Source organism: Perognathus longimembris, chromosome 8, assembly GCF_023159225.1.
Source record: "Perognathus longimembris pacificus isolate PPM17 chromosome 8, ASM2315922v1, whole genome shotgun sequence".
NCBI classification, from domain to species: Eukaryota; Metazoa; Chordata; class Mammalia; order Rodentia; family Heteromyidae; genus Perognathus; species Perognathus longimembris.
In genome coordinates this window covers 24,861,426-25,004,017 of record NC_063168.1, presented here as the reverse complement: position 1 = coordinate 25,004,017, position 142,592 = coordinate 24,861,426, and the positions used below count along the sequence as shown (strand labels likewise).

Sequence of the window (142,592 nt, the reverse complement as noted above, 5' to 3'; positions counted from 1 at the left end):
TAAGATAGGCATTTGAGGCCTTCTAGAATTAGATGCCAGATAAATATGTTTCCTGCTTCCCTTTCTGTCCCTTGTTCTGCATGGGTTCCCTTATCCCATTGCACTGTCTTTACCTCAGCTCTGTCTAGAATTTCCCAGCTTTTTCACATAATTCTACCCAATTTCTTGGTCCCAACTAACTGTCATTTTCATACACAATGTTTTCAGAACTTCCAATCTGGTTTATTCCCTAACTGTCCTAAGCTAACATTGTTACCAATATTTGTACTGTTAAAAGAAGTGGGTGTTTATTCACATCCTACAGTTGAGAGGAGGTAAAAAGAGTCAGACTGGATGACTTCACAACTTTAAAAAGTTAATTATTAGCCTACAATCTCAATGTGTATTTCCTAATAGGCTTGATTGTTTCATGTCACCACAAAAAGACTTTAACTATGGCTTGAGAACATGCCTAAAAAAACTGACATGTAATATCGAAAAACTATTAATGATTTGGTGGAATCTCTTATTTAATAATTGGTTATGTGTTAAGTGAATTGTTCTTTTCTAGTTTGATTTTCTCTTTCCTAGGTTATACGAGGAAATAGTATCATCATGTTAGAAGCCTTGGAACGAGTTTAATAAATGACAGCTAATCAGAAATCTGCATCCCCTCTCCAAAAGACTACTTAACTGTATACAATTTGGTCATGTACATTTTTATAGTTAACTTTTTTTTAATAAACATTTGCAATAATCAAAGATGTTTCCTCAAATACTGTGAAAAGAAACAGAAAATTTTTTTCCAAACTTTATCTCACATGGGTGTTCTCTCATCTTTCAACACTGAATAGAGCTGGGTACCAGGGGCTTATGTCTTTAATCCTAGCTACTCAAGAAACAGAGATCTGAGGGTCATAGCTTAAAGCCAGCCTGGACAGGAACGTGTTTGAGACTCTTAAGCCCCAGTTAACCTCCAGAAGTGACACTGTAGCTCAAAGTGGCAGAGAGCTAACATTAAGCAAAAAATCTCAGAGCACTCAGGCCCTGAATTCAAGCCCCCCCACAACTGACAATAACAAAAAAAAAACCTGAATAGATGACATGATTACTCAGGTAACTTTGATCTACTATTATGTTTCCATGTATAATATTTGGAGCCACAAATTTCAAGGTTAAGATTTGGGAATATTTGTTCATGTTTCATAAACTGTCTTGGCAATGCTACCCAGAATTAAACATGAAATTGATGCATATTTATATACACATAGCTTTTGTGTATTGCCTGAAGATAGTTTACACAGTTTTGTATTTTGACTGATTAGCCACATAACATGACTGACGGAATTTTCCCATTTTTTCATGTGGTTCTCCAAGTTCCAAGTGCTTTTTTCATGCCCGTACTGGGGCTTGAACTCAAGAGTCTAGACACTGTCCCTTAGCTTTATTGACTCAAGGTTAGGCTGTACCACTTGGGCCACAGCTCCACTTCGGGCTTTTTGTTAGTTAACTGGAGATAAGAGTCTTAGACTTTCCTACCCTGGCTGGCTTCGAACTAGGATCCCCAGATCTTAGCCTCTTGAGGAGCCAGGATTACAGCTCCATATCATTAGTTTTATAATAACTGATTGTAAAGAAGAAAAGGTATAATGTTGGGTACTGTTGGCTCATGCTTATAATCCTAGCTACAAAATGGTTGAGTGTTAACCTTGAACAAAAGAGCCCAGGGACAGCACCCAGGGCCTGAGTTCAAGCCCCATAGCCAACAACTGTCCTATTACATGTAAGGTACCAAACTCCAGCAGTCTTATGATCAGACAGATTTGTTGTTTTTTGTTTTTTTTGTTGTTGTTGTTTTTTGTTTTTTTTTTTTGGCCAGTCCTGGGCCTTGGACTCAGGGCCTGAGCACTGTCCCTGGCTTCCTTTTGCTCAAGGCTAGCACTCTGCCACTTGAGCCACAGCGCCACTTCTAGCCATTTTCTGTATATGTGGTGCTGGGGAATCGATCCCAGGGCCTCATGTATACGAGGCAAGCTCTCTTACCACTAGGCCATATCCCCAGCCCCAGATTTGGTAATCACTATTCATAGATATTGAAGGAAAAGTTGTAGAGATAAGCTAAGTACAAAAGTTAATCCGCCGGGGATCTGGCTCAGCGGAAGAGCGCCCGCCTGGCAAGCGCGAGGCCCCGGGTTCGGTCCCCGGTTCCGGAAAAAAAAAAAAGAAAGAAAGAAAGAAAGAAAAATAAATAAAATATTGGGGCTGGGGATATAGCCTAGTGGCAAGAGTGCCTGCCTCGGATACACGAGGCCCTAGGTTCGATTCCCCAGCACCACATATACAGAAAACGGCCAGAAGCGGCGCTGTGGCTCAAGTGGCAGAGTGCTAGCCTTGAGCGGGCAGAAGACAGGGACAGTGCTCAGGCCCTGAGTCCAAGGCCCAGGACTGGCCAAAAAAAAAAAAAAAAAAGTTAATCCATTGAGCCTTGTATTTTCTTAATCTATAGACATCTCTGTTGAACAATTATAATGGCAGAATACTTGATTCAGGTAGCTTCTCTGCCCAGATTTTGCTCTTTGCCAGTGATACTCAGTGGGAAGCAGAGTTATCTTCAGCCTTTCTTTCAAAAACAATTTTGAGGGCTAGGCTTAGTTGTAGAGTACTTGTCTACCATTTATGAAGCCCTGGGTTCAATTCCTCAGTACCACATAAACAGAAAAGGCCAAAACTGGCACTATGGCTCAAAGTAGTGGAGTCTAACCTTGTGCAAAAGAAGTTCAGGGACAGTGCTCAAGCCCTGAGTTCAAGCCCCAGGACTGGCAAAAAGAATTTCCATCCAGTTTTAATGACCTTACACTCTTTAACTCCCATACATATCTTATTGTACCTATTTTCCCGTTAATTTTTAGATCCATTAGTGTGTTCAAAGGGGACAAAGAATCACGATGAGGTGGCAAGTCATAAAGTTAGTAATTAGTCTAATCTAGATGTGTATCTCCTAATGGGCTTACTGGCTTCCTGTCATGATAAGAAGACTTACTTGGTTTCCCTATGAACTTGGAGATGTGACTCAAAACACCAGCCATGAGCAAAAAGGTCACATAAGAGGGAAAGGCCCTGAGTTCCAGCCCTGGGATCAATATGAACACAGACAAAAAACAGAAGCCAGCTGTTGCACCTGTAAGATGTCTTCTTGCCTCAAAGCGCTCATTAACACTATCATTTTGTTGTCAATAAAACACTGCCCTGACTAGAAATTCAGAGGTTTTTTTTTCCCCCCCTTTGGTAGTTAATACCTCCAACTTTATTTAAAAATAAACACAAAAGAAGTGAAAGTACAGAAACAGATCACACATGGTGGATCTGCCATTTGACATTGTGAATATTGCAAATCACTGGGAGTGGAAAGCACTGTGTATTCAGTATGTTGAGATGGCAGCCTCTACAGAGAGAAGATTTGAACTCTACTATGTTTATAAACATTTCAGATAAACATCTAGAGCTAAAAAAGTGAAATATTAAAAACTGAAGAACATAAGACAATCTGTCTGTGTAGCTATGTATGGTCAGGTGTTTTTTTTTTTGTTGTTGTTGTTGTTGTTTTGCCAGTCCTGGGCCTTGGACTCAGGGTCTGAGCACTGTCCCTGGCTTCCTTTTGCTCAAGGCTAGCACTCTGCCACTTGAGCCACAGCGCCACTTCTGGCCGTTTTCTGTATATGTGGTGCTGGGGAATCGAACCCAGGGCCTCATGTATACGAGGCAAGCTCTCTTGCCACTAGGCCATATCCCCAGCCCAGTCAGGTTTTGAAGTAAGATACAGGGGCTGGGAATATGGCCTAGTGGCAAGAGTGCTTGCCTCATATACATGAAGCCCTGGGTTCAATTCCTCAGCATCATATATAGAAAATGGCCAGAAGTGATGCTGTGGCCCAAGTGGCAGAGTGCTAGCCTTGAGCATAAAGAAGCCAGGGTCAGTGCTCAGGCCCTGAGTCCACGCCCCGGGACTGGCCAAAAATAAAGATACAACATGCCCAAATTATTGAGAACATATTTACAGATATTCGTAGATGCAACAAAAGTACAAAAATATGCAAAGGAACCCATCAAGTTAGGGAAGTAAACTCTTGTAGAGTAGAAATGCAGAATTTTAAATAGCATGTTTTCATAGTATCCTCTACTTAGACTGGCATTTGAGGCTTCCTAGGACTGGATACTTGCTAAGTGTGTTTTCTACTTCCCTTTCTCACCTTTCTACTGCATTTTATCTCCTTACACTGTGTGTGTGTGCGCGTGCGCGCGGCACACACACACATGCCACTTCTGAGGCTTGAACCCAGGGCCTGGGTACTGCCTCTGAATTTTTTTGCTCAAGGCTGATACTCTACTATTTCAGCCACAAATCCATTTCCAGCTTTTTGGTAGTTAATTGGAGTCTTTGACTTCCAACTACAATCCTCAGATCTCAGCCTCCTGAATAGGTAAGATTACACGGGTGAGCCACCAGCACCCAGCTCTCCTTACACTGTCTTTACATCTGTTCTCTGTACAGTTCCTAATCTGTTGTAGAGCTGACTCCATCTTGATTAGGGAAACATGGTAGGAAATGTTGAGGGGAACAGAGCTGACTCCATCTTGATTATTAGGTCAACCTGACCCCAAAATTCTGCTTCTGGTAAATGGCTTTAACTTGTTATTTGCTCCACCCTCTGTGTCAACTTCCTACTTCGGTGCCACACTTGCTTCACTTGTTTGCTGTACCCCTGTATCAAGCCCCTGCATCTGTGCTATGCTTTTACCTTTATAAACCCCAATTCAAGGACTGCTTGGGGGCATGGTGGCAGCTCCCAAGTCTGCCCTGTGTCCCTGGCCAATCAGCCCACTTTTCAGGAGTGTAGTTTCAGCTCCCAAGTCTGTGCTACGTCCCTGGCCTGGCAGTTTGCTTTTTGCTTCCCCAATAAATCCTTTATTTTGCTTGAGACTGCCTCTGAGTGGGACCTCCCCACCCCCCCAGACCCCGTAATATTTCTTGGTTGCCTGACCAGGAAGAGTCCTTAACCACTTACTTCTTTTGGGGGAAGATACCCAGGTGAAGAAAAGAAACCTCTGGAGGTGTGGGTGTGTGTGTGTCTGAGCTTGGTCCACAAATCTGTGTCTGTATCTGTATTGGAAAAGTGCACTGTTTGTGGGCCTGAGACAGAGAGAAGCTGGACACAGGAGCTCTCTAAGGCTGGGGTGGTCAAGGGACTCCTTGACCCCCTTCTGAAGGTCCTCATAATGGAGGACATGTATGTTGATCTTGTTCCTCATTCTGTGTATGGTCGTATCTGTCTGTGCCTGTTCCCGATTCTGCTTTTGCTTGCTACTCTTTCTGACTCATCGACCCACCTGGGCCGATGCCCAGCAACTCCTAGACGTTCTCTTCACCACTGAAGAGAAAGGCTGGATTCTCCGGGAAGCCAAAAAGCTGGAAGAGGGGTTTGAGCCTCGTGAGAAGAGGCCAGAGAAGGAAAGAGGAAGTAGCAGGGTCGGTGCAATTGTAGTCTATCTTCTCCGTGAATTCTTCAGCAGCAGCTTTAAATCTTCCATAAGTCTCTGTGTCTCTGTCCTGTTTTGTGTTATGTTTATCTGAATTCTATGTTTGCCTCAGTCTTTAGTCTCTTGTGTTCAGTCTTGTATCTCTAGAGGCGAAATCAGAGCCTGCTTTGTGCTGTGTCCCCTTCTGTAATGAGGCAGTTGGGAGTGTGCAGGCAGCTGAGGATATTATACTAACAACAAGCTAAAAGTTAACAAATTGAAATTGAAGTGCTCTGGCTGAAATTGGCCTAAGATAGGCCACCAGGTGGGCTAAGATTAGATCAGCCTCTGGTAGCCCCCTTCTTCCAACTGAAGGTACTTACAGGGTCAATTGATATGTAAAATGCTCTAGTAAATTGGGCTGAAGACTAGAGTCTAGTGCTGTCTGTGGACTGAGTCTTGCTCCGGGAACCCTCTTCCAGCTATCTTCAGCAGAAAAATATTTGTTTTTTTTTTTTTTCTTAAATCCTGATCACCTGCAAGTGTAAGATTGGCAAATATATCTCTTGCCACTGAAAATATATGGCCCAATGTTCATTTCTGTGCTCTTTAAGATCTTATTGCATGAGTGTGTGTGTGTGTGTTTGTGTGTGTGAACATGTTCAAGATTAAAAACTGTCAGCATAATGTAAAAATGGGTGAGTTTAAACTCAAAAGCCGGGGCTGGGAATATGGCCTAGTCGTAAGAGAGCTTGCCTCGTATACATGAAGCCCTGGGTTCGATTCCCCAGTACCACATATATAGAAAATGGCCAGAAGTGGCGCTGTGGCTCAAGTGGTAGAGTGCTAGCCTTGAGCAAAAAAAAGAAGCCAGGGACAGTGCTCAGACCCTGAGTCCAAGCCCAGGACTGGCAAAAAAAAAAAAAAAGAAAAAAGAAATTTGGTATCTTAATACATTAGGATGTTTGCACTGCAATCAAGCTATCTGGTTTAGCAAAAAGGCATTGGGAACTTGAAATTTATTTCCACTGTTAAAATTAGGTAATGTTTGATTATCAATGTTAAAAGAACTGCTTGGGTTTCTCAGTCAGAGATCAATAGGAAAGGACAGGAAAAACCTGGGGCAGGCCTATGAACCTATCCTCAGGAGTGAGGGGTGATCTGGCAAAGTATAGCTTAGCCAGTCCACACATGGTGGGACAAGCCCTAGTGACGAGTCCACGCATGGTGGTTCAGGCCCTAGGAGCAGTCCATGATGGGACAGGCCTTGGGGGGAGTTCACACATGGTAGGACAGGCCATAGGGGAAGTAGACTCATGGTGGATGTAATAGAGTCACCCCCATAAAGGGAGGGGATTCCTGGTTCCTCCTAGAGTTTACTCAGTCTCCAGCAAAGAGATGATAAAAAGGATGGATTTATTGGGGAAGTAAAAAGTGAACCCACTGGCCAGGGCCACAGCCCAGACTCGGTAGCTGAAACTGCGAGCACGTGCGGCCTTCCAGGCCTGGTTATAAAGGCAAACATCAAATGGTCAAACCTGCCACACGCAGGTGACCAATGGAGTTACAGTCTGTCTCACAGTATTTGAACCAACCTATCATTCTAGTTAGAATTGGTGCAAGGATTTGGCGGGGCTCACTGGATGCAGGTAGATACGCCTGCTCATGGGAGGGCACAGGTTTAACCTTGAACGTTCCTTGAACCTTCCACGCCTCAGGTGGTCAAGCAGTTTACACAATCTTATCACAGTGAAGGGGAACTTCCCTGGATTCTGAGCAGACAGGGCACACTCCCAACCCTGAGGGGAGAGCTTAGTGAAGACGGAGTTGGCTTCTGCTCTCTTTAACTGAGATGGAGTCAATCTGGCACCCTTCAACAGCCAATGATGGCGCTAGCCAGATCTGACCTCCATATTACAGTGGAGGAGGGCAAGCTGGCATCAAGGCAGTTCATCAAGCTCTTAAGAAGTCAGATATGCCCATTCTGTAGGACAGGGCAATGGAGGCCTTTCTTCATCCTGTCTCTTTTGTTTTCAGATGAACACTGGAAACCTGATGGTAAAAATTGGCATTTCTAAAACTTCCCTTAGGATGGATTAAAATAGGAAAATCTTAAAGGAGTGTTAGAAAGGTTTACTTGTATGATGTTGTTAGGGAGCAGAATTTTGTGTCTAACCAAGCAGTTTCTGGCTTCTGTACAAATATGCTTTGCTAAGAAAATTATATTATCACTTACCCTACCCTCTCCCCTTGGTAACTAAGTAGTAACCTCACAAGCTAATCAATAAGCTCACATCCTGCTAACAGACCTCCGCAGCTGGCCTTCTTGGTATGAACAATATGTGCTGACTCGGATAAGGGTCATTCCCTCATACCAAGGGCCGAAGAGAAGCAACTCAGCACACTCCCTGCTAAGGGATGATTGGCTAAAATGTATGATTTGTTTTAAAGGAACTGGCTGCCTGCGTGCAGACCTAGTTATAATACTTTGAATTTACTGGCTGAAAAAGCGCGGGCTCTGTTGTAACGGACTGTAAGGTTCTATAAAAAGTCACCCCCAAAACAGCTCGGGGCTCTCAGCCACTGACCCGAACCTTGCGGATCTTGAGGTCACGTGTACCTGGGAGCCCGGGCATGCCTGAATAAAACCCTCTTGCTTCTTGCATCCAGTGGTCCGTGTTTGTGTCCTTGGGTGCGGGTCTCTGAGGGTCTTTCAATGTAACTTGATTTCTTTGCTATTTTGCAATTTAGATGTATTGAAAAAGCGAAAACACTGTCTGGATTCTTATGCTTGTAATTCTGGTGTTTGTAATTCTTGTATTAAGGAAAACCTCAATCGAATTCAGATGTTCTAGGCAGTAATTCAGACTGAAGAAAAAAATGGCTCTTTTAAAACAGGCAATGGGTACCTCTCTAGGCTTCAGAGTTCTTCAAATGAAAGCCAAAGTGTAAGTGTTAAAGCAGAGGTTAATAAAAGGCTTTAAAAATCAAGAATGCGGGGCTGGGAATATGGCCTAGTGGTAGAGCACTCTCCTCGTATACATGAAGCCCTGGGTTTGATTCCCCAGCACCACATATATAGAAAACGGCCAGAAGTGGCGCTGTGGCTCAAGTGGCAGAAGCCAGGGACAGTGCTCAGGCCCTGCGCCCAAGGCCCAGGACTGGCAAAAACAACAACAAAAAATAAATAAATAAATAAATAAATAAATGCAGGCTGGACATTCTTCACTGAAATAGAGAAACCAATCCATAAATTCATATGGAACAGCAAAAAACCTAGAATAGCCAAAGCAATTCTAGGCAAAAAAAGCAGTGCAGGAGGTATCACAATACCAGACTTCAAGCTCTACTACAAGGCCATCATAACAAAAACAGCATGGTATTGGTATAAAAACAGATCGGAAGATCAATGGATTAGAATTGAAGACCCAGAAATAAAACCGCACTCTTACAGCCAACTGATATTCGACAAAGGAGCTAAAGACATACAATGGAATAAACATAGCCTCTTCAACTACTGGTTGCTGGGAGAACTGGGCAGCCATATGCAGAAAACTCAAAGTAGACCCAAGCCTATCACCATGCACCAAGATCAACTCAAAATGGATCAAGGACCTCAATATCAGACCTGAATCCTTGAAACTACTGAAGGACAGAGTAGGAAAGACGCTAGGACTTATAGGCACAGGAAGGAACTTCCTGAATAGAGTCCCAGGGGCACAACAAATAGGGGAAAGACTCAACAAATGGGACTACTACAAATTAAAAAGTTTCTGCACAGCTAAGGACATAGCCACCAAAATAGAAAGACAGCCAACAATATGGGAAAGGATATTTACCAGCACAGTAACAGACAAAGGCCTGATATCTGTCATCTACAGAGAACTCAAAAAACTAAGCCCCTCCAAGCCCAATAAACCTATTAGGAAATTGGCAAAAGAGCTAAAGAGAGACTCCACAAGAGAAGATATAAAAATGGCAAAGAAACACATGAGGAAATGTTCAACATCTGTTGGGGTTCTGGACACCCCCTTTCTCCCCCCACGGGGAGAATGGTAACCACAAACTCTATGAAAGAGCACCCAGCCTGGCCCTCCGCCAGCGGAAGGCCAAAGGCGTGCTCACATGGGCAAACGCTAAGTAGAGGACGGGTTGCTGAAGCTTCCCCTCCCCCCAGTCCTCCCACATGTTACCGAGGGCGGAGGCGAAAAGGAAGGCATCAGGGACACGCTGCGGTGGTGAAAAGCGTCTCAAAGACTTTAATATGGAAGGGCACTTATATAGAAGTAATGGCGGGAAGGAAAGGGGGCTGGCCAAAGGGTCAGTCATAGGCTAGGGGTCACGTTCATCAAGTGACATCACGAAACTTCCCTTTGTGGGCGGGACAACCCCATCATGGTGGCACGCACGTGTTCACCTCCCAAGGGGTGGAGGTCAAAAGGTAGGAGGGGCTTCTATTGTCCCAAGGCTGGTGGAAGGGCAGTCTTTCCCAGGCCATAATAATCCCCAACATCTCCCCCTTTTTGTTTTTTTTTCAATAAGCAGGGGATGCTGTAAACACATGGCATGTGTGGGCATAAGGCAAATGCTGACATAAGATCTGTGGGGCCCCTTCCACAAAACTGGGGTGAGGGGTAGGTAAGGGTCCATCCATCTGGCTATGTCCAGAAGTCAGAATCCTCAGCTGGTTTCTGCCAAGTGCAGGAAGGTGCAGACAGCAGCCCTCTTTTGTTGGTGAGGTAGAAGCTGAAACTCTGGCATTCCCGGCAGTTCACAGTAGCTGATAACTCAAACATAAGTGATTAGTAGAACATTCTTTTATATAAACATTGAAGCCAAGGTGTTAAACCTTTGCATTTACCCTTTAAACATTTCTATCATAAAACATTGGGGTTGAGTGTCAATACCCTCAGCTCCTATTTTCTTTCCAACGGGACTCCCCAAGTCTAGCAGCAGGGGGAGAGGAAAGGAAGAAGCATGGTGCAAAATTCCTTTGGTTTCTTTGTGTGACGCTGTAGGCAGTATTGCCACAGCAAAACATTGAGCCATGAGATGCTCAAGAAGGAACCTAGAAAGCAAACAAGGAAAGGAAGCTTGGTTGCTTCCTACCGTAGGCAGTCCTACTTTCCATGAGCCATGAGATGCTCAAGAAGGAATCTAGAAAGCAGACAAGGAAAGGAAGCTTGGTTGCCTCCTACCGTAGGCAGTCCTACTTTCCATATTTTCATGGGAGAGCAGAAGTCCAACATGGTCCTCCTTTTCCTGGAGAAAACAAGAAAACATTTCTCCAGAGTGGGTGCTCTGGGTTTAATTTTCCAATCTGGAAAAACACATATACTGTACTCCATCCCACACTGATTCGGGATGATTTAAAATTTCTGGATAATTAACATAAGCATAACTAATCCTTAATTAATCCTAGGGAATCCTTAATTAATCCTGGGGAATACCTCCCCCTTTTGTTTTTTTTTTTTTAAATTATGACACCGGCGGCCACCAGGCAGGGAGTATGGATGGAGGTCTCGTCTTCTGTAGCTACTTCCTGCTGTCAAGGGGGCGACGTAAATCAAGGGCCCCTGGTCAGCCTGGCAGTCCGGTGTAGCTGGCAAAAAGTCCCCATCATTACCATGAGTATGGTCACTAGGGCCAGAGAGCGCTATGGTTTTCTCCAGCCCCCCCTGAGTCTTTGGGCATACCCAGAAGTTTCCAAGGCTGGTGCCTCCAGGGTTCAGGCCTGTGTTAGGGTGACGACTGTGAATGGCAAATTCCCCATTGGTGATCTCAGCAAGAGATGTTATTCTGTCAAAAGACACTTGTGAAAAGGTCAGGCAAAGTATCGACAAGTTCTCAGAGCTGGTTGGCATGAATGGCATAGAACACACCCTGGGCATAAGCCAGGAACAGTTCCCTTTTTGGAGCATAAACCCAATTGTAAAGTGAACGAGTAAGGAGAAACGACTGAAAGAAGTGGTTAATGATAGAAAACTGGTTTGGCATAGCCAGTCAGAGGCAAAATAAATAAATATATATATACACCTATATACAACTGGCAAAAAAGAAGAAAATGGACAGGAATTATCTCTCTCGATTTCCCGGCTCTGATCCATTTTGAAAGGGTGAAACAAGGCAGCTCCCTTTAGGATAATATGGCACCATTCTCCTCTCACTCCACTCCACCTTTCCGTCTCCTGGACTGGCTAAGTCCCAGGAATTTTAACGTTTGTGGCTGGAATTGCATTTTCCCATCCGCGTTTGAACTCGGGGCCTGAGCACTGTCCATGAGCACTTTCGCTCAAGGCTAGTGCTCTACCACTTGAGTCACGGTGCTGCTTCAGCCTTTTGCTCGCTCTCTGTGGTTGAGCTCTCAATCTGGCTCTTTGCTGTTTAACTGGGAGGTGGGATTTTGGAGAAATTTTTTCCTTTTGCCCGGGCTGGCTTTGAACTATCCAGGGAGTCATAGTCCTACAAGCCCTTTTTATTCCCAATTGAGCAACAAGGAAAAAACACAACAGAGATAATCCATTTGTAGGTCGTTGAGAACTGACCAAAAACTGCTTGTGAAGGTTTGGCTATAACACTTAGAAAACATGAGATTTACATGCCATCAACTTGAATCACGCCGTTGAATCCCACTGGCAAGTGAAAGAGAACACAGATAAATGACAACCAAGGGCAAAGGGTTAAAGCATTGTGGAATCCTCAGTCTTGGAAGTGGCTGCGTCCCTCATCCCCATTTGGCAAGTTCCATGCCATGCGATGGGGAACTCGAGGCAAAGCTGTAGTGGTATCTCTTGCTCACATCTTGCTCTGGGTTGCCTGCAAAATTTCTATATAGATTGGTTAGAGTGTTCAAAATTTTTCAGCACTTCTGGCTCTGGTATATCGATGCCCTTCTGGTTTAAGCAGGGTGAAAAGACTTTCTTAATCACAAAATTCAAAGACTTTCTTAATCACAAAATTTTAAGACTTTCTTAATCCCAAAATTTTACCTGGCTAGCTGTGACCACTAACATAACTATGGTGATTTAACCTGGAGTAACTGTTAAGATGGAACTATTCACATCCTACTCAAGGCTCATAAATCATTCGAGCAGCTTCCAATGGGAGAGAGAGCAAAGAATCATTAGTAGTGAAACAAGGCAGTTCGGGAACAGACTGTGGTGGCATCTTCCTATATCCAGGAGCTGCCACCGTCCATGCGGCTAGCATCTGTCCACCTGTATCCTATAAAGCAGTATATTAATCCTGGGTCAGGAAAGCTGAGGTTAATAGTCACATTTGTATGAAGCAATCTCAATTTCTTGATCTTGAGAGTTTATGAGAACACAGGAGAGAAAATGGGAAGGTAAAATCTTAATTTATGCCAAGGAGTTGTTAAGGCTACATGCACACTTAACTTTTAACACACTGAGTATAAAATAACATGCTGATTTTATACCATTGTGCTTTTACTACATGCTGCATATTTGAACCTTATGGAAACACACTGAATATAAAATAACATACTGGTGAACTTTTACCACATGTTGCATATTTGAACCTTATGGAAATTTTTATAGGCACCTTTATCTCCATCGAACACCGGGATGGAAACCTATTGTTATGCTTTTAAATCTTACCAACAACCACACGCGTGCGCGCGCACACACACACACACACACAAAAATACCTGAGCGCTCTTTAAAATTGCTTTGATTGGCCATTTAAATTTTCTGGAATTCCAGCGGCAAATGATATTAATTTGCCCATTATAGAACCACGTGGTTGAATAAAAAACAAAAGGGAAACCCGTTAATTACACACTCCCAACATGACAATTTTTAAATCAGTGGACAAGCAAACCCTTTTATCCATCTAGAAAAACTCCAGTTGATTTTATATCTTTGAACTGGTAAACATGGAAGTTCAATCAAATTACCTATTGCTGTATCAAAACTCTTTGTTTTCCTTTCAATATTCCATTTTAGTTTATAATTTGAGGCTTTCCTGTCTCCAACCCCGTCTGCAGCTGACACAGAGAGAAAAGTGCAGGCAAGCACAGCGGGGTGCTTGCCTCTCTCAGCTGCAGCGCAATCGCTTGAGGCCTGTTAGTCTGAGTCCCCGCCCCTCACCTGGGGGGAATGGGTGGGGCCCCGCCTCCAATATGGCGCGCCCCATTGTGCTCCACGTGTGTGTTAAGTCAGAGAAATCAGGATTCAACCAACTCACCCGAATTTCTGAGCTTAACGACCATCGGCGGGCATAAAGCAGTTTGCCGGGCTGCAGCCGCCGCTGCCGCCCGCGCACCCCAGCGGGACACCGTCCCATGGTCTAAACTGCACGCCACGCCTTTTTTTTTTTTTTTTTTCCATCCGCGGGCTGGGGCCGCACTGGCTCCAGCCCAGCCATTGTAAATACAAGCCTGGCCAAAGCAGCAGCCATCCCCAACGCTCTGCCGCCGCCATGCCACAGCTTCCCACATGGCGGAACTGCGCTTCCGCCACACCGTGCAATGCTACCGCAAAAGACGCCTGGTGCCGCCCGGGGCCACACGAGCCCCAGCCCACGCACCTCGCAAACCCGGGGTGGCGCGGAGCACAGTGTACTCTCGCTCAGCCCGCGCAAGCCAAACCGCTCCGGCGCTCGGCCACCCACTGCTTCTCAAGCGCCACTGCGGGTGCCTGCCGTCTGGCCCGGGGCGCACAGAGCAGAACTAACCGACCCCAGCCCCGGGGTCGCATTCCTCTTGCTCCGGCCCCACTGCTCCACTGACATGCTTCCGCGGGAAGCGCGCCCCGCTCCCTCCGCCGCCCGGCGCCAAATCGCCACGGCGGGGCAACTCTCTGGCGCCGCGTCCCGCGAGCCCATGTCTCCATGCTTCTGCCCCATCTGGATGGGCAGGACCCTCCTCTAAAACCCTACTTAGCAAAATCTGTGGGGATACTGTACCCCGAACTTCTCGGCCGTACAATTCGGTCCCCGTTCGGGCGCCATTTATGTTGGGGTTCTGGACACCCCCTTTCTCCCCCCACGGGGAGAATGGTAACTACAAACTCTATAAAAGAGCACCCAGCCTGGCCCTCCGCCAGCGGAAGGCCAAAGGCGTGCTCACATGGGCAAACGCTAAGTAGAGGACGGGTTGCTGAAGCTTCCCCTCCCCCCAGTCCTCCCACATGTTACCGAGGGCGGAGGCGAAAAGGAAGGCATCAGGGACACGCTGCGGTGGTGAAAAGCGTCTCAAAGACTTTAATATGGAAGGGCACTTATATAGAAGTAATGGCGGGAAGGAAAGGGGGCTGGCCAAAGGGTCAGTCATAGGCTAGGGGTCACGTTCATCAAGTGACATCACGAAACTTCCCTTTGTGGGCGGGACAACCCCATCATGGTGGCACGCACGTGTTCACCTCCCAAGGGGTGGAGGTCAAAAGGTAGGAGGGGCTTCTATTGTCCCAAGGCTGGTGGAAGGGCAGTCTTTCCCAGGCCATAATAATCCCCAACAAACATCCTTGGTAGTAAAGGAAATGCAAATACAAACAACCCTGAGATACCACCTCACCCCAGTTAGAATGGCCTATACTCTGAACTCAGGAAACAACAAATGCTGGAGGGGGTGCGGGGAAAGAGGAACCCTTCTCCATTGTTGGTGGGAGTGCAAATTAGTACAACCACTTTGGAGAACAGTATGGAGGTTTCTCAAAAAAGCTCAATATAGACCTACCCTATGACCCAGCCATACCACTCCTAGGCATCTATCCTAAACAGCAAAACCCAAGATATCAAAAAGACATTTGTACTTCCATGTTTATCGCAGCACAATTCACAATAGCCAAAATATGGAAACAACCCAGATGCCCCTCCACAGACGAATGGATCCAAAAAATATAGTACTTATACACAATGGAATACTACAGAGCGATTAGGAATGGTGAAATATTGTTATTCGCAGGGAAATGGTCAGAACTCGAACAAATAATGTTGAGCGAGACAAGCCTAGAACACAGAAAACAAAGGGGCATGATCTCCCTGATATATGACTGTTAACAAAGGGAGACGGAGAGACAGTAGAGACCAAGTCTGTGAATACTGTATATGTTCTTGATACATTGTATATTGTATATATGTCTACCTGACCTAGAGAAGGGATAGAAAAACAGGACGTAAGATATCACAAGAAATGTACACACTGCCCTACTATGTAACTGTACCCTTTTTGCACAACACCTTGTAAAAAATTTTGTGTTCAATTAATAAACAAATAAAAAAAAAAGAATGCAGGCTGGGAATATGGCCTAGTGGCAAGAGTGCTTGACTTGTATACATGAAGCCCTGGGTTCGATTCCCCAGCACCACATATATAGAAAACGGCCAGAAGTGGCGCTGTGGCTCAAGTGGCAGAGTGCTAGCCTTGAGCAAAAAGAAGCCAGGGACAGTGTTCAGGCCCTGAGTCCAAAGCCCAGGACTGGCCTAAATAAATAAATAAATAAACAAATAAATAAATAAATAAATAAATAAATAAATAAATAAATGAATGAATGAATGAATAAATAAATATCAAGAATGCATTTCTAGATATAAAATTTGGAAGTAAAACTGGCCCTAAATGTTTCAAATTAGATAAAGGGAAATTAGGGCTACCAAGATGACTAATTGCTACTCCAGTTTGCCTTGTAGGTTTTCTGTAAAAATTGCAGACAGGGCTACAGAGAAGGACAGATGATTCCTACAAGTTTGACAGACATAACTTTGACTCTTAATAAGTTCCAGGTAAAAGCATGCTTAAAAACTAATTCTGTGTGGACCACCTTGTTGCTTTTAATTGGAGTAAAGTGGCCTTTTGTAAGGCTCATTGATCTGAAATCTGCAGTTTGTAGCCAGCCTGGGCAGAAAAAAGTCTCTGTGAGAGTCTTCATCTCTAGTTGGCCAGCAGAGTGCTGGGAACAGAGTTGTGAGTTGTGTGGGGCTCAAAGTGGCAGAGTGCTAGCCTTGAGCTGGAGAGCTGAGGGACAGCACTCAGGCCCTGAGTTCATGTCCAGAAACCATAAAAGTAGAAAGTCACTCCTGGGACAAAAGTGATGGTGCATCCAGAGGCAGTAAGCCACTGCTGGGATGGCAGATATAGTGTCACATCTTAGAGTCATGTGTGTTCGGCCCTTCAAAAGTTAATCGGAGGGCTAGGGATATGGCCTAGTGGTAAGAGTACTTGCCTCGTATACATGAGGCCCTGGGTTCAATTCCCCAGCACCACATATATAGAAAATGACCAGAAGTGGCACTGTGGCTCAAGTGGCAGAGCGCTAGCCTTGAGCAAAAAGAAGCCAGGGACAGTGAGTCCGAGCCCCAGGACTGGCAAAAAAAAAAAAAGTTAATCGGAGTCGTTAGGTCCTAGAATAGTTTGTAAGCATGCCTTTCTAATGCCCATATCTGTCTAATTGGGCAGGAACTTGTCAGTCATCTGATAGTGGGTAGTAAAGCTAAGTTTGTCAAATAGGGGTATAGTTTAAAATCCCAACCCCCTGCATCTGCTCAAAGCCCTGAGTGAATTTTGAGCTGGCATATCTGTTCAGTAAAGGAAGCTTCTGGACCTGAGATCATGTCTTTATTGAGATATGTCTAAGGCGTGCAAAGGTAATTTAGGCATTGTTAGGTCATTGGAGATCAGTTTCCCTAGCCAGTCAGGAAAATGCTTCTGCAAACCAGAGTGCTAAAAGACTACAATGTTGTAGCCCAAGAAGAGGTCTGTAGAGTTGTTAAAAGTTAACTGTTGTATGTAATTTCCAGTCTGGATTAAAGCTCCAAATGGACATCTGATACTGGCAACCCCTTGGTAAAGTAGGCTAAGTAAGGTTGTAGGTTCCTGGCTAGGTAGAGTCAGCATCCCTGAATCAGCCTGAAGAAGTTACAGAAGATGGATGATCTTTGCCCATCAGCTCCCCTTTAAGATCAAGGTACCAGAGTCATATTTGGGAAGATGAAGCAGGATAAATTAGAGGCATGGAAAACAGTGGTAACAAATGTACAAGAGTGGAGACTTGCACTTGTGAGAGATGGTCTATGCAGAAAGTTGCAGGCAACCCAGCAGAAGGTGTGACATTCTATTGGAGCCACTGGGAGCCACTTCCCCTGTCCATCCCATTTGGATTGAGATCAAGGACACCTGACAGTCATCTGGAAGAATCTGTAACTTCATCCTGAGCACCTCTATTGTGGTAAAAAGCAGATGGGACTTCACCACATGCAGCTGATTCCTGCTGGAAGGCTGCTTTGGATCTGCTGAAGCTGAGATTTGGGAGGGACATTCTTTCTGTGGTAACCTTCCCACTCCTGAGTTGACTAGCTCTATTAAGAAAATTGGATAAAACATTTGTGGCAGGATAGAGTCACTCCCAGGTGATGCCTGGGGTGGGAGGTATGTCCAAGTGTATTAGGGTGTGTCCAGATGGATTAGGGAGTGTCCAGATGGAGTGTGGCCTCAGAGGAGGGAGGTAACTGCCTCTAGGTGTGCCAGTTACCTCAGTAACTGGATGGAGACTTAAATAGGTGAGAGCATCTGCATGGAGCCCACCTGGGGTGGACATCACAGAGATCACTGGCCAAACTTAGGCACTTAGAGGCACAGGAAACTAGACTGGCCCATGTGTTAATGCAATTGTCATGCGTACAAAGAATTGGGGCCATAAAACTGATGATCCTATGAATCCGGTACACACCCCACAATGTTAATGAAATAAGTCAAGAGTTTGACTAGGCTGAAAGAAAAGGAGGGATGTTGTAGAGCTGACTCCATCTTGATTAGGGAAACATGGTAGGAAATGTTGGGGAGAATAGAGCTGACTCCATCTTGATTATTAGGTCAGCCTGACCCCAAAATTCTGCTTCTGTAAATGGCTTGCTTGTTATTTGCTCCACCCTGTGTCAACCTCCTACATCTGTGCCACACTTGCTTCACTTGTTTGCTGTACCTCTGTGTCAAGCCCCTGCATCTGTGTTACACTTTTACCTTTATAAACCCCAATTTGAGGACTGCTCGGGGGCATGGTGGCAGCTCCTGTGTCCCTGGCCAGTCAGCCTGCTTTTCAGGAGTGTAGTTTCAGTTCCCGAGTCTGTGCTACATCCCTGGCCTGGCAGTTTGCTTTTTGCTTTCCCAATAAATCCTTTATTTTGCTTGAGACTGTCTCTGAGTGGTGGACTCTTGGGGGGATGTGGGACCTCCCCCCACTCTGGACCCTGTAACATAATCTTGTCACAATTCTATCCAATTTCCTAATCCCTGCTAAATGTCTTCATACTGCCATCCTGGTTTATTCCCTGATGACCTTATGCCTCTAAATCTGACTATATCCATTTTCCCATTAATTTTTAAGTCTGTTAAGGATGAGAATACATACATTCATTTGCACTCTGCACTTTAGAGAGAACAATGAGTCACCCTGACCGTGGCATCTTACAAAGTTAATTATTGGGCTGCGAATGTGGCTTAGTGGTAGAGTGCTTGCCTAGCACCACATACCCAGAAAAAGCCAAAATGGCACTGTCGCTCAAGTGGTAAAGTTAAAGTGCTAGCCTAGAGCACAAAGAAGCCAGGGACAGTGCTCAGGCCTTAAGTCCAAGCCCCAGGAATGGCAAAAACACAAAACACAAAAAAGTTAATTATTAATCTTTTAATATAATCTCCTAACAGGCTTACTGGTTTCCTGTTGGCTATACAAAGGCTTATACTTGATATCCCTATATCTTGAGAAAAAAACCTTACAAAGTAACATGTGATACTGAAAAACCATTAATGACTTGATTGAATCACTCATCATTGAAACAAGTTTAAACAACTATACAGTAGAGAAATCCACTTCCCATCCCTTTATAACCCTGTGTTCCTATGAAATAAAAACTGGGTCATATATATATATACCCTGGCCTGAGCACTGTCCCTGGCTTCTTTTTTGCTCAAGGCTAGCATTCTACCACTTGAGCCAGAGTGCCACTTCTGGCCTTTTCAATATATGTGGTGCTGAGGAATTGAACCCAGGGCTTCATGTATATGAGGCAAGCACTCTTGCCACTAGGCCATATCCTTGGCCCCATATATATTTTCATGCTCAACTTTTTAAAATAAAGTTTTATAATAATGAAAGATGCTTTTATAAATAATACAGAAATAAAAAAACAAATAATACAGAAATAGAAAAAAAGGAAGTGGAACTGTGACTCAAAGTAGTAGAACTCTTTTTAATTGAAAGCTCCAAGGACAGGACTCCAAGCTCCAAGTCCAAGGCCCTGACTTCAAGCTCACAACCAACAACTCAAAAAGGAACCAGAGGGGCTGGGGATATAGCCTAGTGGCAAGAGTGCCTGCCTCGGATACACGAGGCCCTAGGTTCGATTCCCCAGCACCACATATACAGAAAACGGCCAGAAGCGGCGTTGTGGCTCAAGTGGCAGAGTGCTAGCCTTGAGCGGGAAGAAGCCAGGGACAGTGCTCAGTCCCTGAGTCCAAGGCCCAGGACTGGCCAAAAAAAAAAAAAAAAAGGAACCAGAAATAAAAAATTAGAGTGGGTGCTGGTGGCTCATGCCTGTAATCCTAGCTACTCAGGAGGCTGAGGATCACAGTTTGAAGCTGAAATGCCCAGAATCCGAGACTCCCCCCACCCCACAAAGCACCGAAAAGCCAATTCTGATGCAAAAGCAAAGAGTCGTTTATTAGCAAGCTCGAGCTCCGACCTATGCCCACAAGGACACAGAAAGATGGACGAAGGTCCCAAGCACAGATTACACTGGTTTTTTGTAGTAAACAAGTCTAGGGGATTCCCAGTTAAAAAGACATGTAATTGGTTAACCTTTAGTGTGTTATCTATTCCTGATTAGCTGGGGCATTGTCGCTTAAGAGCAAGACAGTCAAAGTTTGCAAAAGACATCAGGGGTCAGCCTTCACCTGTTACCAACCTTGGGACTGTTAGTGGGGGATGCTGCAAGGGACTTTGGCGCCAGTCCCCTCCTGCTATGTATACATTAGTTACTTATTGGGGCAGTAACTTGTCAGCAGCTTGATTGCCTGGTGGAGCACCTGGCACTTCAAATATTTATCTGCTAATATTCCAGTACACAACACAGCACAATTATCAAACAAGGCAGTAAAGCATCTTACAAACAATTGCTAAAGCATCCTAACTTTAACTGACCTCTGGTCAAATGAAGTCTCTGGATACCTTGATTATTTTAGACTGCATTTTGTTCAGGCTTCACACTGACATGTTCTGCTGTTATTCCAGGAAGCTTCAGGGCCTGGTCAGGCCCAAGCTACAATACAGAGGTGCACCGGCTGCTCAGGCTCCTCAAAGCTAGCCTAGGCAAGAAAGTCCATGAGACTTATCTCCAATAAACTACTCAGAAAAAGCTAGATATGGCCCTGTGGCTCAAGTGGTAGAGCACTAGCCTTAAGCAAAAAATGAGCTCTTGGGGCTGGGAATATGGCCTAGTGGTAGAGGGCTTGCCTCGTATACATGAAGCCCTGGGTTCGATTCCTCAGCACCACATATATGGAAAAGGCCAGAAATGGTGCTATGGCTCAAGTGGTAGAGTACTATCCTTGAGCAAAGGAAGCTAGGGACAGTGTTCAGGTCTTGAGTTCAAGCTCCACTACTGGCCAAAAAAAAAAGAGCTCTTATATGAAGAACAGTTAACCTAAAACAGTTAAACTCAGACACAGAAAATAGAATACTGGTTACCAGAGGCTGGAGCAGAGAATGGGGAGTAATCCTTTAATGAAATCTGAGTTTGGGTTGATGAAAATTTGTGAGGAAGGACAGTAGTTTAGATGCATAAGAATCTAGAATTACATGATGCCACTAAACCTTTTTTTTTTTTTTTGGCCAGTCCTGGGGCTTGAACTCAGGGTCTGAGCACTGTCCCTGGGCCTCTGTGCTCAAGGCTAGTGTTCTACCACTTGAGCCACAGGGCCACTTCCGTTTTTTGAGTGGTTAATTGGAGATGAGTCTGCCCAGGCTGGCTTCAAACCACTATCCTCAGATCTCAGCCTCCTGAGTAGCTAGGATTACAGGCATGAGTCACCAGTACCAGATTTCTCAATTTATTTTTTAAGGAATTATGCTTAAAAAAATGTACTTTAATTACTGAGTCAATATTGAAGCTGCCTATCTTCAATTTGTAGACCTACTGTCGTGTGTGTGTGTGTGTGTGTGTGTGTGTGTGTGTGTTGGTTTTTTGCTGGTCCTAGAGCTTGAACTCAGGGTATGGGTGTTGTCCCTGAGCTTGTTCTGCTCAAGGCTAGTGCTCTACTACTTGAGCCACAGTGCCACTTCCAGTCTTTTCTGAGAATTTTGTTGTAGATGAGAGTCTCACAGAATTCCTGCCCGGCTGGCTTCTAATAACAATCCTCAGATCTCAGCCTCCTGAAAAGCTAGGATTTAAGGCATGTGCCACTGGTGCCCAGCTCTTAAATGTTTGCCTTTTTTTTTAATTAAAAAAAAATAAGGGCTGAGGATATGGCCTAGTGGCAAGAGTGCTTGCCTCATATACATGAGGCCCTAGGTTCGATTCCCCAGCACCACATATAAAGAAAATGGCCAGAAATGGCGCTGTGGCTCAAGTGGCAGAGTACTAGCCTTGAGCAAGAAGAAGCCAGGGACAGTGCTCAGGCCCTGAGTCCAAGCCCCAGGACTAGCCCCCCCAAAAAAATAAATAAATAAATAAGAATCAGGCTGGGGATATGGCCTAGTGGCAAGAGAGCTTGCCTCGTATACATGAGGCCCTGGGTTCGATTCCCCAGCACCACATATACAGAAAACGGCCAGAAGTGGCACTGTGGCTCAAGTGGCAGAGTGCTAGCCTTGAGCAAAAGGAAGCCAGGGACAGTGCTCAGGCCCTGAGTCCAAAGCCCAGGACTGGCCAAAAAAAGAATCTTTTCTACAATCACCCACCAAAAAGCTGCTTTGAATGTGGAAAAAAAACAAACTCAGGAACAGCAACTGGCCCCTTACTAGCACTATAAAACAAAACAAAAATTCCAGGTTTTAGAGCTCCACTTTAAATCTACTAAAAAGAATTCTCTTTGGGAGATGTATCTATTTTAGATCCATAACCTCTGAAGCTAAGAGTAACCGAGTCCAAGCAATTAGATTGTTGTGTTACTATTAATGCTGAAGACAATAAATAAAATAGGATACATTTCTGAATCCAATCGTCAATTTTTTGCAGCTGCCTGTGTTTCCTGCCCCAGTATAATCTGTCCTAACAACAAACTTTCCTACAACTGTGGCTACACAATAGGTGACTTAGCAATACTTATCTACCACAGGAACTATAAACCACTAATAAGAATAGCCTAGTAGACTCAATCTGTGTTTTTTTGTTTTGTTTTTTTGGCCAGTCCTGGGGCTTGGACTCAGGGCCTGAGCACTGTCCCTGGCTTCTTTTTGCTCAAGGCTAGCACTCTGTCACTTGAGCCACAGCGCCACTTCCAGCCATTTTCTGTATATGTGGTGCTGAGGAATTGAACCCAGGGCCTCATGTATACGAGGCAAGCACTCTTACCACTAGGCCATATCCCTAGCCCCTAGTAGGCTCAATCTGGCCTGAAGGTTCCTAGGCTAGAAGTTCTAGAAGAACAGGGAAGCTTTATGACACACTTAGATTTCTTTTAACCTCAGAGTAACTTCTGTTGATTCTTTTATGAGATATATGGATATTTGGAGTTGACTTTGTACAAAGGTGATTGTGGTAACAATATTAGTGCCACCACTAATATTTAATAATATATTTCATCAAAAGTGGCCAAATGTTAGATCCAACAGAGACTTCACCAGAGGTATAGATACTGGACTGGAAATTTTAGGGAAAACTAAATTTCATGTTAGTGAAGAAAGTCATTCCTTACAAAAGGACTCACTTTCTTTTTTTTTTTTTTTTTTTTACCATTCTGCTGTTTATCACATTTTGCTGTTTATTTTTTATAGATTTATTTTCTTTTTTTATTATATATATTTTGTTATTATTAATTGAACATAAATTTTTTTACAAGGTGTTGTGCAAAGAGGGTGCAGTTACATAGTAGGGCAGTGTGTACATTTCTTGTGATATCTTACAACCTGTTTTTCCATCCCTTGTCTAGGTCAGGTAGACCCATATGCAATATACAATGTATCAAGCACATATACAGTGTTCACAGACTTGGTCTCTACTGTCTCTCCGTCTCCCTTTGTTAACAGTCATATATCAGGGAGATCATGCCCCTTTGTTTTCTGTGTTCTAGGCTTGTCTCACTCAACATTATTTGTTCGAGTTCTGACCATTTCCCTGCGAATAACAATATTTCACCATTCCTAATCGCTCTGTAGTATTCCATTGTGTATAAGTACTATATTTTTTGGATCCATTCGTCTGTGGAGGGGCATCTGGGTTGTTTCCATATTTTGGCTATTGTGAATTGTGCCGCAATAAACATGGAAGTACAAATGTCTTTTTGATATCTTGGGTTTTGCTGTTTAGGATAGATGCCTAGGAGTGGTATGGCTGGGTCATAGGGTAGGTCTATATTGAGCTTTTTGAGAAACCTCCATACTGTTCTCCAAAGTGGTTGTACTAATTTGCACTCCCACCAACAATGGAGAAGGGTTCCTCTTTCCCCACAGCCCCTCCAGCATTTGTTGTTTCCTGAGTTCAGAGTATAGGCCATTCTAACTGGGGTGAGGTGGTATCTCAGGGTTGTTTTTATTTGCATTAAAAGGACTCACTTTCAAACAGGACATAGAAAGGGCATGTCATTTCAAAAAGAGAAAAAGTAAAACTCTTTAAAAATTATGTATTAAAAGAATGGATAAAAAATATACAAGGTGGGGCTGGGAATATGGCCTAGTGGCAAGAGTGCTTGCCTCACATACATGAAGCCCTAGGTTCAATTCCTTAGCACCACATATATAGTAAACAGCAAGAAGTGGCGCTCTGGCTCAAGTGGCAGAGTGCTAGCCTTGAGCAAAAAGAAGCCAGGGACAGTCCTCAGCCCCTGAGTTCAAGCTCCAGGACTGGCAGAAAAAAAAAAAAAAAATACAAGGCAAACTCTATAAGACTAGTCCTAAACTCAAAGATGGCACAAAGCCCTTAGCTTAACACAACTAGGATCAATGTTATCAAATGGAATCTGAAGTAGACATAACCAATCAATACTTCTCAGTGTAGACACTAAGGCCAGTGATCTGGGAAAGTTTCATGGAAACACCTCAGTCATTGACAATAATAGATGGGACTTATAAGACATCGCACCTTAAATCCATTCTTCCTGATTAAATGAAGCATAGACTTCATTATATCCCACAGTGCAGTTAGCCAACACTGGGAAAATCAAATGTGGTTATGCCCTCAAAATCTAGGAAATTATACCTACTCACAATCCTTATGGATTTACTACTACATGATACATGAAGGGACAAATTTGTCTTGGAAAGAATTGAAAATGATTCTGTGACCAGGGCCCAGTGGATCATGGCTCATACCTGTAATCTTAGCTACTCAAAAAGCTGAGACCTGGTGTGGGAATGTGGCTTAGTTCAAGCCCCAGGACTGGCAAGAAAAAAAAATTGGGGTCACATACATTTTCATATTGCTTGTAGAAATAAACTTTTATTTCTTCCAGTATTTTTTTTTTGTCTTTTGGCCAGTCCTGGGGCTTGGACTCAGGGCCTGAGCACTGTCTCTGGCTTCTCTCTGCTCAAGGCTAACACTCTGCCACTTGAGCCACAGCGCCACTTCTGGCCGTTTTCTGTATATGTGATGCTGGGGAATTGAACCCAGGGCTTCATGTATATGAGGCAAGCACTCTTGCCACTAGGCCATATCCCCAGCCCCTCTTCCAGTATTCTGAATGCAGAAATAATTAGCTACTTTTCTATATTACATGATTTTTTGGTTGACTCTGATCTCAAGTTTTCTGAGTTAAAATGGAGAAATTTGCAAAATGTGGCAACATGGCAAGCACTTCTTCATGTTCAACACTGAACAGAGAGCTGAAAACATGAATTTCTTCTGCAACATGAAGTCTAAAAACTTGCATCTCCTGCAACTTTTCTCTGTACTGGCTGTGTTCCCTTAAGCAAAATGTTTGGGACCACAAGTTTCAGATTCCATATTATACACAAATTAATATATATTATGAACTAGGAGCCAAACCATGAAATTCATGCCTCACTTATGCATGTAACCAGAAGGCCATTTTATAATTATGTTTAGTGTGCTTGCATTATAAATGTGACCAATTACATGAAATCACAGTTGTAATTTTCCCATGCCATGCTGGTGCCCTGAAAGCTTCGGGTTTGGGGGTACTTTGAATAGGGGTGTTCACTTTGCACATCCACACACCAAGTCTAACACAAAAGAAGTAACACATTGCAATAACCACATCATTGTTTATTTTTAACATAATCATTGAGTGGGGAAAACTTTTGAATATTAGAAACAGAATTCAGAGAAAAGCATTCCAGTGTATTGTGGCTCTTTGTGAGCACAGGAGAGCAGTGAGAATGCTATCTGTGAGTCATCTAGTCCATGACTTTCTCATTATGGCTCATAAGCTCAAATGAGATGCAGTACAGGTGGCTATAGTCTAAGCCTAACCATTCCAAACCAAGGCTTAAGGCCCATTCTTTTTTTCTGATCTGGTAAAAAGCCTACAAATCTCCAGTTTAAAACTATGGAGAGTGGTGTATACACAAGTGAGTAGTTAAGGCTTATTGAAAGCAACACAACAAATGGTGCAGACAGTAGTTCCTAGCTATAGAAATGTTCACAACAAAAGATCAGTGAAAGGAATCACACTAGTTTAATCATAACAAGCAGTGTTTGATGTAAGGTCCAGTATTTTCATTCTTCAAATTTTCATCATCTCTAAATCTTCACTGATGTTGAGTGTTTGCAATGGAGAGATACTGAATTGTAGAATTCTCCTAGTACAGCAGTATCACCTGGGGATTTCATAGAAATATCATTTTGTGTATCTTCCTCCACACTTGTTAAGTAGCAAATTCTGAGACTGGTGTCCAGTAAGGCTGTATTTACCATTCTAAGTAATTCTGATGCATATGCAACTCAATTGGAGAAGCACTTGAGTAGAATTGGCTTCCATTTCTCTCCTGCATTTTTACCACTCTTCTACACAAAGATAAGTGAGTGACCTCCTGGAGTTAGCAAACCCTGGTAGCAAACCCTTATTCTTTAGTAAGATTATTTGTTTATGATATAGTTACTAAAACTACCTAATAACTGAACCTGAACTTGGAACTACACAATTCAATCCTCTTACCTATATACACTGGGGAAGTGATGCTCTTTCAGGGCTGTTAAAGAAATGAAGAACAAGCATTGCCCTCACTTAGTCCCATTACCAGTAGATGCTAAGACTGCCCAGGTCAAATTCTCTCAGAGGTCCTTTCTCTGAAGAATTGGCAGTCTCAGTGACTTTGGATCACACACTGATTTACTGAGGTTTCAAATGGCAAACAAATACCTAGTTTTTCTAAGGGGAAATAAATCCCATATGAAATTGAAAACAAACAAAAGAACAACCAAACAATCAAAAAACCTACCTAATCCTGGAACTGCAGACTCTAATAGTATTTATCTTCCATAAGAAAATACTCTTTTTAATACTGCACTTAACATTGAAAGTATCTAATATGCTTGATGTACTCATAACCTATTATGGTTTATGAAAAGGAATTTCAGATGATTTACAGGGAAATTTAATAAGAGTAGGTTGAATGAAAAACCTGCAGCATTTTAAGTTGGTATTTTTCTAAGTCAAATATATCACAAAATAAGTCTAGAAATAGAAATTAATTCATTTCATTAGTATTTTCTAATACTTAAGAGAAGTCCTCCCTTCTGTGGTTTGTTACCATGTTTTCAGTTACCCACAGTCAACCTTGATCTAAAAATTATTCAGTGGGCTGGGAATATGGCCTAGTGGTAGAGTGCTTGCCTCACATACATGAAGCCCTGGGTTCCATTCCTCAGCACCACACATATAGAAAAAGCCAGAAGTGGCACCATAGCTCAAGTAGTAGAGTGCTAGTCTGGAGCAAAAAGAAGCCAGCAAAAAGAAGCCAGAGACAGTGCTCAGGCCCTGAGTTCAAGCCCCAGGACTGGCAAAAATAAATTAATTTTTTAAAAATTCAGTGGAAAATTCTAGAAATGCATCGTTAAGTGTTAATATTCATCATAGTATTTGTTTTCTATTTTTTCTTAATGTTGATAACTCTTACTGTGCCTAATTTCTCAATGAAACTTTCTCATTGGAATATATCTATGTATGCACAGGAAAAAGCCTAGTGTATATATAAGGTCAATTACTATCTAGTTTCCAATATCCATAGGGTATTTGAACTTATCTACCACAGATATGGGGAATTAATGAAGCATATATGTAAGCCAGCATTATATTCCCTACAAACTGTCTACCAAGGAAAAAAACATCCCTTCCTAAAAAAGGAAAGAAATATAAATGCCTTTTAAAGGCACTTGTTAAGAGTAAAATTAGCATCAGGTGCTGGTGGCTCACGCATGTAATCCAAGCTACTCAGGAGGCTAAGATCTGAGGATCCTGGTTCAAAGCTAGCCTGGGCAGGAAACTCCATGAGATTCTTATCTCCAAAAAATTACTCAAAAATCTGGAAGTTGCACTGCAGCTCAAGTGGTAGAGTGCTCGCTTTGAGCAATAAAAACAAAACCTCAGGGGTAACACGCAGGCCCAGAGTTCAAGACCCAGGACTGGCAAAAAAAGAGAAGAAAATTAGCAAAAAGATAACTTTTTGATAAACTATGAATTCCTGCCTCTGTATCAAATATATCTTGGCAGTTTTATCAATATATTACCATTCATAATTATAAAAGGGAGGAGATAATTTTTACCAAGAATCAGTGTTCTCTTAACACCATTTTGCTAAAGTAGTTACTGTCACATGGTGAAGCCATTTTTTTGTAATACTATGTGATCACAGCCTGCTATTGTTAGAATTCAGAAGCTTCATATGTTCTGTTCTGCCAGTGGCTGTGACATCAGATACCATCTTTGTATGCTATATGTAGAACTATATTTCTCAAGGTTGGCTGTATAACAGAAGCTCTGAGCCCCATAGCTGACTTAGATATGCAGCTGTTGCCTTAATTTCTGCAACCAAGTTCTCATACTAGAGCAACTGATGCATTCATTCTAGGTATACAAGCTGCATTTGAACATGCTTGGTGTCACTGCCAATACTCTGCTCTAGTGCAACTAATCCAGGGTTATCAATGTTGTTGCACCTAGTAACACTGTCAGTACTTCTTACTATCTAATGAGAACATCACTGAGAGAAGTCATTCCTTGTGAAATGGATCTACTGTGATAATTCTTTGGGTTTTCAGAACTTTGCGGGGGTCACTAAAAACCCACTGTAAACATTTTAATCCCATATACAAGATTCTCACAATTCGAGCTGCATAATGGGAATTTAACAAAGCTACAATACCAAGATCCTATTCTCAATCTATTAAACCCCAACTCCTGGTTGTGAGGTCCTAAAAGCAATTTTAAAACTCCTTGGGGATGGGGTAAAGTTTAATGATATATGGCATAGTAATTGCCCAACAGGAATAAAGTCTTGGGTACAATCCCTAGAACATGGGGGGGGGGGAAGCCTCATTACATGACTTAAGACTGCCAATTTTTTAATCCAATTGACCATATTTATTTCCCACTTCACTGGAGATTTCTACATGAAATTTTAAAGATTACACTCCTAAGACCTAATAAAGTCAGAAGCAATCAAAAGATCATGTTCTGAAAGTCAAGGCTTTACACACAGGCACATTTCCATGAAAGAGGTATAAATTAGGGGCTGGGAAGGTGGCTTAGTGGTAGAGTGCTTGCCTAGCATGCATGAAGCCCTGGCTTCAATTCCTCAGTGCCACATCAACAGAAAAAGCCAGAAGTGGCACTGTGGCTCAGGTGAGCAAAGAAGCACAGGGACAGTGCACAGGCCCAGAGTTCAAGTACCAGGCCTGGCCAAAAAAAAATAAAAAGAAGTACAAATTACTTATAGGCAGGCTTAAAAAAAACTTCTAGAGTAATCTTACCTAACTAAAATCATTCCTATTGTAAACTAGTTAGGTCCACCCTAAGATATTTTTAAGTTATTCAAGTTTTCATCTTAAACTACTACAGTTTTAAACAAAACCAGAGCCCCAAATCCAACCTATTCAATCAGAATCTCCAATAATAAGCTTGAAAATCCATTTTTATCAAACTCCAGGTGGTTTTTAGGATCAGACAAACTTGGACATCACTGATGAATATGAAAAGAACAGTTCAATTGTGGAGATAGTCTAAGTACAAGAGTTATCCATTGAACCCTGTATTATCTTATGTTCCATAGGCATTGCTTTGTTGAACAATTATAAATGGCAGAACAACTGATTCAAAAGCCTTTGCTCAAATTTTGCTATTTGCCAGTGATACTCCATAAGAAGCAGAAGGGAAAAAAGTGTCATGTCACAGCTCTGACTTTAGTTTCTCATACAAGTTGTCTTGGTCAATCATGTGTGTGTGGCCATTCCAACGGTGGTAGGCGAGCAGAGCAGCATTGTAGCCCGCAATGGCACTCATTTCCATGGCACTTGCGGCATTCTCTATGCCATTGAGGTAATAGAGCTGATCATGGAGGATGATGGGGGGGCACTTCTCCGGGGGCGTGTAGCGAGGATAGGCAAGCCATGGTTTCCTCACAGCGTAATCATAGGACAAGAAGAGCGTTGTAATTTGTTCTTTAGTAAGAATTTCTCGGGAAAAGGTCTTCCAAACGTGCATTCCATCATTTGATGGTGGAGGATGTTCTTTTCCTTTGACAGAGTTCACAATTTCAAGACTGTTGATGAACATATCTGAATTATCGGTGACTAAAACTGTCGCAAGACCAAACTGATCTTTGGCCCTGGAGCTAAATATAGTTGAGTTCAATTCACCTTTAACAAAAGTTGTCACTATTTGTTGGTAATTCTGATTGAATTCTTCAATTGGAGGATCAAAGTTGAGGAAAGCTATGTTGGATATCTTTTGACTCAATGGAGTGGCCACCAAGACAATGTCATAAAAGTCTGATTTGGTCTCAGATCCAATTTTATAGACCACTTCATACATCTTTGTGGGATTTCCTACAGAAATAAGGAAGCATACATTTCTTAGTGTTTCTAATTACAGAAACTACATTTTTGCGAGTTCTAAAAATAATTCTGTAACTTCTAATATTTTCTCTATAATTCTAAAATGGAAGAGTTATGCCTTAAGATACTTCCCTACCCAATTTTACAATAGTGAAGATAAGTGCCTAACAGAATGTTAGTAAGCACATGTTTTCTTTTTTTTTTTTTTTTGCCAGTCCTGGGGCTTGGACTCAGGGCCTGAGCACTGTCCCTGGCTTCTTTTTGCTCAAGGCTAGCATTCTGCCGCTTGAGCCACAGCGCCCCTTCTGGCCATTTTCTGTATATGTGGTGCTGGGGAATTGAACCCAGAGCATCATGTATACGAGGCAAGCACTCTTGCCACTAGGCCATATCCCCAGCCCACATGTTTTCTTTTGAGGATGAAAATATTGTTTTTATCCAAAGAGTCATGCCACTGCATTTGAGCACATTTGGAAATATTTCTACAAGGCAGAACATAAACAATTTAAACTTCTATCATTCTGGAACTGAATCCAAGATGCCAGAAGACAAATCTTTCTCCCTAAGCAATCTTTTCTGCAGGGGCAACTAGGAACCATAAAAGTTCAAACTCACCTCTCTGCTTGGTCTTGGTTTTCGCCTCTACAGACAATACTGAGCCAGATATAAGATTGGCTTTGGATGCCTCGATGAGCCGTGAACAAACAACTTTATTGCCACCTTCCACAGCCCAAAGGTTGGAATCAGCAGCAGTCATTGACACTGCCCCTGTTGGCCACAGGAGAAACATGTTTTAATTTTGACTTACACATAATTCTCTACCCAATCTCCTTTCTCAATTAAATGTTCTGTTCTAAATGCTCTAGACACTGCCCAGAAGACCTTTAGAGGTAAAAATCTTGCCCCGATTATAACACTGAACTAGTGAAAACTACTTAAAAACCCCTCCCTGCAAAAGTGAATGTCTAAAAATATATGAGATTATGACAAAGAAAGTCTTCTTCAACCCTAAATCAGAAGCCACCACAATGTTAACTAAGTCCCTCTGTGAACAATGTGCACTAGTTCTCCAAGCCCAGGCTTACCTACAAAGGCATTGAGATCTGTGCTTTGGCCAAAATTAATCCTCATAATAGGAGCAATCATTTCACTGAGGAACTTCTCAGAAAAGCCAGCTTTCTGCAAGTTTTCTTGAAGCGTTTGGTTAGCCAGTATAAGGTAGTCATCGCCTCCTATGGCATGTAGTAGCTTTTCTACACTACTGAAGGCATAATCATGAGACTGGTAGCGGTAAATCCTTTTGAAAAGAAGAGAAATGGCCATTAAACATCAAACAAGATAAGTGCAAAAGGGATATGTGGAGAGGATACACAGGATCATAAGAATCAAACTAAGCCAGTGACAGTGGCTCACACCTGTAATCCTAGTTACTCAGGAGGCTGAGATCTGAGGATCACCATTTGAAGCCAGCCTGGGCAGAAAAGTCCCCGTGAGACTCTAATCTCCAATTTACCACTTAAAAATCAGAAGTAGCATTGTGGCTCAAAGCAGTAGAACATAAGCCTTGCTGAGAATATGGCCTGGTGGCAAGAGCGTTTGCCTTATATACATGAAGCCCTGGGTTCGATTCCCCAGCACCACATATATAGAAAATGGCCAGAAGTGGCACTGTGGCTCAAGTGGCAGAGTGCTAGCCTTGAGCAGAGAGAAGCCAGGGACAGTGCTCAGGCCCTGAGTCCAAGGCCCAGGACTGGCCAAAAAAAAAAAAAAGAACATAAGCCTTGAACAAAAGAGCTCAGGGACAGCACCCAGGCCCTGAGTTGAAAGAGAGAGAGAAAGAGAGAGAGAGAGAGAGAGAGAGAGAGAGAATCATACTGATGCCAGGTATGGTAGCAATTACCTGCAATCCTCACACTCAAAGGATGAGGCAAGAGGATCTCATGTTCTGGTTCTGCCTAAGCTGTATTGCAAGATATTATCTAATAAAAAGAACCAAGTCAATTCTCATGTTCCTTTCTTTCTTTTCTTCCCTGCCAGTCCTGGGGCTTGAACTCAGGTCCTGGGCACTGTCTCTGAGCTTCTTTTTGCTCAAGACTAGCACTCTACCACTTGAGCCGCTTGCAGCTTTTTCTGTTTATGTGGTACTGAGGAATGGGACCCAAGGCTTCATGCATGCAAGGCAAGTGTTCTACCACTAAGCCACATTCCCAGCCCCATGATGTTTCTTTAGTATGAGTTTCCACCCATCATGTGAGATACAGCTCAATCACCATCCTCCTAGATCTCACAGAAGTTCCTGGCTCCCCCTCTTCCTCTGCCTGCTTGGAAGTCCCCTGTTCTCTATATGCAGTCTTCTTTTTTTGTATTAAAATAGTCCCTGGGAGCACCCTCAACGCAATGGGTATGTCCTGTTCTCATTCTTTCTGTCTTCTAGCAATATTTAATCATGTCTAAAATTACATTGTTTCCAGCAGGTTTTTATCTATCTATCTATCTGAAATATAACAAAAAATAATTGGCCATTCCAAATACTGAATGTGCTATCTCAGTTCAATTAGTCCCAAAGCTTAAAGATTTTTCATTTCTCCTTTCTGCTTCTCTCACAAGTAGGAAACCTTACCAACCTCTTGTTTCTCCATTCTCACTCTTTTGATCATAAATCACTATTGTTGTTCATACTAGTAAAATTAGTAACTGATTACTTGATTCTGGTTTCTTTTCTTTGAAATATTGAGGATTCTCCCAAAAGCTTGAAAATACTTCTACTTTGTAATCTATTTATCCAACTAGTTTTCACAACTAAATATTTGAAGTTTGGAGCATTTAGTCTGACCACAATAAGAGAAGAAAAAGAACATTTAAGGGGAAAAAAATAATTGTTGGTTTTAAAGTCAACTGTATCAAATCTAAAACCTCTGCCCTAATTGCAAACAAAGAAACAAAGTACAAGTAAAAGGGTTTGTTTAAAGGTAACAATGGCAAATAGAAGCCTCAAAACACACACACACACACACACACACACACACACACACACACACACACACACACCCCTGATTCATTCACTGGTCTCCAAATAGGCTTTACATATAGTCTCCAGGCATTGCAGAAGTTCTTCCTTCCCTTTGGAATATACTTCCCACTGCAAGATCGGAACAACTAACCTTCTTTGAGGGAACCTGAGTCTTACCTGTGCTGAAAGTCCTAACTTCCCAATCACAGGAATGGCAACACCTCCAAAAGTCTACAAAACTTAGCATCAATGGCATTTGGCTCAGTACTTAGATATTATTGCATATGGGCCTTTCAGAAAACATCCCCTATTTCTCTGCACTTTATGGTTTTGATAAAACATTTAGATGAAGCTGAGTGCCAGTGGCTCACACCTGTAATCCTAGCTATTCAGGAAGCTGAGGTCTAAGGATTGTGGTTTGAAGCCAGCCTAGATGTGAAAGTCCTTGAGACACTTATCTCCAATAAACTACTCTGAAAAAGCTGGAAGTGGAAAGTGACACTGTGACTCAAGTAATAGAGCAGTAGCCTTGATCCAAAGAAGCTCAGGGATAGCACCCAGGCCCAGAGTTCAAGCCCCAGGAATGGCGGGGAAAAAACAAAAATCCAACATTAGATAAATTAGTGCAGGTAGTGGTTCAGTACATAATTTTTCAGGTTGCAAGAAGTAGAACAAAGAGAAAGACAGGAGCTTACAGTTATGCCTGACAGGCAAGTACATGAAACAAAAGAAGGAATAAATATAAATGACAGATCCCTCTCAGTAGTCATAGGAGAAGTGTTTACATGGAGGCTCTTTCAAAAGAAAACTCTCTCTTTTTGTTTTTAATAAGGGACAATGCTACCTATAATAGCCAACTCAATAACCTGACAATAATGATAGCAGCCAATTAAATAACCTACCAAAAACAAACAAAAAGACACATATTCTCTATCTCCTCCTGCCTGTGTTGCAACCTCACTTAATCAAGTCTCCTAGGAAAAGGTCTCCTGAGGAGACCAGACAAGACCACAAGCCCAGTAAAAACAGTGTTGTAACTGTTGCATAAGACCAGATGCATTACAACAAATATTACCAAATTAAGACATGTAATTAGCCAGTAATTTCTGCTAGATTGCTTCTACAACCTTTTTCTTCTCAAATGACATTTGTATAACTCTCAACCTTTATCAATTTAATCTATTTAGGAAATGTTTATGGAACACAAACTTTCAATCAGGCAATGTTCTGGTAAGGATAGAGAAGTCAACACAACGGAGAGTAAAAAGCAATCACTAACTACAGAAAGTTCATGTGTAAAGAAACAATAAAAAATTAATTAAGTGCAAATAAGTTATATCGCAGGTGGTATTAATAAAAATAAATTAAGCTGGGCACCAGTGGCTAATGCCTATAATTCTAGCTACTCAGGAGGCTAAGATCTGAGGGTTATGGTTTGAAGCCAGCCCAGGCAAGAAAGTTTGTGAGACTCTTATCTCCAATTAACCATCAAAAAAGCTAGACGTGGAGGTGTGGCTCAAGTGGTTGAGGGCTGCCTGAGCACAAAAGCTAAGAGCAGTTCCTGGACCCTGAGTTCAAGCCTGGAAATGCATGAAGTTGGAAGGTTACAATGCTCAAGAAGATAGTTAAAAAAAAAAAAAAGGCCTGAGAAGGGAAGGTCACATCTGACCAAGGGTGAAGAATGTAAGGATATAAAGACGCAAGTCACATAAACATCTAGGGGAGAGAGGTCAAAAGCTATCCAAAAGAAAGACAGGTCAGTGTAATTGAAGCAGACATCCAGAAAAGGAAAAGGTACCATTAGTTTAATAATAAAAATACATCCAGAATGGTGAATGAAGACCTCTAACAATCTGTCGTTCCATGAAAGCAGTGGGAATACTGGCAAAAATTGTCTGCATTAGACTAGAGATGTAGCTCAGAGGTGGAGCACTTGCCCAGTATGTACAAGACCTTGAGCTTGATATTCAGTACTTCAAAAAGGAAAGAATGTACTGGGAATATGGCCTAGTGGTAGAGTGCTTGCCTCGCATACACGAAGCCCTGGGTTCCATTCCTCAGCACCACATATATAGAAAGAGCTAGAAGTAGCACTGTGGCTCAAGTGGTAGAGTGCTAGCCTTGAGCAAAAAGAAGCCAGAGACAGTGCTCAGGCCCTGAGTTCAAGCCCTAGGACTGGCCAAAATAATAATAATAATAATAAGTAAAGAGAAAGCTAGGGGCTGGTAGCTGGTGCCTGTTATCCTATCTAATCTGGAGACTGAGATCTGATGATCACAGTTCAAAGCTAGCCCAAGGAAGAGTCTGTGAGACTCTTATTTCCACTACAAAACCAAAACCAAAACCTGGAAGGAGAGCTATGGCACAGTGGTAGAGCACTAGCCTTGAGCAAAAGAAGCTCAGAGGCAGCACCTAGGCCCTGAGTTCAATCCCCAGGACCAGCACAAATAAAAAAGGAGAGAAGAGAAAAATATGAAAAGCACCACCTGAATCCTTGCTACCAAGGACAGTAATGGTAGCAAATTAAATTTAAATTCTTGGGAAATTATAGACATGAGCCACTATGCCAGCCCTGGTCTGCATGTTTTCTTTAAAGCATTTTCTTTAATAATCTTATAAAGAGGCTGGCAGTTAGTAGAGAACTGCTTCAAGAAACTATAAATTCCAAAATTTCACCAAACAAAAAAGTCATAGGTTAAGTGGAAGGCAAAAAATTACCTCATAAATTTGTCTAACACATCTTCTACCCACATATGCATTCGAAGGGACTGAAATCCATAGCGCCAAACTAGTTTAATCATGTTGATTATAAACCAGCTGCTCTCTTCAAATACCAGATTCTCTCCATTGTACACTCCCATTAAGCCCCCAGAAGCAGGAACAGTGGAAAGACCTGCAAACACAGAGAAAGGGTAGGTAAGTGAATTTGGGGCTCTCCCCAGATCTCAGAAGACACATGAAAGGAGCTCTGTCTTTGGAATAGTGATACATTTACACTCACTGCACTATCCAAAAGCAGATGCTCTAGGAGATGGGTCAGAAGATCACAGATGTATCAAATTAGACCTGCTACTTTTAGTCATGGAGAAAATGGAAGCATCCAGATGGGGGAAAAAAGAGGCACTCCCTTTCCAGTTTGACTCTTGCTTTGCAAAACTGGGCATTTCAGGTTAGTGGAAAGAGGCCAAAATTACACAATATTCCCAGGGGAAAGGGCCTGCAGAGGCGTGCCATTTTTCCTCTGCAACCTGCCCAGACCTCCCCAGTACCCATAGCTGTGTGAGTGACTTTAAACTAGGCTCTCCAGGCCTCAGCACCTCATTTCCTCAGCTGTAAAACAAGCACTCTAAGGTTTCTGCTCAAAATTCTCTGATTCTTCAACACAAACCCAACAGCAACCGTCCCCAACCCCTCCCCCATGTCTGTAATTCCAGAAAACTGAAGAGACAGATACCTAGTATACCATTACAGGAGAATGGCTTCTAATAAGCTAGTACGGCCCGCTAACTGAACAGTGAAGACAACACTTTTTAACAGCTTCTCCATAAAAATACAATTAATGAGACAGAAGAGTTTCAGTTCTCTGTGTGAGAAAAATATGGTGTCACACAGAAATGTGCTTAACTCTAGGCAAAATTACATACCCAGTTCTTTAACAAAACGCTTCATGTGCAGATTTAAAGGATGGATGACTGAACCTCCAGCCTCATAGTCGTGTCCTTGAACTGCCAAGGTGGCCAGACGACCCCCAACCACTTCTCTTTCAAACACATCAATCTTCACATCTTTCCCAAATTTTTGCCGAAGATAGTAGGCTGCTGAAGTGCCTCCAATTCCAGCTCCAATAATTGCTGACAGAAGGGAGGGAAAAGGAAGTTTTCTTTTTTTCCTCTTACCAGTGTGAGTTTTGTTTTTGGAAGAGCATTAACTTTAATAAATGGAGGTTACTCAAGACTATACCCAACAATTTAGGCAACCCTGGGGGAGGGAAGACTTCTGGGCTGAAGCCAGAACTCCCTGAATGTGGCAGCCCCTCCTCCCAGCCAAAAGAGACTTAAATTACAAACTGACATTCATTATAATTTTTTCCCCAGATGCCCAAGATTCTCACGGGTCTTTTGTAAGCACCAAAGGTGCCTGCACACCCTCTCGCCGGGCCGTTCTAGTACGCATTTTAAATAAAGTGGCCGCCATGTTCGCCTAGCTTTGTTCTTTGTCTCAATATGGACCCAATGTAGAATTAATGATCCCAAAGGGCACAGTTTTAACTGGAGGGCAGGGGGACTAGGAAGCAGCACTGCAAGGCGAGTGAAAGGAGAAAGCCAAAGGATGGTTTGTGGGTAGTTGCAGCAGCCCTGGACCAAAAAAAAAAAAAAAAAAAAAAAATCCTGCACGCCTGGGGCCTCCGTGGGCCGACCCTCAGTGTAGCCGAGATAGGAGAGGTGGTTCCAGTCAATCACCGGAACGGAGCGGGTGGGCTTGTTTGCGCTCCGCGGGCAGGTTGTGCGGGCATTCGCTATCTGCCCAGTGGGAGCGGCCAGGTGCTCCTGGACTCGCTAGAATCGGCCTCGCAAAGGCTTGGGGCTGTAGGGACACTGGTCCTCACCTCCATCAGGCCTCAAAGCAAGCAACTCTCCACGGCAGGGAAAGCGCGATCCTGCCCGTAAGAAGATGGAAAGACTCCCCGAACGTGATCGTGCGCGGCGAGCGTGGTGCCCGAGAGTCCCTGTTTGGGTCTCCCTCTCCCGTGCCCGCCCTCGCCACCCCCCTCTGGCCTACCGATCTTCTCCGGCGGGGCCCGGGACTCGGCGCCCGCAAGGCACCCCCAGCTGCACAAGAACAGCCCCAGCCCCAGCGAGGACAAGACGAGCTCGGTAGTGAAGCGCACCATGGCCTCCCAGAGCGCAGTAGGCCGACTGCCTCCAGGTCCCCGCAGTCCTCCGGTAGTTGATCTTCCGTGCGCTCGCTGGCCCTGCCCCTCGCCTGTAGCTCCGCCCACGCCCCGCCCCGTTTCCGATCCGATCCGCCGGGACCCCGCCCAGGTCAGGTAGTGCCACCACCACCCCACCCCACCCCCGTATCTCTGCCCCTCCCTGCACATCCCAGGTCCACCCAGTCCTCCAGCTGTTCCCCATTCGGGGCCACTCCGACCTCCAGCCCAGCCTTCCAAAGCTCCCTCTCCAGAAGACATTCCAGGCCCCAGTAAAGGCCCCCTCCAGTCTCCAAGTAAAAAGCGCCCTTTTCCATTCAGTCTCAGAGAAAGCACACAGCCCACCTCTGTCAGAAACAGGCCCCTGGGACAACAAATAGTCACTGAATGATCAACGTATTCCAGGGACTCTTGGGCCTGAAATGAATGAAGGTACTGGGTGAGGAGAAAACTGAGGGGACGCAAGGTGAAGAGAGCGAGTACAGTAACTGACAGGAATAAAAGTGATGTCCTAGGGCTGGGAATATGGCCTGTGGCAAGAGTGCTCGCCTAGTATACATGAAGCCCTGGGTTCCCCAGCACCACATATATAGAAAACGGCCAGAAGTGGCGCTGTGGCTCAAGTGGCCTAGTGCTAGCCTTGAGCAAAAAAAAAAAAAAAGAAGCCAGGGACAGTGCTCAGGCCCTGAGTCCAAGGCCCAGGACTGGCAAAAAAAAAAAAAAAAAAAAAGTGATGTCCTGAAGGAGCCTAAACTGTGCTACCCCAATCCTTTGGCTTACGGATTGTTTGGGGCTGACCTTATTTGTGGAGATGTGAACATGAGAAACGCTCTCTGACTGATTGCTGGACATAAATTTACAGAGGTAAATGGGTTCCTCCTCCCCTCTCTACCTGAAGGATGAAGGTTAATCACTGAAGACAACTTTTGAATAAAGTTTAGAGGAACCCATTGATTTGGACTGGGTACCTGCCCTAGGTCCAACAGTCCAAATTATATATAGTCAAGGATGCTGAAGTTCCTTGCTACCAAGGTGGAATTTGGTCTTCCAAGAAATAAGAGATCTGACAGCTAAATCCCCAAACAAGCCAGCTTTATCAGACAAGGTAAGGAAATCTCCTCAGCTTTAACTTTCACAAAGCAAGTTATTATCATTATTATTATTTTTGCCAGTCCCAGGGCTTGAACTCAGGGCCTGAGCACTGTCCCTGGCTTCTTTTTGCTCAAGGCTTGTACTCTACCACTTGAGCCACCAGTGCCACTTCCAGCTTTTTCTACATATGTGGTGATGAGGAATTGAACCTAGGGCTTCATGTATACAAAATGAGCACTTTACCACTAGGCCATATTCCCAGCCCCAGCAAATTATTTTCAAAAGACTGGTTCACTTTTGTTCTGTTTCTGCTTTCATCAGACCTTTAGTCTATAAAGCAAACTTCTGCAGTTTATTAGTCATTGTACTTGATTACTTGTAATTGTGTTTGCGTGTGTGTGTGTGTGTATGGTGTGATGTGCTAGTCCCAGGTTTTGAAATCAGGGCCTGGATGATGTTGTCCCTGAGCTCTCTTCTCTCTCTCTCTCTCTCTCTCTCTCTCTCTCTCTCTCTCTCTCTCTCTCTCTCTCTGTGTGTGTGTGTGTGTGTGTGTGTGCTAGTACTCTACCACTTGAGCCACAGCACCACTTCCAGCTTTTTCTGTTTATGTGGTGCTGAGGAATAGAAGCCAGGGCTTCATGCAAGCACTCTACCACTAAGCCACATTCCCAGACCCTAAGTTTGTTTCTTGACAATTATCAGCCTGGACCAGGAAGGAATCTACATAAGTAACCTAACTGAGGAGACTTCCTCTACGGTTTATTTGTCTTCCCACCATTTGCTACTTCTAGAGAGTCAAAATCTTTTTCCTTTGTCTTGTCACTTCTCGAAATATCAACAATTATTTGCTGAAAATGCTCTATAAGCCTGAATTCAAAACCAAATCTCTTCAGATTTATTCATTTCCCTGGGTATTTTCCTTGTCTATATTATTTATTTATACTTAGGTGTTTTGGGGTTTTTTGCTTATTTTTATCTAGTTAGTACATCTTTTATTAGTAAGGTCTGTTCCAACCAAGAACTCCAAAGGAAAAAAAGAAAAAAAATTCTCTCCTTCATACTGATGCCATAATCTAGAAAATTGTATACACTAAAAAGAAGTTCTGGTCTAAAACTATGGTCCTAATATTATTGAGAAAAGCTGCTGACTGAATACTGAATATAAGCTGATCCTGTTTCTGTAGTTAAACTATTCTCATTCAAAAACAAACAAAAAGTAACTAGTGTAGAACATTATGAATTGCTGAAGGAATAATTCACTGGTAGACTGGTAGAGCACTAGCTTAACACACACAGACCCTGAGTTCAACCCCAGCATGAGAGAGAGAGAGAGAGAGAGAGAGAGAGAGAGAGAGATAGATAGATAGAACAATAGTAACAACTATGTGAATGGAGAGAAGTTGAAGTGGATAAAAACAACAGAAAAATCAACAGCAAAAAGCATCACATAATTAAACAAATATTTTAGTTCCTTCTAAATGCTAGTCCATGGTCTAAATGCTTGTGAAAAATTAGATTTAACAGCTAAAGACATAGCCACTAAACTAGAAAGACAGCCAACCATATGGGAAAGGATCTTCACCAGCACAGCAACAGACAAAGGCCTAAAATCTGTCATCTACAGAGAACTCAAGAAACTAACCGCCTCCAAAACCAATAACCAATTATTAAATGGGTAAAGAAGCTAAAGAGAGACTTCACAGGAGAAGAAATAAAAATGGCAAAGAAACATATGAGGAAATGTTCAACATCCCTGGCAGTAAAGAAAATGCAAATAAAAACAACCCTTAGATACCACCTCACCCCAGTTAGAATGGCCTATACTCTGAACTCAGACAACAACAAATGCTGGAGGGGATGCTAAGAAAGAGGAACCCTTCTCCACTGTTGGTGGGAGTGTAAACTAGTACAACTGCTTTGGAGAACAGTATGGAGGTTCCTCAAAAAGCTCAGCATAGACCTACCCTATGACCCAGCCATACACTCCTAGGCATCTATCCTGAACAACAGGTCTCAGGATATCAAAAAGACATCTGCACATCCATGTTTATCACTGCACAATTCACAATAGCCAAAATATGGAAACAAGCCAGATGCCTCACTACAAATGAATGGATCCAAAAAATGTGGTACCTATACATAATGGAATACTACATAGCGATTAGAAATAATAAAATAATGGTATTTGCAGGGAAATGGTCAGATCTTGACCAAATAATGTTGAGCAAGACAAGCCTAGAGGGGCTGGGGATATGGCCTAGTGGCAAGAGCACTTGCCTCCTATACATGAAGCCTTCGGTTTGATTCCCCAATACCACATATACAGAAAATGGCCAGAAGTGGCGCTGCGGCTCAAGTGGCAGAGTGCTAGCCTTGAGCAAAAAGAAGCCAGGGCCAGTCCTCAGGCCCTGAGTCCAAGGCCCAGGACTGGCAAAAAAAAAAAAAAAAAAGACAAGCCTAGAACAACAGAGAACAAAGGTGCATGGTCTCCTTGATAAATGATTGTTGGGGGTGGGGAGATCAGGTCTGCAAAATAACAAACTTCTTTCTAAATGGTATTTCCACATGTTTGGGTCAGTGACTTTAAATTATGTATCTAAAACAAAACAATTACTAAACAAACATAAAAATGTCTAGGATAGACCTATCAGAGGATCACAATAGCTCAACAGCTATGTACATATGATTATATAAGATGAGGCTAAGCAAAATGAACTCCAAGAGAAGGAAATGGAGGATTTTATTGTTGTCATTATGTTTAATGTAGTAGGTGAACTTCCTTTGGCATACCCCATGTGGTTACACTGAATATTGTATATATGCTAACCTGAACTAGGGAAGGGAAAGAAAAACAAGGGAGGGTATAATAAATATGACAAGAAATGTAAAATAAATAAATTTATTCACAATAGTGAGTACTGTAAAAACAAAAACAATAAAATAGATTTAAAAATACTCTTTTGGGGCTGGGAATGTGGTTTAGTGGTAGAGTACTTGCCTAGCATGCATAAAGCCCTGGGTTCAATTCCTCAGCAACCACATAAACAGAAAAAGCCACAAGTGGCGCTGTGGCAAGTGGCAGAGTGCTAGTATTGAGCAAAAGAAGTTCAGAGACAGTGTCCAGACCCTGAGTTCAAGCTCCAGGACTGGCAAGAAACAAAACAAAGAAGAAGTAAACTATTTCGTAATCTCCCACTTTCATAGGTTCTTCTTGTTGAAACTAAATGTCAAGTTGGCTACCAAATCAGCTAGAGCTACTGGGTACAAGTATGTGGAGGCTTTGCTGCAGTGCAAATGCATCCTGTGGAAAAAAGTTTCATCCTAAAACTAAAAGTCCACACCCTCAGAACTCAATATGAAGAAATTTGTTGAATACTTGATTAAACCCTGTCTTTTGTGTATTTTCTTCTAAGATCTTTTCCATAAAAATGCTTTTGGCATTGACCTTAGTGTTTGCTGGCAGGAACAGAAATGGGGACAAGCTGAGCTAGAATAGGAGTGAGACTGAGGAAAACACTGAAGCCACTTCTCCATCCTTCTTCCCATTGAGTACTCCATCTCCCAGAGAAGGATATCTGACGCTGGTGTTCTTTGCACTGGTGTAGTTTGAGGACCTGCAGTGCCACCTGCAGGTTAGCACGCAGCTCCAGCTTTCTTAGTCCCAGGCAGTGAATGCATGAGAAAAGGTGAGGGGGTGGGGGTAAGCAAAGACACAACTACATCATAAATAAAACCATACATAACAAGCCTTCCCAGAACCCTTCAACATTGAGCGTCCTGAAAGATTAGGGAAGTTATAAATAGCTGCCTCAAAGCATTTTAAACCCATCATTTTCATCATGAATTGAAATTTTATTAATTAAAGATTGCTTCGTTTCTCAGGGGTGAAGTGGGGAGACAGGGGGTGGAGAAACGGGGTGGAGCAAAAGAAAAGTATTTACCAGTATAGGCGAAATGATTGTGGTTACTATTACAAGTGTACAAAGGGTTCTACCAATTGATCAGTTAACTCAACATACCCACTCTGTGAATAGGCAATTCATGAGAGTGTAAGTACCAATGGTAAAGTCATATAGATATATGAAGAGATACTCAATCTTTGGTTATTTTTTTAAACTTTTTTTTTTTTTTTGCCTTTTCTTTTTTGGCACTGGGGATCGAACCCAGGACATTGACACTTGGTAGGCAAGGGCTTTGCCACTATGTCCTAGCCTAAAATACTCAATCTTTGTAGTAGTTTAGGTAAGTACAAACTAAAACAAGCAGAGACCATTTTTATCTATTATATTGGCAAATTTTAATAAGACTAAAAATATTTTAATGCAAGAGAAATATGAATGAGGTCAGAGGAGGGCTCAGGGACTGCCTTTCAAATACTGGTTGGTATAGATGATGACTACAACCCTTGCTACTATGATAATGTAATTACACATATAAGATTGTATGTATGTACATGCATATATTTCATGTAACCCCTTACAGGGAAATGTATCCTACCAAAACAAGATACAAATGCAGGTTTGGCCAGGGGTGACCTTGAACACCTGTAATCCCAAATACTCTGGAGGTAGGAGGATCTCTAGTTCAAGGCCAATCTGAGCTACATATAGTGATCCTCTTCCTCTAATCAAAACACTATAAGGACATATGCACCAGTATTGCAGCATCACTTGGAGTAGAAAAAAAAAGTAGAGGGCTAAGGATGTAGCTTGGGTGGAACATAGATATATATGGAAAAGATTAAAAATGTCTCCACTCTTCCCTTTTTGAGGTAATTAAATTAGTCTGTATGACTCCATTCCTATGCAATGTCTGCAATAGGCAAATCTATAGAACCAGGAAAATCAGTGGGCTGTAGAGGGAAGTGAGATGGGCATTGCAGTACCTCTGTGAATACCACTTTTAATGGTGAATCAAAAAGATGGTAAACTGGGCGCTGGTGGCTCATGCTTATAATCCTAGCAATTCATGAGGCTGAAATCTGAGGATTGTGGTTCAAAGCCAGCCCAGGCAGGAAATTCTGTGGGACTCTTAATCTCCAGTGAATTTCCAAAAAGTCAGAAAGGGAGCTGTTGCTCAAATAGTAGAACACTAGCCTTGAACAAAAACAGCTTAGGGACAGTGTTCAGGTGCTAAGTTCAAGCCCCAGAACTGGCACAAAAAAAAAAAAAAAAAAAAAAAAAAAAAAAGCAGCAGGGCTGGGAATGTGGTTTAATGGGTTGCCTAGCATGCATGAAGCCTTAGGTTCAATTTCTCAGCATTAAATAAACAGAAAAAGCCGAAGTGGCACTGTGCCTCAAATGGTAGTGTAGTATCCTTGAGCAAAAGAAACTTAGGGACAGTGCCCAGGCCCTATGCTCAAGTCCCAGGACTGGCAAGGGAAAAAAAAGCAAAAAATACTATGTACTATTAACATCTGCTTTATTCTTCCTCAAAAGATTAATACTTTGTGCTAGGGAAGGGGTGACATTGTCCAAAAAGAAATGTACTCTTTACCTGACTTATATAACTATAACTCCTCTGTTCATCACCTTTATAATAACAATTATTTTTTTTAAACTTAATTTAAAAAATTCTCCCCCAAAGTTTAATACTTCTATTTGTTTGTTGCTGTAATTTCAAGACAGAGTTTCAGACTGGCCTAGAGCTCGTTAAGTAACTTTGCAATTCTCAGTTTCTTGCTTTGGGAAAACTGGGGTTGCAGAGTGGGCCACAATATTAATGCAGGGGCGCTACTACTGAGCCAGTCTTCAGCCCAATAATATTAAAAAAATATAATTAGAAAAAATAAAACTAGAATAAAATGTGCCACAGACTCTAAACGACAATTCTAAAATGTGACATAGTGTAAAGGAACTGCTTTAAAGAGAACATCACACTTTTTGATACATAAATTTTATCTTTAAAAATATTTCATATAATTTATAAAATGCAATATAAAAATCACAAATTGAGAACACTAAACCACATTTCAGAAACCTTAACTCTCTGCTCCCTAAAAGGCGCCAGAAGTTTAATCTTCTAACTTAGTTTTAAAATTCTTGAGGCTTGTTTACAGTAAATATTTCTTAAATGCTTTTTAATTGTCCTTTGAGTATAAGAAAGGTGCACACACACACACACACACACACACACAAAAGCCAGTGTGAAAATATTCTTTAGTACCAACAAAGAAAGTTGTTTTTTTTTTTCGGGGGGGAGGGAAGGTAGTACTCAAGTTTGAACTCTGCACCTACCCTTATTTTTTAAAAACTACATTGGAAAAGAACAAACAAACAAAAAACTACATTGGGATGAGGAATGATAAATCTTTTCTCATAACAAAAGCAGATTCTAAATTATCAATACATTTCTTTTCTTTAGCACTTTTAAAAATTATTATAAAGGTGATACATGTTCAGAAGTGTTACCGTTTCCTTTTTTTTGTTTTTAAATAAAACAAATGATAGGTAAGACCTATTTTCACATAAAAAAATCAAATCATAGGAACATGTGCTTGTGCTTGCTCCTAGGGAACTCTGGCGCGCTGGAGAGTCAACAGCGCCGCTGGTGTAGTGGTATCATGCAAGATTCCCATTCTTGCGACCCGGGTTCGATTCCCGGGCGGCGCAGGTCTCTTTTACTCCTTTATTCAAGTAAACACTTAAAAAATGGTAACAGCGTAAGCCTTCTAAACGATGTATCTTTTTTGCTGCAGATTTCTATTTCATTATAATTCACTATCAAAACGACCCTATCTGAAATTGAAAGACAAAAACGTTCACGCTAAGGCTGAATTAATTAACTCTGCGCCTGCGCTGTCTAAACCATTTCCCCTCCCCCTCTCCCCCCGCCCCGCTTCCAGCTTTGAGTCGGAAGAGCGGCTGCGCAACAAGTGAACCTATGGATTGAATGGTAGCCCAGCGGCCACGCGGGGTTGAGAGTGCAAGGTTCTTCTGCGCCTGCGCGATCCCGGTCACTTCGCCGGCTGCTTCTGGGCGCCCGGCTGGCCGCCATCTTGGATCGGAGCTTCATTGTTCACGCTGGGCCGAGCGATTTAGTGTCTTTGCCGCGGAAGAAGAAGACGAAGTCACCCGCGGTCGGCCGAGAAACCCCGCTATTCCGCAGCTAGAGCTGCTCAAACGATTTGGGAGGTAGTGAAAGGCAGGGAGCTGGACCCAGAGGCGCCGCCGCCGCGATCACCGCAGCCATGGAGGACGAGATGCCCAAGACTCTGTGAGTCTGGAGCAGCGATGAGGGAGGCGGGATGGTGGTCGTCCCGGAGGGAGGCCTCGGCCCCGCGCCGCCCCGCAGCCTTGGTTCTCCGTGGACGCCGCGCTATGGTGGCGCCGCTCTTGTGAGCACACACCTGGATGCCGAGAGCCGGGCTGGGAGCGGACGAAGTGGAGGGAGCGGGGCTCAGCGCCCAGAATGTAGCCCTTCGCCCCAACTTCACCGCCGCGTGGCCCTCCGTGGTCCTCTGACCTGGAGAAAGACTTTTCATTCAAACCTCCCTGCAGCTACGCGCACCTGCCTTTTGTCCCATGCCGCCCCCCCCCTTCCTTTACAGTGAACCTCTTAATTTCAGCCTGATGTCCTCCTGAATCGCTGCCTGTCATTTACTTCTCGTTGGCAGGATTTTTATTCTCCCCTTGAGGAAGAGAGTTGCCACCTTTGGGTGGGGGTGGGGAGGTTGAAGTCAAATTTATTGAACCTTTGGCTTTCTTTCGGTAGCACCCCAATCCTCCATCAAAAAGCCTGACTGGACACCCCAAGGATTTTGAAACTGCCTTTTTTACGTGGAAATTCACACGGAGGAATGTATCTTCCTGGGGAAGTGGATTTAGTACAGTACTGTAATCGCTCGCTACTTTTGAGATTGTCTTGCTCCTGATCAAGCAGGCTTTAAAAAACATTGTTTTAATGTAGCAACAGTTGATACATAACCTAAAGTTAGTCAAGTCTAAGGAGTTTTAGTTAACATGAAATGATCAGAGCCTGAGGTACTTTCTTTGTGGCATAGCTTTCCCCATTGCTTTCTTTGTTTTTCAGAGTATTACTGGATGAGGTGATCCTGCCTTTGTTATTTCTTGAAAAATAAGGGAAAAGCCCACCGAGAGATGTGGGTGGATTTTTTTTGTATATTTGATATATACACGTGTTTTATTGTAGGATCCAGATAGGTGGTAAATTGGTTACTTACCGTAAGTGAAACAGACTTAACATCTGTCTCACATAGTTAACTTTTCAGTGAGTTCCACTGCCGCTTTTTTTTTGTCATTATTCTTGGAATACTGACACTTTGAGTGCTCTGTGCACTAAAAATGCAATCTTAGGTTTCCTTTGGCTGTTTAGTAGCTACTAAAGTTGGTGTGAAATAACGTAATATTTCATCGCTAAATTTCTTTCAATTTCAAATTATTTCTAATATATATGGGAAAACAAAATTACACTTCTTAATGATTTAAATATTTTTCTAATTTAATTATTAGCTGCTTTGAAATATCTTTGTGTGTGTGTATGTGCCGTGTGTGCGCAAGCTGGACTTAGGGTTTGAACTCAGGGCCTAGCCCCTGCCCTGAGCTTCTTTTGCTTAGCACTCAAACACAGCTTTTTTGGTGATTAATTGGAGATAAGAGTCTCAAGGATTTTCCTGCCCCACCCTGCTTGCAATTTACGCCTCTTATCTCAGCCTCCTGAGTAGCTAGGATTACAGGCCTGGCTGAAATGTATTTTTGAGGTAATCATTTGGGCATGTCCTTTGTTTTAGGAAAAATTATGTCTATAGATGAATTCTCCTTAAAAAAGCAACAATGTAAGGTTTTGTTTTTGGTTTTTGCCAGTCCAGAGCCTTGAACTCTCAGGGTCTGGGCACTGCCCCTGTGCCTCTTTGTGTGTGCTAGGACCACTTGAGCTACAGCATCACTTCCGGCTTTTTCTGAGTAGTTTATTGCAGATAAAAGTCTCACAGGCTTGCCTTCCGAGGCTGGCTTCTAACCTCCATCCTTAGATCTCAGCCCCCTGAATAGGATGGATTACAGGCATGAGACACCATCACGGGTGTGTGTGTGTGTGTGTGTGTGTTTCCAGACTGCAGCCAGGCTTGGTTTGTTGTTGTTGTTTTGCCAGTCCTGGGGCTTGAACTCAGGGCCTGAGCACTGTTCCTGGCTTCTTTTTTTGCTCAAGTATAGCACTCTAGCACTTGAACCAGAGTGCCACTCTGGCTTTTTCTTATATGTGGTGCTGAGGAATCGAACCCAGGGCTTCATGCATGCAAGGCAAGCACTCTACCACTAAGCCATATTCCCAGTCCTGGTTTTGTTTTTTGAAGCAAAATTTCAGGGCTAGGGTGTGGCTCAAACTGAAGAGCTCCTGCCTAGCAAGTCCTAGGCTCTTAGCAAGAAATATGATAGCATATCAAACTAAGTACTGTTCATCTTTTATAATTTGTAGATTATTTTGAAATGTTTTAATTTCAGAAACTATCACACAGTTTAACCTCTTTAGTTATATTGACTCGAGAATACCCAATAGTGAAGACAACTTCAGCATTGTCAGGCTACAAAAACAGGTAGTTAAATAGTACAGATTGGAGGCAGGAGAATAGCGATTTCAGGATAAATGATGGACTTCTATTCATTCACAAAGTTATTGGATGATTAGTATCAGGCAGGGTATTAAATGTGGTAAGTGCTCATTTACTCCCCTTCAGAATTGTAAGGTAAATTACTGCATTTTGTAGCAAGGAAAAAAATGAAGTTTAGAATTTTTGTTTAATACCCATTGTTAGAACAGCTTATCCAAGAACTTTCCCCCCTAGTCTATGATCTAGAATTCCTCTTATTACCCTCCTTGCTTCTACCTCATTCAACCAAACTTCTCTTCTTTCAGTCAGGCCATTCTTGATTAAATATAGGTAGAGACTCATCTCTAAGTTTCTTCCAAAAGTATTGTACTTTTAAAATATTTGCCTTAATAATTCTAGGAGCCAGGGGAGTTAATATTTTCTCGCTAGTGATTGGTCCATGGTAAATGATAAATTTGCTTTACAGTCTAGTATGTCAAGAACTGAGTCAAGATTTTTCTCATTGACAATAAAATAGCTTGAATTTTAGTATTCTGTGTATTCTTAAATGGCTCAGAGGAAACACCCTCATTTGCCGCATCTCTTTTCAGCATCACTTTCTGTTAAAGATTGCCTTATTGTCAGCAATACATTAGAAACATTGTAAAAACTTTCTTAAAGTTTATGCTGCAAGCTGGGCAATGGTGACTCATGCTTATAATCCTGGCTACTCAGGAGGCTGAGATCTGAGGGCAGTTGGGGCAGAAAAGTCCATGAGACTCTTCAGTTAACCTGTACAAAACTGGTAGTGGTGCTGTGGCTCAAAGTGGTAGATCCTTAAGCAAAAGTGTTCAGGGACAGTGCCCAGGCCCTGAGTTCAAGCCTCATGACCATCCAAAAACAAGAACAAAAATTTATACTGCAAGATTATTTTGAAGAATGTTCAAGGTATAAAATTAGTAAATTTAAACATTGTAGCAAGTTGGGGAGGGGGTTGTACTTACTACTTATTCTCATGTATGAATTAGAAATTGTCTATAATGAAAAAATAAAAACATGTAGTAAATCCGATTGGCCTTGGTTACTTTTAAGAACATTAAATTTGTGAGCTAGAAACTACACACACCCATGGGTTGGGAGTGTGGCTTAGTGGTAGAGTGCTTGCCTAGCATGCATGAAGCCCTGTGTTTGACCGCAGTACCACATAAACAGAAAAGGCTGGAAGTGGCACTGTGGCTCAAGCGGTAGAGTGCTGGCCTTGAGCAAAAGAAGCTCAGGGACAGTGCCCAGGCCCTGAGTTCAAGGCCCAGTACTGGAAAAACAAAAGAAACATACAAAAACACACCCATGGCTCATGACTGTGATTCTAGCTACTTAGGATGCTGAGAACCAAATCCAGCAGAAAAGTGAAAAGTCTGGGCCAAAAAGTTCAAGAGACTCCATCTGCATAATGACCAGCAAAAAGCTGAACTGGAGATGTGGCTCAAATTATAAAAAAAGCTGAGCAAGCCCAATGCGCTGAGTTCTAGCCCCAGTACCACAGTCCTCCCGTGCACCCACCCCCCCCCAAAAAAAGCTCAGAAAATCTATATACCCAATTAGAATATATTGCTGTTAGTTGATGGAAGTTAACTTGGAAGCACCTTAACATCAGTCTGTGATTTGCTCTCAAATGCAAATGAGTACTTTTGAGATCCTTTATATACTTACTATGTAGCTTTCACTTTTCTTGGAATTATATGTTTATAGAGCAACCTTACGAACCTGCAGCTGAAAAATTGCTGCATTCTAACGTGGGACTTGTCATTCCAGCACTCTGTGTATCTTTAGTTCTTATTGTCCACCCCACTTATCTCCAGAGACCTTCAGCCTTATAACTTATATGAAATACTTGTTCCTTATTGGGTTGAAGTGGCTCTGTGTATGTCCACATATGTACATGTGTATGTGTGTACTGGGGCTTGAACTTAGGGCCTTGTACTCAGCTTTTTCCTCAAAGCTGGTGCTCTACGACTTGAACTATACATGAACTATACATGAGAGTTCTGATTTGCCCTGCCCTTGCTGGCTTTGAACCAAGATCCTCAGGTTTATCTCCTGGAATAGCTAGCTACCAGTGCCCAACTTTTTTCTCTCTGAAATGAGTCTTGTTTTTTTTTTCCTAGTCCTGGAGCTTGAATTCAGAGCCTGGACACTAACCCTAAGCTTTTGCTCAAGGCTAGTGCTCTACCACTTGAGCCCCACCTCACTTCTAGCTTTTTTGTTTTTCTAGTTAGTTGGAGAAAAGAGTCTCATGGGCCTTCCTGCTTGGGCTGGCTTCAAATTGCCACCCTCAGATATCAGCCTTCTAACTATGATTATAGGCATGAGCTGGAGGTGCCCTGCTATGCAGTTTATTAATATGAAAATATGTAACAAATATTTCCCCCTGAATTTAGTAACTTAGACAAAATGAGATAATTTCCTAGCAGATTACAAATGTTTTAAGTCATTCTGAAACTATACCTGATCTCTCTAGAAGATATTCATGGAGCACTTGGTCTTACAATATTCAGGACTGTATTCTAGACAGTAGATATGAATTTTTAAGAGTCTGCTCTTAAGGAATTTATCATTAGTTTAAAGTCTACTTACGCTTTTCAGTTAAATTCTCAGAGACTTCATTACCAAATTATGCATTTCAATATGATTGTGGCTGTAAACAAACCCATCCAAGCATTTATGAATTTTCTTTGTAGGTTATCTACAGCATTAATAAAAGTATATTTTAAGTGTTTTGGATTCCAGTGTTCTTATAAGCGTCAGCATATTAAGTTGACATAAAATTATATACTTAACAGCATCTTTTCACTAGAAGCATTGGTGATTTTTTTCCATTGTACCTCACTTTGCAGATACTTATTTTGAAAAATTAAAAACCAACAGAAGGACTGGGAATACAGCCTAGTGGTAGGTAGAGTGCTTGCCTCGTATACATAAAGCCTTGGGTTCGATTCCTCATCACCACATAAAGAGAAAAGGCCACAAGTGGCGCTGTGGCTCATGTGGTAGAGTCTAGCCTTAAGCAAAAAGAAGCCAGGGACAGTGCTCGGGCCTTGAGTTCATGCCCCAGGACTAGCCAATTTTTTCTTTAACCAACAAAAAAGTAACAGAAACAATACATTGAAGACATATGGAATTACTGCTTACTAATATTTTAGTAGCCACATTCATATTCTTTATATGTCTATATTTTTATTTATTTATTTTGCCAGTCTGGGCGCTTGAACTCAGGGCCTGAGCACTGTTCCTGGCTTCTTTTTGCTCAAGGCTAGCACTCTACCACTTGAGCCATAGTGCTATTTCCAGCTTTTTCTGTATATGTGGTACTGAGGAATCGAACCCAGGGCTTCATGTATGCTAGGCAAGCACTCTGCCACTAGACCACATTCCCAGCCATTATTTATTTATTTTATTGAAGCATGTGAGTTCACTGAAAACATAATCACCCTTTGACACCTTAGGCTTAAATATTTTATGATGAATTTCCTAAGAATAAGTGTGTTATCTTGTATTACTACAAAAGTTTTTCACAATAAGATTATATTTATACATTGTTACTGTGTATGCATGTGTTAGTAGGACTCAAACCCCAGGGTGACCTGCAAAGGTTGTGTTCTTTTATTGAGCTCCAGCTCCAGACACATATTAACTAAACCACAGTTTATTTAGTTCCCCAGAGATTTATATTTGGCTGTAGTTTGCTCACCAAAAGATTCATGTTCTGGAAACTTGGTCTTTGGTGTGACATTGCTAAGAGATTATAGAACCTTTAAGAAGCATGGACTCATATCTGTACATAGCTGTAAACACAGCACTCCCAGGAGGAGTAGGCTAGATGGCACAGGGAGTTCCAAACCATCTTGAAATGCATAGCAAAACCCAATACACATCAGAAATAAAATCCTAGTGAAAAATGATTAGGTCATTGATTTGCCACTTTAGAAAGAAACTAATGTAGTTTTTGCAAGACTTGAGTTTTCTTTTTTAGTTTCATTTTTGTGGTTGTGTGTATACACGAGGGCTTGACCTCAAGGCCTAGCAGATCTTGTTTGGCTTTTACTTTCCCTGCTCACAATTGATACTCTACCATTGAGCCACACCTCCATTTCCAGCATATTTGGTGGGGAGGGTACTTTGTTGATAATGGGGCTTGAGTGCAGGGCCTGGGCAATGTCCCTGAGCTTTTGTACTCAAGGTTAGTGCTTTACCACTTGAGTCACAGCTCTACCTCTGGCTTTTTGGTGGTTAACTAGAGAGAAGAGTCTCATGGACTTTTACTGCCTTGGCTGGCTTCAACCCACAATCCTCAGATCTTATCCTCTTGAATAGGCTTATAATTGCAAGCCACCAGCACTCCCTTTCAGCTTTTTGCTTGTTAATTGAATCTCAGATCTGTCTGCCTAGGCTGGCTTCAAACCTCAGTTCTCAGAGCTCAGTCTCCTAAGTAGCAAGGATTCCTGAGTAAGGTTTATAGATGTGATCTACCAGTGCTGGCTACAGAAACTGAGTTTTTTCAAAGTAAATCCAATGTCAGGTACCCCATGGCTTATGCCTGTTATCCTAGCTACTCACAAGGCTGAAGATTCAGCTTTGAAGTCAGCTAGGGCAGGAAAGCCCATGATATTCTTAGGTTAACCACCAAAAAGCCAGAAGTGAACCTGTGACTCAAGTGGATCAAAAAAGCTCAGGGACCATGCTCAGGCCCTGAGTTCAAGCCCCAGGACTAGTGTATACACACACACACACACACACACACACACACACACACACACAAGTAAATCCAAACCATTTGCATGTGTCCAGTTCCCTTTTCACTTCAATACTTGTTCTGGTTAGACCCAGTGCCATGCTGTCCTTTTCAGTCACCAGAATTGTGGGCCAACTACACCCCTCCACCCCCGCCAACATCAGGGCTTGAATTCAGGACCCTGTGGTTGCTCAGTTGGTGCTCTAACACTTGCCTCTAACCTAGCTTTTTGTGGTTATTTCTCAGTTCTCCAGCTCTTTTTTAGGAAGCTAAAATTGAGGTTTGAGACACCTGGCTTTTTTGGGGGCGGGGAGGATAGGGTAGGCCAAACTGGAGTTTTGAACTCAGGGTCACATCTGTACCTGCTCAACAGGTACTCTTATCACTAAGCCATGCCTCCAGGCCCTAAACTTCTTTATAAGTTCCCCATCCTTACATGCTTTGTTACAGCAACACAAAACATCAAGGCAGCATTTTGAATAAAGTTACTTTTCTACTCTTTCTAGTTCTGCACAGAATTGATACACGATCTCAGAGTTGTTACAAAGCCAGACTAGCTGAAATTATATATTTTATTTTGTTTATTTTTATTTTTTGGCCAGTCCTGGGGCTTGGACTCAGGGCCTGAGCACTGTCCCTGGCTTCTTTTTGCTCAAGGCTAGCACTCTGCCACTTGAGCCACAGCGCCACTTATGGACGTTTTCTATATATGTGGTGCTGGGGAATTGAACCCAGGGCTTCATGTATACGAGGCAAGCACTCTTGCCACTAAGACATATTCCCAGCTCCTCTTTTTAAAGTATAAAAAGTTTTTGTTTTTGTGTTTTTTTTGTTTTGTTTTTGCTAGTCCTGGGCCTTGGACTCAGGGCCTGACCACTGTCCCTGGCTTCTTTTTGCTCAAGGCTAGTACTCTGCCATTTGGGCCACAGCACCACTTCCGGCTTTTTCTATATATGTGGTGCTGAGGAATCGAACCTAGGGCTTCATGTACACGAGGTGAGCACTCCTACCACTAGGCCACATTCCCAGCCCAAAGTAAAGCATTTTTAAAAGAATTACAAACAAAACTTTGCATTTTTGTTTTAATAGTTTAGTGCAAGCTAGGCACTGGTGACCCACGCCTATGTTCCTTGCTATTCAGGAAGCTGAGATCTGATGATCATCTTTCAAAGCCAGCCCAGGCAGCATAGTCTGTGAGTCTTTTTTTAATCTCTAGTTAACCATCATCAAAAAGCCAGAAGTATGGAAGTAGTGCTGTGGCTCAAAGCGGTAGAACACTAGGCTTGAGCAAAAGAGCTCAGGGATAGTGCCCAGGCCTGAGTTTAAGCCCCATGAGTGACAAAAAAAAAAAAAAAAGGCCCAAAGTAAAGTTCAAGTGGTAGGGCACTAGCCTTGACCAAAAAAATGTGACAGCACCCAGGCCCTGAGTACAGGCCCCAAAACTGGCATATATATTCAGGAAAAAAGTTTCAGAAGAGTTTTTTGGGTTTTTTTTGCCAGTCCTGGGGCTTGAACTCAAGACCTGGACACTGTCCCAGAGCTTCTTTTCCTCAAGGATAGCACTCTACTACTTGATCCACAACACCAACTCCAGATTTTTCTGTATGTGGTACTGAGGTATCAAACCCAGGGCTTCGTGCATGCTAGACAAGCACTCTACCATTAAACCACATTCTCAGCTCTGTTTTTATTTTTTATTATTTTTTATTTTTTTTTTGGCCAGTTCTGGGGCTTGGACTCAGGGCCTGAGCACTGTCCCTGGCTTCTTCCCGCTCAAGGCTAGCACTCTGCCACCTGGGCCACAGCGCCGCTTCTGGCCGTTTTCTGTATATGTGGTGCTGGGGAATCGAACCTAGGGCCTCGTGTATTCGAGGCAGGCACTCTTGCCACTAGGCTATATCCCCAGCCCTCAGCTCTGTTTTTAAAAAAATTATTATTATAGGTAATTTATTGTTTGAAAATGAGTTGCTAATACTAGCTGATAAGAAAAGAATAAGGTCTGCTTCCTAGATTAAAATAATTTGGTTTTAGGATAAAACCACCAATTCATTGAACAGAACCAGTTATTAATAAGTATTTTACAATAGTTACAAGTAGTGAAAATGATCTTAAATTTTCATCAACTAATTTCAGCTTCTGTGGTGTTATCTTACCCATAGCAATTAAAATTAGCATTAAAATATTTTATCTTTAAGTAGTTGTACAAAGAAGTTGCTGTTTAACAAAGCAGTTTATGAATACAATGCATCTTGATCAGTGTCACCCAAAACAGCATTTTAATGGGGTTTTTTTCCATGTCAAGGATTATTCATTTGGCTATCAGTGAGAATTTTTATTCTCTTTCAGTTAAAAAAAATTCTAAAGTGTAATAGAAGTTTGGGTTTTTGTTTCTTTGTTCTTCGGTGTTAAGGATAAAACCAAGGGCCTCATGCGTGCTAAGCATTTAGCTTTACTATCACTTTAACAGTTATATTCCAGACAATCTCTTGAAGAGCAAGTGGTCTTAAATCTGAATTTATCTAGTGTGTGTGTGTGTGTGTGTGTGTGTGTGTGTGTTGTATGCACATTCCCTAGTACAGAGGTTTGAACCCAGGGTCTCTCACCCTTAGATTTTTCACATAAGGCTGGCACTTTACCACTTGAATCACATATCCACTTCTGGCTTTTTGCTTGTTAATTAAATAATCTCTTGAATTTGTTAGCCCTGGGCTGGGTTGAACACCTAGTGCTCAGATCTAACCCTCCAAGGATTATAGGTGTGAGCCATCAATGGCTGGTTTTAATTGTTTTCATGTCCAGTATTCTCTGGACATAAACTAAAGGCATAGAGGTACACACCTGTAGTCTCAGTATTGAGGAGGCACAGTGAGAAGGATCACACATTTGAGGCTAGGCTGAGTTACATCGGGATAGATTGTCTCAAAGAAAATAATAATGAAGCCAGGTGTAGGTGACTTATGTGTAATCCTAGCTGCTCAGAAGGCTAAGATCTGAAGATTGCAGTTCAAAGCCAAATAGGGCAGAAAAGTCCATGAGACTTTTATCTCCAATTAAACAGTAAAAAGCTGGAAGTGAAGCTGTGTCTCAAGGGGTAAAGCATCAGCTGTGAGCAAAAAAGCTAAGGCATGGCACCCGGGCCCCGAGTTCCCAATACTGGCAGGCTCCCTGCCCCCTCCCCTCCAATAAAAAAAGAAAAAAACTGAGCTTGCTTAAGTTTATGTTAGATTTTCATAATGTGAATATTTTATGTGTAGTACCATTTATAAAAATACAACTTCTCATTCTCCATCTGTAAAGTTTGGTCACAATTACAGACATAGGTCTTAATTTTAAGGTGGATTTTTCTCTTTGCAGTTTACTACATAGTGTATGTGATAACTTTATCAGCCTGTAAATGTCCATTTCCACACAACTTCATCCAGTGATTTTAATATAAACAAGTGACCCATTGTCACTTACTTCCTTAAGGGCTTATATATTATTATAATTACTTTCTGGATAGCAGGAAATTGTTAAATGCAATTGTTAAATTAATATTATCCTTGTATATTTCTTAACATTCTTCATCAGAACCTCCCTTTATTAAAGCCATGGATCCCACTGTTCTGGACTTCCTATGCAAAAGACAGGATAAATACTTAATCCTTTCCCTTTAGTTAGTGACTTTTAGAGTAATAATTGATAATATTGACAAATTGCAATTGGGTAAATGTTCTTATTATTTTCTCTTTTTCAATGTACAATTATTCCAAGGGTTTTTTCATAGCATTTGTTCTTTAGGACTCAATAGCGTTCTCCTTTTGTCATCTTAACCTTTCCCAGTGACCTAGTACTGATCACTCAGTATGCGGTTGTTGAACAGTAGAAAAAATTGAATTAAAATTTAATGTATGTTTATGACTTGTAATGCTCTTTTGCTTTAACTTGACTTTACCAACTCTAATAAGGAATTATCTGCGGTTTCACCATTCCATTGATCAGTGTTGTTCATTGAAAGATTTCATATCCATTTGTAAATACTAGAATGCCTGAGAAGCGCTTTGCCTATAATTTCTCAAAAGTTTGTTCACTGCATAACTAAAGTCAACATAATGAACACTATTAGGGAAATTGTGAAATAAAAAATGGTTAGAGGCCAGGCACTGGTGGCTCATACCTATAATCCTAGCTACTCAGGAGGCTGAGACCAGAAGATTACAGTTAGACAGGGCAGGAAAGTCTGTGAGACTCTTATTAATTAATTAATCACCAGAAAACTGGAAGTGGTGCTGTGGCTCAAGTGGTAGAGTGCTAGCCTTGAGCTGAAGGGCTCACAGTTCAAGCCCCATGACTCACCTGGAAAAAAAAAGGAAAAGGAAAAAGAAAATTGCTAGAGGGGCTGAGAATGTAGCTTAGTGGTAGAGTATTTACCTAGCATGTATGAAGCCCTGGGTTCAATTCCTCAGCACCACATAAACGGAAAAGCCAGAAGTAGCACTGTGACTCAAGTGATAAGAGTGCTAGCCTTGAGCAAAAAGAAGCCAAGGACAGTGCTTAGGTCCTGAGTTCAATCCCCAGGACTAGCCAAAAAAAAAAAAAAAGCTAGAAAATAGTTTTCAATATAGAAATAGAAGCATTGATTGAATAATATCATAACAATGATTTAAGAGTTTTAAAAGCAACTAGATGTGGGGATGCATGTCTATAACTCCAGCTATTCAGGAATTAGAGATCAGGAGAATCAGAATTCAAGGCCAGCCCTGACAAGAAGATATTTAGATTCCATCCTAACAGCAACAAAAAGTTGATTATGGTGATGTGTGCCTATAATTCCAGCTAAGGAGGAGGCTTAACTAGTAGGATTGTGGCCCTGGGGAAAAACTTGAGACCCTATACTAACAATAACTAAAGCAAAAGAGGTATGGCTCAAGTGATAGAGTGCCTATTTACCAACTGCAAGGTCCAGAGTTTGAGCATCACAGAAAACAACAAACCATCAAAGAACTGGGGATATAATTCAAGTTGTAGAGTGCTTGCTAGCAAGTGTATGGTCCTAGATTCAGTCCCCAATATTGGGGGCGGGGGGAAGGACATAGCCTATTTCACTAATAAGGTACTCTTAGAAACAACACTGGAGGATGGTGTTATATGTTTAACTGGTCAGGAGGCTGAGATCTGAGAATCATGGTTTAAAGTCAGTCCAGACAGTAAAGTCAGAGACTCTTTTTGTCAGTCATGGGCCTAGAACTCAGAGCCTGGGCACTGTCCCTGAGCTTCTTTTGCTCAAGGCTAGCACTGTACCACCTGAGCCACAGCTCCACTTCCAGCTTTTTCTGTTTCTGTGTTACTGAGGAATCGAATCCAGGGCTCCATGCATGATAGGCAAGCACTCTACCACTGAGCCATCTTCCCAGCCCTCAATGAAACTCTTATATCCAAGTAACCACCAAAGAAGTGGAGCTGTGGCTCAAGTGTTAGAGCACTGGCACAGAAAACAAAAACAAACCTTAAACAAGCAACAGGTTTGATTTGAATTTTTGACTAAAACACATGAATACCTGGACCTCCTCTTGTAGCACTGTCTAATATATTTGCAAACAGCATTTTGCCATCAATTTTGAAAGAAATTTTGAAATGTTGCAAAAGTTTTAAAGTTATTTCCAAGTAGTATAGCTTTAGGCAAAATCTGCCCACTCCAAGAATTCACTTTTCAGTCAGTGATTTAAAAAACTGATGTAAAAGAAGCAAGTCTGGCAAATCATGTTAAATGAGGTAAGCCAAGCTCAGAGACACAAACAGTGCATATTCTCTCTGAAATGCAGAAATTAGGCCTAAAAGACACTGGAGCATGATAAATTATACAGGATTCTAGATACTCACACATGGTGAGACCAAAAGAGGGTACTTTTAGGGAGAAAAGCAAAAAGGCACAATGTCTACATGCACCTTCATATTTATATAAAATAGTTTACATACTGAAACAAATTCCAAGATACAGAAAACAAGCAATTTCTATGATATATTCAAGGGTGTATATTCAGGAGGATGGGGGAAGAGGGTACAGAACTCAGGGGAAAAAGGGTGAAAAAGTGCAGCAGTGGGGACTGGGGATATAGCCTAGTGGCAAGAGTGCCTGCCTCGGATACACGAGGCCCTAGGTTCGATTCCCCAGCACCACATATACAGTAAACGGCCAGAAGTGGCGCTGTGGCTCAAGTGGCAGAGTGCTAGCCTTGAGCAGGAAGAAGCCAGGGACAGTGCTCAGGCCCTGAGTCCAAGGCCCAGGACTGGCCAAAAAAAAAAAAAAAAAAAAAAAAAAAAGTGCAGCAGTAGAGCTCACTAGACACTGATGAAAGTGAGCTATGTGGGAAGAGACAGATACGGACTAGGAGAGAGTAAGGGAATAGAAAACACTATGAAAGGAAATATACTCATTACTTGGCTTGTAATCCCTCTGTACATCACCTTTATAATAACAGTAAATTAATTTTTTAAAGCAAGTCTAAAATGGAAATTTCTTTTGTGTCTTTCAGATATGTTGGTAACCTTTCCAGAGATGTGACAGAAGCTCTAATTCTCCAGCTCTTTAGCCAGATTGGACCTTGTAAAAACTGCAAAATGATTATGGATGTAAGGGTATTTTTCTCAGTTAACTTTCTTTTTTTTAACCACATTAATTAAAGCCACTGCTTCTAGAACTTCTTAATGTTTAAACTAATAGGAGTTTTAGTGAATTTTTCATTGGTCTGTCTGGTAACTGTATTTAATTTATTAAGGCAAAACAATAGAACAAATTATTTCTAGAGCAAATAGTATCTCCTCCTCATCCTGTCTGTCTTTATATATGTATGATGGTCCTTATTTGAAGATGCATTGAAGCATCAAAATTATTTATATGATATTAATTGGTTAAATAATCTACACTAGATTGAGAAATGGGTAAAAAAAAAAAATTTGGTAACATGAAGGCATTTTTATTTTGGTGGAACTGGTTTAAACTTAGGCCCTTGCCCTTGCTTGGCTGGTGCTGCACTTGAGCTACACAAGAGACTATTTAGCTTTCAATTATTTTTCAGATAGGTTCTCACTTTTTTTTTTTTTAAACTCGGGCCAATTCCTGAGGGAGATTCTGCCTTGTACTTAGCTGGGATGGCAGGCTTGGACCACCACACCCCATCATCTTATGCTAATGCTTGTGAACCTTGGTCTTTGTAATAGAATTCCCATTAAATATATTATTAGTATGAATTGTATAATTTTTATATTGTTTACGTGCATGGGGGGTGTGGGTGGGGTTGCGCACCAGTGTTAGAACTGAGGGCTTGATGAGCTTTTTTTCCTCAAGACTAACATACTACCTCTTGATCAGCAGCTTCACTTCCAGCTTTTTGGTGGTTATAATTGGAGATAAGACTCTCACAGACTTTCCTGCCTGGGCTGGCTTTAAACCTTCTTCCTTGGATCTCTGTCTCTTGAGTAGCTAGGATTACAAGCATAGCCATCCATGCCTAGCTATGTTATTAATATATTTAGGATCTTGTTTTGTAGCTCAGGCTGGCCTGAAACTCAATTTTGCCTCTGCCTCCTAATGATAGGATTATAAGCATGAACCACTGTTGTTCTCTAATTTTTTAAACAAAATATTGTGCTGGACTGGGAATGTAGCTTAGTGGTAGACTGCTTGCCTAGTATGCCTGAAGCCCTGGGTTCCATTGCTCACTACCACATAAACAGAAAAGGCCAGAAGTGACACTGTGGCTCAAGTGGTAGAGTGCTATCCTTGAGCAAAAGAAGCTCAGTGACAGTGCCCCGGCCCTGAGATCAAGGCCCAATGCTGACAAAAACAAAACAAAACACCTAAAATTTTCTATAGGAGATTACTAAGGAAAGAATTAAATGGACCACAAAGTAATTTTGTATTTTACACTGATAGATGTAAAATATTGGATATTTTTATGCTTTAATTTATAGGAAAAAGATTAATTGACTGGGGCTGGGGATATGGCCTAGTGGCGAGAGAGCTTTCCTCGTATACATAAGGCCCTGGGTTCGATTCCCCAGCACCACATATACAGAAAATGGCCAGAAGTGGCGCTGTGGCTCAAGTGGCAGAGTGCTAGCCTTGAGCAAAAAGGAAGCCGGGGACAGTGCTCAGGCCCTGAGTCCAAGGCCCAGGACTGGCAAAAAAAAAAAAAAAAAGATTAATTGACTGGAGTTGTAGTTCAGTGGTAGTGTTTCTATAACATGCACCAGGTCTTTGGTTTGACCCCTAGCACCATGAAAATAACCAGTTCTATTTACCATTAATCCCAACTACGAGCAGAAAAGAGAGGTGTTGGGGTGTTTTTTGTTGTTTTGGCGAGAAGGGGGAATTGTTTGTTGTATTTATTTTGTTTGTTTTGTCTTCCTTCTGTCTTTTTTCCTGACGGTACTGTTTGAACTGATTACCTGTTACTTGCTAGCAGCCTACAACCTTCATGGACTTTTTCTGCCCAGAATGGCCAGGAATGTCCATCATTCTGATCTCAGCCTCCCGTATAACTTAGAATAGTAGGCGCTGACACTTTAGATTGAGAAAGTGTTTCAAGAACATTCCTGCTTCTACTTACCTTGAACTTCAGTCCTCCCATTTTCAGCCTCCAAATAGCATATAAGGCATGAGCCTTGGGGTTGGAGATGTGGCTCAAGTAGTAGAGTGCTAACCAAGCCAACCAATGAAGAAAAGCATCAGATACTAAGTTTGAGTCCCAGTTTTTAGATTAAAAAAAAAAAAAAGGCATAAGCTATCTACAGCCAGCTTGTTTGTTTTCTTTTGGCTTGAAGGCTAGGTATGGTACTTGCTAGATAGTCTCTCTAGTATTCTGTTGTTGTTGTTGTTGTTGTTGTTTAACAGTCCTAAGGCTTGGACTTAGGGCCTGGGTACTGTCCCTGAGCTTTTTCACTCAAGGCTAGCATGACAAGCCCTTTATCTCTTTAATTTTATTTTTTGGCAATACTGGGGACTGTACTCAGGGCCTCACTCTTACTAGGCAGGCACTCTTACTACTTGAAGCATCCTCTATCCCTTTTTTACCTTGGTGATTTTTGTGGTAGGGTCTTACTTTAAGCTCAGTTGGACTTCAGTCCTTTTTGTGCTTCTGGGGTTGTTGGGGACAATAGGCGTATGTATACCACTACATCCAGCCATTGTACTTCCCCTGTAGCTGCATTAAGAAACATACCCCATTGAAAGTACAAGTATGACTCAAGTAGTAGATGCAACCTTGATCAAAAGAGCCAAGCAAGTCAGGCGCTGGTGGCTCACACATGTAATCCTAGCTACTCAGGAGGCTGAGCTCTGAGGATCAGGGTCAGAAGCCAGCCCAGGCAGAAAATCCCATGAAATTCTTATCTGCAATAAACTACACAGAAAAAGTCAGAAGTGGTGCTGTGGCTTAAGTATTAGAGCACTAGCCTTGAAGGGGGACGGGATGGGTCAGGCGGGGGGCGGGGGGGGGGAGGAGCAGGGGGGGCGGAACCAAAAAATAAAAAGAAGCCAAGACAGAACACAATGAAAGAGAGAAAAGAAGTGCACTCACTATGCCCAGCCATTTTGAGGAGTCTCATTAACCTTTTTTTTTTTTCGGGCTGGTTTTGAACTATAGTACCCTGATCTCTGCCTCACAAGTTTCTAGGATAGCAAGCCTTGAGCCACCACACGTGTGTGTGTGCACGCGCGCGCACACGTGCGTGTGCTAGTCCTGGGGCTTGAATTCAGGGCCTAGGTGCTGTCCCTGAGATCTTTTGCTCAAGGCCTAGCACTCCCAGCTGAACCACAGCTCCACTTCTGACTTTTTGGTGGTTAATTGGGAGACACGAGTCTTGCAGGGCTGGCTTCAAATAGAGATCCTCAGAGTAGCTGGGATTATAGGCATCAGCTACCAGGGCCTGCCTCGTTGTTTTGTGGTTTTTGTTTGCTTGTTTGTTTGTTTTGAGAGTCTCACTGTATAGGCCAGGTTGGCCTCAAACTCTTGGTCCTCTTCTTCAACCTCCCAGCTGCTGGGATGATAGGCATGCACCATTATGCCTGGTTCAGAAGAATTATTATTATTATTATTTTTTTTTTGGCCAGTCCTGGGCCTTGAACTCAGGGCCTGAGCACTGTCCCTGGCTTCATTTTTGCTCAAGGCTAGCACTCTGCCACTTGAGCCACAGCGCCACTTCTGGCCGTTTTCTGTATATGTGGTGCTGGGGAATTGAACCCAGGGCCTCATGTATACAAGGCAACCTCTCTTGCCACTAGGCCATATCCCCAGCCCCAGAAGAATTATTTTTTTAATTAAGTGGTTGTATAATTCAATAGGTCAGGTTTTGAGTAGTGCATCAGTGATCAATGGCACCTCTTCTTCCCCATCTTTCCCTATCCTGTCTCTACCCTTAAGTTATGTAGTTCAGTTTTACATAATGTACACCTTTTCTCCCTCTCACCTTTTCTCCCTCTATTCACATATCCTTCCTCACAATGTCCACCCCTTCCCCAACATGTTTCAGCTTTCTAGTATTCACTTTCGTTAAATGGTTTGTTATGTTCAGAGGATTCCCACCATTGAATCCCTCCCCTAAGTATACCATCCTTTAGATAATCAGAAGAATTTTTAAAAAGGCTTCTGAGCAAGTAAAACACTTGTGAGAAAGTCCACATACTAAAGCCTTTGCTAAGACTAAATAATTTCAAACTTAAAATTGACTTATATTTCTTCTCCAACAGACAGCTGGAAATGATCCATATTGTTTTGTGGAGTTTCATGAGCATCGACATGCAGCTGCAGCACTAGCTGCTATGAACGGGCGGAAGATAATGGGTAAGGTAAGCTGTCCTAGATAAAGAAGGTGACTTGTATTAGGAAGAATTAAGGTACATGAGTTTTGTTTCCTTTTAGAAGCATTACAACTTACTCTTTTTGTTTGTTAACAAACAAAACATTTGTTTTTGGTTATGGGGCTTGAACGGCCTGAGTACTGTCCCTGAGCTTTTTCACTGAAGGCTAGTGCTCTACCACCTCGTTTTCTGGTGGTTATTTGGAGATAAGACTCTCATGGAATTCCATTTTGAGTGTGTGTGTATCGCATTTTTTGGATCCGTTCATCCACTGAGGGGCATCTGGGTTGATTCCATATCTTATCTATCGTAAGTAATGCTTCAATGAACATAGTTGTGCTGGTGGCTTTAGTGTGGCCTTGTTTGTGGTCATTTAGGTAAATGCTCAGGAGTGGGATTGCTGGGTCATAGGGACGCTCCATGTTTAGTCTTTTGAGAAACCTCCATACTGCTTTCCAGAGTGGTTGAATAAGTTTACATTCCCACCAACAGTGAAGTAGCATTCTCTTTGGACCACATCCCCGCCAGCATTTGTTATTAGTTTTCTTGATATTGGCCATTCTAACTGTGGTAGAATGAGGTGGAATTAGGTGAGGTGGAATCTCAATGTTGGCTTTTTGTTTTTGTTTTTGTCAGTCCTGGAGCTTGAACTCAGGGCCTGGGCACTGTCCCTGGCTTCTTTTTTCTTAAGGCTAGCTAGCAGTCTACCACTTGAGCCACAGGACCATTTCCAGCTTTTACTATATATGTGGTTCTGAGGAATGGAACCCAGAACTTCATGCATGCTGGGCAAGCACTCTACAACTAAGCCACATTCCCAGTCCTCAATGTTGTTTTGATTTGTATTTCTTCTGTTTTTGGTTTTGGTTTTCTTTTTTTGTTGTTGGTTGTGGGACTTGAACTCTGGGCCTGGGTTCTGTCCCTGAGCTCTTTAGCCCAAGGCTAGCATTCTACCACTTGAGCCACAGTACCTACTTCTGGCTTTTTCTGTGTATGTGGTACTGAGGAATTGAACCCAGGGCTTTATGTGTGGTAGGCAAGTACTCTACCACTAAGCCACATTCCCAGCCTCCACTTCTGGTTTTCTGGTGGTTAATTGGCAATAAAAGTCTCACAGACTTTGCTATTTGGCTTTGAACCTCAATCCTCAGATCTCAGCCTCCTGAGTAGCCAAGATTACAGGCGTGAGCCACTGACCCCCAGCTTGATTTGCAGTTCTTTTTTGTTTTGTTTTGTTTTATGCTAGTCTTGGGGCTGGAACTCAGGGCCCGAGCACTGTCCCTGGCTTCTTTTTGTTCAAGGCTAGTACTCTACCACTTGAGCCACAACTCTACTTCCAGCTTTTTCTATATATGTGGTGCTGAGGAATTGAACCCAGAGCTTCATGTATATGAGGCGAGCACTTTACCACTAGGCCATATTCCCAGCCCCTGATTTGCATTTCTTTTATGGCCAAAGATATTGAACATTTATTTCTTCATGTGTCTATTGGCCATTCTTATTCTTCTTCAGAGAAGTCTCTTTTTAAGTCTTTAGACTACTTATTGATGAGGTTGTTAGGGAAATCCAAGCTTCCATCAGAGGGAATGACATTGCCCCATTTATAAGGAAATGGAAAGACTTGGAAAAAATATTAAGGGAAGTAAGTCAGATTCAAAAAAACATAGGCTGCATCGTTTCCCTCATTTGTAATAACTAGAATATCTCTAGAGTATTCCTAGGAGAGGATTACAATGGCTCAATGGCTGAGTGCATATGACCATATAAAATTATGCTTATCAAAATGAACTCTAAGAAATGGAAACAAGTTTTTTTTTGTTCTGTTTACAGTTATTTCTTTTTTCTTTCTTTGTTTTTCCTTTGGTTTATTCCCTAATGTCAATGTATTTTATTTCTGTACCCTTTTTCTTGTATATATGTTTATCTTACTTGAGGAAAGGAAGGGGAATAATCAAAAGGATGGGACAAAGGGTGAACCAATTCAACAGTGATACTCACTAGACATATCTTGGAAATGAACTTTACAACTTGGAAGGGAGGTGAATCAGGAGGGGAAAAAGTGGGAGAAATGAGGGAGGGGGTAACACTATTCAAACAGAAATGTGCTCATTAACCCCTTTGTATATCACCTTTACAATAAATTAAAAGCAAAAACAAAAACAAAAAAGAGAGTATCACAGCCCTGCCTGGGCTAGCTTTGAACTGAGCCTCAGATCTCAGCCTTCTGAGTAACCAGGATTATAGGTGTGAGCCACCGGCAGCCAGCTACATTTACTTTTTTTTTTTTTTGGCCAGTCCTGGGCCTTGGACTCAGGGCCTGAGCACTGTCCCTGGCTTCTTCCCGCTCTAGGCTAGCACTCTGCCACCTGAGCCACAGCGCCCCTTCTGGCTGTTTTCCATATATGTGGTGCTGGGGAATCGAACCGAGAGTTTCATGTGTTAGAGGCAAGCACTCTTGCCACTAGGCCATATTCCCAGCCCCTACAATTTACTTTATATAAAGCAAATGGTCAATCACATTTAACATTGAAATAGTGAGATAAAGCTTTTAGAGACCAGAAAGCTGTGTTTATGTTAGTATTTTCTGAGATATTTTACACATGGTAAATACTAAAATATTTCTTGAGTTATTCAACTTTGGATAGGACATATAGTAACACTGGATGCCAATGAGGAAGGATGAAGAGGGAAAATATAGTGGAACCTTTAAACAAGGTTATTTGAACATTAACCAAAATGTATAAAGATTAGGATTTGTTAAAGTTATTTGCATAAATATAAAAGATGAGTATTGAAACTTTGGACAGAACTAGTATCCCCTGAAATTCTATGTGTTCATAAATGAAAATCTGATTTTGAGCTTTTTATTTTTGTGGAATATAAATGTGAAAACATTTTTTAGGAAGTCAAAGTGAATTGGGCAACAACCCCCAGCAGTCAAAAGAAAGACACAAGCAGTAAGTATATTTTATACTCTCTGAACTTATTTTTTTTATTATACCCAATAGTTTTATTGTAAAGCATATAAACATCATACATGTTTGCAGTAATGTTTTGATCATTATCCTAAGATATGATTTAATGTGTTTGTGTTAATAAATTTAAGAACAAATCTAATCTTTGTCATCAGGTAGTACCGTTGTCAGCACACAGCGTTCACAAGGTAATTGTATCTTCTTAAACATAAAATGAAATCTCTTGAAAGGGTATTCACTAACCACCTGAAGTTTTTATGTTTGATATTGTGGTGGGAGGTGGGAGGGAGGAGGTAGTATTTCTATTTGTCTCTTTGGCAATATTTTTCCCCCTTCTTCCCAGTGTTGACCAAGTGTGGCTTGTCCACTATTTTGTTGCTAGTTCAAGCTCTCTGTCCCCCTTGATAGCAGCTGGTGTCTTAGAAATACTTTCACCATCTAAAGGGCAAGATACCCTACTTCCCTGAGGTCACCTGGGCTTCATACCCACATCTTCCAAGGCTCGAGTTGCTCCTGAAACAGTGTTTTCCGAAGAGCAACCCAATATGTTGCTTAAGGCCTGCCACATAGGGGTAACTTTTCTTTCCAAATGTACTTTGTCAAATTTGGTGTGTGTGTGTGTGTGTGTGTGTGTGTGTGTGTGTGTGTGTGTCTGTTTTTAAGTAGTCATCGAAACATTTTGCATTTCTTAAATGTTTCTTTTTTTTGAGAATTGTCTTTTAAAAAAAAAACTTCACATATGGGATGATATTTTTCTCCAATGCTTTTTTTAATGGTTCTGATATAAAGTGAAGGGATTACTGTTTTCATTCTGTTGCCTTCAGTCTTAGTTCACTTGCACATGGATTCACATAAACTGAATGGTGTAATGTCTGGGCAACCAAAACTGTTGGCTTTTGAGAAAACTGTCAAATACTTTAACATCAAACTGTTGCAATGCAAGGTATTTCTTTGATTGTTCTTCACAAACTATGGTTAGGCCAAGTATAACACGTAGCTAGCTTCAGTGAGTTGCCTTAACTGAGGTAAATCTAGTCTACATAGCTCACAGAACCACTATCCTATTGTAATTTGTAAAGCCTAAATATAGTGGTAAAATGCAAAAGTAAAGAATTACTATTAGAACAGAAACTGAATACTTAAATTTTTGCACAACTGAAACTTGTTATATAGTATTAGTTTATTTTCTTAGACCAGTATAATAATTAAGTACAGATAGAAATATAAGTGTCCAGTAGTTGTGGGTTAGCTGTATCATAGTTTTTTAGAAGAACTTTTCTGTATTGTCACTTGATTTGTTATGTTTGAAATTGATAGATTTTTATAGAGAGAATAGTTTTATTTGTTATAATCAGTAAATTATTTTGACTACTAGATCAATTTTCCTATTTTTTGAATTCTGAAGTTCTATTTTTCTTTTCACTTCCCCTTCCTTCCCTTTATAAGATCATTTCCATGTGTTTGTTGGTGATCTCAGTCCAGAAATTACAACTGAAGATATAAAAGCAGCTTTTGCACCGTTTGGAAGAATATCGTAAGTAATAGAAAATAAATACTGTACTTTTAATTAGAAATAATTTTATAGAATTAGAAAACCTATTGTGATTTTTGGAACAGTAGTTTTAACATTTGATATAGAATATTACTTTGTTTAGCAGTCATTCAATAGCAAAAGTTGCTTTCCCTTTAATGAATAAATCTTTATCTTAAAATCCTGTTTGTTAGTAGTTTTTAAGTTTAATTTGCTATTGTGCATACTACAGTATCATACATAGTTCTCTTGTTAGCTCAATAATAATCTTTAGTGTGTTATAGTTAAACTAAGGAATTATTTTGGTATTTTGATACCATGCATTCTGTTTTAATATGGTTTAACCAAAACAAAAAAATAACAACTAACAATTCCAATCTAAAAAAGAGTTGCTAAATATTATTTCTTTGACATTTGCCTTAAAAAAGAAAGAACTGTAAACATTAATAGTGCCATATGATGTTTTATAAAGCACTGTCTCCCTTGCATTTGATGTTAATCATACATTTTAGGTCTTTTGCAAATATCTTACTCCAGGTAACATTCATCATAGAAGAACTTTAGTAGTTTAATAACTTAACTATGAAATAGTATGAAAACATGTCATATAAGAGTAATAATAACAAGTTTATAATACTTGTTTAGAAGTGATTGTTGAGTTTAGAAATTTGTTTTAGCGTTTTTGGTAGTATTATTCTACTAGTATTATTTAAACTAAGAGTGGTAGAAAGGAAATGCTAGCTATGATTTGGTTTGAACAGATGAAATTAGGTGAGGGGATTGGAAAGTAAATGGCATAGTGTTGATGATAAATTTTTGAAGATTTTATTTGAAGAGTTATAGTTTGTTTAAAAGAGAATAGCAATGTGTAGTGATAAAGGAATGACCAACTTTAAAGGTTCAGCAGGATTAGGGCTTATAAATGACAATTCTCTTTGTGAGCATTGATAAAAGAAAATAAAGTGTTAGGGTTTTTTTTGTTTGTTTTTGTTTTTTGTGCCAGTTTTGGAGCTTGAACTCAGAGCTTTGGCTCTGTCCCTGAGTTTCTTTTGCTCAAGGCTTGTGATCTGCCACTTGAACCATAGCACCACTTGTGGGTTTTTTCTGAGTAGTAAATTAAGATAAGAGTCTCATGGACTTCTCTACCTGGGCTGGCTTTGAACCAGGGTCCTCAGATCTTAGCCTCCTGAGGCTAGAATTAAAGGCATGAGCCACCAGCAACCAGCTGAAGAAAATAGTTATTATTCCTCTTAATCTGTTTTAGAATTTCAGTAATACTTGTTTTCAGACATATAGACTTGGAGGTTTAATCCTTGGCCTCTCAAAGGCCTAAATTTCTGTGTGTAGAATTTTATGTATTTTTATTTTCATATGGAGAATCTTCATACCTTGCATCTTTTTTTTTTTTTTTTTGGCCAGTCCTGGGCCTTGGACTCAGGGCCTGAGCACTGTCCCTGGCTTCTTCCAGCTCAAGGCTAGCACTCTGCCACCTGAGCCACAGTGCCCCTTCTGGCCGTTTTCCATATATGTGGTGCTGGGGAATTGAACTGAGAGCTTCATGTGTTGGAGGCAAGCACTCTTGCCACTAGGCCATATTCCCAGCCCCCATACCTTGCATCTTATCCTCAGTAGCCACAGGATGATTAAAAGTTTAGGAATCTAGATTATTTCTGATTCTTATTCACAGAATCTTTTCACAGAGAAACAGGTAAAAGTTATACATATTTACAAGCAGATATTTCATGAAATTTTAAAATGACAAACTTTTTCTAACAGTTTGAAATACTGAAATAGCTGATGTGGTAAATTTTTTATTTGCCCAAAATGGTTTTTCTGAAAATAGGAATTTTAGTTTGGGATTAGACAGGTTGTGACCTTCGAATTTTATCAGTTTTATAACTTTTAATTACAAATTAGTCATTTTCTCTTCTACTTTCCATCCTTTCTTTTTCTTCCCATCTTCTCCCTCTCCCACACACCCTCCCTTCTTTTCTCCTTTGTTTCTTTTTTGGCAGTATTGAGGCAGTATTGAACTCAGGATTCTGCACTTGCCTCGCCATACCCCCATTTGAATTTGTTTCTTTTTGTTGGATATGTTGGCATCATATTTTTAGCCTATTGATTCTCTTAGGATTCCACATTGTGAAATATATGCATTATTCCTTTTCTTTAAGTTGAGATCATACACAAGGAATTAATATTCCTTAATTTAAAAGAACTATTTGGCAATTAATAGGGTGCTTTTCTAGTTTGGTTTGTCTACTTGTTTTGATGTTGTCAAAAGAGACAAGTTGATAAGTGTATGTCAAAGGGTTCTCATGATAAGCCGAAGATGTTCTCTGTAGGATGCCCACAATAGTGCTTGATTTATGAAAGAAGTTTTAGTAAATAGTAACCTATTAAAATGGCATAAGAGTATAATGTTTTCCCTAATTTACACAGATCAAGCACTTTGTTTTTGTTGAGTTTAGGCAATTTAGCAAGTTTTAATATACAAATGAGTCAGCTATGAAGTTAAGTGCATGTGTATCATACAGATAATTTAACAAATATTCTTACATACTCAAAAGTGGCATATTAATTTTTCATTTCCTCAGCATCTCAGTCATTTTGACTGCATTTAAGAAATCATTCCTAAATTGATCTAAAATATGCTTGTATATATTTTCATTAATATTTAACTGCATAGTTTTCTGACCTGGGTTTTTGTTGTAAAAGTGCCAATTTTATTCATGTGTCCTAAAAGATCAAGCATTGTGACATACCTGGCTAAACTTAAAAGCAGATTGCCCGTAAAGCGCACTTTGAGTCCAATTTTTTGAGGTATGGAGTTGTAGCTATCATGGCTGGGTTTTTACTCAATCTCAAATAATAGGGCTCTGGTTATTTTGCAGAGTGTCTCTGAAGAATGGACAGAATTGCCCTGGCTAACTACAAGCTACGGTTCACAGTGGATAAATGTTGGCGTGCTTTTTTACTTTCTGACTTTTAAAATTTTTGCTGTTATATCTTCTGGTTTCCAATCAATCTTAATATGAATGTTGTAATAAAATTCAGTGTAAAATCTTTTCTTATATTCTTTTAAAACTTAACGTGTGTGTCTAGCATTTTTTCTCAATAATTTAACATTTCTGAAATGAAATGTCAGTTTCTTAAAATTTATTCCAGCCCAAAAGGGTTGTATAAATTGACTTGAGAAAATTAAATAGTTTAGGGAAAAATGCAAATTTTTCTTTTAGTTTTCAGTTGTCTCTTTAAAATCTTCAATGATTAGGTAAAATATGATATCAAATACCAGATTATAAATTGCATGGTGAAATCCATTCTTTTAATGTACCTAAGAACCTTATAGTGGTTAAGTAATTTATATGAATAGGGACTTTCACCATGCTTAGTATTTAAAAGTTAAAAAAAAAACATTTTGAAGTGAGAGGCAAATATGTATATTATACATACTTATATTTTAAAAGCTACTGGTGTGCATATCTTCAGAATAAAGCCTCATTTGCCAATACATAAGTATTATAGAAGGCAACATTAGATTAAAGGTTTAGTTTTAATGAAGATGAAACTTGAAAATGAGTTGTACATGAAATTCTCATTTTATATCCACAAAAGAGTTTACAAATCTTAGTTTCTGATTGTTTCTGTTTTCAGAGATGCCCGAGTGGTTAAAGACATGGCAACAGGAAAGTCTAAGGGATATGGCTTTGTCTCCTTTTTCAATAAATGGGTGAGCTCAATCAGAAGTGCATGTACAGTACTTTTAAGAGTGAAGAATAAAAACTTTTATTTTCCCTTTATCTGCCATGCTTTAATTTAATTGCACTGGTAATTCACTGTTTCAGTAAGTATTAGAGCTCAATCCAAGTAAAGCTGAGTATTCAAGGCCCTCAGTTCAAACTCCAGTACGGGGGGGGAGGGAAAAACACAAACACTTAAATTATTCTTTCATTCTACAAACATTTACTGAATGTCCATTTATATAGGCTGGCAATTTCTTGGTTTTTCAGAGAAAAGGAAACATGACATAGTTTTTATTATAGCTAGAGTTCTATGTGCATTAGTAGTTGAAAGACTACTTTGTATAAAGAGGAAGGGGCATATGTTTGTGTGAAGTGTTTGTGTTAGTGTTTTTTTGTTTTCCCCTTTGGGGAAAGATTTCCTTTTCTGAATATCCATCTGAGAAACAAAGAACAAGATTTCCTTTTCTGGGTTTCCATCTGAGTACAACACAGGTGGAACAAATGTGTACTGTATTGTACTTTTTTTTTGTCTATATCACAGTTTGAACTCAGGGCCTCTTAATTGTTTGGCTATTATGATACCACTTGAACCATGCCTCCAGGTTGGCTTTTTGCCTATTAATTAGAAATAGAATCTCTTGGACTTTTCTACCTGGGCTGGCTTTGAACTGTCATCCTCTAGCTCTCAGCCTACTGAGTAGCTTTCATTACAAATGGGAGCCAATAGTATTGTACTTTTTAATGTTTGAACATACTGTCAACATAAAATATTAAATACTGTAATGTTTTTAATATAATAACTGACAATTCACAGCAGCTAAATGCTAGAGATTCACATTTGTAAAATAAAGGGGTGCATAGTGGGAGAATTTTTTTTTATGGGCTTGAACTTCAGGGTCTTAGATTCTTTTTTTTTTTTTTTTTTTTTGCCAGTCCTGGGCCTTGGACTCAGGGCCTGAGCACTGTCCCTGGCTTCTTCCCGCTCAAGGCTAGCACTCTGCCACTTGAGCCACAGCGCCACTTCTGGCCGTTTTCTGTATATGTGGTGCTGGGGAATCGAACCTAGGGCCTCATGTATCCGAGGCAGGCACTCTTGCCACTAGGCCATACATATCCCCAGCCCCGGGTCTTAGATTCTTGTTTGGCTTTTTCCAGTGAAGCGTGGTGCTCTGCCATTAGAGCCACAGCTCCAACTTTTTTTCTGGTTAATTGGAGGTAAGAATCTCACAGGCTTTTCTCTCTTGACTGGCATGGAATAATGATCTTCAGATTTCAACCTCTTAAGTAGCTAGGCTTGTAGGTAAGAGGCACTGGCACCAAGGTTTTGTTTATATTACTATTACTATTTGTCTATGGTAAGTACAAAAGCACTATAGCTTCTCTGATAAAAGTTTTTCATACCTGGATGTGGTGGTGCATGTTGAAGTAGGATACTTGTGTCATGCTGAAGCATGCTCTGAAGGCTAAAGAAGGACGATTACAAGTTCAAGGCTAGCCTTGAGACATAGAAAGAACCTGTTTCATAAAGACAAAAAAGATTGGAAGTATGGCTCAATGGTAGGACGCTTGCTTACCTTGTGGTTCTTTTTCCAGCATTACAGAAAAAAAATCATTATGAAATTATTTTAGGGTTTTACTTTATTAAGAATTTAAAATTGATAAGTATTTTTGTTGTGATGTAATGATTCTTGGGTTATGTCAAGTAATGTTTAATTTTCATGTTTTTTTTCCTAGTTCTATATGTTTTTTTTATTGTTATTGCTGTTTTGTTTTTGCTCTAGTATTGGGGCTTGAACTCAGTGCATGGGCATTGTCCCTTGGCTTTAAGCTCAAGGTTGATACTCTACCACTGGAGACACAACTCTACTTCTGGCTTCATGGTAGTTAATTGGAGATATGAGTGTCAGGGCTGGGGCACCTGGTAGTTAATGTCTACCTTCCTACCTACTTAGGAGGCTGAGATCTGAGGATTTCAGTTTGAAGCCAGCTCAGGCAGGAAAGGCTATGTATGAGACTCTTACCTCCAGTAAACTACTCAGAAAAAAACACAAATGGTGCTGTTCAAGCCCAAGGACCCACAAAAAACAAAAATATATTTGGTTTTGCTTTGTTATCACAGCATAATATTTTGGAAAGAGACAAAAACCTTAAACAGAGTATTGGTAACTACAGTTAGTGTGAATTCCTTAAAGATTGATTCACAGGTTTTTAGTTTAGTGTAGGTTGGGGACTTGAGTAGACTAGGAATTAATTTCCCCCTCTTGAGATTATGAAATATGTAATTTTCCACTATATAAAAATCACTACAGGGTGGCTTAGTGGTAGAGTGCTTGTCCAGCATGCACAAAAGCCCTGGGGTTTGATTCCTCAGTACCACATAAACAGAAAGGGCCAGAAGTGGCGCTGTGATCCAAGTGGTAGAATGCTAACCTTGAGCAAAAAAAAAGCTTAGGGTCATTGCCCAGGCCCTGAGTTCAAGTCCCGTAACTGGCAAAAACAAACGAAAAAACACCTCACTGTTGTACTGGGTATTTGTGGCTCACACCTGAGATTTGAGGATCAGCCGAGGCCAAAAAATCTGTGAGACTCTCTTCTCCAATTATCCAGTAAAAAGCCAGAAATAGAGATGTGGCTCAAGTGGTATTGTGATAGCCTTGAATAGAAAAGGCCTGAGCACAAAGCCCTAATGACCTAGGACTATATAGAGACATGAGGCCCTGGTACCCTGCTCATATACTCTTCATCACTGCTTTCCTCCTTCTATCTTCATATTTTAGTAAGAGCTAGCACAGTTCTTCAGAATTCTTTTATTTACTTATTTGCCATTCCTGGGCTTGGACTCAGGGCCTGAGCACTGTCCCTGGCTTCTTTTTGCTCAAGGCGAGCACTCTGCCACTTGAGCCACAGCGCCACTTCTGGCTGTTTTCTATATATGTGGTGCTGGGGAATCGAACCCAAGGCTTCATGTATATGAGGCAAGCACTCTTGCCACTAGGCCATATTCCCAGCCCCTCTTCAAACTTCTTAAGCAGAAATCTAGGGGTTGATTAGTCCTCTGTGCTTACTTTGTTTCTCCCTATTCCATTTTGTTGGCTTTTCTTTCAGAGTATATCCACTGCTCCCACACAAAGGTCTTAAAAAGAAAATCTTCCTTTTATTCTGACTTCCTAAAAGTACTGTCATTAACAAGCTTGTTGGATTACATAAAGTAAGAACTTTCATTTGTAATGGGTTGAGTTGCTGCATGAACTCTATAATAGCTATGTCATTAGGATCTTTGTGCTCAGGACTCTTAGATAGTTAGCATTCCCAAAGCCTATTACCAAATAGAGATGCACAAATAATAAAGCACTATTGCATTTTTGGAAAGCTACCATTTATTGTGTATTTCATAACGCCATTTTCATTTTTAAATGTTGCTGATAACATCATCTAATTGTGGCTTCTTTATCATTTCCAACATATGGAACAGGATGCCGAAAACGCCATTCAACAGATGGGTGGCCAGTGGCTTGGTGGAAGACAAATCAGAACTAACTGGGCAACCAGAAAACCTCCAGCTCCAAAGAATACATATGAGTGTAGGTGTATGGAGAAGAAAAGGAAATGTGAAATTTTGGAGAAAAATACACTAGATTTTAAATGTTAGAGCTGTGTCCAGAGACTTATTGCAGAAATAGATGAGAAGCAAATCAAGACTACTACTATTCAGAAATGTACCTAGTTTTCACTTTTGTTACTTAAATAATTGTCCTTATTATCAAGTCTTCTGCTAAAGAGAGAATACTTGGTAATTTTTTTTGTAGATATTCTTGGGGGAGATTTAATCCTAAACTCAGATGTCATATATGTATAAGTATTTTGATCAAGGTAAATATTATCATTAAAGTAGTGTAGTTAATACTACCTTTCTCCTGAACATTTTATTTCATGAATTGAAAATACAAAACTTTTTTTGTCTCCAGCAAATACAAAACAGCTATCATATGATGAGGTTGTCAGTCAATCTAGTCCAAACAACTGTACTGTGTACTGTGGAGGTGTTACTTCTGGATTAACAGGTATAGAAACTAATTGTGACATCTTGATACTAACTTTTAAACTGAGGATCTTAATATTGGTAGGTTTTTAATGCAACTTAGTGTGGTTTCTTCTGTTTTTGTTTTTTGCTTAACAGAACAGCTAATGCGTCAGACTTTCTCACCATTTGGACAAATAATGGAAATTCGAGTCTTTCCAGATAAAGGATATTCATTTGTTCGGTAGGGATAGTTCCTTTCAAAGCTTCTTAACTCCAAATAATATTTGGGTATTTCATAATCTTTTTTAAGAATTTACCATAGTTTGCATGTAGGCTTAACTGTTTGGGAGGCTTAGATGGAAGAACACTTGAGCCTACTAGTTCAAGATTGACCTAGACATGAGACGTGTTTGAACATTTATCATGATTATAAGAAATGGAAATTTCTCTAGTATGTAGCATACTTATCAATGTAGTTTCATAATATCTTCTGGCCTCCCAAGGCCAATAAAACACATCTTCCTAACCAGGTGCTGGTGGCTCACACCTGTAATCCTAACTACTCAGGAGGCTAAGATCTGAGGATCACAGTTCAAAGCTAGTCCAGATAGAAAAATCCATGAAACTCGTAACTCCAATAAACTACTCAGAAAAAGCCAGAAGTGATGCTGTGGCTCAAGTGGTAGAACACTAGAGCACAGAGAGGCTCAGGGCTAGCACCCAGGCCCTGAGTGAAAGCCCCAGGACTGGCAAACTCGCCCCCCAACCCCAGCACACAAAATCCTACATTAAAACTGATTTGTTGGCTGGAATGTCGATTAGCAGTAGAGTGCTTGCCTAGCATGCATGAAGCCCTGGGTTTGATTCCTCAGTACCACATTAACAGAAAAGGCCAGAAGTGGTGCTATGGCTCAAGTGATAAGAGTGCTGTCCTTGAGCAAAAGAAGCTCCGGGACAGTGCCCAGGCTCTGAGTTCAAGCCCCAGGACTAACCAAAACAAAAAGCAAAATACAGATTTCTTCAGAATTACAAGATCTTTGACAAAAGAAAATAGGCCTTTTTGTGTGTGTGTGTGATGTGCCTATTTCTCCAAAGGCTCATTTTAATCTTTTTCTCCAAATGGCTATTACGTTTATTCATCTGATTTTTTTTTTTTTAATTTTGCCAGTCCTGGGGCTTGGACTCAGGGTCTGAGCACTGTCCCTGGCTTCCTTTTGCTCAAGGTAGCACTCTGCCACTTGAGCCACAGCGTCACTTCTGGCTGTTTTCTGTATATGTAGTGCTGGGGAATTGAACCCAGGGCTTCATGTATGGGAAGTGAGCACTCTTGCCACTAGGCCATATTCCCAGCCCTGTTTTGTTTTGTTTTGTCTTGTTTTTTAATGCCAATCCTGGGGCTTGATCTTAGGGCCTGAGTACTGTCTCTGAGCTTTTGTGCTCAAGGTTAGCACTTTTCCACTTGAGCCATAGCCCCACTTCCAGATTTTTTGGTGGTTAGAGATAAGCATCTCGTGGGTTTTCCTTCCTGGGCCAGCTTTGAACTGCAATCTCAGATTCAGCCTCTTGAGTAGCTAGGACTACAGGTGTGAGTCATGGGCACCCAGCTTTTCTTAATTAAAAAAAAAAAAAGGTTTTACTCATCAACATTTAAAATAATTTATATTGGTGATTCTTAATATTGTTTTTAATAGGTTCAATTCCCATGAAAGTGCAGCACATGCAATTGTTTCTGTTAATGGTACTACCATTGAAGGTCATGTTGTGAAATGCTATTGGGGCAAAGAAACTCTTGATATGATTAATCCTGTGCAACAGGTGAGAGGGTCCTTGACTATGGGAAGTAATTGCTAGGCTAGTTTTAAGTTCATTTAAGTGAAGATTGTTGATAATCCTTGTTAATAAGTTTCAAGCTCAATTCATAGTATATAAGGGCTCTTCCTACGTGTATTATAGTTCCAGAGTGGTGTTTCATGGATTGCAGTGGTGACATGATGAGTGTAACCGCCTCAATTGACTCATGCTCACACAGTGGATTTTAAAATACTCCGACAAACCTAACAGGGTATTAAATCTTTTTTTAATACTTGGTAGATTTATTCACAAAGCTATAAGTATATTTAGGACCTTAGCATTTTCTTCCAGATTTTCTGTTTTTTGTTTTTCTAGTCAGCGTTAAGTGGTTCAATCTGAATCCCTTAATGACTTCTATAAGGAAGTTGTAAATGGAACATGGAGGTGGGAGGACAAAAATCCTACCCTTATAGAGTTCTTAAGTAAGCTGAGTATAGGAATAAGTAATTTTTTTATTTTCCCAATCTAAAGGAAATAATCATGTGGATAATTTACCAAACGCTTAAAACATTATAGTTAATTACTTATTACTGGGGCATCACATGCTGCCTTCCAAAGACTATGGCATTTAGAGCATCAGGTAGAGTTTAAGCAATTAGCTCTTTTTTTTCCTTCTTTTGCATGGCACTGAGAATTTAATCAAGGCTCTTTAATATTCTAGACAAATGCTCTGCCACTGAGCGAGCTATAGATCGACTCCTATCATTTCTTTTCTTTTTTTAAGTGTATACTAATTGTTATGATGACCTCTTGTGTTTTGCCCAAGTGTGATGTATTAGGAATAAATGAATGTACAGGTAACGTTGACTAATACTAAATTATCTGTCATAATTTTACCTAATAGCAGAATCAAATTGGATATCCACAAGCTTATGGCCAGTGGGGACAGTGGTATGGAAATGCACAACAGATTGGCCAGTACATGCCTAATGGTTGGCAAGTACCTGCATATGGAATGTATGGCCAGCCATGGAACCAGCAAGGCTTTAAGTAAGTACAATCAATCTTTTCCTTTATTAACTATAGAAAATGTCAAAAGAGGGGCTGGGAATATGGCCTAGTGGCAACAGTGCTTGCCTCGTATACCTGAAGCCCTGGGTTCGATTCCCCAGCACCACATATAGAGAAAACAGCCAGAAGTGGCACTGTGGCTCAAGTGGCAGAGTGCTAGCCTTGAGCAAAAGAAGCCAGGGACAGTGCTCAGACCCTGAGTCCAAGCCTAGGACTGGCCAAAAAAAAAAAAAAGAAAATGTCAAAAGAAATTTTAAATAATGAACAGGTAATATGGTATAATTATGCCTCTGTAGACTTTAAAGGACTTTAGAGTGGTTTTTAATTTATATTTTTATATATTTTGTTTTAAAATTTTATCCTGAGAGGAACCAAAAGGCCTAATTCTTCTGAATATTTAAATGCTATTTATCACTGGGCACCATACCTATAATCCTAGTTACTCAGGAGGCTGAGATCTGAGGATCGAGGTTCAAAGCTAGCCCATGCAGGAAAGTTTGTGAGACTTATCTCCAATTAACCACCAAAAAAATGGAAGTAGCACTGAGGTCAGAGTGGTAGAGCACTAGCCTTGAGCTGAAGAGCTCAGGGACAGTGCCCAGGCCCAGAGTTCAAGCCTCATGACCAGAAAAAAAAAATGTTGCCCTGAAATAAAATTTGTCATATAAATTTTGGTAATACATTAACTCTCTAGGTTTTTTTGTTTGTTTGTTTTTGTTTTTGTCAGTCATGCGGCTTGAACAGGGCCTGGACAATATTTCTGAGCTTTTTCGCTGAAGGCTAGCGCTTTGAGCCACAGCACCACTTACGGTTTTCTGGTGGTTAACTGCATGTAAGATTCTCACACTTTCCTGCCTGGGTTGGTTTTGAACTGGGATTCTCAGATCTCAGCCTCCTGAGTAGGTTGAAGTGGCTTAACTAATTTTTTAGTAAGAAATGCTTAATAAATGTTAAATTGTATATAACTGATTGTTACTTGGCCATTCTATGTAACTATTAGTAACATTTTTTACCTAAAGGGGAAAAATGTGTTACCTTTTTTGACTGTACTGATGTGTAAACTGAGGGCCTTAATTACTAGATTAAACACTTGACCATTTGAGCCATACCTTCAGGCCCCTATTTGGTAGTAGTTAACTAACCTCCCTTCATGTGGCTTCTAGACACCAAGAAAAGGCTTTCATGATAACTGGCTGCTTTAGGAACTTTCCTTTTCCCAGAATGTTGTAGTCCTTTCCCTTGTTTGCACCACATCAGTAATGTAAGCCGCTTCAGTCTTGTTTGTGTCTCCATTTTTATATTTGCTCACTTGACCAAGGTCCACAGCTTACTGGCACCTGGCCTCAGTATGCTTTTATATGTGCAAAAGGGTTTATTCAATCCAGGGTCCTGAATAGTACCTGCAGGTACTATTCTATCCTAGCTTCTCAGGAAGCTGAGATCAGAGGATTGCAGTTCAAAGCCTTCCCCAGACAGGAAAGTCCCCAAAACTTCCAAAAAGCCAAACGTGGAGCTGTAGCTCAAGTCATAGAGCACTAGCCTTGAGCAGAAAAGCTCAGGGACAGTGTCCAGGGCCTGAGTTCAAGCCCCAATACTGGCACAGAAACACACACACGCAAACACACAAAAGGGCTTATTGATGTATCCAATTATTTCAAGCCTTTTTATACGCCCTGAAAGGCTGTTTTGCCTACATTACTGAAAAACAGAGTCAAAATATTTTACAATTTAAAAAATAATCTGATATTTGTAATGTTGATAATTGTGTTGTTGTTTTTTAATTTTTGTTTGTTTTTGTTGGTTTTGGGGTTTTATCTCAGGACCTGGGTGCTATCCCTGAGCTCTTTTTTTGCTCGATGCTAGTGCTCTACCACTTTGAGCCACAGTGCCACTTAGTTTTCTGGTGGTTGGAGGTAAGAGTCTTACAGACTTTCCTGTGCAGACTGCTTTGAGATCTTAGCCTCCTGAGTAGCCAGGATTATAGGGATGAGCCACCAGTGTCTAGCTTCTTAATTTAAATGGTAATTTTTATTTTCATTTTTTTAAACAGATTTTGTTTTTTTGTTTTTGTTTTTGTTTTTTTTGGCCAGTCGTGGGCCTTGGACTCAGGGCCTGAGCACTGTCCCTGGCTTCTTCCCACTCAAGGCTAGCACTCTGCCACTTTTGAGCCACAGCGCCTCTTCTGGCCGTTTTCTGTATACGTGGTGCTGGGGAATCGAACCTAGGGCCTCGTGTATCCGAGGCAGGCACTCTTGCCACTAGGCTACATCCCCAGCCCCTTTTTAAACAGATTTTAAGCGGGTGCCTTACGTTTGTTCAGCAGGCACTCTACCATTTTTATTACTCCCCAACCCTTTTGTTAGGTCTTATATCAGATGATTGAGTTTGATTCATATAATAGACAGTTTTCCTTTCTGAGATGGAAGATGTGTTTTTATGAGTTAAATAAATAATTATAGATTAAGGTTATTTTTTTAGCTGAAATAATTAAGCTGCTCAAATTAAACATAGATGATATGCCTGCTTTTAAAAGCAAGCTCTTTACAGTAGAGACCAGGTCTGTGAAACCAAAAACTGCTTGTCAAATGGTATTTCCTACAGGATTGGGGCAGCGACCCAACAGTATGTAACTAAAACCAAACAACTATTCAACATATAAAGGTCAAAAATTGACCTCTCAATGGAATACAATAGCTCAAAAGCTATGTATGTATGTTCATATAAGACTACTGTCTACATATTGTCTAATATCGACATTACGTTTAAAGCCCTAGGCGAATTTTCTTGGGCTTGGCCACGTAGCTACTGTATATGTTCTTGATACATTGTGTATTGTATATATGTCTACCTGACCTAGAGAAGGAAAAGAAAAACAGGGCGTAAGATATCACAAGAAATGTACACACTGCCCTACTATGTAACTGTACCCTTTTTGCACAACACCTTGTCAAAAAAATTTGTGTTCAATTAATAAATAAATTTAAAACAAAATAAAAAATAAAAGCAAGCTCTTTTACTTTTGCCCTTGCTTTCTCTGACGTAACAGTTATTCTTATATTTGGGTCTAAGAAAAAGCATATTTCATCTCCCTTGTATTTGTTATTTGTTTTGTTCTGGGTGTAACATTGTTTTAACCAGTGATGTCTTCCTCCCCCCCCCCCCGCCCCCGTTTGTTCCTATTCTCCTACTAGTCAGACACCATCTTCTGCACCTTGGATGGGACCAAATTATGGAGTGCAGCCACCTCAAGGACAGAATGGCAGCATGTTGCCTAGTCAGCCTGCGGGATACCGAGTAGCCGGGTATGAAACCCAGTGAAAAAGGACTTCAGAACCTAAAGCCAGTGGCTTGAGGCTACAGAAAGTATAGTAAAGCCAGTTGTTTACTTAAAGATTTATCAAATCAGTCAGTGCAAATGTCAGATACAATGTATTTATTTTAAAAATTCATTTTTTAATCATGAAATTACTTATCATCCACACTGTTTAAAAAGAAACAAGATGCTGGATGTCTGCCAATTTTTGCCTTCATTAACTTTTCTGATAAAGTTTTTCAGATCCTTGTTTCAAGTAGAAATGCAGGGATTGCTGCCACTTTTTAAAAATTAAGAGGCAGAAAATTGCACAATTTTGAACTTTTTTCCACTAAAGTAGTGTGCAGTTTTAGTTTGCATTCCTGGTATGATTTAAAACATAATATAAAAATTTTAAAAAGAAAAAGAAAAACCAAACCTGTGCAAAGTCTAGAAGTTCTTTGTAATCTTTAAGCTTGTGCACAATTTTCTTGTAGGATAAAAAACAAATAGGCATTGTTTCAGCTATTCTATCTTCTTTATTATCCTTTAGGTTTTTTAAAAATATAAATTATTAGTTTACATCATTTTTATATTCTACATTTTTTCACAAGTTTGTCCTGCCTTATTAAAGTTCTATAAAATACACAAATGGAAAGGAATGATGCTTACTTAGATTGAAACTTTTCTCAGATGGATTGATAATTGTAATTCATTTTGTGTTTTATATGAGAAGGTGCCTCAAGACTTCCCTGTCAGATTTGTTTAAAGGACTTTTATCTTCTATGACAAACTTCGCTGTGTACCAGTATGGAACTGTAAAAACAAAAACTTGTTAATAAGGAAAATCTCTGAAATGTGATGTTCTTATGCCATGTCAATTTTATGTGTCAACTTCTACATTTACATGTATTATTTCCTTAATGTAAAATGTTTTAGCAAGTTAATATTTTTGCACAGTTAGCAAATTTTGTGTCATTTTCTTCTTTAAGGCATCATTCAGAGTTGACATGAGATTTAGAAGGTTTTAAGTTGTGTGCATGTGAATATCAAATACATACTTTGGTAGTCTTGGAATACAAAGTCATTTGCTCTTGTTTTTGAAGAATTTTGAGATACAAAGTCATACGTAAAGGAATATATTAATTTGCTGTTTTCTAGTTAGATTTACTTAAAAGAGTAAATCAACTTAATTTTAATGTGTACAAATGATAGCTGTGAAACTGTAGAATATTCTTATGTCAGGCTTGGAATTCATTGTGAACTCCAAAATTAACCTGAAGGACCAGCCAGGCAAAGCTTTTTTTCTTTTTAAATGTTCAGAGGCCAAAAGATAAAAACAACTGCAACAAAAAACACACAAACCTTAAAATCCTACCTCCTTAAATAGTCTTCAAAGAAGCGAATCCTCAGTGCAATCATTATTTTGATTTTTTTTTCACCTATCTTGGAGTTTCCAACTTCGTTATATTGGAATGGCTCCAGGCATTAAGAAGTTGAATCTTTGATGGCATTGTTCTCCTTTTGAAATTTATCGTACATTTCAGTCTCTCAGAAGAGTTGTGGGAGTTTTGGTTTTGTTTTGTTTCAGAAAAGGTCACAAACCTCTTTCTCCTCCTCCTTGACTCACAGAGAGGAAAGATCCCTTGTATATGTATTTTAATGGCTGGTTAGAGAGCTCCTAGCATTTTATTTAGGAACAAAAAAGAAAGGTCTGAGAAATCTTAAAAGTTTCCTGGCCTGTGTCTTCCTGGTTGGAGCAAATGACTCTAGGTTAGTCTCTAAACCAATACATCCCAGTACCCAAAGCCCAGGAAAGACAGCACTAAGCGTAAAATTCTCTGGAGCTCAATTCTATGCAGTCATACTGATGTTTCATAAGTCACTGTGTATTTTTAAGTATTGATACATTAAAATTTGCTTTATGAAAGATGAGTAATTTTTTAAATATTTAGAAACTTTGGAAATGTTATTTCCTTGGTAACTTCTACAGATCAGGGCATACAACCATACATAGCTTAATTTAAATACTAAAAAATAAATCAGGAAGCTACTTTTAGATTCTTCTGGCTTATGTTTCTTTTTTAAGGACTCATTATTTTCTCCTATTAAAAAACAGTTTTTATTTCCTGTGTATCTCATGGACTGCAGGACAATTTATTTGGACATAAGTAATTAAATCTGAACAAAAGTATGGTTTTCCTTTCATTTTGGCTATTTCATGTAATATCATTTTCTTTGGGCCCGAGTGCTATCCCTGAGCTTTTGTGCTCAAGGCTAGTGTTCTACCATTTGAGCCACAATTCCCCTTCCAGCTCTTTTTGTAGTTTTTTGGAGGTGAGAGTCTCATGGACTTTCCTGCCCGACTAGCTTCAAATTGTGATCCTCAGATCACAAGTACAGGTGTGAGCCACTGGCACACAGCTAATTTTTTTTTTTAATGCGGGTTCTAGGACTTGAACTCAGGGCTTTGGCCCTGTCCTTGAGCTTTTTGGCTTAAAGCTAGTGCTCTACCACTTGAGCCACAGCTCCACTTCCAATTTCAAGTAATACAGTTTTTTTTTTTATTAGCTACAGTACATTGTGATATTACACAAATCTTAAAATGTACATTAACTTCTCTTTGAGAAGAAAGTGGTGCCAGTTTTCACAGTGAAAAGGTTACTGCTGAACAGATTCACATTTCAGGAACAATGCTAACTTTGGTTTGAATCTTAGTGACAAATCATTTAATAATTTTTCAATCAAAAAAAATTGCACTGGTATTAGTATCAGGTAAGAAAATTAGAGTTTCAAAAATGATTTCATTCTCTGCAATATGCGTTCAGATTTTACTCTGGTACTGTACAGAACCTGAAGTGATTCACTCTTAATGAATCATTAATCCAGTATTCTTTATCCTGACTGTTTGGATATTAAAGTTCCTTTATGTTTTCTATAACCTGTGGGATTTCTTGAAGTGATTATTGTGTGTGAAAATTTTGTTTTTGGCCAAGCCATATTGTACATACTCAATCAGATATTTGTAAATATTTTTTAATCCTATTCCAGACTCTGTGATTTGCGTTGGGTTTGGTTTAGTACCACAAAGAATCTGTATTCTGCAGATTGAACTAGTTACAAAACCAAGGTTTCCATTTTCCTTGTTGATAACTCCCTGTTAAAAGTCTCTGATATTCATATTTTAATTTTCATTCTGTTTTATCCCCATGTTTGCTCATCTTCCTTTTATATGTGTGTTGGAATTCTGTCCCATGTTTGAAGGACAGATTTCAGTTACAAAAGGAGTAGTTATATTTACTAAGTGTTGTAGGATACTCCTGAGTTACAATTCAACTAGGAAAACAAAATGTATTTGTAGGAAATAAAAAAAAAACAACCTTTTATATGAGTGATGATTTCTAAAAACAACTACTTCATGGGGGCTATTACCTTTTATTTATTTTTTGTCGGTAGTAGGGCTTGAACTTAGAGCCTGGGTGCTGTCCCTGAGCCTCTTTGTATTCAAGGCTATTGCTCTACCACTTGAGCCACAGTGCCACTTCTGGTTTTTGAGTGGTTACTTGGAGATAAGAGTCTCATGGGGAATTTTCTGCCCCTGGCTACCTTTGACCCGCAATCCTCAGATCTCAGCCTCCTGAGTAGCTAGGATTACAAGCATGAGGTACCGGCGCCCTGCTTTTTATTTTAAAGTCAAAAGTAGAGGGGAGGGGGCTGGGAATATGGCCTAGTGGCAAGAGTGCTTGCCTTGTATACATGAGGCCCTGGGTTCAATTCCCCAGCACCACATATACAGAAAACGTCCAGAAGTGGCGCTGTGGCTCAAGTGGCAGAGTGCTAGCCTTGAGCAAAAAAAAGAAGCCAGGGACAGTGCTCAGGCCCTGAGTCCAAGCCCCAGGACTGGCCAAAAAAAAAGTAGAGGGGAAAATTTTATGTTTGATCAATTCAGGAGACTTAATATGACAATATACAACCAGTCAGATTCCAGGAATAGAATTTGAGAAAAGATAGGTGGATAAAATGTAAAGTAAAAATAAAACTGTCAAATGCTACTGGCTCATGCCTGTACTCCTAGCTACCCAAGAGGCAGATATCTGAGGATTGTGGTTTGAAGCCAGAGCAGGAAAGTCACCAAGACTCTTATCTCCAGTTACCACCAAAAAACTGAAATGGAACTATAATTCAAGTGGAAGTATGCTAGTCTTGAACAACAACAACAAAAAACCTCAGGGACAGCACCAAGTCCCTGAGTTCAAGCCCAAGGACTGTCAGAGAGAGAAGGAGCAAAGAGAAAATAAAATTTGCAAAACTCTGGTGGCTCGTACCACCAGTAGTAATCCTACCTACTAAAGAGGCTGAGATCTGAGGACTGCTATTCAGTCCTCCTAGCTTGGACAGGAAAGTCCATGAGATTCTTTATCTTCAATTAACCACCAGAAGATCAAAATGGAGGGGCTGGGAATGTGGCCTAGTGGTAGAGTGCTTGCCTGACATGCATGAAGCCCTGGGTTTGATTCTTTAGTACCACATAAACAGAAAAGGCCTGAAGTGGCACTGTGGCCCAAGTGGTAGAGTGCTAACCTTGAGCAAAAAAGAAGCCAAGGACAGTGCAGTGCTCTTGCCCTGAGTTCTCAAGCCCCAGAACTGGAAAAAAAGAAACAAAGTAGAAACATTGCTCAAAGTGATAGAAGACTAGTCTTGAGCAGAAAAGCTCAGTGTCCAAGCCCTGAGTTCAAGCCCCAGGACTGGCGGAATAAATAAAGTAAAATAAAAGGGTAGTATTAAATAACACAGTAATAAAGACCCATACCACCATATTATTTTCATTAGACACAGCAAATCCTAAAAGTTGTTCAGTAGCAAAAGGATTGTATATAATGGTAGTTTTGTATTCTTGGCAGTGCATCAGTATTGGAAACAATACTGCTTCAGAAGTTTGGATGAATTATATATCCATATAATATTGTCATAGGCACTTTGAGATAAACAAGTTCTCAAAAGGTTATGTTTCAGGTTCAGAAAGCTATTGGATATACACCATAAATCAAGGCTGGGGCTGTAGGTGAGTGGTAGAATATTTGCCAGCATGTGTGATTGAATATGGGTTCAATCCCTAAGTTTGGGAGGGGAAAAAAACAACAACAACAAACAGAATCTGGTGCCAGCTGGTCAGAAAGCTGATCTGGGAAGGTTCCTTGAGGTCAAGAGTTCAAGACTAGCCTGGGCAACAAAGTCAGATCTGATCATAAGAAAATGAAGTACTTGCCTAACATGCACAAAGCATTGGGTTCTTTCCTGGCACTGTATACATACTGTGAAACCCATTTGCAGCCAGTCTAGATTGGTGGTCAGAGAGCTAGCCTGATTATCTGAGAGGTTGAACTATGTAGAGTTTGGTAATCAAACTTTTTACAGAGCCATGGAGGATAATGAGAAAAGATAATGAAGACATTGAAATGTGATTCAATAAAAAAGATGAATTCTATTGACTAAAAGGGGGATGTGTGAACTAAAGTTCTCACCATAATAGGAAGTTAATGTCTACATTAATTAATCAAAAGTGGTTTTTTTTTTGGGGGGGGGGTGTCAGTCCTAGGGCTTGAACTCGGTCTGGGCACAGTTCCTGAGCTTTTGTGCTCAAGATTAGCACTGAATATACAACTGAATGTGTGGAATCAAGTTTTCTCTATATACCTTAAGCCCTACTAGCAATTTTAACGTTTCATGAATATTATCTTTGTTAAAGTAGAAAACTTAATGACAAAAGCACAACTCACATAATTCACTAGATATGCAAGAGTGTTGCTCTTCATAATTCCTGTATAGCTAGCATACAGAGTACTTGGAGATAAAAGTCTCATGGGCTTTTCTGCCTAAGCTGGCTTCCATTCACAGTCCTCACATCTTAGCCTCCTGAGTAGCTAGGATTACAGGTGTGAGCCATCAGCGCTCGTCTAGAACATTAGGTTTATTCTGTGTGCTTCAAAGAAGCAGAACTAGGATATATAGGAAGCTTATTTCAACTATTTAAACTAATATTTGAAAATCATGAGGAACCCTGCGCTGGTGGTTCACGCCTGTAATCCCAGCTACTCAGAAGGCTGAGATCTGCGGTCCATAGTTCGAGGCCAGCCCAGGCAGAAAAGTCTGTGAGATTCTACTCTCCAATAAACTACTTAGAAAAAGCGGGAAGAAGCGCTGTGGCCAAAGCACACAAGTCCTGAGTTCAAGCCCCAGGACCAGACAAAACAGAAAAGAAAAGAAAGTCTAGTTGGGGGAGGGGGGCTTCAAAGTGAAATCTAGAAGGAACACTGGTGGACAGGACTTCCAAAAACTAAATCGCAATTGACATCTGTTAATTAAGGTAGAAAATCTCACGTGAGTTTTTACATCAGTTTCCAGCCTGAAGTTAGAACCTGCCGAGGAGCTTTGTCAATTGCTTACCATAAGGTAGGCCAGAAGCACCTTAACCTCCAAAAAGAAAAGCCTTGAGTTTAGCACTATCCATGTCCCCAAAGCTACCTCCGTATTCCACCCGAAATTCTCACCGCCCACTCCCCCACCCCCGCTGGCCAGGAAAAAACTACAACTCCCATCAGATCATGCGAGGCTACGCGGGCGGGCACTTGCAGCACGTGAGCAGCTCTAGCCAATGAGGGCCGTCGTTACAGAGAGTAGTTTGGCCCCGTTTGTAAAAGGCCGCGGCAGGAGAAGAGAGAAGAGGTGAGGGCGGTCGTCAGCGACGGGCCGTCGGCCCGCGGGGGAGGGGGGGACCGCAGGGCAGGTAAGGGATCGTGATGAGAGAGGACTGGGCGGCGGTGGACGCGGTGTATAGGGTGGGGGGTGGGGAGGGGTGAAGGTGGAGAGTGCGTCCCAAAAGCTGGGTGCTGGCGTGGCTATGCTTCTCGGGCCTGCTTGGCACCGGAAGTGAGCGGTCGCACGGGGAGGATGCTGGGAAGAAGGTCCCAAGGATGTATGTCTCAGGACAGGTGTGTCCCGGAAGTCGGCGGGAGGGAACCGGAGGCCCCACGCGTGCCTCTCCCGCCGTGCCGAGGCTGCGCGTGGTCAGAGTGGGATCTCACTTGTGGTTTGACAGGAATCTATTCGATTCCAAACTCTTGCGGCCTGTGGCGGACACTCGTCGAGTCTGAGCCATAATTCCATTTTTAAATGACTAGTAAAATTGTATTTAAACAAGATTTGGGGAGCAATTCATAACTGTCAAGTACCTTTCGTAACAAGTACGCTGTTTTTTTTTTAAATCTATAGTAATTATTCTTTATCTTCACCAAAGTGCATTTCCAAAGCATTAAACATCCACCAAACTACCTAGTACCACAGTCGGTAGTGCCTGGATGAAAACACTGCTTCAGGGAAGCTTAGATAGGGTTGTTGGTTTCCCACTTCCGTCCCCCGCACTCTTTAGGAGAAAACCGATAGTTGTGAACTTGCCCAGAAGCAACTATCAGCAAGATACTTTGTGGATTTCAAGTCCTGAGCTCCCCCCGCCCGCTTGGTTACAAGTTAAATATACAAGTATACACACTTTAATATAGAATCTGTGTTCGTGTGGTAAATATGCTTGTAATCCCAGCACTGGACACTGAGAGTGGAAGAACCAGGAGTTTGAAGCCAGCCTGGGCTACCTAGTGAAACCCTGCCCTATCTTGAAAAGAAAGTGTTTATTAACTTACTAGCACAGGTATTGAAATTCAAGCAGTAGGGGACAGTGAAAAGTAAACATTCTTCCCACCCTCTTGTTTTCCCAAATCCAAGTCACTTCTGAAGCAATAAACACATATCTCTCAGAGCTGAGTTATACACAAAACACTACAATTTTTGTCACTCCATAATGTATTTTGAAATGTATTACTTATCAGTCCATTTTGGGGGGGAGTCAGTTGTGGGGCTTGAACTCAGGGGCCTGGGTGCTGTCCCTGAGCTTTTCTGCTCAAGGCTAGGGCTCTACCGCTCTGAGCTACAGCTTCACTTCCAGTTTTCTGGTGGTTAATTGGATATAAGAGTCACAGACTGGGCTGGGAATATAGCCTAGTGGCAAGAATGCTTGCCTTGTATACATGAAACCCTGCACCCCAGCACCACATATATAGAAAACAGCCAGAAGTGGTGCTATGGCTCAAGTGGCAGAGTGCTAGCCTTGAGCAAAAAGAAGCCAGGGACAGTGTTCAGGCCCTGAGTCCAAGCTCCAGGACTGGGGAGAAAAAAAAGTCACAGACTTTCCTGCCTGGACTGGCTTCAAACTGTGACCCTCAGATCTCAGCCTGAGGTGTGAGCTACCCATCTCATTAGTGGTGATCTTACAGTGTTCCTTTAGGGACTGTGTGTGTGTGTGTGTGTGTGTGTGTGTGTGTGTGTGTGTGTGTGTGTGTGTGTGTGTATGCTGGTCCAGGGCTTGAATTCAGGGCCTGGGTGCTGTGCTTGAGCATTTGTGCTCAAGGCTAATGCTCTACCATTTGAGCCACTTCCAACTTTTTGGTATTTGATTGGAGGTAAGAGTCTCAGGGAGTTTCTTGCCCAGTCTGGCTTCAAACCATCCTGAGTAGCTAGGATTACAGACATGAGCCACAGGCATCCAGCTCCTTTATGGACTTTTTACACATGTGCGAATATAGTTCATAAAATCTTAGGGAATCTAAATTCCATATGGCTCATGGAATTGCTATGGCAATGTATGTGTATTCCATTCAATTTATTTATGTCCTTTTCAAGGGTGTTGCAGTTTATACTCATACCAACAATGTAGATCATTTCTCCTAGATCATTTCTCCACATCCTCATTACTGCAGTGACATTTCTTTTTTTTTTTTTTCTGCCACCTTGCACAAGTGTTAATCTTGTGTATGCAGTGCTGGAGATCAAACCCAGACCTTTGAGCATACTAGTTACCTACCCCAAAAGTATACCCATAACCCTATCACTTCAAAACAAAATAAAACAAAACATTCTGAGCTGGTGCTGGTGGCTCACTCCTACAATCCTAGCTACTCAGGAAGCTGAGATCCAAGAATCGCAGTTCAAAGCCAGCCCAGACAGAAAAGTCCAGGAGATTCTTATCTTCAATTAACCACCAGAAAACCAGAAGTGAAGCTGTGGCTCACAGTGGTAGAGTGGTAGAGTCTTGAGCAGAAAAGCTCAGAGACAGCACCCAGTCAAGCCTCATGACAGAAAAAAGAAAAAAAAAGAAAAATAACTGTTGTTACAGTGTGGTTGAGTATCTTCACACATTTAAATTCTTCTTTATGGTGTGTGTGTGTTGTTGGGGATCAAACCTAGACCCTGCATGTCCTAGCAAGTAATATACAACCCTAGCTCTCATTGATGTCCTTTACCCTTAATTGTAGTGGAATTTTTATTTTTTGTGCTGGTTCTGGGGCTTGAATTCAGGGTCTAAATGCTGTCCCTGCACTTTTTTTGCTCAAAGCTAGCACTCTACAGCTTCATTTCCAGCCATAGCTCCACTTCTGCCTTTTTTTTTCCTGAATTATTTGTAAGAACAAGAAATTAGTCCTTTTGCATTTGAGAATAGTAACAGCTTTACTGACATACTATTCACAGATTGGGCTACCTAGCAAAACTGTCTCAAATACACTAAAAAGGTTCTGGGTGCTGGTGGCTCGTGCCTGTAATCCTAGCTACTTAGGAGGCAGAGATCTGAGGATCGTGTTTCAAAGCCAGACCAGACTTCCTATAAAGCTCATCTCCAATTAAACACCAGAAAACCCAAAAATGATTCTGTGGCTCCAAGTGATAGAGTGCTAGTCTTGAGCAAAAGAGCTCAGGGACAGCACTGCCCTGAGTTCCAGCTCCACAACCAAAAGGAAAAAAAAAAAAGAACAAAATACTAGGGACTGGGAATGTGGCTTAGTGGTAGAGTGCTTGCCACCATGCATGAAGGCCTGAGTTCAGTTCCTCAGTACCACATAAACAGAAAGAGCTGGAAGTGGCACTGTGCTCAAGAGGTAAAGTGCTAGCCTTGAGCAAAAAGAAGCAAAGGAAAGTGCTCAGGCCCTGTGTCTCAAGCCCCAGGACTGGCAAAACAAATAAATAAGAAAACACTAAAACCTAACATACTATTCATTTACTGGAATGTTTACCTTTTTAAAAATTGATGCAGATTAGAGGTTTTACTATATCCATGGAATTATACAAGCTTTCACCACCCCAAAAAGGCAACCTCATACCAGACAGTAGTCAAGTATCAACTCCTTTTCTTTCCAGTTCTGGAAACTTCTTTTTTTTTTTTTTTTTTTTTTTTGCCAGTCCTGGGGCTTGGACTCAGGGCCTGAGCACTGTCCCTGGCTTCTTTTTGCTCAAGGCTAGCACTCTGCCACTTGAGCCACAGCGCCACTTCTGGCCGCTTTCTGTATATGTGGTGCTGGGGAATTGAACCCAGGGCCTCATGTATACGAGGCAAGCACTCTTGCCACTAGGCCATATCCCCAGCCTGGAAACTTCTTAATCTACGTATTTTCCCATTCTAGATAGTTAATTTCAATTGAATCAAAGGAAATGTGGCTTTTTTTCATATAATTTCAAGTGGCTAAATAAGGATGAGAAATGCTCAGTATTATTTACACAGGCATCAGTGACTCATACATATAATCCTAGCTTCTCAGGAGGCTGAGATCTGAGAATCAAGCTTCAAAGCCATACTGAGCGGAAAAGTCCATGAGATGTTTTCTGGTAGTTCCCCTCCCCCCCACACCTGTGAGAAACCAGGACTTGAACTTGGTATCTGACACTTTATGCTCATTGGCAGGTGTCCTACCACCTGAGCCATGCCTCTAACTCCAAGTCCATGACACTCTTATCTCCAATTAGCTACTAAAAAGCCAAAAGTAGAGGCATGGTTCATGTAATGGAACACCGGCCTTGAGCAAAAAAGTTAAAGGACAGTGTCCTGGTCCAGAGTTCAAGCCCTAGTACCCAGACCAAAGATAAATAAATAAAAGTGTATCATTATTTTCCAGGAACTGGTGGCTGTGGCCTATAATCCTAACTACTCAGGAGACTGAGATCTGAAAATCACAGTTTGAAGCCACCCCAGCCAGAAAAGTCTATGAGACTCTTATCTCCAATAAACTACTCAGAAAAAGCCAGAAGTGGTGCTGTGGCTCAAGTGTGTGAGCCTTGAGCAAAGCAGCTCAGAGACAGTGCCCACACCCTGATGTCAAGCCCCAGGACCGGAAAAAAACATCATTTATTAGAGATGTACAAGTATAAGCACAATGAGTGTATGACCACTTAAACCAAATGGCTAGCGATGGAGGCTAGGAAATAGAGAAGTGGAAACCCAGGACTAGTGCACACACACATACACATTTGTAGGGTATAATGTGATGTTTCAATACATGTAAATATTGTTTCATGTTCAAATTGGGATAAAAAAATCTCCTCTATAGACATTAGTTTAGGCAACTGCTAAACTGTTTCCAAAAGTAGCTGTGTATTTTATATTCCTAGGGCTTTCTTTTTTCTTATATTCTTTTTTTTTTAAACCAGTCCTGGAGCTTGAACTCAGAGCCTGGGCACAGTCCCTGCACTTCTTTTTCTCAAAACAAGCATTCTACCATTTGAGCCACAGCACCACTTCTGGCTTTTTCTGTTTATGTAGTACTGAGGAATCAAACCCAGGATTTCATACATGCTAGGCAAGCACTCTACCACTAAGTCACATTCCCAGCCCCATAAGAGAAACTCTCAACCTCAGGAGTTCAAGGTCAGCCTAGTCAATATAGTGAGACTCTGTCTTAAAAACAGATGACGCCAGGGCTGGGAATATGGCCTAGTGGTAAAGTGCTTGCCTCATATACATGAAGCCCTGGGTTCAATTCCTCAGCACCACATATATAGAAAAGTTTGGAAGTGGCACTGTGGCTCAAATGGCAGAGTGCTAGCCTTGAGAAAAAAAAAAAAAAAAAGAAGAAGCCAGGGACAGTGCTCAGGCCCTGAGTTCAAGGCCCAGGACTGGCAAAAACAGATGAAGCCAGTTTTCCCTAACAATTCAGGAAGCTGAGATCTGAGGATTACAGATTTCAAAGCCAACTACGAGACTTTTATTTCCAATTAACCACAAAAAGCTGGAAGTGGAGCTGTGGCTTAGTCACTGAAGTGCTAGCCTTGAGCACAAAAGTTCAAGGACCACACCAAAGCCCAGAGTTCAAGTCCCAAGATCAGAAAAACAAAAAAGGAAAAGAAAAAATAACAATTGTTTTGTGCTTCAGTGTTTCATCTGTCTTGAATTTATTCCTATAGGAAGTGAGACAAGATTGATATATTAAAAGATCATCTTTACTGACAAATTTTCTTTTTATGTTGCATAATCTTTTTTTTTTTTTTTTGCCTGTCCTGGCGCTTGAACTCAGGGCCTGAGCACTGTTCCTGGCTTCTTTTTGCTCAAGGCTAGCACTCTACCACTTGAGCCACAGCGCCACTTCTGGCCTTTTCTATATATGTGGTACTGAGAAATTGAACCCATATGAGGCAAGCACTCAACCACTAGGCTATATTATATTCCCAGCCCATGTTGCATAATCTTAAGAGGTTTTAGTTAACTAATTGATTAAAAATTATTTTAATTCCAGTCAGTCATCTGTGGTTCACGCTGTAATCCTGACTACTCAGGAGTCTTGGATCTGGTTCAAAGACATGCCGAGGCAGAGAAGTCCTGAGACTATCTCCAATTGCTCAGCAAAAAGCTGGAAGTAGAACTGTCTCAAGCAGTATAGCACCGGTCTTGAGAGAAAATAAGCCCACGGAGAGCAGCCAGGTCCTGAGTTCAAGGCCAAAAAAGAAAGAAAAAAATTCCTACAAAAATATTGCTAGAGCTGTTTAGGCTGTAATAATAACACTACAAAGTACAGCCATGAAAGGATGGATTCAGGGCTGTATGTGCTTACATAGAAATGTGGTAGCAAATATTAAGAGGAAAAAGCAAATTATGAGCAGTGCATGCAATATGACTCCATTTGATGAAGCCAAAACCTGCATTTGGGGCTGGGAATATGACCTAGTGGTAGAGTGCTCTCCTCATATACATCAAGCTCTGGGTTCCATTCCTCAGCACCACATATATAGAAAAAGCCAGAAGTGGCGCTGTGGCTCAAGTGGTAGAGTGCTAGCCTTGAGCAAAAAGAAGCCAGGGACAGTGCTCAGGCCCTGAGTCAAGCCCCAGGACTGGCAAAAAGACAAAAAAAAAAACAAACCTACATTTATATGTTTATAAACATTGGCATGTACATGAGGGTGCGCACCTATAATCATAGCACTTAGAAGGCTGATAATCCTGAGTTCCAGGCCAGCCTGAGCTACATAGCAATACCTTAACTCAAAAACAAATAGCTGGGGTTGGAAATGTGGCTTAGTGGTAGAGTGCCTAGCATGTATGAAGCTCTGAGTTCGATTCCTTAGTACCACATAAACAGAAAAAGCCAGAAATGGCACTGTGGCTCAAGTGATAGAGTGCTAGCCTTGAGCAAAAGAAGCTCAGGGACAGTGCCCAGACCTGGAGTTCAAGCCCCAGGACTGGCAAAAAGAAAAAAGCTGGGAGCCGGTGGCTCACACCTGTAATCCTAGGTGCCAGGAGGCTGAGATTGAAGGATTGCAATTTGAGGCTATCCTAGGCCTTAGAGTGCATGATTTTATGTGTTAGTCTTGGAGTTTTGTTTTTATTGTTGTTGTTGTTGTTACTTGTTTGGTGCTGAGGACTAAACTCAGGGCCTCATATATACTATGGACAGTCTATCCCAGCCTCTGTTCTGATTTCTAAGAATCAGCCAATCTGTGTATAACTTTAATATTATTTTCTTGTTTTACTTATAGACTGCCAAGATCTCCATTTAGGGGAGTGGGAATCCTAGATTGTGGAACATTGGTCAGGAGCTTTGCCATTGGCTGGTCAAGAAGGAGGAGACAGAATGTCTGCATTATTACATCGTAGAGTTCAATCTTCCGTAGCCTTTGGGCTAAGTAATATCATTTACTCTGCAAGTGATCATGCCTTTACCTGTCCTCTCTGATCATCCTATTTAGGTCTTACAAATTCAGGCTATACTGTTCTCCAGATGCCCCAGCAGCTGATACAGGTAGGATTGGGTTTTGTGGGAAATGGTGAAAGGGAAAAAACCCATCTTTCCTCCTCTTCAGTCTTTGATGAAATTAAAACATCTGTGTATCTTGTTAACACCTAAGATTAGAGACATTGATGTTTTCTAAATCTACTTTCTTTGAAATGGTAAAATCTAAGAACTCTTCATGAGTAGGTAGAGACTGCAAGAAGGAAAGGAATGTCTGCAAAAGGAAGTCCTGAAAATTTTCTATGTTTTTGAATCCTTACCCATCTTACCCACCCAAAACCATTGTCTGAGGATTAGGAGTTTCTAGATGACATGACCCCCTTCCAGTTCAGAAAGTATGAAAACTGCCATTCTGGGGGCTGGGAATATGGCCTAGTAGTAGAGAGTTTGCCTTGTATACATGGTTCAATTTCTCAGCACCACATATATGGAAAAATCCAGAAGTGGTGCTGTGGTTCAAGTGGTAGAGTGCTAGCCTTGAGCAGAAAGAAGCCAGCGACAGTGCTCAGGCCTTGAGTTCAAGCTCCACAACTGGCAAAAAAACAAAACAACAAAAAAACCCTTTCCATTCTAAATCTTTTGTTTTTGTACTTGTAATAGGGGGCTGAACTCATCACCTCAGACTCTCATTTGGCTTTTTTTGCTCAAGGTTGGCCTTCTGCCACTTGACTCACACCTCCATTTTAGCTTTTTGGTCGTTACTTGGAAATGAGTCTCACAGGCTTTCCTACCCAAGCTAGCTTTGAACCATGACCCTCAGATCTCAGCTTTCTGAGTTCTTAGGATAACAGGCAAGAACTACTAGGCCTGGCTTGCCATTTTGAATCTTTAATTTCCATTCCTTGCATGAGGAGCAGATAAGGTTTCTTTTTTTCATATTTCTCCCTACTTTAACTTTGTTATACTAAAACAAATCCATACTAAAACTTTCAAAAAGAAAGAAAGAAAGAAAAATATTTTCCAGGTGCCAGTGACTCATCTCTGTAATCTTAGCTAGTTAGGAGGCTAAGATATGAGGATTGCGGTTCCAAGCCAGCCCAGGCAAGAAAGTCTGTGAAACTCTTACCTTCAATTAATCACAGAAAGAGCCAGAAGTGGCACTGTGGCTCGAGTGGTAGAGTGTTAGCCTTGAGCAAAAGGAGTTCAGGAACAGTGCCTAGGCCCAGAGTTCAAGCCCCAGGACTGGCAAAAAAATTAAAGAATGGGGGAAAAAAAGAGTTGGTTAAGAAACTTTGGTTATTATACAGAAAAGGTTGAGTGTAGAAAAGTACTTTGATTACTAAAATACTGTTTTTAAATGTACAGAGGTGACTCATGCCTGTAATCCTAGCTACTCAGAGGCTGAAATCTGAAGATCATGGTTCAAAACCAGCCCAGGCAGGAAAGTCTGTGAGACTTTCACCTCCACTAAACTACCAAAAAGCTGGAAATGGTACTGTGGCTCAAAGTGGTAGAGCACTGGACTTAAGCCTGAAAGCTCAGGCACTGTGCCTAGGTACTGAGTTCAAGCCCCAGGACCAGCACAAAAAAAAAATTATGTGTGTGTGTGTGTGTGTATCATATATAAATGAAGAGCATTTTGTATTCAAGGATTTATATTGCTTTGTTGTATGATTTGCCTCTTTCATTTTTGTTTTTAAATGCCATGAGCAGTTTTTGCTTTGTGTATATATACTCATGCCAATGGGCTTGTCTTTCTAGGGCCTGTGAAAAATGGAACCAAATTCTCTGAGAACTAAGGTCCCAGCTTTCTTATCTGACTTGGGCAAGGCCACATTGAGGGGAATCAGAAAGTGTCCCCGATGTGGAACATACAATGGGACCAGAGGCCTGAGCTGTAAGAACAAGACATGTGGAACTATATTTCGCTATGGTGCACGAAAGCAGCCAAGTGTTGATGCTGTCAAAATCATCACAGGCTCCGATCTGCAGGTCTACTCTGTGCGGCAAAGGGACCGGGGCCCTGATTACCGATGCTTTGTGGAACTAGGTGTTTCAGAGACGACAATCCAGACTGTGGATGGGACAATCATCACTCAGCTAAGTTCTGGACGGTGTTATGTCCCCTCGTGCTTAAAAGCTGCCACTCAGGGTGTTGTGGAAAACCAGTGCCAGCACATCAAGCTGGCAGTGAACTGCCAGGCAGAGGCCACACCTCTAACCCTGAAGAGCTCAGTCCTGAATGCTATGCAGGCCTCCCCAGAAACCAAACAGACGATCTGGCAGTTGGCTACCGAACCCACAGGTCCCCTGGTACAGAGGATTACTAAGAACATCTTGGTAGTAAAATGCAAGGCAAGCCAGAAACATAGCTTGGGATATTTGCATACATCTTTTGTGCAGAAAATCAGTGCCAAAAGTTTGCCAGAGCGCCGCTTCTTCTGCTCTTGCCAGACACTGAAATCGCACAAGTCTGGTGCCTCCAAGGATGAGGCTGCCCAGAGATGCATTCATTTCTTTGCCTGCATCTGTGCCTTTGCCAGCGATGAGACATTGGCTCAGGAGTTCTCAGACTTCCTAAATTATGATTCTAGTGGTAAGTGGTATGATTTATGCTACTACTATGTTACTCTAAAATGACAAAGAATTCCCCTGAAGCATTGGGCATTGTCCTAGCAAAATCAGACACAATTACTGTTTAATCAAATAAAAAACATTCCTTGCTGGGTGCCAGTGGCTCACGCCTATAAATCCTAGCTTCTCAGGAGACTGAGATCTGAGAATGTTGGTTTGAAGCTAACCCAAGCAGGGAAGTGTGTGAGACTCTTATCTCCAATTAAGGGGCTGGGAATATGACCTAGTGGTAAAGTGCTCGCATGCATGAAGCCCTGGTTTGATTCCTCAGCACCACATTGTATACAAAAAGGCCAGAAGTAGTGCTGTGGCTCAAGTGGCAGAGTGCTAGCCTTGAGCAAAAAAGAAGCCACGGACAATGCTCAGGCCCTGAGTTCAAGCCCCAGGACTGGCAAAAAAAAAAAAAAAAAGAGCTCCAATTAACCACCAAAACCAAGACATAGAGTGCTAGCCTTGAGCTGAAAAGCTCAGGGACAGCACCCAGGCCAAGTTCAAGCCCCACAACCGACAGACCAAGAAAAAAAAAAAAAAACCCAAAACATTCCTTTCCCAAGCAGCAGTAGTAAGGAGTGAACCAGGGCCTCATGCTTGGTTGAGGATTCTACCACTTGACTTGTGGCCTCAGCCTTTTTGTGTGCCCATTCTGGGGCTTGAACTTGGGGCCTGGTGTTTCCTGCTTGCTGTTCCATAGCTTTTTCACTCAAGTCTTATCCTCTACTACTTGAGCCACAGCTCCAATTCTGATGGTTAATTTTGGCAATGAGACTCACATGGACTTTTCCTTCCCAGGCTGGCTTCAAACCTCAATCCTCAGATAACAGTCTCCAGAATAGCTAGGATTACAGGTGTGAGCCACCCAATACTTTACTCCTTTTGTTTTTATTCTGTCTTTGAGATAAGGTGTTACTAACTTTACCCAGGCTGTTCCTGAACTTGTGATCCTTCTGTCTCCATCCCCCTAGTAGTGGTGCTGGATCCTCAGATTTTATCTTCCCAGTTGCCTGGGACAACTTAATGTTCTTTTTTGTTTGGTGTCATGCCAATACTAGGGTTTGAATTCAGGGCCTGATAAGCTTGCTTAACTTTTTCACTGAAGGTCAGTACTCTACAACTTGAGTATAAGATCTACTTCTGGCTTTTTAAAATAAAAATTGTTGTTAAAATGATGATGTGCAGAGGCTGGGAATATGGCCTAGTGGTAGAGTGCTTGCCTCACATACATGAAGCCCTGGGTTTGATTCCTCAGCACCATGTATATAGAAAAGGCTGAAGTGGTGCTGTGGCTGAAGTGGTAGAGTGCTAGCCTTGAGCACAAAGAAGCCAGGGACAGTGCTCAGGCCCTGAGTTCAAGCCCCAGGACTGGCAACATAAACAAAACCCAACACATAATTAATAGGTCAGGTAATGAGTACGTTGATGTTTGAGCAATGTCACCCTTCTCTTGTTCTCCCAGCCACTCCTGGCATTTGCTGGTTAATTAAGATGTCAGATTTTTCTGCCCAGGCTGATTTACCATCTTCATCTCAGCCTCCTGAGTAGGTAGGATTACAGGCATGAGCCACCAGCATCCGGGTTGTCTTAATTTTTAACTGATAATAGCTCCCAACTTTATGTGTGTGTGTATGCCGGGCCTGGGCCTTGAACTCAGTGCCTGGGCACTGTCCTTGAGCTTCTTTGGCTCAGGTTTAGAACTCTACCACCTGAGCCACAGCTCCATTTCTGGCTTTTGGTAGTTTTAAGTTTATTGGAGGTACGATTCTCATGAACTTTCCTGCCTGGTCTGGCTTTGAAAGCAGGACCCTCAGATCTCAGTTTCCTGAGTAGTTAGAATTATAGGCATGAGCCACCAGTACCCAGATCCCATCTTTTTAGTTTTATATTACTTAGTCTGGTTTTTGTTGTTTTTCCTGTGGCAGAGAGTTAGACCTAGGGCCTTATGCTAGGCAAGCACTCTTATCACTGAAGTGATAGCCCTAGCCTAGGAAAGCCTCTTACCAATATAATAAACAATAAGCAAAAACACATATTTTTTCAGAGTTTGTTTTAAAGGAGACAAAGAGGGGCTGGGAATAAGACCTAGTGGCAAGAGTGCTTGCCTCATATAATAAATGAAGCCCTAGGTTCGATTCCTCAGCATCACATATATAGAAAAGGCCAGAAATGGTGCCATGGCTCAAATTGGCAGAGTGCTAGCCTTGAGCAAAAAGAAGCCAAGGAAAGTGCTCAAGCCCTGAGTCCAAGCCCCAGGACTAGAAAAAAAAAAAAAAAAAAGGAGACAAAGACTCCATTCTTTATTTTGAGGATTTAGATTTCTTATAAATTAGTATTTTCTCTAGATTGAGGCCTATAATTCCTCTTGAACAGTTAATAATTTAGAAACCTTTTTCTTTTTTAGGTCTCAGAGAGACTCTTGTGCCCCAATTAGGTTGCCACTCAGAATCAACTGTATCAGCTTGTGAGACTGCTGCCTCTAAGCCAAAGAAGAGGAAGAAGGATGAAGTGTCTGGTGAGAGCCAGTTTTGTTTGTTTGGTGATATTGTCTTTGGACATTATTCTACTAAGCTTTATATCTTTCACTGAACCTCAGCAATTATGTGTAATCTTTGCTCATTTTACTTTTACAGTGCTAGGGATTGAACTCAGGGCCTGCCATGCTAGGCAAACAGTCTGCCACTGACCAACTCCCCCAACCCTTATTGGAGAGACATGTTTAGGTTACACTTAAGCCTCATGAAACACAGAATGCTCAATAGACCTTGAATTTTAAATAACTATTTTTAGTATAACTGTTTCAAACTTAATATTTAGAATATACTTAGTCTAAAAAATTATTATCTACATTCAAAAGAATTTTTTTTCTAATCTGATAACCTTAGTATAATTATAGCTACTAAAATCAAAAAAGCAGCTGGGCACTAGTGGCTCATGCCTATAATCCTAGCTACTCAGGAGGCTGAGATTTGAGGATTGTGGTTCAAAGCCAGCCCAGGCAGAAAAGTCCCTGTGAGACTCTTATCTCCAAATAACCACTCAAAAACCAGAAGTAGTGCTGTCACTCCAAGTGGTAGAGTGCTACCCTGGAGCAAAAGAGCTTAGGGACAGGGCTTAGGCCCTGAGTTCAAGCCCCATGGCTAGTCCCCTCCCCCCCCAAAAAAAAAAGCAGCAAAACAAGCTAAGAAGATGGCTCATCAGAGAGTTAATTATGATTATTCTGACAGGTAAGAACAATGGGTGAGGGGCTGGGGATATGGCCTAGTGGCAAGAGTGCTTGCCTTGTATACATGAGGCCCTGGGTTCAATTCCCCAGCACCACATATGCAGAAAATGGCCAGAAGTGGCGCTGTGGCTCAAGTGGCAGAGTGCCAGCCTTGAGCAAAAAGAGAAGCCAGGGACAGTGCTCAGGTCCTGAGTCCAAGCCCCAGGACTGGCCAAAAAAAAGAACAATGGGTGAATTATTGTCTTCCTTTCATTTCTATTTTCACCCTCAATATTCTATAAACAGCATAAAAAATTTAAATTTTGAGTATAAAGGATAAGGCTGATTTCCTTCTAGAAAGTGTGATGCTAACCTTGAAATTAGCAAATACTTTATGCTTTAGACTCTTTTTTAAATAATGGAAATTGGGGGCTGGGGATATGGCCTAGTGACAAGAGTGCTTGACTCGTATACATGAGGCCCTGGGTTCAATTCCTCAGCACCACATATACAGAAAACGGCCAGAAGTGGCGCTGTGGCTCAAGTGGCAGAGTGCTAGCCTTGAGCAAGAAGAAGCCAGGGACAGTGCTCAGGCCCTGAGTCCAAGCCCCAGGACTGGCCAAAAAAAAAAAAAAAAAAAAATGGAAATTGAACTCAGGGATTTGTGCTTGCTGGGCAAGTGCTTTACTACTTGAACCCCTTTTTACACTGGTTGTTTTCAAGGTAGGGCCTCCATTTTATGTCCAGGCTGGAGGGTTGTGATCTTCCTACTTGTGCTTTCTTTCCTGTGTGACTTGGGCTAAGGTGCATGTCCCTTTGATTAACCATTGTACTTCCCCCATAGCAAGGATAACAGGTGTGTGCCACCCCAGTCAACTTCCTTTTGCCCAGGTTGGCTTCAAACCACAATCCCCCATCTTTTCCTCCCATATAGCTGGGATTACAGGGTTGAGCCATCTTACTCAGCTTGTTTCATACTCTTTAGAATTAATGTCAAATCAATTTATATATTCCACAAACATATTTTTAATTACTTTAATAATCTGTGATTTAGGTGCACAAATGAATAGGTCACTAATTCCTCAAGATGCAGTGAGCAGCAGTCTAAGGAAGAGTGGCCTAAAAAAGCCTGTTGTTGCTTCTTCATTAAAAAGGCAGGGTAAGTTTCCCACTCTAGAATAGTATACAGCAGTAGAAAATGTTCCTGAAGAAGTCAGAAGCAGTAAGCAAAAAGGAATAATTGTATATTTGTCTCCCAAAGAGTGCTACTGCCATAAACATTAGCAGCACATAGATTTATATGAGCTGAGTTTCCTGTCTCACCAGTTTTCAAATCATGCTCAAAATTAAATGACATCTATAATTATGGAGTCAGAGAACAGAGTATTGGTTGCTAAGGATCAATAGAAAAGAGTTGTGTGATAGAATCCTTTTGTATTTTGACTGTGGTGCTGACACAATCTACATGTGATAAGTTGCATAGGACATATGCACATATACTACACATAAGTGCATGTAGAAACTGGTGAAATATGAAGCAGATCACTGAATTTCATTTTCCTGATTTAATATTGTACTGTCATTTTAGAAAATGTTACTATTTGGTAAAGAGGTTTTGTTTGTTTGATTTTGGGTTTCAGGTGGTCTGTATGTATGTGCTGCTAATGAGGTTTGAACTCAGGGCTTTAACTTTTTCATTCAAAGCTGGTGCTTTACCACTTGAATCACAACTCCACTCCGTTTTTTTTCCAGTTAATTGCAGATAAGAATATATCTTGTTGGGTGCTGGTACTCACTCCTGTAGTCCTAGCTACTCAGGAAGCTGAGATTTCAGTCAGAAGCCAGCCAAACAGGAAATCCATAAGACTCACCTCCAATTAAGCACCAAAGAAAGCAGGTGGTCGAGGTGTAGCCTAAGTGGTAGATAGAGCCCTCAGAAACAATACCCAAGTCCTGAGTTCAAGCCCCAGAGCCTCAAAAAAAAAAAAAAAAAAGGAGAAAAAGAACATCCCCTAATAATAGGCTGCCTGTGAACCTCAATCCTCAGAACTCAGTCTCCTGAGTAGCTAAGATTACAGGAATAAGCAATTGGTACCCAGCTTGCTGTTTAATTTTGAGATAGAAATTTGACTCCTGCCTTGGCATATGTGTGGGTGTGGTCTACATAAGTTAGCCTCCCCATGTACCTAGAATAACAAGCATGTACCACCACTCCCAGCCCTTTGTTGAGAAAGAGATCTTTTGAACTTTACAGCTGAGTTGGCTTTGAATTGAAATCCCCCCCATTTCAGCTTCCCAAGTAGTTTAGGGATCAGCATGAAGCATGAACTTAACCAGCTTTCTATCTTTATTTTTTCCAGTCCTGGAGCTTGAACTCAGGGCCTGGACTCTGTCCCTGAGCCTCTCTGTGCTCAAGGCTAGCGCTCTACCACTTTAGCCACAGTAGTACTTCTGGCTTTTTCTGTTGATATGGTACTGAGGAATCGAACCCAGGGCTTCATAATCGAACCCAGGGCTTCATGCATGCTAGACAAGCACTCTACTTCTAAGCTACATTCCCAGCCCACCTCATATTCTTTTTGTAAAATTTTTTTGCCAATCCTGAGGCTTCAACTTGGGGCCAGGGCACTGTCCTTCAACTTCTTTTGCTTGAGGCTAGCACTCTACCACTTGAGCCACAGCGCCACTTCCACCAGCTTTTTCTGTTTATGTGGTACCGAGGAATTGATCCCAGGGCTTCATGCATGCTAGGCAAGCACTCTACCACTAAACCATATTCCCAGCCCTAACTTTATATTCTTAAAATTAAAAAAAAAAAAAAAGCCAGATGCCTTTGGCTCACATTTGTAATCCTAGCTACTCAGGAAGCTGAGATCTGAGGATCGAGGTTCAAAGTCAGCCTGGCCAGGAAAGTTCATGAGACTCTTATCTCCAATTAACCACCAGAAAAACAGAAGTGGCACTGTGGCTCAAGTGGTAGAGCACAAACCTTGATCTGAAGAGCTCAGGGACAGCACCCAGGCCCAGAGTGCAAGCCCCTTGACTGGGGGTGGGGGATTGCCAGTGGCTCACACTTATAATCCTAGCTGCTTAGGAGGCTGAGGTCTGAGGATCTTGGTTCAAAACCTCTCTGGACAGGAAAGTCTATTAGATTCTTTTCTCCAAAAGAAATCTACCACAAAACTGGAAGTAGAGCTGTGGTTCAAGTGGTAGAGTACTAGCCTAAAGAAAAAAAAGTACCCAATTACTGAGTTCAAATCCCAGGACAAGCATTTTTTAAAAAGTCTTAAGCTTAACACCAGTGGTTTACAGCTATAATCCTAACTACTCAGAAGGCTGAGATCTGAGGATCATGGCTCAAAGCCATCCACAGCAGAAAGTTCTGAGATTCTTCATCTCTAAGTAATCACAAAAAAGCCAGAAGTGGAGCTGTGGCTCCAATGGTAGAGCATTGACCTTGAGCAGAAAAAGCTAAAAGTCTATGCCCAGACCTGGAGTACGAGTCCCAGTAGTGGCATTTAAAAAAATGTCTATATTGAATTATCACATTGTAACCCATAAATAAATATGTACAGTGATTATGTATTAACTTTTCACTTAGTAGTTATCTAGTTTCTTTGGATTTCACTTTCTTGGTCACTTTATTTTCTACAAGCTCTTTAACCTTTTTCAAACTTCAATTACTTATTATAAAAGAAAATTAAAGTTACAGTTTTTTTCTTTTTCTAGTTTGTGGTCAGCTGTTGGATGAGGCACAGGTAACCTTATCCTTCCAAGATTGGTTGGCCAGTGTGACAGAACGTATCCATCAGACCATGCACTACCAGTTTGATGGTAAGTTCTGGTCACCCAACTGGGCTCTTCTGGAAGTAAGAGAAATTAAAGTATTTGTGCTTTGCTCTGTGTGTGTGTGTGTGTGTGTGTGTGTGTGTGTGTGTGTGTGTTCACACGCTGGTCCTGAGACATGAACTTAGAGCCTGGGCCCTGTCTGTTAGCTTTTTTGCTCAAGGCTGGTACTCTACCAATTGAACCACAGCTTCACTTCTGGCTAACTGGAGATAAGAGTCTTATAGACTTTACTGCCTGGCTGGCTTCAAACCACAATCCTAAGAATCAGCCTCCACAAGATGTTTATCCCCAATTACTATCAAAAAAGCTATGACCCAAGTAGCAACTCTACTACAATTAGAGCTGTGACCCAAATAGCAACTCTACTACAGCCTTGACAAAGCACTGTCCCAAGCAAAAGCTAAGAGACCTTGCCCAGGCCCTAACTTCAAGCCCCACCCAGTATTGGCACACACACAAAAAGTTTTCCACAATAGTTTGATTGCTACTGGACAACATGAGCCATTGGTGCCCACATCAGCCCTGCTTTGTTTTAGAAATGGAGTCTAGCCTGGCAGACTTTTCTGTCTGGGGCTGGCTTTGGACTACAGTCTTCAGTGTCTTAGCCTGAATAGCTAGGATTTTATAGGCATGATCCACCCAATAACAGGCTCCTTTTCTTTTTACTTCTCTCTAAACATCAGGAAAGTTTCTTTATATAACTTTTTTTCCTTCTGTAGGCAAACCAGAGCCACTGGTGTTCCACATTCCTCAGTCCTTTTTTGATGCCCTGCAACAGAGAATATCAATAGGCAGTGCAAAAAAGCGGCTCCCCAATTCCACCACAGGTACGAACTTTCCCTCGGGAATAGCAACACACATTTTGATCATAGTGAATTATGTTTGAAAAAAAATCTGTGTGGGACTTTCAGGGTTTGGATTCTATTTTAGGCACATGCTTGGAGTGGGGTTAGTTGGAGTGTGATTTTGAGAATTAGTTCTTGGGACACTGACCATTCTTTTAGAAGGTCCATTCTCCCTTATACCAGTAAGAATGAATGGGGGGGGGGGATTAATATATATAAACTTGGTTAAAGAAGAACAATGAGGTGGCCACTAAGAAGTTTGATATTTCCAAGTATGAACAAATTTACCCAAAAGCATTAGAGGACCATGTTGGGCACCGATGGCTCAGGCCTGTAATCCTAGCTACTCAGGAGGCTGAGATCTGAGGATCATGGTTCAAAGCCAGCCCGGGAAGAGACTCTTATCTCCAGTTAACCACCAGAAAACCAGAAGTAGTGCTGTGGCTCAAGTGGTAGAGTGCTAGCCTTGAGCTGAAGAGCTCAGGGACAGTACCCAGGCCCAAAGTTCAAGCTCCATGATTGACCAAAAAAAAAAAGCATTATAGGCCCTAATACTTATTAGGTCGCATCTTGTAGCCATGTGTGTGTGTGTGTGTGTGTGTGTGTGTGTGTGTGTGTGTGTGTGTGTGTGTGTTAACTCTTTTTGACTCCCAAGCTTTAGAAAGGGAAGGTTTTGGGGCTGGGGATATAGCCTAGTGGCAAGAGTGCCTGCCTCGGATACATGAGGCCCTAGGTTCGATTCCCCAGCACCACATATACAGAAAACGGCCAGAAGCGGCGCTGTGGCTCAAGTGGCAGAGTGCTAGCCTTGAGCGGGAAGAAGAAGCCAGGGACAGTGCTCAGGCCCTGAGTCCAAGGCCCAGGACTGGCCAAAAAAAATAAAGGGAAGGTTTTTATTTATTTAGGAAGATTTTTAAAAATAGCATCATTAGGGGCTGGGAATGTGGCTTAGCAGTAAAGTGCTTGCCTAGCATGCACGAGGCCCTGGGTTCAATTCTCAGGACCATATAAATAGCAAAAGCTGGAAGTGGCACTGTTTCAAGAGGTAGAATGCTAGCCTTGAGCAAAAAGAAGCCAAGGACAATGCTCAAGCCCTGAGTTCAAGCCCCAGGACTGGCCAAAAAAAAAAAAAAAATAGCATCAGTAGCTGTACAGGGGGATTCCACTGTGACATTTTCATGCTTTTATGCAATGCTTTCCAATCTATCTTCCCTCCCTGTCACTCTTCCTTATCTTCCTCCCCCTTCATAAAACAATTTCAAGCCAGGTGCCAGTGGCTCACGCCTGTAATCATAACTACTCAGGAGGCTGAACTCTGAGGATTTGTTTTTTGTTTTTTGGGTTTTTTTTGCCAGTCCTGGGCTTGGACTCAGGGCCTGAGCACTGTCCCTGGCTTCTTTTTGCTCAAGGCTAGCACTCTGCCACTTGAGCCACAGCGCCACTTCTGGCTGTTTTCTATATATGTGGTGCTTGGGAATCGAACCCAGGGCTTCATGTATACGAGACAAGCACTCTTGCCACTAGGCCATATTCCCAGCCCCCTGAACTCTGAGGATTTGAAGCCAGCCAGGACAGGAAAGGACATGGGACTCTTATCTCCAGTTAACCACCAGAAAACTGGCACTGTGGCTCAAAGTGGTAGAGCACTAGCCTTGAGCAAAAGAGCTCAGGGACAGCATGCAGCCCTGAGTTCAAGCCCCTGACCAACCCCCCCCCCAAAAAAAAAATCAAGAGGTTTCATTGTTTTACCCATCAACAATCTGTTTTGACAGTATCCATCATTGTAAAAAAGGATGATTTTATTTTTAGAGTTATATTTGGGCGTGGTAAACTATTTGCTTTAGGTGTTGGCATTGAACTCAGAACTCTGCATATGTTTTGCATGTGCTTTGCCACCCTTAGCCACAGCACTTTCTAATTATTATAGTAATCTAGTACTTACTTGGGTTTTTTTTTTTTTTGGTTTTTTGCCAGTCCTGGGCCTTGAACTCAGGGCCTGAGCACTGTCCCTGGCTTCTTGCTCAAGGCTAGCACTCTGTCACTTGAGCCACAGCACCACTTCTGGCTTTTTCTGTATTCCCAGGCTGGGAATATGGCCTAGTGGCAAGAGTGCTTACCTCATATACATGAAGCCCTGGGTTTGATTCCTCAGCACCACATATATAGAAAACAGCCAGAAGTGGTGCTGTGGCTCAAGTGACAGAGTGCTAGCCTTGAGCAAAAAGAAGCTAGGGACAGTGCTCAGGCTCTGAGTCCAAGGCCCGGGACTGGCAAAAAAAAAAAAAAAGGTACAATAAAGACAGGTGCTGGTGGCTTATGCTTGTAATCCTAGCTGTCTGGAGGTTGGGATCTGAGAATAAAGTTCCAAGACAGCCCAGTCTGGAAAGTCTATGAGACTCTTATCTGCAGTTAACCAAGAGGCTGAAAGTGGAGCTGTGGCTCAAGTGGTGGAGCAGTAGCCTTGAGCAAAAAAAGCTCAGGGACAGTGCCTAGGCCCTGAGTTCAAGTCCCAGGACAGGGACACACATACACACAAATAATGAGATATAAGGAAAATACAACAGTGCATTAAAGAAAGAAAATAAGAAATACAATAAAAGAGAGTATCATTTGGTAATCTAAATTTGTTCCTTTTTTATATTGAAGCTTTTGTTCGGAAAGATGCCTTGCCACTGGGAACCTTTTCCAAGTATACCTGGCATATCACAAATATCCTGCAAGTTAAACAGATCTTAGATACCCCAGAGGTAAGAGATTACTTCTACAATAGTGGGAGTACAGACGGATGACTGTGTGAGGAGTAACTCAGATCCCTGAGCTCCACTTGTCAGTAGAAGTTTCTCTTTTTCCATCCTAAGGGATTATTCAGAAGTGATTATTACTAGGTATTGTGATTCTTGCCTATAAACCTGGATACATGGAAGGCTGAGATCAGGAGGGTTTGGGTGGAAGGCCAACCCAGGCAAGTTACTGAAGTCAGGCACCAGTGGCCTGTAATCCTAGCTACTCAGGAGTTTAAGATCTGAGAATCACGGTTTAAAGCCAGTCCAGGCAGGAAAGTCTGGAAGACTTTTATCTCCAGTTAAGCCCCAAACATTGGAAGCCGAGCTATGACTCAAGTTGTAGAGTGCCAGCCTTGAACAGAAAAAGCTAAAGCATAGTGCCCAGGCCCTGAGTTCAAGCCCAGTATTGGCATTATAAAAGAAAAAAAAAAAAAAAAGGAGTGAGGGAAGGGGAACATTGTCCAAAAAAAAAAAGGTAGTCTTTACCTTAAGTTAGGTGATTGTAACTTTTTTGTACATCCCTTTATAATAACAAAAAAAATTTTTTTTAGCTGGGCACCATTGGCTCAAGCCTATAATACTAACTACTGTGAAGGCTGAGATCTGAGGTTCATGGTTCAAAGCTAGCCCCGGCTGGAAAGTCCATGAGACTCTTATCTCCAATAAACTACTCAGAAAGGGGCTGGGAATGTGACTTGGTAGTAGAGTGCTTGCCTACATACATGAAGTCCTGGGTTTGATTCCTCAGTACCACATAAGCAGAAAAGGCCAGATGTAGCACCGTGGCTCAAGTGGTAGAGTGCTAACCTTGAGCTGAAGAGCTCAGGGACACTGCCCAGGCCCAGAGTTCAAGCCCCAGGAACCAAAAGGGGAAAAAAAAGAATTGTCTTAATTTGGAGTGTGCTTTTTCTATGCCTTTGGGGGATCATAATGCAACAAAGTAGGATTTTTTATTTTATTTTTTGTGCTAGTACTGAGGCTTAGATTCAGGGCCAGGGCACTCTTTTCTTTTTCTCTCAGTGCTGTTCTACCACTTGACTTTTACCTCTACTTCTAGCTTTTCGTGCTGGCTAATTGATATGAGTCTCACAGAATTTTCTGCCCAGGCTTGCCTCAAACTTTGATCCTCAGATTTCCGCCTCCTGAGTGGCTAGGATTATAGGCATGAGACACTTGTGCCTAGCTTGAAGCAGGACTTTTCTCTCTATCTCTTTTTTTTTTTTTTTTGCCAGTCTTGGGACTTGAACTCGGGGCCTGAGCATTGTCCCGGAGCTGCTTTTGCTCAAGGCTAGTACTCTATCATTTGAGCCATAGCGCCATTTCCAGCTTTTTCTGTTTATGTGGTAGTGAGGAATCGAACACAGGTCTTCATGCATGCTAGGCAAGCACTCTACCTCTAAGCCACATTCCCAGCTGAGGACTTTTTTTTTGGCCAATCCTGGGACTGGGACTCAGGGCCTGAGCACTGTCCCTGGCCTCTTCCTGCTCAAGGCCAGCACTCTGCCACCTGAGCCACAGCGCCCCTTCTGGCCGTTTTCCATATATGTGGTGCTGGGGAATCAAACCGAGAGCTTCATGTGTAGGAGGCAAGCACTCTTGTCACTAGGCTATATTCCCAGCCCCAGGACTTTTCTTGTAAACTAAATGAATGATGCTCTGGTAGCTATGATGAGCCCTAGATTTGACTGGCAGGCAATGATGTAAACTGAAAAATTTGTATAAGTATAATTGTAGATGACATAACTATTTATGGAGTTAGTGGGTTCAGTACAGTACCGTTAATTTTATTATAATTAATGAATAATTATAGTTAATTTGGCTATAATTTGATTCTCATTAAAGAAATTATCTTTACTTATTATTCTCTCTTGCCAAGGACACATTAGACATTTTAGAAGACTCGTTTTCAAAGAAATTCAAAAATTTTAGGATTTTCAATTCTTTGTTGTTGTTGTTGTTGGTCATGGGGCTTGACCTCAGGGCCTGGGTGCTATCCCTGAGCTTTTCCCTTCAAGGCTAGCACTCTGCCACTTTGAGCTACAGCACACCACTTCTGGTTTTCTGATAATTAATTGTAGGTAAGAGTCTCACTGACTTTCCTTCACAGGCTGGCTTTCAACCATGATCCTCAGATCTCAGCCTCCTGAGAAGCTAGGATTACAGGCATGAGCCACCGGCGCCCAGCTAGGATTTTCAATTTTTAATATAAGTCATACCAAATGTGATTCAGCACATGCTTAGAATTCCAGCATTCAGAGGCTGAGGCAAGAAGATCACAAGTTCAAGGCTAGCCTGGGCTCCATAATGAATTTTGTAACATAACCCTACCCTTAGGAAACAATAAGAAGCCAGGCATTGGTGGGTTACACCTATAGCTACTCAGGAGGCTGAGATCTGAGGATTGAGGTTCAAAGCCAACCCAGGCTAGAAAGTCTGTGAGTCTCTAATTAACTACCAAAAAGCCAGAAATAGTACCATGGCTAAAAGTAGCAGAGCACTATCCTTGAGCATCAAAGTTCAAGGATAGTGCCCAGGACCCGAGTTCAAGCCCACCACCAACCATAACAACAACAAAGTAGTCAAGGTCTAGGAATATGGCTGCTTGTTAGAGTGCAAGCCTAGCATGCATGAAGCCCTGTGTTTTGTTTCCTCAGTACCACATTAACAGAAAAAGCCAGAAGTGGCACTGTGGCTTAAGTGGTAGAGTGCTAGCCTTGAGCAAAAGAAGCTCAGGGAATAAATTAAATTTAAAAAATAAATTAAAAAAAAAGAAGCTCAGGGACAGTGCTCAAGCCCTGAGTTCAAGCCCCAGGACTGCCCCCCCCCCCCAAAAAAAGGTAGTCAAGCTTGGGTGGTTCACAGCTAAAATCCTAGCTACTCTAGAAGCTGAGTTCTGAGAACTGAGGTTCAAAGTCAGCCGGAACATACCAATCTCTGAGACATACCATCTTCAATGAACAGGGCAAGGGCAAGTGAGGCTGGAGCCAGTGCTAATAATCACTGGAGCTTCTGCTACTAGACAGTATTCACCTACATTGCCATATTCACCCTCGCAGTCATCTGCTGCTATCCATTGCATTGTGCAAGTGAGAAAACAGGCTGGGAAAACTTCATCACTTTCACACACAGGATGGGAGGAGAGCGGTATGTGGAGCTGAGTATTAAGAGAAGAATCCTGCTAGTAGTGCAGAAGGGGAAGGGATAAAATCAGTTTGGTGAGGTTCAAATTAAGGAAACGCATTTATGATGTAGGAAAAAAATGGTGATTTGGATTTGTTAGTGGTAAAAATTGAATTTACGTGAAAATACAATGGAAAGTTTTAATTAGTTTGAGTACACCTAACAAGAAAATAAGAAGAAAGGAATAATAAAAGATCTATTGGCAGTGTTTGCTTGCTTTGGAGGTTTTCCCTATCTTACCTTTCTTGTCTTGGTGTCCAGATGCCCTTGGAAATCACACGCAGCTTTATTCAGAACCGAGATGGAACGTATGAGCTGTTTAAATGCCCTAAAGTGGAAGTAGAAAGCATAGCAGAAACCTATGGTCGCATAGAAAAACAACCAGTACTTCGACCCTTGGAACTAAAAACTTTTCTCAAAGTGGGTAAGTAAAATTTTTTTGTCCATTGTGGGACTTGAACTCAGAGCCTGAGTGCTATCCCTGAGCCTCTTTGTGCTGGAGGCTAGCACTCTACCACTTGAGCCACAGCACCACTTGGTTTTTGAGGGCTAATTGGAGATAAGAGTCTCATGGGGACTTTTCTGCCCAGCCAACTTTGAACTAGGATCCTCAGGTCTCAGCCTCCTGAGTAGCTGGAAATATAGGCCACCAGCGAGCCACTGGTGCCCAGCTGTGTAAGTAAATTTTAATAGCCCATCTTCCATCGAGGGCCACTTCTGCCTGTTATGTTATCTGAAGTTTTGGATCTTGACTTGGATCTTTGTAAAACAAATTACTCTTGTTTTGTGTGCTGTACTTGAGCCACTTCTGGCTTTTTGGTGGTTAATTGGAGATAAGAGTCTCATGGACTTTCCTGCCCAGAGTGGCTTTGAACCACAATCCTCTGATTTCAACCTATTGAGTAGCTAGGATTACACACATGAACCACTGGCACTCAGCATACATTCATTCATTTTATAAAGGGATTCTAGAATAACATGTTTTAGTTCATTTAAGCTAGGGCTTTCCAAGTAACATTACAGATTTAATACATATTCATTGTAGAGAAATCATAGATTTTATTATAGAGCATGAAAGACAAAGATAAAAACCACCTGTAATTCTCCATTCTGGGGAGAATGGAGGGGCTGGGAATGTGACTTAGTGGTAGAGTATTTGCCTAGCATGCATGAAGCCCTGGGTTCACTTACTCATACCACGTAAACAGAAAAGACCAGAAATGGCACTGTGGCTCAAGTGGTAGAGTGCTAACCTTGAACAAAAGAAGTTCAGGGACCGTGTCCAGACCCTGAGTTCAAGCCCCAGAACTGGAAAAAACAAAACAAAGAAAACCTATTGTATACTTTTTCAAAGGCACATTTCCAAGACATGGTATCATATCATGGCTATTTTTTTCACTTACTATTTTCCATATCTACCTTCAATGTTATTTTAAACATTTTATTGTTATTATAAAGGTGATGTATAGTATTTTTTAAAACATTTTGATTGTTAAAAAACAGCAGAATATTCAAGTTTTAAAGTTCTTTTGTTTGCTCTTTGCACCCTGGGGCTTGAACACCTCTACATTGCCACTTCTGGCTTTTTGGTAGTTAATTGGGGATAAGAGTCACACACACTTTCATGTCTGGATTGGCTTCAAACCACAATCCTTGGATCTCAGTGAGGATTACAGGCATGAGCCACCACTATCCAGCTGAATTTAAGTGTACAGTTCTCTGGTAATATATTCATATAGTTATTTCTCTAGAATAGTCTCATCTTCCTCAACTGCAATAAACAGTAACATTCCACACTTGCCTCCCCAAAGGCCCGGCATCCACCAGCCTACTTCTGTGAGTTCAACTACTTTCTGTAGGTCATGTAAATGGGATAATAGAATATTTATCAAATTTCTGCAGCTGGCTTTTCTTCTTCCTTCCTCCCTCCCTTCCTTCCTTCCTTCCTTCCTCTCTTCCTTTCTTTTTGTTACTAGTACTGGGCTTTGAACTCAAGACCTGGGTGCTATGCCTTAGCTTTAGCTTTTTCCACTCAAGGCTGGTGCTCTACCATTTGCACCACTGCTCCACTTCTGGGTTTTTGCTGGTTAATTGGAGAGAAGAATGTGATGGACTTTCCTGTCCAGATCTTCAGATCTCAGCCTCCTGAATATCTAGGATTGCCAACATGAGGCTACCAGTGCCTGGCTGGTTATATACACTGTTTTGGCTAACTTATTACTATAAACTGTCACTATCTTTGGAGGAGGACCAGAAGCCATTGGAAATATATTGGATTGAGTCAATAAGTTTTCCCAAGTATTTGCAATCTCTCCAAGGTGCATGTATATTTTTAAGGCTTTGTTTTTACCAAACTATTCTCTAAAAACAATAACAATAAATAGTAAAATAATAAAAAAGTAAACTAATATTTATACAGTTTACTCCAGCTGTGCATGCTGGTACATATCTATGACCTCTAATTCCGACAGTTGGGAAGCAGAGGCAAGAGGATCATGAGAGCAAGGCTAGGTTTAGGTATAAAGAGGTTGAAGGGAAAGCCTGGGCTACATAGCTACATTGAGACCCTATCTTAAAAAGCAAAAAAGAGGAAGCCGGGTGTTGGTGGTTCATTCCTATAATCCTTGCTACTCAGGAGACTGAGATCTGAGGATCATGGTTCAAAGCCAGCCCAGGCAGGAAAGTTCATGAGATTCTTATTTCCAACCAGAAAACTGGAAGTAGCCATGTGGCTCAAGTGGTAGAGTGCTAGTCTTGAGCTGAAGAGCTCAGAGACAGTGCCCAGACCCAGCGTTCAAGCCCCATGATCAACAACAACAACAAAAAAAAAAAGAAAGCTGGGAATGTGGCTTAGTGGTAGAGTGCTTGCCTAGCATGCATGAAGCCCTGAGTTCAATTCCTCAGTACTACATAAACAGAAAAGACTGGAAATAACCCTATGACTCAAGTGATAGAGTACCAGCCTTGGGTAAAAGCTCAGGGACAGTGCTCAGGCCCTGAGTTCAAGCTCCCAGACTGGCAAAAAAAAACACATGAAAAAAAGAATTTACTAAGCTGGGTGCTGGTGGCTCATACCCATAATAATCCTAGCTGCTTAGGAGGCTCAGGTATGAGGATCACAGTTGAAAGCCATCCCAGGCAGGAAAGTCCATGAGACTCTTATCTCCATTTAACCACCAGCAAACCAGAAATTGTGACTTAAGGTGGTAGAGTGAGTGCTAGTCTTGAATGAAAGAGCCCAGGGATAGTGCCCAGGCCTTGAGTTCAAGCCTCATGACCACCAACAACAAAAAATCTATTTGTAGAGGAACAATTTTATTGTTCTCACCCAGGTAAAAAAAGAAAGAATCCTCAGGACTTTCTCTTACCTTTGTTTTGCTTTGTGTGGTTTCAGTTACTCTTAGTCAAATGCAATCTGAAAATGTTAAATGGAAAGTTAACAGACCTATACAATGCCTTTTTTGAGCCAGATGTAATGATACATACCTGTGATCTCAGTATTCAGGAGGCTGAGGCAGTGGGATTTTTAAGTTCAAGATCAGCCTTGGCTACACGTTGTTAGAGGCCAATCAGAGACATTTAGGAGACCTTGTCTCAAAAGCAGGCAAAGAAACAACAACAATCAAAAACATAAAAAAACCCAACTGTTTTGTGGGCTTTGTTTTATTTTTTTGGTGGTTAATTTCAGGTAAGAGTCTCACAGACTTTCCTGCCTGGACTTGCTTAGCACCATGATTCTCAGATCTCAGCTTCCTGAGTAGCTAGGATGACAGCTGTGAGCCACTGGAGCATGGCTATAATTTTTTTTTTGAACTTCATATAATGATCATGTAACCTTTTACATTTTTGTGCATTGGGGTTTTTGCTTTGTACTTCTTATTGTTATTATTAAGGAGTTGTGCAAAGAGGTTACAATTCCATAAGTCAGGTAATGAGTACAATGCTTCTTGGACAGTGTTACCCTTCCCTCACTTTCCTTCCTTTTCCTTTTCCCATCCCTGCCCCTAAGTTGCATAGTTCATTTTTTACATAGTGTGTACTGAGTAATGGTCATGTACTCTTACCTCAGTCACCACTGATTATGTAAACTCCTCTTGGTCTTCTGATTGTGAAAGTCAGGGAGACTGCCTAATTGACCCTTCTTGCTGTTAGGGGTGCCCATTAAAGTCAACTGGAACTATGTTATTGAGTGAGTATTCTTTTTTCCTCTCTTTAGGTAATACTTCTCCAGATCAAAAGGAGCCAACACCTTTCATCATCGAATGGATCCCAGATATTCTTCCCCAGTCCAAGATTGGTGAGCTTCGGATCAAGTTTGAGTATGGTCATCACCGGAATGGGCATGTGGCAGATTATCAGGACCAGAGGCCCTCCCTGGACCAGTCCTTGGAACTAGCTCCTCTGACCACTATCACTTTTCCATGAGGCAAAACAAACCTCAGCTGCTAAGTTTGCACATCCTCATCCCTTAAACACTTTAAATACTAGTTAAGCACTTATTTAGCCCTTTTCCTTGGTGAACTGCTCTTAGCTAAGGATCCACTTTCCTAGAGCATTCAAGTGGTTTGTGTGGAAGAAAAACTTCTAAATAGCCTTGTTGGTGCTGCTGTGTATTGTCTTCATGATTAATTGGAAAGTATTTCTGGTTAGTAGAATTTTTAAAGGAACAACAACAAAAAAAAATGCCCATTCATTTTCCTTCCTGTGGATTCATTTTAGAGATATATTTCAACCTTTTTCTAATTCTCCAAGAAGCACTAGCTTATGCCAACTGGGTTAGAAAGTAATAATACCCTAGGATTAGGGCAGAATGTAAAGATCCTCCTAGCAAAGTTCTAGCCATGCTCTTTATTCTCAAATAAAGCACAGTGTCAAGAGTTTACAAGTGATATCTCATGCTGGCCTGATTTTAAAATTGTAAAACAATGGAGGGAATTTATCTGATAGGGAAGTAAAAACAACAAACAACAAGGGGCTAAGAATGTGGCTTAGTGGTAAGAGTGTTTGCCTGGTATGCATGAAGCCCTGGGTTCAATTCCTCAGCACTACATACACAGAAAAAGTTGGAAGTGGCACTATGGCTCAAGTGGCAGAGGGCTAGCCTTGAGCAAAAAGCTCAGGGACAGTGCCTAGGCCCTGAGTTCAAGACCCAGGACTGGCACACACACACACAAAAACCTGATGTGTGTCCAGAGATCAAGGTAGACCTTAAAATCCTCTGATACATGGTTCCAAAGAGACTGCTGCTAAAGAGAGCCACAAACACTCAGGAATCCAGGAGTTCAATGCTATTCTACAAATGCTTGATTTTTCTCAAAATACCACACATCTTCCACCAAAGACATGACAACCATTTAAATTTTTAAATTTTCACTTTATCACTTTAAGCACATTAACTTCTTGCTTTTTTTTGGGGGGGGAGGAGGGGTCATGGGACTTGAACTTTGGGCCTGGATGCTGTCCCTGAGCTCTCCATCTCAACATTGGCACTCTGCCACTTGAGCCACAGAGCCACTTCTGGCCGTTTTCTATATATGTAGTGCTGAGGGATCGAACCCAGGGCTTCATGTATAGAGGCGAGTACTTTACCACTAGGCCATATTCCCAGTCCATGTACAGGAATTTTTTTTTTTTGGCCAGTCCTGGGGCTTGGACTCTGGGCCTGAGCACTGTCCCTGGTTTCTTTTTGCTCAAGACTAGCACTCTGCCACTTGAGCCACAGCGCCACTTCTGGCCATTTTCTGTATATGTGGTGCTGGGGAATCGAACCCAGGGCCTCATGTATATGAGGCAGGCACTCTTGCCACTAGGCCATATCCCCAGCCCCATGTACAGGAATTTTTAAGAACTTTTTTTCTTTTAGACAACCAGGAATTTAAGTTATTTTGTTTATGAACCTTACCTTTTTACTTTTTGTCTGGTCAAAACTAAGAGCTGGGATTCACAAGGGTCTGGGTAGTGGGATAGAGGGGGGAAAAAAGCTAAGAGTAATAAGAAATCTGTATGCTTGGCACTGGTGGCTCATACCTGTAATCTTACTCAGGAAACTGAGATACAAGGATTGCAGTTCAAAGGCATCCTGGGCAGAAGAAAGTTTGTGAGATTTTCTCCAGTTAACCACCCAAAAGCCGGAAGTGGAGCTGTGGCTCAAGTGTTAGAGTGCTAACCTTGAGCAAAAAAGCTCATGGACAGCACCCAAGTCCTGAGTTCAAGCCCCACACAAACACACAAATAAATACATGTTATGATTGAGAAGTCTGAAGGTGATGTCCAACAGTGTGTATTTCATCAAATTCCCATATGATGTATGAATGACCAGTCTGCTAAGGGGCAGCTAGACTGCAGACTACACTTTGAATAGCAGGGCAGTACAAGATCTGGTCTGTAACCATTTCTGTACTTTTCACTGCCACTAATGGGGAGAGTAAGGGTAGAGGGGGTTGGCAGACAATAACTTGTGCCTAGGGCATAGTGAGGGCACTTAACATGTTTCAAGGCAGTGTGTTCCTGTAAGCCAGTTTTCCTTATTCTTTGGAGCTAATTCTGAGGCAGCATTAATCAGGGAAAAGAAAGCATGGGAAACAGGAGCCAGGAATTCAAAGACAAATGCTTTATTAAGGAAAAGCTTTCCCAGCGCTGGTGGCTGATGCCTGTAATCCTACTCAGAAGCTGAGATTTTAGGATTTAGTTTGAAGCCAGTCACAGGAAAAATTCTGTGAGAGACTTCTCCAGTTAACCACCAAAACTTTGAAAGTGGAGCTATGGTAGAAAAACTCAGGGACAGTGCCCAAGCCTTGAGTTCAAGCCTCAGGACCAAAATACACACACACACACACACACACACACACACACACACACACACACACACGAGATTAAAAGCACACAGGCACTACTTGCTTTGTTAAGACATACACACACACATACAGCAACATTTAATTGGAATGAAGGAGGAGGGAGCTCTCTCTGACTCAGCTTGAGAACTGAACAAGGATATCTTACAGACACTTATCATAGGTGTGGAATCGGGAGGGGGATGACTGCTAGGCAGTTAAAAATGTTTACAAAGAGGGCTGGGGATATAGCCTAGTGGCAAGAGTGCCTGCCTCGGATACACGAGGCCCTAGGTTCGATTCCCCAGCACCACATATACAGAAAACGGCCAGAAGCGGCGCTGTGGCTCAAGTGGCAGAGTGCTAGCCTTGAGCGGGAAGAAGCCAGGGACAGTGCTTAGGCCCTGAGTCCAAGGCCCAGGACTGGCCAAAAAAAAAAAAAAAAAATCTCATAAAAAAAAATGTTTACAAAGAAAAATATCTCAAGGAAGGGGCCCTACTGTAAAACCTATCCTTCCTTTAAAGCATAAAAGTCAGCCAGAAGAGCTCAGGGATAGTGTCAGGCCCTGAGATCAAGCCCAGTATTGGTGTGCGCACACACCTATGTCAAAATTATCCAATCTTAATGAGTAGGCCAACTTTGAAACTGGTCCCAATTGAAAAGGGTGCCAGCACCAAGTGTCATTCCTGGTATCAGAACCAAGGGAACACTCACTCCAGGGGAAATTAGGGTCAAACCCCAACCCACAGTTTTATCGTAAACACCTCTTGACTTTACAGCATTCATTGCTATCATCAGATGTATCCGCACTTATGCCTAAGTAGTGTATTGTTAGGAAAATGAAGGAGAGGAAAGAAACAGGCCAGACTCTCTACCACAGGCACACACATTTATTGATAGGGCAGGGAGGGACACAGCCCTTCCCAGGGTCTTGAAGACTGGTGGGGGGGGGGGGGGAAGGTGAATTTGCTTTACATGGGGTCTGAGCAAGGAGGCAGAGGTTAATGAAAAAGCCCGTAGGTCTAGGAAGCTGGGGACTTTTTCCTTGGGCCCACAATGGGCTGCTCACAGCTGGGCTTAGGTGAACTGCCCTGCCTGCATATTAAAGCAGGTCCTCTCATACTTTTGCCTGGTGCCTGTGTGCGCCAGGGACCATAGGTGAGAGTCAATCCTTCACGTATTATTTTTGTTTACCTTATTAATAAAACCTTTTTTTGAGCTGGGAATATGGCCTAGTGGAAAAGTGCTTGCCTCACGCACATGAAGCTCTGGGTTCAAATCCACAGCACCACATATATACAAAAAAAGCCAGAAGTGGCGCTGTGGCTCAAGTGGCAGAGTGCTAGCCTTGAGCAAAAAGAAGCCAGGGGCAGTGCTCAGGCCCTGAGTCCAAGCTCCAGGACTGGTTAAAAAAAACAAACAAAACCCAAAAAAACTTTTAGTCTCTAAATGTTTCCACATCTTGATCTCCGTGTCCAGTCAAGCTATGGCCTCCTCCCTTGTGGAGTGTGGGTGCTCCCTGGAGCTTCCCCAGTTCAGGCAAGCGCTGTGACGGATTATTTAACACCCGGGACCGATTCTGCATGGGGATGACCTACACGGAATGAGAGCTGCGCCGATGCTCACCTGTCTCAAGAGCAAACTTTCCTACCTTGAAGCCCCGAAGCTTTGTCCCTTCTTGGGAATCTTTGCACTTCGATCACGGATATAAAGTAAGATCACAGTTTTGCTTAGTGGTGAAAAGGCTGGAAATAGCCTGGTTAAGGATGCTGACTTTACTTTTATTTTCTTCACATATTTTTCCTTTTTCCTCGTATTTAATGAACTTTGATAAATTCCCCCAAAACCAAAAACGGCAAAGGAAAAAAAGGCGCACCGTTAGTCCCCTACCCCACTGCGCCGGCGCACGGGAGAGGGGTGAGCAAGGCGCCTACGGGCGCCGCCGGCCGGGCTGTCACGCGGCAGTCGCCCACTCGCCACTGCGAGGTGACGTCAGTCGGTCACGTTCGCCTGGCGCCCGCTCCAGCATTTCCGGTGGCGTGGCGTTTTTCGTCCACCAGGCGGCGCCCGAGGACGTTCAGTGACCAACGCTGCAACGCGCAGCCGCACTGGTGTCCCGGACACGTCACCACCTTCGCGTCTTTTCTGGAGTGCGCGGGAATGCGAGCTCTGGAAGGTGGTGACGTCACCGGGGTTCCCCGCGTGGCGCGAGGGGCGGGGCTGGGGACGTGGCGCACGCGGCAACCCGCAGAGGGAGTGAAGGGGGGGTGGAAGCGGGGAAGGAAGATTAAAGGGAGGGGAAGAGGGGGAGGTTGACCGAGACCCGGAACCGGAGCTCAGGTCCCGCGCGGGCAGACCAGGCCACACCCGCCTCGTGACCGGCGTTCGCGCCGAGTTGCGGGGAAGGTGCTGACGAGGCGGGCACCGGGCGGCCGGCGCTCGGCTCTCGGGAGCCGGCCAGACACCCACTTCCTGTCCCCGAGGCGGCCGCGCCCTTCTGCGGGCAGGCCCCAGCCTGCATTCCAGCGGGGCCTCTGGAGTGGCGCGGTGGCCCCGGGACACGTGCGCGCAGGGTGCCAGCGAGGTCCCGAGCTCCCGAACGTGCAGCGTGGCCGAGAGGTAGTAGTCGGGCTCCGGGGCCCGCCCCCAAGCGCGCTCGCCTCCCCTCATGGCCCCCCTCCCCAGCGCGCGCCCCTCTCGGGCCTCCCCCTCCCCCAGTGCTCTCCACCCCACCCGTGGGGCCGCCTGCCGCCGACCGGGCGCACGGGCGCCCTGGAGGGGGGTGGGCGGAGCTTTGCTCCCGGCCGCTCCGTACTGGCTGACTGTGGTTGGCCGCGGTGCGAGCCTTTCAGCCTTTCGGGCTCCTGAGCCCAGCCTTCCTGTTAGGTCTGCCCGAGAGATGAGAGCCCTAACACCCTTGCTAAAGCATTCTGTAACACCATCCACCTCCCAGAATTGAGAGGAATGCATACTTGTATTCCTTCTCAGCTTCTTCCCGCCCGGTCCCCAGAGTCCGCTTGTGATGGCATCCATTTCCCGAGTAATTCTTAAAACAAAAGGCTTTGTTTCCAAGTCAAGCAGCCCTGTTGAGGAGCTTCCCTTCGTGTGAGCTCCACAGCCCAATGACTGGAAGAATGGTTGATAAAGGGCTCCTGAAACTGCGACCTGATCAGATTTGGGGACGAGAAGTGGTTACCAGAGTTTACTCTAGCACCTACATAACTTCTAATCCCGAGGATCTGTATCTAGGGCACCCTCCCCAGAATTCCCCAGCTCATGTGACATTGCTATGGCCCACTCATCTGTCTGAGAATGACCCAATCCCAGGAGACAAGCCAGCCTCCAACCTCGCTTAAGGCTGGTCTAGCAAGTTCTGACAGAGTAGGGTGAGGAAGATAGGGAATGCAGATGTACCATGGTTTAGGGACAGACCTAAGCGTTTCCAGTGAGAGGTCTCATTTGATGGCTAGGGTGCTTTGAGCTGCAGGGAATTATCCTCCCTCTACTTGAGGAAACTCAGCAAGTTTTCAATAGCTTACCTCCCATCCCATGGCAAGGATGTGTTTGGAAGTGCTCTTGGAGATTTACTGGAGTTCTGTTGTAGGGCTGTTGAGCAAGAAGGGCAGCACTTTTTTCCTACCTCTTCTCTAGGATCTGAGATGTCCAGGACCATTCAGAGTGTGTGAATGAAGGGCATCTTACACATTGCAGTCTTCCATTTTTTGACTGAGCTGCTGCCATTTGCATTAGGACGAAAAGCCCTTGTTAGATGACACATGAGAGGCAGGTAGAAGCACTAAAAGGCAGAGGAGAGGCAACCCTCTCCCGCTTGGCCTTGGTCGTGTATGGGTTAATGGAAGGACTCATGTGTCAGACTTAGGCCTTTTTTTAGCACTCTCTGGCAAGTGTCACCTTGCCTGCACCTGCTGCTTCTACAAACTATTGCTCATTTGCCAGTCAGCAGTGCAAAAGGCAGATTCCAAGCCTGTGTAATTCAGATTCAGTATGTTATCTGCATCATATCCAAAGAAAGAGAAGAGAGGCAACAATCCCTCCTCCCTTCCCCACCCCCCATAATCTTAAACTTTGCTAGAGCATGGAATAGAGAAATACTCAGAATAAAGCAAACACATGAAAAAGCAGTGGTATTTCCAAAGAGTTCTTTTAGGTAGAGGCTTCGTGGTTTTGAACATGGCAAGCAGCTTCTGTGTTTCATATGGATAGAGTTCATGAATGTGGTTGACACAGGGATCCTTTTTTTTTTTTTTCTGGTCGGTCATGTGGCTTCAGCTCTGGGCCTGGGCCCTGTCCCTGAGCTCAAGGCTAAGGCTCTACCACTTGAGCCACAGCATCCAGTTTTCTGGTGGTTAATTGCAGCTAAAGGTCTCACAGACTTTCCTGCCCAGGCTGGCTTTGAATCACAATCCTCAAATCTCTGCCTCCTGAGTAGCAAGGATTACAGGCATGAACCACCAGTGCCCAATACAGGGATCCTTTAGATGACAAATAAGTCTCTTCTTTTCTTTGCTCATAAAGCAGTCTTTCCTGTCCTAAATTGGTTGACATACTTACTAGGACCTACAAGAGTTAGTCTTCAGTTACAGACTGGACAGGAACTGATTAGTGTTGTCATTTAAATCTAATCAGTTGTGTTACAAGCCAGTTTGGAGAACTGAACAGAAAGGGGTTTGGCCATCAGAGAAGTATGGAAGTAAGCCCTAGCAGGACCTATGATAGCCCAGAGTAAGGAATTTTAAGTTCCATGATTTCCTTGGTCAATGCTGGCTCCTCTTAGCCAAAAAGACATGCTCCTTTCTTAAAAGAGAAACCTCAGTGGTTAGGTTTTGTTGTTATTGGTGGTGGTCATCATGGGACTTGAACTCAGGGCCTAGGTGCTGTCCCTGAGCTCTTTTGCTCAAGGCTAGCAATCTGCCACTTCCAGTTTTCTGATGGTTAATTGGAGATGAGTCTCCTGGACTTCCCTGCTTAGGCTGGCTTTGACAATGATCTTCAGATCTCAGCCCCTGAGTAGATAGGATTACTGGCATGAGCCACTCATGCCACAAGCTTTGCCAGACTGGTGCTCTACTACTTGAATCATACCTCTAGCTCTCCTTTTTGCTGGTTATTTGGAAGATGGAAGCCAGAACTTTTCTCTGAACTACAATCTCCTCAGTAGCTAGGGTTACAGGCATGAGCCACTAATGCCCAGTCAGTTACTCAAGCATTCCAGTCTACCTGTCATGTCCAGCATTCATCAGTGTAAATCAGTAAATTGACATTTGGTTTATGTGTTCTTCAACTCTGTGTGACCTTGGCAAATAGATATTTGAGAGATGACTTCCCTTTAGTGTGCCAGGCCAACATCTGAGTGCTTACTTAAATTTAGCAGTGGCTGGTAAGCTGTGGGAAAGGCCTGGAAAAGCAAGCCAGGAAGCCAGCTTCGTCCAGGAAAAACTAACCAGTGTTACTGTCAGCCTTATTGTCATTCAGGAAAATAACAACAGCACAGAAAGTAGGAAATTCTAGAGGAAGACATGTGTTGGGTACTCTGGATCAAAGGAAGGTAAGAATGTGTGGGAGGCAGAGAATTGTGCCACAGGGCCATGAGGACTTGCAGAATGGATGAGATGTCCACAGGTAGAGATAAAGGGTGTGGACAGGAACTACCACTGCTACTCCAGTGAAGTCCAGCACAGGAAGTGATTCAAACTACGAAGTCATCTCATTTCCTGGCCCTTAAACTCTTGGAAAAAAATGGTTATAGCTGAAGAGACAAGAGAAAGAAGGAAAAACTATTCAACAATTTGTTCAACATTTGATTGGTTAATTTGTATCAGACTGCTTAATTTGTATCAGATTCTGAGCTGGGTCCTAGAAATACAGCATTAAACAAAATAAAAAGATTTCTCATAAAATTTATAGCTTAATGAGGACACACAGAGGAAAAATCTATAGAGCCAGTCTCCAGCTCACACTTGTAATCCTAGCTACTCAGGAGGCTGAGATCTGAGGAGCAGAGTTTGAAGCCAGCCCAAGCAGAGTTCCCTGACACTCTTATCTCCAATTAACCAACAAAAAGCTGGGAATGAAGCTGTGGCAATGGAGCTGTAGGCCCAAGTGGTAGAGTACTAACCTTGAATAAAAAAGCTCAGGGACAGTGCTCTCACCCTGAGTTCAAGTCCCAGGACTGGCACATACACAATAATAATAAATAAAGAAATAATATGTTCTTGATACATTGTATATTGTATATATGTCTACCTGACCTAGAGAAGAGATAGAAAAACAGGACGTAAGATATCACAAGAAATGTACACACTGCCCTACTATGTAACTGTACCCTTTTTGCACAACACCTTGTCAAAAAATTTGTGTTCAATTAATAAATAAATAAAATTTAAAAAATAAATAAGGAAATAAATAAACTAATATGTCAGATGGTGACAGGTACTAAGGAGAACATAGAAACCAGGAATGGGAAAGCAGAAGGAAATGTGGCGGGTTCTTTTTTTCCCCCTTAATTTTAAACAGGAAGTAGAATTTCTTCGTGGCTGTGATTAAGAAGGGTGCAGCACAGGAGAAGTCTTCTCAGTGCAATGCCACCACCAGAGGCTGTTACAGGGATGTGTTTGACCCCACAGCCATCTGGGATAAGCCATCATATCTCTTGACCACTAGGAATACATACTCTGTGTGTGTGTGTGTGTGTGTGTGTGTGTGTGTGTGTGTGTGTGTGTATTTTTAAATTTTTTTTTTTGCCAGTCCTGGGGCTTGAACTCAGGGCCTGGGCTGACCCTGAGCTTCTGTGTTCAAGGCTGGTGCTCTACCACTATAGCTCCACTTATGGCTTGAGTAGTGTTTTTTGTTGTTGTTGTTGTTTTTGGCCAGTCCTGGGCCTTGGACTCAGGGCCTGAGCACTGTCCCTGGCTTCCTTTTTTTGCTCAAGGCTAGCACTCTGCCACTTGAGCCACAGCGCCACTTCTGGCTGTTTTCTGTATATGTGGTGCTAGGGAATCGAACCCAGGGCCTCATGTATATGAGGCAAGCTCTCTTGCCACTAGGCCATATCCCCAGCCGGCTTGAGTAGTTTATTAGAGATAAGAGTCTCAAGGATTTTTCTGCCTGGGCTGGCTTTGGACCATAATCCTCAGGTTTCAGCCTCCTGAGTAGGTAGGATTATGGGCATGAACTACGGGTACCTGGCTTCATCAGGAACATTTTTGTCTGTGTATGTGCTAGAGATTTAACCTGGAGGTACATGCATGTTTACCTAACCTATGACATAAAATGAACCCATACATGACCTGTGTAAGGTTTCAATCACATGTTGTTGGTTCTGCAGCTTGGTGTAGATGGCCATGATGACTTGGGCTGTGTGGACTGTGGCCACTGAGCCTTGAGACTTCCCTGAGGCACCCCATACCTTTCTAGTTTAAGAACCTCACAAGGTCAGAGTTGTGAATGCCCACTGTAAGAGGCAACCCCTACAAACAACAGGCTCCATTGCACTATCAAGGATGCTGTTTGCCTCCATTGTACAATGGGCAAACTTCCTCCAGGCTTTAAATAAATTTTGTACAAGTGAATATAAGGGTAAAGGAGGCACACAGTCTTTACTAATTTTCAGTGAGTTGGAGCTGAACATGTGTTACGGGAGATAAAATTTGTGACTATGACTCACTGCCTGAAGAAAAGTAAAAGCCAAGATCTCTGAATGGATCAAATTCTCTGAAAGTTAGAAATGCCAGGTGCAATGATAGGGAAAATGGAATTTTACCCTAAATATAAACACTGTAGTTCTAAGAAAATAACAGTGTTGGCCTGGTGGGCTGTGCTAGAGCTAAGCAGGGAAAAGGAAAGAGCTGAAGAACTGCTTTCTCAGCTCCTTTTCCTGTCCCAGGAGCACGCTTGGGGGCAGGGAGGGAGGAAGTCAGGCTGAGAGACTATTGCAGCCACAAGAGATCACTTGTGCTTCCTGGGCAGGGTCCCTGGCCACAGTTGAAGGCCTGCATCTGGAGAAAGGAACTGCTAGCTGAAAGCTAATCTTGGTCTGCCCACCTTGCTCTCTACACCACTGGTTTTCTTTTCTTTCTTTTAAGGTATATTTTTATTTAAGTAGTCATACAAAGTGGTTACCATTCAACAAATCAATTAACAAGTACAAGGCACCTTGATAATACTCCTTTCCTTATTCTCCCCCATCCCTCCCCTCCACTACCATTGGTTTTTGAACCAGGAGTTTCAGAGCTCTAAAGATGATTGAGTCAGAGATGAAATTGGAATACACACACACACACACACACACACACACACACACACGCATTCTTGTGTGGCGATATAACAATGAAATCTGCCACCCCCACATCTAACTGATATGCCAGTAAGAACTAAAAAAAAAAATCTATACAGTATGGTAGGGAATAATGACAAAGAAGAAACTGTTGGTATTCTAAAGTTTTTTGGTTTATGAGCATAATGGAACAAGACTAGAAGGGAGTAAAAGTTTGTGGCTGAGGAGAGAAAGATCAAATACAGGACAGTATGAAGCCTAGTGTTAACAGATAGTACCCGTATGATGAGGCTGAGGTGTACTACAAGAGTTTGCACTGACCTATACAGCCTCTAGGACAATGGCCACATGTATTAGCTTTGAAGCTGAGGAAATAAGAGGAGTGAAGGCAGTTATACTTAAAAAAAGAAAGAAAAAAAAAGGGCTGGGAATATGGCATAGTGGTAGAGTACTTGCTTAGCATTCATGAGGCTCTGGGTTCAATTACTCAGTACCACATACACAGAAAAACCAGAAGTGGTGCTCTCCCTCTTCAAGTTTCTCCCAGCCCTCTTCATGCTCCCCTAGCATGCCTGTCTGTCTACTCTACAAACATAGTCATCCTGTTTCCCTGGCAAAACCATTTGGTGGTGGCTTGGTGCCAGTAGTTCATACTTGTAATACTAACTATCCATTAAGGAGGATCATGGTTCAAACCAGCCCAAGCAGGAAAATATCAGTGAGACTCTACGTTCAATAAACTCTCCAAAAAGCCAGAAGTGGAGCTGTGGCTCAAATGGTAGAGCGCTAAACTAGAGAATAAAACAAAAACGCTCAGGGATAACACCCAGACTCTGAGTTCAAGCCCCAGGACCAGCACACACACACAAAAGCAAAAAGGGCTGCATCTTGAGATCCCGACCTGGAGTCCAGCCCTGGCAAGCCAGTACTTTCTTGCTCAATAAAATCCTTTTTAATTAAAAAAAAAAAAAAAAAAAGGGCTGGGGATATGGCCTAGTGGCAAGAGTGCCTGCCTCATATACATGAGGCCCTGGGTTCAATTCCCCAGCATGGCCAGAAGTGGCGCTGTGGCTCAAGTGGTAGAGTGCTAGCCTTGAGCAAAAAGAAGCCAGGGACAGTGCGCAGCCCTGAGTCCAAGCCCCAGGACTGGCCAAAAATAAAAATAAATAAATAAATAAAATGGGGCTGGGGATATGGCCTAGTGGCAAGAGAGCTTGCCTCATATACATGAGGCCCTGGGTTCGATTCCCCAGCACCACATATACAGAAAATGGCCAGAAGGGGCATTTGGCTCAAGTGGCAGAGTGCTAGCCTTGAGCAAAAAGAAGCCAGGGACAGTGCTCAGGCCCTGAGTCCAAGGCCCAGGACTGGCCAAAAAAAAAAAAAAAAAGCAAAAGGGACTTGGGGTGTGGTCAAGCCCTATGTCAACACAACCCCAAGGGGTGTTGGTCACCTAGTTCTGTACATTTCTCCATCTGTCCTCATCTCTTCCACTGTACCCTGTCTCACCCTTTATTCTCTGTCCACACTTGAGCCATTTGTAGTTCTTACTGTGCCGTTGTTCATCTTTTCTGTACATGTTCCAGTTGTGAATATCCTGGTCCCCATTCAAATATTCTTTCCTTTCCCTGACTAATTCCTCCAGGCTGCAGACATCAGTCTCTGACTACTTTTCTCCAACTCCCTGTGTGCCACCATTTTTTTTGTCAGTTGTGGGGCTTGAACTCAGGACCTCGGAGCTGTCCCTGAGCGTTTCTGCTCAAGTCTAGCCCTCTACCACTTGAGCCATAGCTCCACTTCTGACTTTTTGTAGTTAAATGAAGATAAAAGTTTCATGTACTTTCCTGCCCAGGCTGGCTTTGAACTGTGATCCTCAGATCTCAGCCTCCTGAGTAGCTAGGATTACAGGAGTCAGCCACCAGCACTCTGCTTGCCACCGTTCTTGAAGCAAGGCCAGATATATAATAGTGACGGCGGCAGCATGCTGAAAACAAGCACATCATTCCAGCTTACACAAAGGCTCTTTGTTATTGACTGGGGACTTCTTAAAGCTAACAAATGAGCCATCCACTTCTGCATTTCCAGCACCTAGCACAGTGCTTGAAGCCTCACAGGTGTTTTATGAATGTATATAGAAGGACTGAAATGAGTGAATGAATGGACAAGTGGCCCTCCGGGCCTGAGCTTACAAAACAAGTCCAGAGTGCAGAGCCCTAGCCACACTGCTTTTTCTGGATTGACAGTTTTCTCCAGAAAGAGCATGTACCATTCAAATGTATAGCCTTCAATGTATGCCAGGTGGTGAGGCACACAGGGTTCGTGGGCAATTCACAGGTAATCTTCAGAAGCAAAATAGGACCTGCCAATTGAATGTAACATTCATATAACATGACCTTGATACAAATTTGGTTCAAAACCATTGTTCTAAAACAGGGCCCAGTCTACTTGGAATCTGTACAGAGCCTTCACCAGGCCAAGCTCCTTGAAGCAGTTCATGCCTCGTGTTTCTAGGTTCTTCTGTATCTGGGGAAAATCTATTTGTCATGAAGTGGAATAGATAATTTTCATACCAGCTTTGAACTGCATTTCACAAACTAATAGATTTATTACATTCTCAAAGATATGATCTAGCATGTTCCCATCTGTTGGTTCATCACATTTTTCAGTTACAGTTCTGTGTGTCAAGCTAAGATGTCCAGACAGAAAACTTGGGTAAGATATTGTTTCTTCTTCCTGTTGGCATGTTTTGTGTAGGAGTCATCAGTGTGCAATGGCTGCTTGCTGCTGCTTTTTCTTTTTTTTTTTTGTCAGTTGTGGGGCTTGAATTCAGGGTCTTGGTGCTATTCATGAACTAAGTATTCTATTTTAAAAAATCTTTCTAAATAAATAAAAATTTTCCTATTCCAAAACTTGAGAATAATAAAAAGAGTTAATTCTCTCTCTCGCGCGCGCTCTCTCTCTCTCTCTCTCTCTCTCACACACACACACACACACACACACACACACACACACACTATAATACAGGTCCAAGATGCTAACCCAGTAAGTATTGGGGCCTATAATGCTTTTTTTTTTTTTTTTTTTTTGGTCAAGGGTGGCTTGAACTCTGGGCCTGGCTGCTGTCCCTGAGCTCTTCAGCTTAAGGCTAGTGCTCTACCACTTGAACCATAGCACCACTTCTGGTTTTCTGGTGGTTAACTGGAGATGAGAGCTGGGCTGGCTTTGAACCATGATCCTCAGATCTCAGCCTCCTGAGTAGCTAGAACCACCAGGCATGAACCACCAGCACTGGGTGTTTCTTTCTTTTTTTTTTTTTTTTTTTTGGCCAGTCCTGGGCCTTGGACTCAGGGCCTGAGCACTGTCCCTGGCTTCTTCCCGCTCAAGGCTAGCACTCTGCCACTTGAGCCACAGCGCCGCTTCTGGCCGTTTTCTGTATATGTGGTGCTGGGGAATCGAACCTAGGGCCTCGTGTATCCGAGGCAGGCACTCTTGCCGCTAGGCTATATCCCCAGCCCTGGGTGTTTCTTTCTTAAAGTCTGTAGTGTGGGGGCTGGGAATATTGCCTAGTGGCAAGAGTGCTTGCCTCATATACATGAGGCCCTGGGTTCGATTCCTCAGCACCACATATAGAGAAAATGGCCAGAAGTGGCACTGTGGCTCAAGTGGCAGAGTGCTAGCCTTGAGCAAAAAAGAAGCCAGGAACAGTGCTCAGGCCCTGAGTTCACGGCCTAGGACTGGCCAAAAAAAAAAAAAAAATGTCTGTAGTGTGCCTGTTTGGAGTTTTCTCCTTTCTTCTTTGTGTTCTCTCTCTCCTCTCTCTCTCTCTCTCTCTCTCTCTCTCTCTCTCTCTCTCTCTCTCTCTCTCTCTCTCTCTCTCTCTCCCTCTCTCCCTTCTTTCCCTTCCTTCCTTTTCTTTCCTTCCTTCCTTTTCTTTTTCCTTCCTTCTTTCTTTTTTTGCTAGCACCAGGATTTGAATCCATTACCTTGAGCTTGCTAACTTTGTTCTCTTGTCTGGTGCTCTACTACTTGAGAGGCCGCTAGCTTTGCTATTTGCTAGTTATTTTGGAGATGGATTTCAGCAGACTTTCCTGCCTAGGCTGGCTTCAAACCATGATCTTCTGGATCTAACTCTCCTGAGTTAATAGGATTTCAGGCATCAGCCATTAGAAAATAAGCAGGAGAAGAAAGTGTCTCTAGGGTCTTTCTGAGGCCGTACAGTTGTATTAGGGAGTGAGCATGCTGCCTCCAGGGCTGGCGGGGTGGGCGAGGTACGGGAATCTGCTCTGCATTCCCAGCAAATTTAACAGCACACAGGGAGGTATATGGTATGGTTCTAGTCACCCAAATTCCTGCCACATTCAACCTCTGTGAGAATGATTTGCTTTTATACTTATATTTGATTGGGGGAGGGAGTGTAAAAACAAAACAAAACAACTATCATTGAACATACCTGGCAGATTAGCTAAGGATTTCTACTGCCTTGAGCAAAAGAAGCCAGGAACAGTGCTCAGGCCCTGAGTCCAAGGCCCAGGACCGGCCAAAAAAAAAAAAAAATTAAAATTAAAAAAAAGGAGAGAAGAGAGGAAGCCATGCCTATATTTCTGACACATAGATAACTATGAATATACCCATAGCTTAGTAATATAATTGATACCTTTCAAAAAGATTTTTTTTTTTTTTTTTGCCAGTCCTGGGCCCTGGCTTGTTTGCTCAAGGCCACTTGAGCCGCAGCGCCACTTCTGGCCGTTTTCTATATATGTGGTGCTGGGGAATTGAACCCAGGGCTTCATGTATACAAGGCAAGCTCTCTTGCCACTAGGCCATATTCCCAGCCCTTCAAAAGGATTTTTTTTTCAAATTTTTATTATCAAACTGATGTACAGAGAGGTTACAGTTTCATACGTTAGGTAATGGATACATTTCTTGTACTGTTTGTTACCCTGCAAAAGGATTTTTTAAAACAATTACACTAGACAGAATGACCAACTGGAAGTCTCCAAACAGGATTGTTAACAATTTGAGGTCAGGAACTGCATCTCATGCAGGAACTGCATGCTCATGTCCTTGGGCCATGACTTCAGATACATACTTGATGTTAATGAACTCTCAGTGAATGGAAATTTACTGTGGCTCACTGTAAGGTTAGGCTTTACACACAAATTAGACCTGCCTCATGGGGTTCTTCACAACAGCAGATATTTTATGAGCACTGTCACTCAGAGTTGGTTGCATTGACAAAATGAAACTAAAGGATTGTGTTTAAAAACCAAATTGAACCTGACCTAGACAAGGGATGGAAAAACAGGTTGTAAGATATCACAAGAAATGTACACACTCCCCTACTATGTAACTGCACCTTCTTTGCACAACACCTTGTAAAAAATTTTATGTTCAATTAATAATAAAAAATATATATATAAAAAAAATAAAATAAAAACCAAATTGATTTACTCTGCCAGATTTTACAGAAACATTTCTGCTTTGGGTTGGGGTTTGTACAAAAAGACTTATAATTTAAAGTATGTGAGTTCCATAAAGATTGGAGGTGTTTGGTTTGGTTTTTTAAAAGCAGATGAACCCAGCAGGCAAGTTGGCAGGGTGTCTGACTGCCTGACTACGGGAGATGACACAGGCCACAAAGAGAAGGAAAATGAGGCAGCCAGAGCTGGTAAAGTAGTTGCCGAGCTTTCCAGGTTTTTCTGGAAAAAGGGAGAAAAGGAGAGTAAAGGGCAGCAAGAGGATTGGTTAACAACTGCCTTCAGGAAAGCTGACTAGTGAATTCGCCTTTGGATTTATTTTCCTAAGTTAGGAGCCAGCGGGTGCTTGGCCCAGCTGTGTGCTGGTAGGGCTTTGACCTCGGTCTGTGGCTTGGCAGCCCCAAGATGTCAGGGAGCCACTGTCCTGAGGAACATTAAAAAGGGGACACCAGGGGCTGGGAATATGGCCTAGTGGCAAGAGTGCTTGCCTCATATACATGAAGCCCTGGGTTCAATTCCCCAGTACCACATATACAGAAAACAGCCAGAAGTGGCACTGCGGCTCAAGTGGCAGAGTGCTAGCCTTGAGCAAAGCCAGGGACAGTGCTCAGGCCCTGAGTCCAAGCCCCAGGACTGGCAAAAAAAAAAAGGGGGGGGGGACACCAAATACTCTCCAAAGATATGTGTATAGATAGTACAGGAGTTTTGTTTCATTTAATTTTAATTTTAGAGTATTTGTTTACACACATTTACTTCTTTGAATAGGTAATTCTTTTACATGGCTCAAAACTAAAAGAACATAAAGATATGTATATATGTCTCTTTTTCCTCTCCCTCATTTGCTCAGTTCCCTAACCCCAAATAGAAAACCCTGCTTTTAGGTTTTTGTTTATCTTTCTAAAATGGTTCTTTTTTGTTTGTTTGGTGTTGGGGGCAGAACTCAGGGCCTCCAGTGTGCCAAGACTGAGCTAAAGCCCCAACCTCTAACATTGTTCTAATGCTGTACAAACTAGAGCAAACAATCTTTGTCTTGCTCAAGTTTTAATGTAAACCATGTGCTATACCCATGTTCTGCACCTTTAGAGTCCCGTCCCTCCCATTTAACACTTAATCTCAGAGACATTTTCTCATTAAGTGGAAAGTAGACTCATTTTTTAATTTCATTATGGCTACAAAAAGGTATGGATATCTTGTAATTTAATTCCCACCAAGAAACATTAAGGTTGTTTCTAATCTTTTGGTGTTACAAATAAAGGTATGCAGCCTATGCTGGCCTCCTGCCTCTGTCTTCTAAGTGCTAGGATTACAAGTGTGTACCACCACACCTGCCATAGAGCATGGGCTTCAAAGACAGATGCACAGGTGGGAAAGACAGAGATTGATCAGTGTGAGAAAAAGCAAGTTTAGGGGCTGGGAATATGGCCTAGTGGCAAGAGTGCTTGCCTCATATTCGTGAAGCCCTAGGTTCGATTCCTCAGCACCACATACACATACTTGAGCTGTGGCTCAAGTACATACCTCAGCACATACTTGAGCTGTGGCTCAAGTGGCAGTGAGCTAGCCTTGAGCAAAAAGAAGCCAGGGACAGTGCTCAGGCCTTGAGTTCAAGCCCCAGGACTGGGAAAAAACAAAAACAAGGGGCTGGGAATATGGCCTAGTGGCAAGAGTGCTTGCCTCGTATACATGAGGCCCTGGGTTCAATTCCTCAGCACCACATATGCAGAAAATGGCCAGAAGTGGCGCTGTGGCTCAAGTGGCAGAGTGCTAGCCTTGAGCAAAAAAGAAGCCAGGGACAGTGCTCAGGCCCTGAGTTCATGGCCCAGGACTGGCCAAAAAAAAACTTCCCCCCCCCCCCCCGCCCCCGCCAAAAGCAAGTTTAAACTAAGGCAGTCTGGTATACTGCAGTTCTGGTATACTGTTCACCATAAGACAGCAATAGATAATAATGTTATATATACGTGTGTGTGTGTGTGTGTGTGTGTGTGTGTGTGTGTTTTAAAGCCAGAAGAAAGGATTTAGATGTTGGTGTTTTCACCAACAAAGGAAGTAATGTTTCAGGAGATTGATATACATGTTCTAATTTTAACATTACATAATGTATAAATGTATCAAAATGTCACATGATATCCCATAAGTATGTTTTTTTTTTTTTTGGCCAGTCCTGGGGCTTGGACTCAGGGCCTGAGCACTGTCCCTGGCTTCTTTTTCCTCAAGGCTAGCACTCTACCACCTGAGCCTCAGCACCACCTCTGGCCTTTACTATATATGTGGTGCTGAGGAATCAAACCCAGGGCTTCATGTATATGAGGCAAGCACTCTTGCCACTTGGCCACATTCCCAGCCCCTGTATAATTTTTAATATGTCTATTAAAAGAATAATAAATCTAGCTGGGCATTGATGACTCACACAGGTAATCTTAGCTTCTCAGGAGGCTGAGAACTGAGGATTACAGTTTGAAGCCACAGGCAAGAAAAAAAGGTCAGTGGACTCTTTATCTCCAATAAACTACTCAGAAAAAGCTGGAAGTGGCACTATGGCTTAAGTGGTAAAGCTCTAGCCTTGAGCCAAAGAAGCTCAGGGACAGCACCCAGACCTTGAGTTCAAGCCCCAGGACTGGCACATAGTAATAATAGTAATAATAATAATAATATGCTATAAAATGATAAAATGTGAGGGGAAATAAAGGCAGATATGCTTTCAAATCACAGTCCTGGTGCTTACTAGATAATTGACATGGCCTTAATTGCCTCATCTGGACTGCAGAACTGAGCAAATAAAAACTTATATTACCTGTCACATAACATGGCTGTGCACTATTAAATAGTGTACAAACAGTCTCAAAGATTGTAGCACTCTAAACACTTGAGTCATAGCCCAGTCCTTTTGTGTGTGTGTGTGTGTGTGTGTGTGTGTATGCACGTGCACATTTCCTGGCATTGGGTCTTGAACTCAGGGAGTCAAGCTCCTGTTAAGCTTTTCTAGCCTGGAGGTAGGCTGTTCCCACAGCTCCACTTCCATCTTTTTGTTGATTAACTGGAGATAAAAGTCTTAGGGACTTTACTGCTTGGGCTGGCTTCAAACCACCATCTTCAGAACTCAGCTTCCTGAATAGTTAGGATTACAAGTATGAGCCACTGGTACCAGGCTTTCATTTGTTTTTGAGATAGGGTCTCAACACTTTTGTCTTGGCTAACTTCAACCCTCCCTTCTCTTATCTGTCTCTCCAATAACTGGGATTATGGGCATGGACTACCATGTTTAGCTAGAGCCTAGCCTTGAAAAAGAGAACCCTTTACTTCTGCTGAAATAGCACAATTATATATTTAATTGCTTTCATCATTTTTTCATAACACTTATTTTTTAGAAATTTTTTTAGAATATATTCTTATTGTTAAATCAGATAGGTAAAAAATAAGAAAATATAGATTGCCTGTTTTACCACCCAAAAAAACCCAAATTGTTAACATTTGATCTATATCTTTTCTAGTTTTTTTCTGTAACTAAATATGTATACAAAATTTTAAATGGAAGTGGATGCCAGTAGATCACACCAGTAATCCTAGTTACTCAGGAGGCTGAGATCTGAGGATCACAGTTAAAAGCCAGCCCCACTTCTATGATGAGAACTTTAAAAACATGAAAAACGAAATTAAGGCAGAACTAAGGAAATGGAAAAACCTTCTATGCTCCTGGATTGAGAGGATCAATATAGTCAAAATGGCAATATTGCCAAAGGCTATATACAAATTCAATGCAATACCCATTAATATCCCAACACCATTTTTTAATGAAATAGAGGAAGCAATCCAGAAATTCATATGGAACAACAAAAGACCATGAATAGCAAAAACAATCCTAAGCAGAAAGAACAGTGCTGGAGGAATTACAATACCAAACTTCAAGCTGTATTATAAAGCTATAGTAATAAAAACAGCTTGGTATTGGCACAGGAGCAGGCCTGAAGACCAATGGAACAGAACTGAAGACCCAGAAATGAACCTGCAGAACTATGCCTACTTAATGTTTGAAAAAGGAGCTAAAAAAAAAAAAAAAAAAAGGATGGAAGAAAGATAGCCTCTTCAACAAATGGTGCTGGCAAAACTGGTTCAACACCTGCAACAAACTAAAACTAGATCCTTATATATCACCCTGCACCAAAATCAATTCCAAATGGATCAAATACCTCAAAATAAAAACAGATACCCTGGGGCTGGGAATATGGCCTAGTGGCAAGAGTGCTTGCCTTGTATACATGAAGCCCTGGGTTCGATTCCCCAGCACCACATATATAGAAAATGGCCAGAATTGGCGCTGTGGCTCAAGTGGCAGAGTGCTAGCCTTGAGCAAAAAAGAAGCCAGGGACAGTGCTCAGGCCCTGAGTTCCAGGCCCAGGACTGGCCACAAAAGAAAAAAAACAAACAAAAAACAAAAAACACATACCCTGAAAACACTAAAAGAAGGAGTAGGAGAAACACTTGGGCTCCTTGGCACAGGACAAAACTTCCTTAATAAAGACCCAGAAATGCTACAAATCAAAGAATGGTTGGGGGCTGGGGATATGGCCTAGTGGCAAGAGTGCTCGCCTCGTATACAGGAGGTCCTAGGTTCAATTCCCCAGCACCACATATACAGAAAATGGCCAGAAGTGGCGCTGTGGCTCAAGTGGCAGAGTGCTAGCCTTGAGCAAAAACAATCCAGGGACAGTGCTCAGGCCCTGAGTTCAAAGCCCAGGACTGGCCAAAAAAAAAAAAAAAGAATGGTTGGACAAATGGGACTGCATCAAACTGCAGAGCTTCTGCAGGGCAAAGGACATAGCTTGCAAGATAAACAGAAAGCCCACAGATTGGGAAAATATCTTTTTTTTTTTTTTTTGGCCAGTCCTGGGCCTTGGACTCAGGGCCTGAGCACTGTCCCTGGCTTCCTTTTGCTCAAGGCTAGCACTCTGCCACTTGAGCCACAGCGCCACTTCTAGCCATTTTCTGTATATGTGGTGCTGGGGAATTGAACCCAGGGCCTCATGTATACGAGGCAAGCTCTCTTGCCACTAGGCCATATCCCCAGCCCTGGGAAAAGATCTTTACCTGCCATATAACGGACAAAGGCCTCATATCTGAAATATATACAGAACTAAAAAAATTAAATTCCTCCATAACAAAACAGCAAAGAACCAACAGCCCCCTCAACAAGTTGACTAAAGACTTAAAAAGAGACTTCTCTGATGAGGAAATGAGAAAGGCCAAAAGACATATGAAAAAGTGCTCGATGTCATTGGCCATAAAAGAAATGCAAATCAAAACAACATTGAGATTCCTCCTCACCCCAGTAAGAATGTCCTTTATCAAGAAAACTAACAACAACAAATGTTGGAGGGGATGTGGCCAAAAGGGAACCCTACTTCATTGTTGGTGGGAATGTAAACTGGTTCAGCCACTCTGGAAAGCAGTATGGAGATTCTTCAGAAGGGTAAACTAGTAGAGCTCCCCTATGACCCAGCAGGCCCACTTTGGGGCATCTACCCAAAAGACCACAAACAAGAACACACTAAAGCCACCAGCACAACAATGCTCATCGCAGCACAATTTGTCATAGCTAGAATCTGGAACCAACCCAGATGTCCCTCAGAAGAGGAATGGATCAGGAAAATGTGGTGCATATACATAATGGAATTTTATGCCTCTATCAGAAAGAATGACATTGCCCCATTCGTAAGGAAATGGAAGAACTTGGAAAAAATTATACTAAGTGAAATGAGCTAGACCCAAAGAACCATGGACTCTATGGTTTCCTTCATAGGGAATAATTAGCACAGGTTTAGGCTAGTCACAGCAGAGGATCACAAGAGCCTAATAGCTATGTCCCTATGAACTCATAAGATGATGCTAAGTGAAATGAACTCCATGTTAAGGAAACAAGTGTTATATCACTGTTGTAATTACTTTCAACATGCCATGTGAAACCATAGCTTCTTTTGTTGATGATCCTCTTATATCCCCTTCCTGTGGTTGTCCCCATGCTATCACTGTATCTCATCTGAGTACCCTGGATACTGTATATACTGGTATTAGAACTAGGGAAGTGAAAGGGAATATCAAAATCGAGAGACAAAGGATAAAAAGACAAACGACTCCAAAAGCAATACTTACAAAACCATTTGGTGTAAACCAACTCAACAACTCATGGGGGGAGAGGGAAAGGGGGAGGGGGAGGGGGAATGAGGGAGGAGGTAACAGTACAAGAAATGTACCCAAGGCCTAACATATGAAACTGTAACCTCTCTGTACATCACTTTGACAATAAATAAGTATTAAAAAAAAAAAAGCCAGCCCCAGGCAGGAAAGTCCATGAAATTTTTATCTCCAATTAACCACCAAGAAACTGGAAGTGGCACTGTGGCTCAAGTGGGGGAGAGCTAGCCTTGAGCTGAAGAGCTCAGGGACAGTGGCAAGGCCCGGCGTTCAAGCCCCATGACCAGCAAAAGCAAAAACAAAAACCTTTAAACAGAATAGTACTGGTTCATGCTATTTTGTAATCTGCTTTCAGGTAGCAGTGCATTGTTATTTCCTGTGCCATGGAATATTTTATCTTTTTCTCATTTCAGCTAAATAAATTTAAATAAATGAGTTAATTTTGAATCATACAATGAGGTAAGGGATTTAAATTAGTTTTGTGTGTGTGTGTGTGTGTGTGTGTGTGTGTGTGTGTGTATGCACAGGTCTTAGGGCTTGAACTCAGAACCTAGGTACTGTCCCTGAGTTTTTTTCCCCCTCAAGGTTAGCCCTCTACCACTTCTGCTTTTTGGTGTTTAAGTGGAGATAAGAGTTTCACAGATTTTTCCTGCCTGGGCCAGCTTTGAACTCTGATCCTCAGATCTCGGCTTCCTGCGTAGCTGGGATTACAGTGAGAACCATTGTCACCTGGCAAGTGAGGGCAGTTTGAGAAGTGGTAAATAACATGCAACGCAACAAGCAGTGTGCCCTCAGCTTTCTGGCTGACTTTCATGGTGACGGTGACCACCTAACCCTGGCCTTTCTCTTAGGAAAGAGAGAGGTGGGTGGTGTAGACACTGCCGCACAGCCAGGAGGCTGTGGTTGGAGAGAATGGTAGAGGCTGGCTCTGTTCCCACCTTCACTTTGGGCTCTGTTTTCAAGGTTGAGTGCTCAGCTCTGCCCTCTGCGTCATGAAAGAATCAGTTCTCATCCTTTATGTGGGTAAAGTGAGGGAAGGACCTGTGCTGGTTGCTTTTCATATTGGATGTCCCCTGAGCTGGGGGAGCAGGGACAGCCCTCCTGGCCTTACAGGGAGCCAGTAGAGTGGCTCTGAACTTTACCTGGAGACATCTTTAGCCCTGGTTCCATCTAAGTATCTTTTTCTACCTGTGCAGAAGGTGCTGGATTCCTCCTCTAATGCAAAGGCCAGCAAGTAACTCTCAAGGGATGCATTTTGTGGTAGAAGGAAACAGATTTGCAGGAAGGGAGGAGAAAAGGTGAGACTCCTCCATCTTGGTCCTACATTTTATTTGGAGCCCTGAAAGTCTAGGAACATTCTAGAAGCTTGTTCAGAGAGACAGACTGGGGTCACTGGGCTAGCTGGTCACCCACAGAGATTCCCATGGTATCAGCTCATCCCAGAGATTAGTATGACTGTTTCTCAGCCCCTGCCTGGCTGAGTTAGCAGCACAAAAGGACTGGGTCAGCTGTCTGAAGGCTGATTCCCTAAGCCAGCCCCAGCCAGCAGCATTACCCTGCACATGCAGCAGGTTAATGCTTCCATCTCCTTATCCACTGGGCTTCCTTCAGTCTCTTCCGCCGCACTGTGACCCTCTTTTCTCTTGGGATGGCAGGACAATGATAAACCTTTGCCTCAAAGTACCACTAGGCAGTAGAAAGCTGAGAACAGAAGATAGGATTTAGAATAGTCAGATTTAGTGTTCTTCCCACCCCGCCCCTGGAATCCAGTTTTCCCCAGACTAAACCAGGCCCTGGTGGCTCACCTATAATCCTAGCTACTTAGAGGGCTGAGATCTGAGGATTGTGGTTCCAAACCAGTCCAGGCACAAAAATCTGTGAGATGCTGATCTCCAAATTAACCACCCAAAATCCTGAAGTGGAGCTTTAGCTCAAGTGGTAGAGTGCCAGCCTTGAGGAAAAAGGATAAGGGACAGTGCCT

General features: G+C 42.1%; 4 protein-coding genes, 1 long non-coding RNA gene and 1 other non-coding gene across 24 annotated transcripts in view; 4 read left to right on the top strand and 2 right to left on the bottom strand.

Moving 5' to 3' along the window:
• Positions 1 to 735, top strand: part of Snrpg (small nuclear ribonucleoprotein polypeptide G) — a 10,313-nt gene extending 9,578 nt beyond the window's left edge. Inside the window, exon 4 of the mRNA XM_048352690.1 lies at positions 571 to 735. Coding sequence (XP_048208647.1) covers positions 571 to 621 — 51 coding nt within the window. The 3' untranslated portion in view covers positions 622 to 735. The remainder of the gene's footprint in view (positions 1 to 570) is intronic.
• Positions 736 to 29,177: 28,442 nt separating this feature from the next.
• On the bottom strand, positions 29,178 to 38,648 carry Pcyox1 (prenylcysteine oxidase 1). The gene is made up of 6 exons (XM_048352689.1): positions 38,462 to 38,648; positions 37,327 to 37,533; positions 36,401 to 36,575; positions 31,758 to 31,969; positions 31,288 to 31,440; positions 29,178 to 30,663 (listed from the first exon to the last, which is right to left on the bottom strand). Exons 1-6 carry the CDS (start codon positions 38,571 to 38,573, stop codon positions 30,005 to 30,007), a joined length of 1,518 nt encoding a protein of 505 aa, XP_048208646.1. The 5' UTR covers positions 38,574 to 38,648; the 3' UTR covers positions 29,178 to 30,004.
• A 7,596-nt stretch (positions 38,649 to 46,244) lies between these two features.
• Positions 46,245 to 46,315, top strand: Trnag-ccc. Its single transcript has one exon. It is a non-coding gene; the product is annotated as a tRNA-Gly (tRNA).
• Positions 46,316 to 46,592: 277 nt separating this feature from the next.
• Tia1 (TIA1 cytotoxic granule associated RNA binding protein) lies at positions 46,593 to 85,666 on the top strand. Of its 15 annotated transcripts, none has more exons than XR_007211859.1 (13): positions 46,609 to 46,919; positions 60,550 to 60,646; positions 64,764 to 64,862; positions 67,777 to 67,831; positions 68,005 to 68,037; positions 69,296 to 69,383; positions 73,038 to 73,113; positions 76,599 to 76,707; positions 77,092 to 77,187; positions 77,304 to 77,388; positions 78,839 to 78,962; positions 79,101 to 79,209; positions 79,843 to 79,974. XR_007211859.1 is itself a non-coding variant. In XM_048352682.1 (13 exons), exons 1-13 carry the CDS (start codon positions 46,894 to 46,896, stop codon positions 83,325 to 83,327), a joined length of 1,158 nt encoding a protein of 385 aa, XP_048208639.1. In that variant the 5' UTR covers positions 46,630 to 46,893; the 3' UTR covers positions 83,328 to 85,666. The 15 variants fall into 15 exon arrangements, 8 of the variants coding, with proteins under 8 accessions (XP_048208644.1, XP_048208645.1, XP_048208641.1 ...); XR_007211860.1 differs by having other exon boundaries at positions 79,846 to 79,971; XM_048352682.1 differs by lacking the exon at positions 79,101 to 79,209 and adding an exon at positions 83,201 to 85,666 and having other exon boundaries at positions 46,630 to 46,919; positions 79,846 to 79,988.
• Positions 70,667 to 71,132, bottom strand: LOC125356304. Its single transcript, XR_007211866.1, has 2 exons — positions 70,992 to 71,132; positions 70,667 to 70,768 (listed from the first exon to the last, which is right to left on the bottom strand). It is a non-coding gene; the product is annotated as an uncharacterized LOC125356304 (long non-coding RNA).
• Positions 85,667 to 89,610: 3,944 nt separating the features above from the next.
• Positions 89,611 to 118,713, top strand: C8H2orf42 (chromosome 8 C2orf42 homolog). Of its 5 annotated transcripts, none has more exons than XM_048352679.1 (10): positions 89,611 to 90,024; positions 97,354 to 97,406; positions 99,099 to 99,933; positions 102,367 to 102,477; positions 104,222 to 104,326; positions 106,897 to 107,001; positions 107,736 to 107,843; positions 110,508 to 110,608; positions 114,086 to 114,248; positions 118,041 to 118,713. In XM_048352679.1, the coding sequence occupies exons 3-10, from the start codon at positions 99,111 to 99,113 to the stop codon at positions 118,247 to 118,249; spliced, it is 1,725 nt and encodes a 574-aa protein (XP_048208636.1). In that variant the 5' UTR covers positions 89,611 to 90,024; positions 97,354 to 97,406; positions 99,099 to 99,110; the 3' UTR covers positions 118,250 to 118,713. The 5 variants fall into 5 exon arrangements, with proteins under 5 accessions (XP_048208636.1, XP_048208633.1, XP_048208637.1 ...); XM_048352676.1 differs by having other exon boundaries at positions 89,612 to 90,024; positions 97,144 to 97,406; XM_048352678.1 differs by lacking the exon at positions 89,611 to 90,024 and adding an exon at positions 90,029 to 90,085 and having other exon boundaries at positions 97,144 to 97,406.
• The last annotated feature ends 23,879 nt before the right edge of the window (positions 118,714 to 142,592 follow it).

What these genes read in the sequence shown, in the direction of transcription:
- Pcyox1 (XM_048352689.1), bottom strand. Translation starts at nt 38,573, where the DNA reads ATGGTGCGCTTCACTACCGAGCTCGTCTTGTCCTCGCTGGGGCTGGGG. An exon ending in AGATCTCAATGCCTTTGTAG is followed by an intron (nt 31,441 to 31,757) that starts GTAAGCCTGGGC and finishes TGTGGCCAACAG; the next exon opens with GGGCAGTGTCAATGACTGCT. An exon ending in AACCAAGACCAAGCAGAGAG is followed by an intron (nt 30,664 to 31,287) that starts GTGAGTTTGAAC and finishes TTATTTCTGTAG; the next exon opens with GAAATCCCACAAAGATGTAT.
- Tia1 (XM_048352681.1), top strand. Translation starts at nt 46,894, where the DNA reads ATGGAGGACGAGATGCCCAAGACTCT. An exon ending in GGCGGAAGATAATGGGTAAG is followed by an intron (nt 64,863 to 67,776) that starts GTAAGCTGTCCT and finishes AACATTTTTTAG; the next exon opens with GAAGTCAAAGTGAATTGGGC. An exon ending in AAAGGATATTCATTTGTTCG is followed by an intron (nt 77,389 to 78,838) that starts GTAGGGATAGTT and finishes TGTTTTTAATAG; the next exon opens with GTTCAATTCCCATGAAAGTG.
- C8H2orf42 (XM_048352679.1), top strand. Translation starts at nt 99,111, where the DNA reads ATGGAACCAAATTCTCTGAGAACTAAGGTCCCAGCTTTCTTATCTGAC. An exon ending in CCTAAATTATGATTCTAGTG is followed by an intron (nt 99,934 to 102,366) that starts GTAAGTGGTATG and finishes TTTCTTTTTTAG; the next exon opens with GTCTCAGAGAGACTCTTGTG. An exon ending in AGATCTTAGATACCCCAGAG is followed by an intron (nt 110,609 to 114,085) that starts GTAAGAGATTAC and finishes CTTGGTGTCCAG; the next exon opens with ATGCCCTTGGAAATCACACG.